The sequence below is a fragment of the Acipenser ruthenus genome, chromosome 21, assembly GCF_902713425.1.
Source record: "Acipenser ruthenus chromosome 21, fAciRut3.2 maternal haplotype, whole genome shotgun sequence".
NCBI lineage: Eukaryota > Metazoa > Chordata > Actinopteri > Acipenseriformes > Acipenseridae > Acipenser > Acipenser ruthenus.
In genome coordinates this window covers 26,088,774-26,231,102 of record NC_081209.1, presented here as the reverse complement: position 1 = coordinate 26,231,102, position 142,329 = coordinate 26,088,774, and the positions used below count along the sequence as shown (strand labels likewise).

Here is a 142,329-nt window from a genome sequence, read left to right as displayed (position 1 = left end):
AAATACACAGAAAATCCAGGTCACCCTTTATTTTAAGGCACTGTTTCTGTTTATTAACTGTGAATAACTTGCCTACTAACATGTTTACAAATGTTAATGGATGGTTAATAATGAATATGTTAACTTATTTATATACTATTAACAAGTACTAAACCCATTACACCGATGTGATTCACTGGAGGGATGAGCGGGAAACTACCATACAGGTAAGCTAGTTGTGAACAAGGAAGTGATCCAGACTGACATTCAGAATGGCTCTCAACCTGATACACTAGAAGAACAGCTGAGAGGAGTCCAGCAGCCAGGCTTCCAGACGAGCGCACACTGCAAGGCATTCATCAAGCTGGCTTAAAACACCAATCAATGGGAGCCAACAACACTGTGTGGGGATCTGAACACAACATGGACTCATGGTGTCAAGATCTGGACGCGTGTGACTTTACTAGGAGGATCAATTTCTGTAATAGATACACTTGAAGTGCATGTTGAATTTAGAATTCGGTTTTACACTTTTCACCAGATGGTAGCATATTTTCAGAAAAAAAGTGTTCATATTTAATACTGATAATCAAAATAATAGCCTTGCAACCTCAGGATAATGTATTTTTAACCTTAATCCATATGTGCAGTCTACCAAAGAAGAGACAGCATTAAATGGAGCTACCTGTACACCACATCACAACATAATGAAGTGCACAGAATTAATTTACAAAAGAGGATATTAATGTTCTTAATGTAATAACACTGTGTAACAAATTCTTTTTTTTTTTGTTCCTGGGTAGTAAGTGTTATTTCCTAATTGCTTATGCCTCAAAAGTATAGAAAATGGCTATTATTCCCCACAAACTTTGCTTTTGTGACCAGGACAGTGATATTTTGAAATTTACCTATTTTCCAGAACATTCCAGATAGATTCAGTGCTGAGTAAACTTGGAGTAACTTCTAGAACTTTCCAGTAATATAAATAGTAGTATAAATACAGGGGTCTTAAGCCCACCAGTTCAGTTTAGTTCCAGCTGCCTAAGTGGATACATATCTGCAGAGATGGCATCAAGAGGCTGCAAGCATCCGGCAGACGCATTTTGCTATGTCTGCGGCCAATTTATCAAAACAAGAGCGAAAAAGTACTCAGTGGAAGCATCTGCTAAGATGTGTGAGGCCTACAACGCATATTTCGGCATGCCTGTGGAGCTGAGGAGAGAAACCCATACTACCCCAACCAAAAAGACTACTCACTTCTAAATCTTTTGTAGTCATTTTTGTATTACTTTAGTATAAATACATGTTAATTTGGATTCATATGTTGTTTTTTTCTGACTTTATGTGAACGAAAAGACACAAATTCGCCCGTTTTCTCATTGGAAATAGATAAATTTCAAAATATCACTGTCCTGGTCACAAAAGCAAAGTTTGTGGGGAATAATAGCCATTTTCTATACTTTTGAGGCATAAGCAATTAGGAAATAACACTTACTACCCAGGAACAAAAATTGTGTTACATAGTGTAATAAACGAGTTTAGCACCCTGCAGCAGTGCTGCCTCTACACCTCACTGTGCTGCTTCTCAGGGAGTAGAAACGTGATAATTGGATCTGCTATTGACAGATACATTTACATTTTAACATACAGTGGTCTGGCTGAGAGCGCTATAATCGGGCAAACAAGAACTTTATCAAGGCCCCAAAAAGGATACTGTCACAGTTCTGCAGGGCATTTGAGTTCCTTTTAATAATACATCTATAGGAGGCTGTGTGGTTCAGTGGTTAAAGAAAAGGGCTTGTAACTAGGAGGTCCCCGGTTCAAATCCCACCTCAGCCACTGACTCATTGTATGACCCTGAGCAAGTCACTTAAGCTCCTTGTGCTCCGTCTTTCAGGTGAGATGTAATTGTAAGTGACTCTGCAGCTGATGCATAGTTCACGCACCCTAGTCTCTGTAAGTTGCCTTGGATAAAGGCATCTGCTTAATAATTATAATAACACTTTTTCATTATTAATTATCATTATTAATTCTCAGACAGGTCTTTATCCTCCCCTCCACCCATCATCATTTTTGAAAATGTTATTTTCACCAGCCAGCTAACCCCTTAGATCATTATGTAGGTGAAATAGCAACCTTAAAAGTGGATTCATAGAAAAACTTTTTTTTTTTTTTTTTTTTTTTTTTTTTTAAAAGGGTTATAAAAAGGTTATTTCATCCATAGCTTTCAATGATAAAAATCAGAATAAACTTCTAGTGGATGTTCCAGAAAAAGATTCTTGAAGCATTTGTATACTATGCTAATGAACTAATATGCTATAAGTTAAGTTAATATTCCCATCATTTGGCAGTGAAAGCTAAAGAGCCACCAAGTACAAATCAGAATACATCACAAAACAGCTACGCTCCACGTACAAATGTCAGAGGGAAACTTTAGACATGAAAACAATGCACTGGGCATGTGAACACAAATCAAACACAGGAAATCAACTATTTAATACACATATTTTCAAAGAGAGCACACCACAACAATATCACTTTTAAAAAATACTACCTAGCAAAACATTTTTTTTCTTTTAAAAGTCATTTGCATTTTTGTTGCGGTTTCAATATGATCTGCACTGATTTAGGGTTTGTTACACGTGTAAATGTCACATCACAGCTGGGGGAAAAGCATATATCGTGGGATAACATATGATGCTGGAGGGTAAAACTGAATTGGGGGAGGGGGGGGGGGGGGTACATCTGTAGATCTGTAAGGCTGGAACATAGCAACCTGTCTGTTTTCAGAAGCACTGAGATTTACAAAAGCCATCCCATCATGGTCAACACATATATTTAACATTTTTACAAATGTGACAAAATCCAGCAATTAAACATAATTGTGTGTGTTTTTACTCCAATCTGAAACCCATATTTAAGACATAGCTCTTGATTCAATTCTGAAATGGGATCGTTCTGACACAGTAGTTGTACGCTGTGCGGTGTTAAACTTCAACATACCACATTCAGCCTCAGCAATACCTGCTATGAAACTATTTTCCCGCGATCATCTTTTTTTCAAACATAACCCATACTGAGATTTCATTATATATACACTGTATATGAAAAATGGGACAACCTTAACAAAAATATCATTTTTTTTTATATATTTAAACATGCACTTTATCAAGGAGTTGTCGGTCTGTTGCAGAGATAGAGCGTTAATAGAGAAGCTCAATTTATGTCTACAACAGATTGTTGCTTTAATGCGGTCTGAAAAGTCCTTCATTTATGGGGGGGGTTGCATCTTCACCCAGTCATGAGACACGTCCGGCAGCAGAACTGGCGGAAGAGTTTCCGCTCACACAAGCGGTGTGATTTCACCATCTCGCAGAACACCTCGTCAGCTACAGGGCCAGCGTCAGGGAAAGAGAAAATAAAGATCAGATCATCGGAAACAGTGGCTTGGAGAGTCATTCAATACATGCTCAGTCAGGTTACATCAGCGGAGACCGCGTGGGAAGACGTTTGAAGGCTTAAAACACATCCGGAACACGACATAATACCTTTTTAAAAATCAGGTAACTCGTTTTGTTTGTTGTGCATTTCACATCTTTGAAATGTTTGTCCTTTACCTTTTAAGTAATTTACTACATCCTGGTCAGTCTGCTATGATCACACCCGATGCGGTCAAGTAGACAGACGTTTTCTAATGCATTCATCAGTGCAGTTATTAAACTGTACTGGTGATCTGCATTAGGATGCCAAACCGAAATGAGACCACATGGATTGGGGTGAACGTTAGGGACTGCTTTAGCCCATTTTAAATCTGCACAATGGATCCCTAGTCTAATATCTACTTGGAATCATAACATTTATAAAACTTATATATCTCAGCTATACAGCAGCATTACAAAAGTTCTGGGACTTATATATGCTGTAATCAGACCTGGATTTGGAAGTGCAAAACTTGCTTTTTATCAGTGTAATTAGCAGAACACAGTGTATAATCAATACAAGGACAAACACACAGTACATGTTTATCTATGTCAATCTGGGGTTCAGAGAGTGGGAGCTGTGCCTGTGATTATGTAACTGAATGATTTCATGGTAAAGGCATGCAGTGTACCGTTTGCTCTTAGCAACTGTTTTATTTATTTGTGGCTGAAGATACTACAGTGTTGTGAAGCCAAGTCACAAGAACATGCAATCATTAATCTGGGTTAAAAAAACAAAAAAAACACACACCGAGGATGATGGGAGCATTTGCTTAACATTAAGATGTTACACCATACACATTTACAGGATAAACTCGTATTACTGTATTAGTTCGTATAAACTTGTATTAGTTTGAAATTACAAAAATACACATCTTATTCAATTACAAATGTGTTGAAGGTTCTAGTGCGGTTCATCAAACACCATCTCGCAGGACAGATTCTAAAGAGTACCGGACTGAACCCTAAATCACAATGGTGCTGCTGACAACCACAGACCCAAAAATACAAAAAAATACAAACTATATCAATTTCATCTTTCATGTTAAACCCACAAGATATCAAAGACTGGTGCATTTAAATAATTAAATACCTCAAATAAAGACTTAAATAGCAATCTTTATATTTTAGATAGACAGAGATTTATATTATATATATATATATATATATATATATATATATATATATATATATATATATATATATATATATATATAAACTATGGTTTGAGGTCTTGTCAGCAACTATGCATGTACAAGAGGAGTGTAGACTTGGTTTTCAAAGTGTTGGGCACACACAGGCCAGCAGAAACTCAACACTGTGTCTAGGTCTCTCTTTCAAAACAAAGTGCTTGGCATTTATTATAAAGCCCAAACCTCCTGAGCTTTACAATACAAGGTTTCAAAGTGAAATGCAGTCAGCCTTCTTGTTCAGCTTTGAGAACCGCTACCCTTTGAGAAGTGCATGCAGTGCACGCTGTAGAGTTTTAGAACACATTTAACCCTTACCCACTTCAGCTTCTTAAACTGCAGTGTATTGAGGAGGGTATGAAGAGGAGTTTAAAAAAATCAACACTAGAGGGTGCTCTACAGGCTCAAATGAACACTAGATTATAGCTCTCTGCTTGTTGTGCTGTGGGGTTATTCCTTCTTCCTTTAATGAATTGAGACCCTTTGATTTAAAATATCCACTGCACATCCTATAGGAGACACTCATTGGTATAACAAAGATACTAAAAATTACCAAAATCCTTTCGAATCACCGCAGTGGCGTTCCCCCCCCCCACCCCCCACCCCCCACCCCCACCAATTCCACGGGTTCTGTTCTGCATTGTGTCCCTTTAATTGAACTTACCATTATTACATGTGACATTTGTTACACATGTGCCTCCCACTAAATTGTAACCATCTCTGCATTTCAAACAGTATCTTCCAGGGCCTTCGCAATTTAAACAATGCTCTTCACATCTGGTATGAAGAAAATAAAAAGAGGACAACATTAAATAAATAAATAAATAAATAAATGAACACACACACACATGGCATAAATATCTGTATTTTCTGCTGCAGAGTGGAAGAGGTTGTGACAGCTCTACCCGGTGTGGAACGAGACTGTTGCCCTTTCTTCACATGTCAAGTTGCAGTGAGATGGACAATATGAACTGCCTGAGTAGAACTGCCTTGCAGTAAAGCACTACTGAGAGTCCTTGCATTTCAAAGTTCAGGATTTTTTATATAGCAGACCTCTTATACTTTTATAAAGATTTGGGGTCCTGTATAAATTGATTTAAAAACTAGGACATCTTCAGCTGGTTTCACACTACCCCGATTAGCAATAATTTTTGACTATTCAATGTTATTTTAGGTGAGGCAGTCCAGGATTATAGGTAATTGGGAGCTGTGAAACCAGCTGTTAAAGTTGAACAATTTGGTTACATTACCATTTAGAATATGATCAAAGGGGCACAACTATGCTTTGTGTCCATGCGCTTTGTCCCAAGTTTGGAAAACTCAGAAAACAGCACGATGAATACAATCTCACTTACGCTAAGTGGGAACCTCCTAGTTCAAACGGAACCAAAACTAAATAGAGGAGGCTTAAAACCAGTAAAAAAACTCTTGCTGGCTTTAGATACTTTTACAGACTAAACACACCTGCGCTGTGAGAGAAGTTGGATCGCTGTATTTTTGTTTGATAGTTTTCAAAAGAAATACAAAAATCAGACCGGATGTTTCTCACAGTCCTAACGTTGCTGTTTGTCTTTCTAAACCACACAGAGTTCATGATGCGCAGGGTTAAAATAGGAGATCACTGCACAGTGTTCAGGTTTAATTGACAGCAAACACTGACAGGATATAGCAGCAGCATTGACGATGCACACTTGACTGCATGGCTGCTTCAGGCTTTAGTCAGCTGCAGATTGTCTGCTGTCAATTGGGATCGATGTGGATGAGACACTCTGCACTTCAGAGTCCCTATAGTGTCTTTATCAGCGGTGGAAACAGACCGTGGAGAAACAATATGTAAAGCAAAGCAAACCAAGTTACTTTAAAAATCCTAGCCAATTTTGATCGCTTGTAATTGTACCATTAGAAAATTCCTCGGAAAAAAAGAAATATTTTTTTAAATGGTAAATATCAAAACGAGTGATGATACACAGGATACAGATGCCAAGAAAGAGAGACTTCAGGCATGTAAAGGGATTAGCAAACCCCAACTTGCTTGTGTTAAACTGAAATCTACCAGAAGAAACATGTTTAATGCAAGAGATTAATTAATAAGATCTCACACAGGCCCAAACGCAAACAACATTCCGTTCATTATTTATGATGCGACTTGACACTGTTACGGATTTGCAAGCTCAAACGATAACTTGGCATAAAAATTAATTTAAATAAATTATAAAGTGAGAAACCAATAAAAAAAAAAAAAAAAGTACATGAAAATGACGGACAACTCGGACTACAAATGAAGCAGTATTGATACAGGTGTTTCTCTCTAGTTCTGTAAAATGCTGTGTCTTCTCACAGTGGGTATATGTTGATGAAATCCAGTCCCATGTAGCTTTGCGAGATGTGCTAACACACATTCCCTTAAACAAGCAGAGGCACTCTGCATCTGGAGCTTAAACTTTACAAGAGATAGGTCTCTGTACATCGGCTTTGTGGTCTTGCGTTGGTGGGCTTTGTACAATCAATCATATCTGAACGGACAGCAAATTACTAGACCAATTAGCGTTTTATTAAAATAGAAAATGTGGGAGTAATGTCAATGGTCATTCTTTTTGTCCCCTAACTTTAATTACAGATATAACACTGCAGCAAGTTCTGAGTAGGGACTGGAATTGTGAGATGGGCTGCAGGTAGGGAAGATTTATAACCACATCTGACAGTTGCTTCCTTTAAAAACTCACCTCAGCACTGATTTATAGGCATGGAAATATGGAGGAAAAAAAATAAAAAAAATCTACCCACAACCCACATTTTGGAAACAGGTTACCTGGATACGCATCATAAATCATTTGAATTGCAGCTGGCACTGTGACTCAACAAACAGAGGCTCTGAGCCTTAGCATGGAGATCTGCTGGACTGAAACGTAGAGAGTGAGAGAGAGAGAGAGAGAGAGAAAGAGAGAGAGAGAGAGAGAGAGAGACACAGAGACACACACACCTCTGGGTCTGGAGGTCTCCCTTGAGAGTAATAGGGAGGGCACAGGACCCACCATACCAAAGCAGAATTTTTATATACTCAACAATGGCTCTGGATGGTATGGTCCACTGTTGTGCGATGGGGAGAAGCAGCCCCTGCTGGTTCTGTATCCCCAGCCCCTCAGGAATCTGCAGCAAAGACCCGCGACTTGAATATGACCCACCCTGCACATCACACAGCCGTACTTTACCAGGCAAGTCACTCGGGAACCCCCGCCACACCCTTCTGAACCCTTTCCAAAAGGGTGTTACTGAGAAGGGCCGAAAATGAACTTCTTTCCCAACCCATTTCATTAGGAAAGAATATGTTTCACTGACAACAGATCCTTACTACAGCAGCTGTTTTCTGGCAGTGAATTCATACTGCTTGGGATGCCACTTGCATGACACTTTGCTAAATCAAAGACCTCTGCATGTATTGGAACATGAGAGATGACCTATTCTACATGGCGTGAGTGAGGGGTTTAGTGGAGTGAAATGCAGAATAAAAATTCCCCTATCCCCTTGGTGAACTTGAGACAGCTTACTCGTTACAACCTCTGCTATGTATTTGAAGGATCAATTCGGACAAAGATATTTAGTAAGCAATACGTCCGAGTGTGGTAACAGATGTACCTCCGCCAGTCTCCTTTCATTCATGTACCTGTGCCAATATGTGGTGTATATCCAGGGAGCTTCAGCATGTAAAGTGAAACACTGCTTTGATTTCGGGTAGCACCTACTTTCGACAGACTCGCTGTGGCAGCCCGGACGCCTCCCCAGGGTAATATCCTTCAGCGCACGCAGGAACACATTTCCACTCCTGCTGCAGAAAGTCTCGGGCACACTGAATACATTCCTCCTTCCCAGGCCCTGAGCAAAGCAACACCACAAGACACACTTATTTAACCACAGAATAATTCAGCACATAAGACAGCTTTGTCTTTCTCTCCTCATTAAATGATGTGTGGTTTATGATTTATCTAACCGTGCAGTACAGCTACATAATTTCTTTTTTTGTTTTGGCTGCTGGACATTTCTCTCTTGATGGGTTAGTCAAAAAGAAGATTAAATACATTAAAAAAGACAACTTTGATGCTGGGGGACCAAGTCGTCTCCAGTCCATAGTTACTGATTATTGTATGCTTTTATTAATTTTGTTGAAGCTGACACCCTGGGATCCTTCAAGAAACTGCTTGATGAGATTCTGGGATAAATAAGCTACTAACAACCAAACGAGCAAGATGGGCCGAATGGCCTCCTCTCATTTGTAAACTTTCTTATGTGTTTAGTAAATATTGGTTCTTTAAAAAAAAAAAAAAAGTTATTTATTAAAAATACCCAAATAAATGCAGAAGAAATATGAAAAAGTTATATACCTTTATCACTAGTTTTAGAAGCCTTACAAAATCGACCTGACATGTATCTGTAGCACGCACTTTGGTCTTCTGCATAAATGGCTGGCTATTATAGAAGCTGTATTATAGAAGGGTACATCTGCAAAATGCATTCTCTCTATGCAACATCAGTGGAATCACATGATCTTACGATTAACATTCTCCACAAACCGTGAACTTTTGGAGTAGCGGCAGAACAGCAGGGGATCTCTGGAAAGCGAAGCCCTCCACTTGTGTGAAGTTAATTTGTCCGTGAACTGCCCTGTAATTCCATCCAACACCTGGAATCACTACTTGCCCTGCAGCGGTGCAACCAGATCAGTTCCCAGACTGTGTCTTTATACACAGAGAATCACAGTTTCCAGGTCTGCTGAGCATGCAGCCAAGTATCTGGGGAGGCAGGTCCCTCTGCCCTGCAGTACTAGGAGATCCTTAGCAAGCCTGCTTCACAAGGAACATACTGAACCCTTTACCAACCCCTGGAAAGTGCTGAAAACAGAGGCTGAGCAGAACTGTGTCAGCAGCATTCTGCTTGGGATTGACAGAGCAAATGCATGGATGTGTAGGAATACACCTAGAAATGAAAAGTGACATCTCTAAATAGGAATTGCATTGACTGCATGTAATAGCTACAGACAAGGTTACCTGAAGTGCAGTTTTTTTTTTTTAATCTTTTGAAAAGTGAAATGCTAATCACCTGTACAAGTGGTGCAGGACAGATGGCAGGGACTGCATTTCATTTCCTTCAAGTTAAAATAGGTGCCGTCTGCACACTCAGGAACACACGTCATCCCAGCCAGACTGCAGAAAATCAGGGGAAAAAGAAAAAAGACCAGCTAAGGCTTTCAGTTACTATGCTCCCAGATCGTGGAATGCATTGCCACCTCATATTAGAAGCGCTACATCAGTTAATGGCTTTTTAAATATTTTGTTTTATTACTTTTTATTTTGACTTCTGTCTTTTGACTTTTGTCTTGTACAGTGCATTGAGATATAAACATGTCATTTGATTTACCATGTAAATATCAGTCTGTAAATGTCAAACTGAATTTTAGCTTTTTTTTTCTTGCTAACATGCAAAAACTGCAGCAAACTCTTCAAATACAAACTGAATTAATTAAAAACAAAACTGGTCAAGAACATTTACCTGAATCCTTCACTGCAAGCAGTGCATCTATCATAATCTCTGAAACATTTCTTGCAGTTGTGGTGACATTTCAGGCATTGCTTCTGATCTAATGAAAAAAGGGCAAACAACAGCTCTGATGCATATATCAGGTTTCACTTCACTTTGGCAGCTCATTCCTATAAAGCCAAATATTTAGGATTTTATTTGCTAGTTACACAAATATCATTCGACTGGCTGCCCAATGCCACCCACACAGAGGTTTCAGAAAATAGAATGTCATCCAAAAAAAAAAACAAAAAAAAACAAAAAAAAAACACCCACAGTTTTATGTTTCTTTCTATGCGAGGTGAAAAAACAACCCCCTACTCCCTCATATCGAACAGTATAAACAAACCACAACCAACACCTGGTGCCATGACAGCCCACCAAAGGATTTATTGAACAGTGTCAAAAATCCACTGGAAAAATCTGTCTCAACACAGAACACAGCTTTCTTAATAGGTTCCCAGCATCAGTAACCGTTTACATTCAACACATATTCATGGGTACAATTAGTAATGTCAATATAAGAAATGACGCTTTGTAGGCACTTTTTATTTTTTTTAAGAAATCGCTTCCGTTCATTATCGGAGCTGTTCACAAAATATCCAAACTACACGATTTAATCACTTTCATTAAAACACTGTAAACAGCTTTCTCAGCTAGAATCAGTCAAGCAGCAACTTGATTAGATTTACAGCTGCATTACTTATGCTAAATTTCTCTCCGGATAAAGTAATTATAAGAAAAGGGCTCTCCTTTATCCTTCGTACTGCAATTACTCACTCAAAAAAAAAAAAAAAAAACGACCCAGATAAAACCTGCTTGCACCTGGCACCACAGATCATATGTGCTGATGTTAATGACTCCTATCTCTTACTGTCGTCTGCAAAGAACCCTGCTGGGCACGTTGCTGAACAAGAGCGGGCTTGGTCATAAAAGAAGAGGCCCCTTGTGCAGGAGGCGCAGTCGTTCTGGGCTCTGCTGAAACACGTCTCACACCCCTTATAGCAGCGCCGACACCGCCTCACTTCAGCATCGCTGTAGAACCCCAGGGGACAGGTGCTCACGCACGTCCTAAAAATACACAAGAAAAACCTTATCTTATGGGTGCAGCCGAGAACTCAATAGGGCCAAATGAGAGGTCCCTTCTATACTGGGGAATTGTTATAGAATTGTTTTACTAGGTAGCTACAATGACTTGAACCTCCAAGTTAAGCTGCACCAAACCTCTCACAGTTCTATGAAGCAGCCCACACAAACGGCACTGGACTCTTCTTGCGGTAATGGGGTGGTGGAAAGGATGATGTATTTTAAAACACATTTCAAATAAAACACATTACTGTACGGTTTCTTATACTGTACCTGCCGGACAAGATGTTTCCAAGGCTGAAATGGATGCAGTTCAAACAGTGATCAGCATCTGGGCCGTCACAGCCCTGATCCCCACATTCGGAGTGGCAAGGACCTACACAACATAGCAACACATTGCTCAGAAATGCAAAACATGACAGGTACCACAGCTAGACCATCAAGAAGGATTTCCCCTTTCCCAAAACACTGGGCAGGACGTCCATTTCAGAGGAACTTAAAACAGACTTCTAACAGAAAAGGCACAACAGTATGTACATAAAAGATTACCATAGTAACAGCATAGCAAAGTGTAATAAAGCATGGTAAAAGCACAGGTAAGCATTGTACAGAATAGAAAACGTTTATAGGGTTTAAAGAAACCTTAAAAGAAACCTTTCAAGGTGAAGAGAATGTACAGGTTTCGAGCTCGTAGTGAACACACTGCACTGAGGCGAGCAAACGGCTGGGAAAGCGGGGATTACTCTGCAGCAGGTTAAACTGAACACTTACCATTATACTCATCCTCTTCCTCCACGATCTCCTGCTTCTCCAGCTCAGTCGGGCTCTTCTCCCCCTCTGGAGAGCTCTCAAGCTGCCGGGAGCGCGAGCTCTGTGATTGGTGAGGGTGCTCCGAGGTTCCATACAGCACAAGACTCCACTCCCTTAACTTCCCTGCGTGCAATAAAAAGGGGGGGGGGGGGGAGAAATCATGAAAAAACTTCCCACCCAGCAAGATTAAACCCAGATATATTATCTGCACTATGACTTTGTTTAAATTCAATAAGCTTTTTAAATCCATGAAACCTTGTTGTTTTTACGACATTGAAAGAATGTGGAGGAATATTTAGTCAATTGGGGATGTCAGAGTTTTTGAATATCTTTGGTAAAATGTCAAGTTTTATTCCCAACTGCTCAAAGACATAGAATGACTGCAATGTTTTATTATTTTTAAAAATGTTCCCAAAAAGTGTAAACTGGCTGCAAACTTGTCTTAAATCTTCAACTTCAAACTATCCAGTGAATGAGGTGCTTTGAGAACTTGTCAAATCAAGTATACAAGCATTCATTAAAAACAGGACCAAATATTCCTATCATTTCCAGGAAAAAGACCTCACCATCAAAATTCCTTGGTGGGAACAAATATGAAATAAGGCATTTTCAGCCCCCTGAAACATCTTCATCATGCCTTTATCATGATAAACACAGCAGGTCATTCACAAGATACTTCTACAAACTATGCATCAGTTATTTTGCTTTATAAATGAATTGTTCCAGTAGTACTTTTTGTCTGTACCATTCCTCCAATGTATTTCTTTAACAGGAGAGTTGCATATACACTGTAAGTTGCATGTACCCTTCATTCGTATTGGTAATAATCAAGCCACTATTCTGAGCCACTATTCTGCTTGCTCTGCAAAGCATCCCCCCCAGATCACTTTGGAAAAGCTGTTGCTCTTGTGAAATCATAACCAGCTGTTCCAAGCATTTTCAGGCCTCTGTTCGGTAAAATTGGCAGCCTGTAAATTGCCATTTGCAACCTTAATTATTTTTAACTTGTCTTGAAATACATTGTCCACTTTTGCTGGAAGTCTGCGGACTTGAATCCCACTTAATGGAAGGAGACGAGCACAAAGACACCAGTCAACAATTACGGCTGCATTAACACAGACAGGTTCTCAGCCTGAACCTTTAGCACAACCGCAGCTCAGTTTCACAGCTGCCTGCAGCTGACCACTTTGCAGAACAAGCAGAAATGGTTGAAAGGTGCTCCTGATCATTTGAATGAATATAAAATGTTGACTGTGAATACTCTAAATCGTATGCTGAACAGAACAGAACAGAAGCTCACCATCCTGCCAGAAGCTACCCGTCCTGCATTTCAACACCTGTGTTCAGTAACCTTCAGGACATTTCGTATCCAAGAGGTTCACTCAAAACAGGAAATGATCACAAACTCACCCAGAGATTCTGGGTTGCGCAATTGTGAGGGCGAATCAAAGATTTCCAGAGTCCACTCTCCTTCCGCTTTCTCTCCCCAGCAGTGAACCGTCAGGAATTCCCAGTTTTTGAAACCGTCGTTCGAATTATCGAACGTTCTGCACACAAACACAACAAAGAACAAAACAAGCGCACATATAAGCAGGAGCCGTTAGCCACTTAAATTCCAGGCAGCTTTTCTTTTCGTCATGGGACCAGCTTTATCTTTTCTCCATTTGCTGGAACTGTTCGATTAATACTGGAACAAGTTTCACACCCTGCTGTCTGACAACTGCAGCATTGAATTTCCATGTAGCATTTTGTCATGTGAAAGTGACTTTAAGATTATTTTATATTACGGTTCCAATGTACTAAAGTCTCAACAGCAGTAGCAGCCATTGCATGAAATAGAGAGATCAGGAGTTAGAAATGTCAGAATGGACCAAAACTGACTGAACAGGTCAGATACCCATCTAAAAGCCAGGCATGTGCATGCTAGACTCCCTTTATAAAATAGGTTCTTAATGTAATTCTCAAGTTGTGATGATAATTAAAATGAATTACAAACCCACCCGCACCCCCTCCGCTCACAGTATAGCTAGACCCTATTGGTTTTGGAAACCAACAGCTCCTCAGGTCTGTGTAAACAAACAGCAATCTAGTTAAATATAAAACTGGAACACGTCAGGCCAGCAGCACAGAATGCAACATTATTACACAGTATAAAACTCAAAGCAAAGTCTGGAAAACCAAGCTATCAAAACAAGAAACACCTGAGAATGTTGTGCTAATAAGGTGGAAATGTTTTTAACACCTTGGTTACTACACCATCAAGAGAGGAAAGAAATAAAGCCTCGGTCAACAGAAGGGTGTCATGGGGGAATATCACCCTGTCAGGGCGCGAACACCTTCGTTTGAGGAGCCGAAGCACCTTCACTACAGCCAGCAACACTGTCACGATAACCTTCGTTTGAGGAGCCGAAGCACCTTCACTGCAGCCAGCAACACTGTCAAGATAACCTTCGTTTGAGGAGCCGAAGCACCTTTACTGCAGCCAGCAACACTATCACGATAACCTTCGTTTGAGGAGCCGAAGCACCTTCACTGCAGCCAGCAACACTGTCACGATAACCTTCGTTTGAGGAGCCGAAGCACCTTCACTACAGCCAGCAACACTGTCACGATAACCTTCTTTTGAGGAGCCGAAGCACCTTCACTGCAGCCAGCAACACTGTCACGATAACCTTCGTTTCAGGAGCCGAAGCACCTTCACTGCAGCCAGCAACACTGTCACCAACTGAAGGCAAGAAGGGGCTTTCATCTGGCAACGCACAGCCTCGTGGGAATAATCAGAACAGCATTGCAAAGAAACACCCAAGTTTTCACAAAGAGAAAACAGCTGGAAATCATTTGAATCGGTTACGAAACACCAATTCGGAATTTGATTTACGTACCAAAAAAACAGGCTGTCAACTTGTACCCTCACAAAATGTTTATTCATTTTTTGTATTTTAAAATCCATAGACTCCCATTGGGGTTACACAGATTATGTAATATGTGCGAATCCATCTTATAATATAAAAACGTTGCCTGTTTCTAAACTTCAGACCAATGACATATAAATATTTCTCTTTCTTTAGCCCGGATGTTAAATGTTAAAGCTTTTAGATATCTGTTTTTCAATAAAACATCTCCAAACTTAAAGCCAATAAAATACTTCTGTATGTTTAAAATGTGTAGTCTGTGTTTAATATACAGCTGTTACTGTCGTCTTCACACGGAATCAAAAGATTTGAAGGCGGTACTGTATTACTGTATAATTATGTAAAAATGTGCACAGACTTACAACTGGAAAATGCAGTACCCATTTTGGATTAATTCTAAGCCCAAGGTGTTAATAAATCTGCATTACTACACACCAGCATGGCAAGTTGTGACAATAACATTGATGAAAGACTGCATTAAAAAGGTGGAATTGGGTTTCTAATAGATTTTCACTTTTTTCTTTCTCAACTCTTTTATAAAAGTCCTCCTTACAAGCACACTTTTATACAGCACAAAACAGTTTAATTGATATACAAATTCTATTTTAATGCAACAAATGTGGTTTGATTTGATATTGTTTGTTTTGCAATATGGTCAGCAATTTGTAAATATCACCGAATTATATCTGTTAGGTTCTTGCTTAAAACAAACAAAAAAAAATCATAAATTTAGGAAACCAAAATCCCTCCAGCTGTAAAACTTCCTTCGGGTTAACAATCAACCCCATCTGCTGTTCCACCTTGTTTCTCTAGTAATATAGCCAAGATTCTGGCCTCTGCTTGGCTCACAATACAATTGGAATACAAAAGCAAATGAGACAACACTGTGCGTGCAGTGAAAACAAGACAGAACAGCTTTCTTTCATGTCCTGATAATATATCAGAGCCGGAGTAGAAAAACACTGCTAATGATCTTACTTGGTTTTTAAAAAGGTTTGCCGCTTTATAAATCTAGATTTAAAATTACAACATGCCTTTTGTTTCTGAAATATTGACTTCTATTGTATTAACGTTTTGTTCAACTGCACAAGATAATCTATATTCCAGATAAGAGCTGGATGGTTGGTAAAAGGATTATAATAGTATCAATATAGTTCCAAAGTTTTCCCCAATGCACATTGACAAATGTTTTGAGAACATCCCCTGCTTGTTCATTTAAAAATCACTCTGTCAAAAGGTACTATGACATTGTATTTCTTTTCTAGAACTAGAGCTTTAGTTTGACATGGGACATTACCTCCAGATTCCCAATTTTACAATATAGTGTACATAAAAATATTTACAGAAGAATGATTTCTTAAATACTCCAGCCTACATGATCTACGTCCTCATGCCTGCCTTTTCAAGTTGTCAATGACTGACTCTCTGAATGCACAGGTGGTATACTCCACTCACCTTTTTGCCAGGAGCTGGGATTTGGTGCCCGATGGAGAGACGAGGTTGACCTGCAGATCCCCGCGGCGAGGATGTACAATCGACACTCTCACAACGACGTGTTCCACATACACCACGTGCTGCTCTGCATGATCGGAGCACCCTGTGGATGTGACGGTCGTCTTCAGCGACTGGTCAGGACGGATATATCTGGAGTGAAAGCAGAGAGGATGTATTAGAACCAAGGCTAGTTGTTTTTTTTCACGTTTATCACATATTTTCGTGAAAATTACCCATTGCCATGCAATATATTAGTTCCGTGAAAATTATTTTTTCCTGAAATAGTGTGTGTAATTATATATATGTCACCTGAAAATACAGAAAACAATGCCTTATTGACGCACTACCTAGTACACCGAAAAAAATACCGCCCCAATTACAGCACTTAAGTGTACAGATCTGCTATAAGTGGTTATGTACAATATATTAACATGTTTTTAAAATGTGCTATTACCAGCTATAGATTATGATTAGAATTCATTTTAAAAGCATACAAACACTTCTAACGGATCCCTAAATTAGACAGTTATCAAAAACAGGCTGATCAGAAATGTAAAAAATGATGCACATCCACCAGAAAGTTTTCTTGGTGTATTTTCTTCAGGGTATTGACTGCTGGCTTCCCAACACACAGGCAGCTCACTGAATCACCAAAGAGACTGGGAAGGAGGTCCATGACGTGCTCCTTGACTGAACCTGCCCTGCTGACCCTCCAGCAGAGACATTTACTGGCACCGCCAACTCTCCAGGGCACCGTCAACATTTCAACATTTGAGGATAGAGGGTCTGACGCATTATGAATTTAATCTGGTCGACGAAATGAGTGGCCAACTATAAAGAATAAAGATTTATTAAAGCCTTTTAACTCCAAAATGTAACTCGCAGCCGCTGTAGGACACGTTGGGGGTCTGCTTGCACGGCCTCCCTATCTGGGCTTGAACTCAAATCAACGCCTCAGCACAGAGTCTTTTGGGTCAGATGCTAAACTGAGTTCCTGTCTCGCTGACGTTAATGCAAATAACTAGCCCCTGGCATCTTTTCAAAGAAGATTAGGGGTGTTCATCCAATATCCTGGATGAATTCCAGTGAACATCAACATATTAGCCTTGCTAATGCTAGCCTGGCTAAGTATTCACTAACTGCCTCCCATACTTGGGGTTGACAGATCCACCCAAGATGTTGCCTCTCAGGTAATCTGTCATGTATGCAGCAGCTATTTTAATGTTGCCTCTCAGGTAATCTGTCATGTATGCAGCAGCTATTTTAATGTTGCCTCTCAGGTAATTTGTCATGTATGCAGCAGCTATTTTAAGGTAGGACAGCGGGGAGGGAGGCATCAGGCTGTTTTTGTTGAAGCAGTTTCGAAGGATCCAAATGAAAATATATAGCAGGAATGTTAACCAACCAGGGACTCTTCAGCTATAGTTACTCTGAGTGACGATATGCTGGTCCGCCAAGTGCCACTGTTGGCAGTGTGCCACATATTTTTGCATCACATAGCCAAGCTTAGTGTTCACACAATGTCAAGGCCCATCGGGAAACAGCTCTGCAGTATCTCTTGAACGGGTGGCTCTGACTACTTGAACCACTTGACATTGAAATCATTCAGCTCTTTACAGAAAGTTTACCATAGGATTCATTAATGAAATAGCTGGGATGTCTTAAACCAAGAAATGGTCTATTGTTTTGAGTAGAGTTATCTTTCCTACACTAGCTGTCAGTAACCTTAATAAAGGTTTTGTAAATTGGAAAAGAGGGAGTCTATATACATCACACTGTACAACAAAAACAGAAGCAACTTTTTCAGTGAGAATTCACCTCCTGGCATGTTCCGGTTTTTCGCTTTTAAAGAGTTTTGTTTTTCTGCACAGCCTGTTTCAAAGGTGCCAAAGTCAAAACTATGAGCAATAGCAAAAAAAATACATACATATACATACATACACAGGCAGGGGAGAGACTACAAGTTAACATGAATATGCAGGTAAAATGAAGGCATTAGCTGCGTCACTGCCTTAGTTACGTCAAGCCGAGCAAGCCTACAGACTCTCCAGACCTAGAGAAGGAAGTGGCCCTGGCTGACACTTGGGGTCAGCTGCCCTGAGGCTGCCGGTCAGGCTGGGAAACACTTGGATGGTAAGCAGTGGACTTGAGTTCAGTCCTCAAGTTGGGTCATTATTGCACAACGCAGTCTCACAGAAACCACATGTTAAACTAGCAAAACACAAGAGAGATGGCTTGTAAGCATTTACATTTCTTGTTCCATGATTACTTCATAGTTGCACAACCATTTATAGGGTAAAAACATGAAATACTTTTAAGGTGTTAAAGCAATGTCGCTGACCTTAAAGTAGGGGTAACAAGAAACACTGCAGTTTTGATAATTGCAAGATGCTACTAAAAAAAAGAAATAGAAAAAACAGTTGGCTATATGAAATAATTGTGCTTTCAGCTGCATTGTGTGCTGAGCACAGAGGCCAATTACTTTATTGATTTATTACACAGTATAAAGGTGCATCTCTATCATGCTGTCAAATTATTCTTGGATTACTCCCAAGCACACCTTTTATCATTAAATCTCAATCATCTTATCTTAATTGCTGGCTTCAAAGATCAATGAGGTATGCGTTTAAAAAATCCAAAACAAGAATACAGATAAAAATGTTTACACTACATTACTCACAATGGGTCAGGACTGTCACAGCATTTACACACAAACAGTAACAAACAGCTACAGCATTTTTTGTTGCTTAAATTAGTGTCCCATCATGCAAATACCATTTTAGTTTCACAAAAGAAAACTGCACATTGCACGATTCTTACTGAATATATAGCCTGTTGAACTGAAAATACTGTGTAATGTAAAATAAAAACGCAACACAAATGACCTTTCAATTTACAGTACATAATTGGCTTTGCCTTCTGAAGATGATAAATACACTAAAGAGACTCACACACACTGCTGGAGAGCTTTTTAAAAAATCTGTTTCTTTGATTTAAATGACGATGGTATTTAGAACTGCCAGGTGTTGGATCAGTTGAATAGCCAATAATGTTTTTAGTATGAACCGCACCCACGTACACTCCCATCACTCCCATTAACGTTGTTAATAATGTTTATTGGCCATGGACAACAGACTGGTAACTTGCTTGGTTTCTGTTGACTTAACAAAGGCATCTGACCTAGTTCATCACGTATTGTTATGCAAGCTTACTGCTTGTGTTCCAAGAGCTGGTTTGGCAGTTATCTGTCAAACAGAAAGCTGCGAGTTAGTTAGGGGTGAAAGACTTGACTTTGTTAAGACAATAACTTTTTTTCATTTACAGATAGTGAAGCAGCAAATCAACCAACCATCATCAAATTACTAATGATTCAAACTTCTCTCAGGTCTCTGTTTGATGAAGAAGAAGAAGAAGATGATGATGATGAAGAAGAAGAAGAAGAAGAAGAAGAAGATCGTACTTCCATTTCAGAGGGCAGCAAGTAAATGAGTTATAATTGCTTGTTTATTTTAAATGTAATTTAGATTCTATAGCATAACATAAATGTACATGAATGCACATCGCAAGTCAAAATAAATAAATCAAAAAAAAAAAATAAATAAATAAATAAAGTGCCTATGTTGAAATTAACTGAATAAATGCAGCAAATTAATTGGATCAGCGATTGATTATGTAGTGAAACTGAATTCTCCATTAAACTAGTAGAAGAGGCAAAGTGTTGCATTAGACCGGCAAAATATACACGCATGTGAACTAAAAGGTGTGTTACATTGCTAAGTGTCAAAAAGCTATGGCCATCACTGGGTAACTTTGCATTTGCTCTTGTACGGTAAAGGGGGAGTTGTATGATAGGCAGGAGGTAAAGCACTTTCTTTGCCAAGACTGCACTTTATTAAACTGTGATAAATCCCAATGCTGATGTAAGATGCAGGATAGGCAGTGAAGGGTAGCCCCTGTGTAACTGTCCCTATTCTGTGCGGCACCACTCATGTCCTTATTCCCCTTCCTGCGCTTGTTCACAGTACAGCGGAGGGTGGCTGGCCGCCTTGCTCACCTGGGTCTCCGATCACTGGTTCCGGTGCAGATGTGCTGCGGGGGCACACTTCTCCATTTTTTCGCTTCTACAACCATGGCTTCTGCATCCACCAATCCAAACCCATATAGATGGCTGACTGAGAAAAGACACACTTTTGAGAAAAGCTACAGAATTGGGTTTCTGTCATAGGAATTGGTTCAATCAGATGAAATCAGATTTAACTTCTACCAAAAACACATTTTGACCATCAAGTTCATTTGGTTATATTTAACAGTATTTGTGCAATCTTGTGTTGGCATACCACTACAAGCCCTTTTGAACAGCATAGAGAGTTATGTGGATCAGAGGAGTTCCCCTCAGTTACTACAAGAATGCACTGACCTCTACGGCCAGCGGCATTGGTCTTCCAGTCAGGTGCTTTGAGATGGACGGGCCGGGATGTCTTGACCAGAAGATGCTGGACGTCTCTCCAAGTTATTAACGGGCTGAAAGAGAGGGAAATAAATGCTGCTGTTCTTGCAATTCAACCAGAACTGAATTGCACGCTCCAGAGTCAAAGCTGCAGGCGGACACAAGCAATGCAATCCTGCGTTCTCCCACACCCGTCGTTTTACACCTAAACACTGAAGGATGCCGGTAAGGAAAATAGTAGCCTACAGTGCCATGATCAAAGCTGAATCTAATCTGTTCGACTCTTTTGCTGAATAATGAACAAAGCTCCATGTACACACATTACTGGAGATACCATAAACGTGAAAACTAAGACACACTAAATTGGCAAAATACATAATGAACTATCCCACCTGATGAGGCTGAATGAGAATGGAACGTCACAGGAGATTTACGTGCATACATTACAATTAATGTTACTTGCTTAGCACAAGAGACATTTATGCTCGTTGAACAACATTGAGATACATTTGTCTCCCTCTGCATCAACCCTCTTTGACACATGGCACCCTTGATACTACACGTATGAGCTTAATATTAAACCATAAACATGTGCAGCAGAATAACTTAACTGCCAATAGTTTTGATCAAATTTGGGAAATGTTCCTAAAATATAGCAACATGAAAAAAGTCACCATTGAAACTAGGTGGAGTGAAGCTTTGTACCAAATGTGCAGCCAGGTAAACTAATTTATGAGACCAGTTTTCAAGATATGACCTTCAAAAGGCTAAATAATAATAATAATAATAATAATAATAATAATAATAATAATAATAATAAGTCTGAAGATTTTTAAAATAAATCCCAAAAGCCAAACAAAGTTGTTGGTGACCTCAGTATATATCCTTGAAATACTTGTAACCGATCTTCAAGGGCAATATGGATAACAAAACCATTTCACAACATCCCTTCGCATTGTTTCACAATAGTCTTTGTTATCAATAGGATTTCTGTTTTCATTATCTCTACGTGGTTATACACACATTCTTGCTAATGGAAACATCTTGGAGGGCTAGGGGGAATCATTTAACCCCAGCATATAAATAAATGAGTTAATAGCCACACACGATCAGGGAGGTTTTAGAAACAAACAATTCCCCAGAAGAGACCACAATGGCATCTCTATTAAGTTCAAAGCCCAGTTCAGAAGGTCACAAGCATTTTAAACCAGGATATCTATGGCACATTCTATTAAAACTATTGGGGGGTGAAAAAGGAAATACAGGTTTTGGAGCAACCAGTGTGTGTGGTCTGTGTTTCACTTGGAAAGGGTTCGAGACTAATCCAATCTATAAACACCAAATCTAAATAATAAACCTCTGCGAATTGTCACTGGTTCACTTGTGAAATGTTCCTTGATGTATCCCATCTAAAAATAAAGTAAATAAACAGAACAGAAATGCCTGTTTTGAAACACTGAGTGCACCCGGTTTAATAGACTGGAGCCCTGTCTTAAAGGGTGTGCATGCCTCACACACGCAAGCCCACAGTCATGCTGCCTGAGTTTCCGTGATCTTACAAAACCTCCCTCTGGGGCTTATTGTAATGTTTGGCTCAAATACAAAAACACTGTCATGGTTTTAGACAATTAACACGCACCTCTGCATTTAAAACTGTCCCAGAGATACCGATCTGTGACAAACTAATGAGCAATACGAAAGAAAAAGGTTGTTACATTTATTTTGTACTGGATTGCTTAGGAGGCTTGAAATATATGCTGTTATTTAGTTCCAGTTTTACAAAGCTTCCCAGGAAAGGGTTACACAGCAGACCCCAGAGTTAATTACAATTGTGTAATTCGTATATTGCAATTACAATGTCATTGTAGTCGAACCATGGCGACCTGCTTGATTATAATTATACCATAACATTGATTGATTACAGTTCAATTACGTATTTATTTATAATTTGATCATTACTCTTATATTTTCAACCACGTTTGGCGACCCCATTTTTTTGAAAATAAATACAAAACGTTTCTGTACTTGCACCTGTGATAACTGCTTGGTTGTTTAGAATAAATAGAGTAAACATGTTAATGTGTGGAGTTGTGTATGTTACTTTTTAGTGTAATTGTAATTATAACCAATTACTGCAGCATAATTATAACTGAACAAAATAGCATTGGAATTGAAACTGCAATTTCTTTTTTTTTTTAATTTAGTAGTCGCCAATAATTTTTTTGTGTTTTCTCCCCAATTTAATAATGTCGAATTATTTTTGTTTTAGCTCAGCTCACCGCTACCACCCCCACGCTAACTCGGGAGCAGCGAAGACGAGCACACGCTGTCCTCCGAAGCAGACCATGCAGTGACCCAGAGCTACAGCGTCGGAGAACAACGCAGCTCTGGGCAGCTTACAGGCAAGCCCGCAAGCGCCCGGTCAGACTACAGGGGTCACAGGTGCGCGGTGAGCCAAAAACACCCTGGCAGACCTAACCCTCCCTCACCCCAGGGCTGCGCTCGGCCAATTGTGCGCCGCCCCCTGGGAGCTCCCGTCCTCGGTCAGCAAAGGAATAGCCTGGACTCAAACTGACGACGTCTAGACTGTAGGGCGCATCCTGCACTCTACGCAAATGTTTTTACTGGATTTAAATTGCAATTTCAGCTGTAATTATAATTCTAACTGACCCCAGGTCTGTTACACAGACTAAGTGTCGATACTCACTTTGCTTCCAGAGCCAATGCAATGACCCCGGCGACCATGGGGGCAGAGACTGAGGTCCCCGTGTGACCGTCAGTACACCGCTGGCGCAGGTCTGTGGTCACCTGTTTGGGAGAAGAAGTCATGAGTAGCCAGCAGGCTACAGAACGCCAGGACCGCTCAGTTCTGTACACCGTTTACTTCACGTGCTTCCGCAGACACTCTGAACTAAACCTTACAACCCTTTTATTAACTGACAGCTCTGTTAGGAATGAGGGATTCCAGTAAATGAAACAAGAGAGATCTGGATTTCAACTCAAACATTTTGTGGTATTTGCAAATAAAAAACACCCACCCACAGAGTTCCACAAGAACAGACTAAAAAGCAACGGAGGGTAATCTATGACCTGCAAACAATTACAGGACCAGTAAATGTTGTTCAGATGTGATTTCCTTATCGACGTCGGAGACACTGACTATGCGCAACAAAAGCCTTAACTAGGTCAGCCTTGTTTTAGTTATGCATGACCCCACCCACTGAAACCGGGTTAATGACATTTAGTCCAGAAATTTTTACTTTCTGGAGCTTGTACTGAACCCTCCCAACCTGGCTGAACCAATAGATTCTACTGAACTCCTCACAGTAAACAAAAGAAAGAAATAAAAGAAAGAAATGGACAAATTTAAAAATCTGTTTGCAAGTCTTTTGTGACAAACGGTTCAATCCAATAATAAAATGCTGTACTCAACAATTTTCCTGTCGTAGAACTCCCCGCTGCTGTAGGTCGTAGCCAGCGTGGAGGCGCACTCCTCCAGGTACCAGGGCTTGTTCCCGTTCTCCGTGGTGCTGCTGATGGAGATGGTGTAGATGCTGTTGGTGTAGCCGTCGCAGGAGCAGTGGTCCCCCTGCCTGCCACCGTTCCCAGAGGCCCAAACAAAAACCGAGCCCAGGCCCTTCCGGCCCTGCATTCAAAACAACAAGCCCAGACAGCGGTCAGCAGATCGTTATCAGGAGGCAGAAAAAAAGACCCACAAGACCTTCAGACATCCATTGTTTAGGATTAGTGACCTACGGGACTGAAGTGCACAGTCGCTGCTATTGTGTGCCATCAATTCCTATACCCATTTTAACCTGTTCACCACGGGTTACCAGATCAGGGAATGGATTTCAAAGGCCAGCATTGTCAAAAAGAAGCAGAGCCTGCTTTCGTATTTCTTTTAAAGAAGGGGGAGGGGGTAAATCAGGGCTTCTCTTCGTGGCGGTGGTAAAACGTGCAGAGAAGCACCTTTTTAATGCCCATCTCAAAGGCCTGTTTGGCCAGCAGACCGGGGCCGTCCACCGTCTTTCCATCGTCGTCCGGCCCCCAGCTGGCACTGTAAATGTCAATGTAGTCGGGTCTGATACCAAGAGACTTCGCTTCCACCATGTCCGTTACATCTCCATCCAACATCCGTATGCCTGAAAGCACAAAAACATCAAACACCGGGGCACAGCGGCACTCAAAGTGCCATAATTGCAATCAAAGGCCTTTGTTGGTTACTGCAAAGAACTGAAAAGACGTCTGCAGAACTTGACACAATGTTGCTATGTTTATTATTTTAATGAGCATTATGGGGTAAAAAAAACAGCTATGATTCGTATCTCTTCAATTACCAAATTGCCCCATTTAAAAATAATAAATAAATAAATAAATAAATAAATAAATAGTTTAAGAAAAAAAAATACATCCACAACTGAAAAAGTTATTCTGTGACAACAAACTTAACTTATAATGCATACAATAAGCAGTGTTTGGTCGTTCTGCTCAAACAAGACATTTGTATGGCTGCAGACGTGTTCGCCTTTTAAAATGCAATTGAGTAATTGTTTCCATCTCTGATGCTTATCCTTTAAAATATCCCTGCTGTGTAACTGCCGATTGTCAATTTCATTGTTGTACATTGCTCTGTAAAGATTAGTGAGGTTAAGCAAATGGAAATAACCTGAAAACAACAGCAAAAACATTCCTTGTTTCCATTTCCAGTGGCAGCAGCAGAGCAGGGCAATTCCTCAAGTGGAATAACAGTGCGGTCTATTAGAATATGGCTTGGACAACAGACCTTGTTCCGAGCTAGCTAGGGGATTTTTCTTTTTTTAATGACCCTGTTTAAACTGTAAATTCAAGAAAATTGAAAAGAAATGGGTTAAAGAAATAAACCATGTATAAAAAATTTAAATAAATCAGCAGCATTCAGAACAAGTTGGTTCTGAAATGGGACTCCATCCGTTAGCATAGGAATGAAGACTGAATGATGGAAATTCAGTTGCTTATAGTTGATAGGGACCCAGCAGTTTTAGCGTTGGAGGTCTGTTTTTATGGAGAGTGATGTCACCAATGGGATCAGCCTGAAAAACATTTATTATGGCAAACAGCCCTGATATTTCCCCCCCCCAAAAAATGAATACAATGATTGCATTTGACAGGAATTCCCAACAGAGCCACCTGTGGTATGGTGTTGTATTGTATTTTGCACTTGAGCAGGCATCTCTGAAAGAACAAAGCCAGTACAAATGGGTCTTAAGGGAATAGCTGGGATCAGCACAGGGTCACATTCCAATAGAATGCCCAAGTTTCCACTTAAAGCAAAAAAAGGTTAATTGGAATGCTTCACACAAGAAGATCATCCCTAAATAAAGCAGTTGATGAATGTGTCTCTAGTCTCTCCATACTGCCTGTTATTAACAACCCCATTTCAAGATCGCTCTCCTTGGGCGACACGTGATGCATGCCCTTGCATCAGACAAAGAGTCATAACAATTGCCGTAAGGCGAGTGAGATCTTGGCAGCTTGTATGACCCCGAGAGAGTGTCTGGCACTGTTCATCTGAGGGTTTACAAAGCAATTATTCATATGCAATGCACACTTTCAATCTCAATTTTTGATTTAAAAAAAAATGTCCTTCGCATAAATTCCTAAAAAAATTATTATTTTGTGATTGCACGACTGCCCGCCCACTCGGAGCCCCTGAATGAATAAGCTGTCAGACCGTTTCTTACCACGAAACCCCCTCAAGGTTAATCTGTGAACTCATGTGGAATCATAGGACTCTGAAGCCTCCTTACCTCCTATCCTCGCATTGTATGCAATACCAACAATACAGTGGGAGTTATTTGCCGCAGCTGCAACTTCCCCAGCACACCGTGTACCATGTCTAGAGGGGGAAAAAAAGGACTCTGTTAAACATCACTTTACAATCAAAATGGTTTTTCATGTACAAAAGAGAGAGAAAGAGAGAGAGAACGCAAGAGATGTCCACAACTTTCCAACGATACCAGCACAGAAACACACAAAAAAAAAAAAAAGAAAGTGGCAGCCACAAATCTGTTTTATCTGTCAGGGAGCCAACCATGCACTTGGCAGGCCATTGTGAGTGGGGCAAGGGGGTGCCAGGCCCTGCCATGTGCTCACTCCAGTGTTCAAACCACTGCAAATCTGGCATGGGTGCATTCGTACATTTCAAATATGGCTTATATAAGCTTGCGGATTAAAAACTAGTAGTTAGCAATAAACAAACAAACAAACAGCTCTGCCTATAAACATTTCAATGTATTAATAAGCCAATCTAAAGTACAATGTGAAAATAGAATACTAGCGTGCAGTGTGCTGCCTCTTCTCGTACAATGTCACATAAAAGAAAATACTGAAAAAGCCAATTTGTTTTAAGCCACATTATTGAGTCCCATGTATTGTAGTTTTACATGATGATATTAAATGTATCCCTCAGCAGCAGCATCTTCAAGTATGGGGCCTTCCACAGAGCAATACTGCATCACGGTCATTAAAAACCCATTCGACTTCTGCCTGCTGGCAGGTGCTACATAATACTGTAGAGCTTCTTCCATGAACTGGTTCAACATCACACTGAACACGGGTGTGAAAGGTGAAGATTAATGCAGTGGATTCTCTTACTGCATTAGCTCACCCTACATGTTTTCACACGTAAAGCTGGGGCTGTTTGACAGAAACCTGATTGCCAGCAGCAGCACTGGCAGAGACAGATTGGCACATACTTGTTTTCATTGCTGGCGTCGTAGCGTGGAGTGGGGTCATGGTCGTTCCCATTGACATCATAGCTTGCAAGTGAATCCTGGAAAACAAATGCAACATAGATATAGATATAGATATAGATATAGATACACACATGTAAAATTATATCACCATGACCTATTCCATTTAAAACTACAAATTAAAAACAGACCAATTCCAACACATAGCTCCCGATTGGATAAGATTAGTTTACAGAAGGTTTTTATTTTATTTTTCTTCACACATACGTAATTCTGTGCCAGGTCTGGGTGGTTTTTTTCAATGCCGTCATCCAGGATGGTTACCACGACATTCTTGCCTGTGTATCCTCTCTGCCAGGCTGCCAGGATGTTCATCTCTGAACGACAGCGATTGCTCTTGTCACCACAGTGCTGAACAAAAGACAGACAACAGGTGAATATTAAAGAGCTGTGGAAAAGCACAGAACAGATGTTTAAAAAAATGAACATGCGTGTGCCTCTTGCATGGATTACAAAAATACAGACCAGTCTGTCATAGTTATTTATAAAACCGTTTCCTAATCACTGGCAATTCCCTCTGTGTAGCGTTCTTATTGCACAATTCATTTCCTGGAGACAAGACTTAGAAAAGCTGTTCACTTAAGAACACGTTCAACAGCTGTCTTACAGTAAATCTCCCTTTGTCTGAGCTGTCTGTTCAGCTTTGAAAATCCTGCCAGGACCCCTTACCGATTTATTTCACCATTTCAAGTAAGAGGCAGATAAACTGCTTTGTGAGAATGCCTTCACTTGGAAGATTCGGAAAATGCATTGTGACAAATGAGAAGAGTTAGAATGCTGTGCGGCACTGCAGAACAAACACCTCAGAGACAGTCCTGGTGAGGAATCTCAACAGGCATCCAATAAACATCTTACAGTACAGGGCATTGGTGCGTGACCTGATTGTCAGCTTACCTGCAAGATCCACGCTGCAAATGTGAAATGCATTCTAATATACTTGCCTGTAATCACAAGCGTTAAAAGCGATTCTAATGGAAGCGATTCTAATGGAATTAGCTCCTAGTGGATGAATGCTGCCTTTGTGCTCATTTTAAAAATAACTGTGCGTTTTCATGGTGATAAACATTGTAATCATATTCTAACACTTAAAAATGTAATGCACAAGTTAGGGCAAATGTTGTTTTGTGTTGAGACTAATACAAGAAATATTATTCTGGAATTTGTTAATATATGCCCACGCTCAAGTTTTACAATTCCACAGTGCTCAGAAATCACACTCCACGTTTATATGTAGAGACTGAATTAGTACACTATGTTTAGCATCTCACTTGGGACAACCAAAGTAAATAACTGTGGCAAGCTCATCTCCTTATGTCCTGTGGCGTGGTTTAATCCATTCCGAGCTCAGCTTTACTAGGATTTACCTCTCTCAGAAGTTTGCATCATTTCACGCATGGCCAAACAGAAAGACTTTTTATCACACATTCTTTTAATTAAAGAATCTATCAGTAGGTACATTAGTGCAGGATGCAGCCCTATTATTGTGTGTGTTTCAGACTGGGGGGCAGAGGAGAGATTTTCAGACAGAAGAAATCAACAAAGCCACTACATTACATGCAGTACATACTGGTCTTCCACTAACACAGCAAAATGCAACGGCAAATGTAGAAAAGGTTCAGGGTTACTTACTATGTACCACATATTGGACCATCTGGGATCATTGAAGTGGATAAAACTGAAATCATTCCGCGTATATCTCTTCACCCGTGTTTTTACCACTTGCTGCTGGATCCAGTTAACCTAGAGAAGCAGTACAGTGATTATCACAGTAGAACGGGATACACTGGTGATTTAGCAATACCGATAACATTTGACAAGAAACAGCTATACAGTCAACAACCTGTTTTAAGGTGGACACTGCCCCTTTAAATACTGCTTATTCATGAATACTATTAAAGAAATAAAAATAAAAAATGTCAAATCCTCATATGTATTTAGGTCTGCAACTAGAATCTCTTCTATAATACAAAGCCAATATGAACATGTCTCGTCATGCAAGCGTAAAATCCTACACCAATCAAATCTATGATACACTCCAACACTTCCACTGTCAGAGTGCTGGAAACCACAATTGAGAATGCAATGAAGCAGAAAATGGCTTTACACATACTGTGTAATGTGCACACCAATAAATGTAAACTACTTGTTATTCATCTACGCTGCCAGTTTTTGAAATGTTCACCCAATCTTCTGACCTGACCGGGCTGCCTTTATGGAATGAAACTCTGCATGTTTTTTTTTAATATTATTATTTTAGCAACTCCCTCCGCTGGACACTCACATTACCAATCGGTGAAATAATGAAATAAAAGACATCTTCGTATTACCCCTCAATCTGAATTCTTAGATCAAACTTTAAAAACCTCAAGCCAGTCGAGCAGACTAACGTCACGCTACAGACAACACTAGCCAAAACGCCTGCTTGAAAAGCAACGTCACACAGCATGAGATACAAGTGCAGAAAAGCAACGTCACGCAGCATGCAATACAAGTGCAGAAAAGCAACGTCACGCAGCACGCGATACAAGTGCAGAAAAGCAACGTCACGCAGCACGCAATACAAGTGCAGAAAAGCAACGTCACGCAGCACGCAATACAAGTGCAGAAAAGCAACGTCACGCAGCATGCAATACAAGTGCAGAAAAGCAACGTCACGCAGCACGCAATACAAGTGCAGAAAAGCAACGTCACGCAGCACGCAATACAAGTGCAGAAAAGCAACGTCACGCAGCATGCAATACAAGTGCAGAAAAGCAACGTCACGCAGCATGAGATACAAGTGCAGAAAAGCAACGTCACGCAGCACGCAATACAAGTGCAGACGAGATCAGCAGAGGCTGCTGTACTGGGTAGGATGAGGTTACCGAGTGTTCAGCTCTACCTCCCATTTGCACACACATCTTGGGACATGATAGTATCTGTTTGAGTGAACGCCAGCAATGTGTAAATGAGGAGCGCTTTCTTTTTCTATCAAGATCAGAAGAGGTGATGTGAAGAGTGTGTAGAGGAGAGATTCTTGACGAGGGTGGGATGGAAACACTATTTCAAGCCAGCCACTTTATCGGATAATATACTATAAAAGGGCATTTGTACTTGCTAGCTTTATGTATTTATATATAATATATACAGTGCTTCAGATTTGCTTTTGTATATTTAATAAGTTAATAATTCAAAACAAAAATGTATATAAAGTATGTATTGATATGGAAAAATCAGCGTCTAAATGATGTTTTCATAAACTTGACAGGTCAGAATGACAAGGTAACATACGGTTGAAAACCCACACTGTGGATTACTGTACAATTTAATAGTCCTACCAAAAGGTTCTCTGAAACTTACCTTTGGGTCCATATGGATAAAGTTATGTTCACCCTTCATTGTGAAAGCAGACCTTTTAACAATTTTGCTGTGATGAAAATGGTAGTGATCATCCAAGCTTCCAATCTTAAAAAAAGAAAAATACAAATATTGTGAGATAGTGAATTTCTTAGAATATGAAACATTTATATTCCCGTAAAGTGAAAAAACAAAGCAGATAAGAATGAGGTAACCTGAACACTTTTCTCCTATGGTGTGATCTTTAATCACGGTATACTAAATACATTCTTGCAGCAAATGCAGAGTTGATGACATTCAGGCAGTTCAAGATCTAGCGTTCATTAGCCCAATCAGTCACAGCAGGTCACCGTGACCTAGATTCAAATACTTCTAACTCAATGAACGTCAATAACACGTTTAATCAACATTCACGAGAGAAGATCAAATTAATAAAACAGGAGGAGGCGACGGCATGGTGAGTGATTGAGAATGAATTGCTTCTCATGCTTTCTCATTCCAAAAATATAATGCATGGAGTGTATAAACGCCAAGACAACAGACCCCCCTCTCCACCACCCCTACGTGCTGCTTTAGCAGGTCTTGACTCTGTTACTGATCAATTTACTGATTCAGTTTAGGAATTTAGAGCGCTTTGGTGATATAAAAATATTCCAATGATAAGTTATTTTTCTGTTGTGTACTTGTGCAATATGTTTTGAACACTGTGTTCCAGATATCTGATGTACTAAATGTGACTGCTATTAAAACTGAATTGTCTCCAATTTTCAGTATCTTCAAGCGCTTTGAGAAACAGCTGCCAAATAAAGTTACACATGCGCAAGTAAAACATCTATTACTACCCATTAATATCAAAATAAGGAACAAGCACTACATGGCATTCTAAGCAATGTTCTTTTTCATCACAGTTTGGTTCCATGGATACAGAGTATCTACAAACGCTTGCAAATCACACCTAGGTCCCTATAAGCCTCTGGGAGATCGTCATGCTACCATACTTTGTCTTTTGATGTTGTAAAGATAATCATGCGAGTTAGAACGTGCTTGAAATGCAGAATTCTGAGAAATAAAAATAGATTTCACAATCAGTTTTGGCAACAATGAATGCATGCCCTCCCCCCTCATCTTGCTCCAATAGGATGAAGAAATGGAAAAGACATACAAAATACTGTATAGGGCCTACGGTGTGTTTAGCTTATCCATAATAATCCCCCTGCTACTCTAGAGCTAAAAAAAACAATCAAATGGGAAGGCTTTGAAGCTAGCTGGTCATGCCCGTAGAGGTTCAGTCTGCTGACTGTGATAGTAATTATATTACTAGAATTGGCAGTGGGTGACAAGCAATTTTTCAATGGGTGTCATAAGGACATGTGGGTTGTGAATATGAATTAAAACGTCAAAAATGCAAATACTCTTTGTTGTATTCCAATCAACCGTCATTCACTGAACAGGGTATGTTTTTTGTGCATTGCCTTTTTCTCCCTTTTCAATTGTTAGGTGTTTACCAAGGTGGCTGGTCTTTGCATTGTTTTTATAGCGTTTCAACTTTTAATATTCTATTCACACAGTCATGGCATCAGTCAACCTGTGCGTGCCTGTGCTGTTAGCACCCTGGATTCTGCCAGAACACAAATCCAGCACGAGACAATCTAATTAAATGAAAGGAGAAGAAAAAAAAGGAGCCTTCTGCAAGACCTGTTTATCAGCCTTAAGCGACCAAACAATTCATACACACAAACGCCAGCGGAGTCATCTGCATCGCCTAATCAAGACAATTACGGTACTGCTGTAGTTCGCTTTTGGACTGCTGTTCTGAGCTTGTGAATGTTAATTATTTATAAACAATGAGAACAAATCAGTAGCGCCATAGCCGTCTTCCCACGGTATGTCAAGCGTCTACCCTGCGTATTGCCCCAGTCCACCACAAGATGGCTTTGAATTGTTTGGGAATGCATGGGCCCCTGGCTGCTAAAATAAAGTTGGAGCCCACTTTATAACACGAATTTGCGCATTCCCAATGCATGCAGAACCAACAGTGTCCCTGAATCTTCTTGCATTGAAACAAGCAGCTTTGCCGGTTTAATTTGGAAAGCTTTCCTTATAACTTGTAATGCATTGTATATATACCCCACTTTTCGTTCACTCTGCAGTACGGTGCCGGGTTCTTTAGAATACACATACAATCCGAACAACTGTTTGTGTTACTATTCCTGCTAAAGACTTCCAATCAAGACCTTTATTTGATATTTAAGCTGCTGTAGAAAATAAAGCGATGAATGCTATCTTGCACAGTGTACTGCAAACTAGAACCGCTGTGTTAGCTACAAATGACATTTGTTTCCGTGACAAATGCATATACCATGTAGTTAACTGCATCTGAAATAGCAACGAAGCAAAACCATATAATAATAATAATAATAATAATAATAATAATAAATTGTCTTACCTGGCCTAAATTATTATAGCCATATTTTGTAGCAAGTTTATCAGCTTCTTCGGGTCCCCCTGTAATTCGAACGGCCCAGTGATTAGTGTAAATATTTCGAGTAGGCAGGGACTCACAAAAAGTTAAAAATAAAAAAAATCTAAAACTCAGATGCATGCTGGCACAGTGTTGCATTAATTTGTGTGAGAGGCGTACATGTCCTTGGACCGAGATGGTTTTACATTCTCTGTGTGATAAATATATATATTAAAAAAAAAAAAAAAAAAAAAAAAAAAAAAAAAGTTCTATTAGAAAGAAGTGACTCGTGCCGCACTAACGCTCCACTATATGTCAACACAGCAGCCAATGGCGAGCCGCACTCCCACTCAGCCTATAGCAACAAAAAATAGAAGGTACATCTCGAACTGGCGAGAAGTGTTGGTGTGCAGCCAGAGATCAAAGCAGCTAGTACTGAGCTGCACACCTTTAACTCCGCGCAAATCACATGTGATCGCTCGCTTTATTGAATTAAGACGGGGACTCTGGAAAAACAATTAAAACGCCTAACTTCATTTATTTGTTCGTTCATTCTGTTTTGCATCTTTAAAAAAATGGAATTCTAATGCGAGGTATTTCCAACAAGCGAATTTTTTTTTTTTTTTTTTTTGTTAAGTGTGGAATTCGTTTATTCCACTATCAGGGTACTTTTGATAAGGGACACAGACCGGGGTTTCATGCATCCGTGTGTTTAAATAATCAGCGATGGATTGTATTTCTACTCTGTACTGTGCTGCTCGGCTGTTTTGTTGTGTTTGTTATTATTTAAATGTTCTGTCAGGTGGCACAGCAACCCATTTATGTTATATCGATGTACTAACCAACTACGTGGTACAGAACATTCATGGAATAAAACAGTAGCCTGCACAACCTGGACTGTATTAACATGGAATGCCTTTATTGCTTATACAAAACGAATACATTTTATATTATTATTATTATTATTTAGTGTTTGTAGCTTGCATGCCAGTGAGAAAAAAACAAACAAACCCTATACACTTGAAGTGTGTGCATCGGAGTTTTAATCAAGCATAGTACAGCTACCAGTTCCCGTCTGTGCAGTTCCCAGGAGGCCTCAAAACATCCAACGTCCGGAGGAGTACTTGTGGGAAATACCAGTACACCACAATCCTTCCATTTACCAAATATTACTGTCCGTTTTGGGTGAGCTAATAAATGCCTACAATTGCAGAAAATAAACACGGAAGATAACATGATTATGTTAACAGTACAGAACAGACCCGAGTGTTGGCACACTATTCCAAGCACTGAGATTAAAGAACCCGCGGAGTGGGTGTTGGTCGGTGGTAATGAGATGCACCAGTTACGTAGTAATGGGAGAATGCTCTAGTGTCTTCTTTTGACCTTGACAGCAATCGATTCTCATCTCCATTGCACGAGTGATTTAAACCCCAACGGATTAACTAATGATAATAACTGTGTTACTATTGAGCTATTTTCTGTAGGTGACATGGATACACAACATTAAAGAATCCACCATAAAAACAGAACCGTTGAGATAAAACGCCTTGATACCCTTTACTAATTTCATAACAGTACAGTCTCCTTTGTTGTTGCATGCAAAGCAGGCTAAGTATATGATGGTTTGAGCAGTACATCTTTAGGGGTTAATAACTTTAGTTTGGCTCCACCTCTGTGCACACTGGGATTTTCACAGAGGGATAACTGAACTGCTTTTATTCTGAGCCATGATCCTGCCAGTAAGCCAGTGAAAGCTGTTTTTGGCTGTACCACACAGTCACTATAATCTATAGCTACCTCGAGATATTATTCTTTTAACATCTTGGATATGGCATCAACAATATATGTATTAGCATGTTGTTATAGCAACTGTTTACCTTCCAATTCCCCCAAGCCTTGAGAAAGAAAGTGGTTTTCAGACTGATATGATTGTGGCTGCAAAGGGAATTACTGCTTACTTGTTTGACACAGTAATGACTGAGCCCTAGCCTTGCAGTGTCTTGTCATGGTAATCCCTGTCACTAAGACTGTGTCAGTCACTGTCACTGACTTTCCAATCCGAAGCCCAATTAGAGTGCTCTGCTCTGTGTGGTTTCCAGGCTCCGAACACATTCCTGCAGAAGCTCATTTGAAATGTGTACCGAATCTAGTGAGAGACACATCTCCAGCAATGTTCAATTAAATATCTTCCTCATGTCTTCTACTTTACCTTTCCAGAAGTGGCTTGCCATGTCCTCGGCAGGTTTTACAGCATCTTCTACATGCGATCGACAGCACTGTTGAAGCTATAGTTAACCAGACTGTATGCATGACCAGGTTTACCTCAGAATTTATGACTGCATGATGGAAGTGCCCTACCTTGAATCATTAACAATCTAATGAAATGTCTTCTGCTCTGCAGTTACAGCAGAAGTCGAGGATGATTGATTCAGATGGAATCAGGTCATTATTCATGGATGAAAAAATCTATTTAATCTGTTCCACAATCATATACAGTAATTCACTACAATACAATTTCAAAGTCTAGGTTTACTACATGACTTCCGTAGGTTACCCCTTTGATCATCTTACTTTATCAGAAACCAGACGTTGACATAATTTTAACTGACAGAATCGTCACCCTTCTTGAATCCTGGTTGCTATTACAGCACATGCTATGCAATGCAAATAGACAAGCTCCTGCTTGCAGCAGTAACCGGTTATGAATTAAATCTGTAAACTGCGTTATAGCTAAAAACAGAAATTACAATACATTTTCCACATAGAAAGTGAGTGTGAGGCTCAGATTGGGGAAATCATCTTGGGTAGAAAACAGTGTCCTCAAACTTAATGTGGTGGAAAGATAGACTATAAAAACAAACAATGCCCCACAGCAAAATTGTAAGGTGCTGAGAAGCAAGTTGTCGTGCTATTTACATGTGAGAGTCGGGTTTTTGAAAGCTTTGATTTTGACCCTTTTAAGGGTTAAGAGACGGTTCGGCTCAGGAGTGACTCACAGGTATCCTTGCTTTCATCCAGAAACAGAGGTTGTGCTTCTCCATCTCCCAAGAGAGTCGAGGGTAAACCTAACCACCCCAAAGGAAAAACAAGCCCCCTCTGTGAGCGATCCGGACTCGCTCATTTCCCTCAACTGGAAGTGTGTGATCCCAGGCTAACTGGAAATGCTGATACTGTACAGACTCTAAATGCTCATTTCCCCTCACTTTCTGCTTCAGTAACAAAATGATCCAAGAAGTTGTTTTATTCACTGCAAAGGTCTGAAAACGAAGTAAACAACTCTGTAAACAAGTTAATTTAAAGGCCCCTATGTGCACCTAGAGGTTGTTTCTCACCAGTTGACCTGCAGGCGAATTATAATGTCATAATGCAAGCCTTTGCAAGTTCAGAATAACATTTTGGTTCATGTTTTCAGGGGCTAAGGGAGTAGTCGAATGAATAAAAATGCTGTGTTTGGTATCTTTCAATGTCATGGAATTCAAACACGCTTGGTTCAAATCAAGAGCTTGCTAAATCAGACACATTCAAAGAGATTGCAGATATTTATTAAAGAATTAAAGAACACCCTTTTTTGATAGTTGAAGCAGGAAAAAAGAAATGTCAAAATATAATCACGATGGTCTTCAAATTCTGCGCACTCGGCAGCGTTTAGTTTTTCCTCTCTCGTTTCTTAATTTCTTGCCTGTGTGCTGATGTGAGAGTATGCTGGGGTGGTCCTCCTTCCCTGTAAACTGTGTCCTAACTCTTGAGGTTTATACCATAAATATGCTCTCCATCTGTTCAGAAGCTGGACATTGTTCCAGTAAACCAACCCCCTTGTTTAGAACAATTCCAAAGAGAACAAATAATGCAGCTCTTTTATAAGCTGTGCCCAGAAAGCAAGAGCTGGCAGGCATGTGGGCCCTGTGGTTTTTCATGTATGTGTTCATCCCTCGTGTTTGCACCTTGAAGCCTGGAAGGGAGAAGGTGTTCCTAAATGTGGAGTCTTCTCTAAAACTCTTGGCAAGCGAGTGTCTAGAAGCTTTGTCTACAGCGCTGGCACTCCTACAATGAATAGTCTGAAGCTTTCAAGTGGTTATGTATCAGAAATTTGGAAACAAAAAATGTTGATACATGAAAAGAGCCTTTTGAGGTAGCCATTTTTATAATGTTATTATGTTTAGCATAAAATTATTTTGTGTAACTCATTGGAAGGTAACTTACAGTCACTTTATGATGTACTGTATATACTACTAATATATAGAGCCTGGTATTGATGTGATACAGCTATCTAAAATGTCTTTATATCAGATAGTTTGTATCAGATGAAAATTATGACACATTACGATTAAATATGCTGTTTAGATATTTCTATTTAACATTACATTATACAAAGCAACCTATATAATATTCTCAATCTGTGAAATGCATTTGTCATATGAAAAACCTTAATGTTGTAGTTTAGCAACTTGAATATAGATTGCTCTTCCTCTCTTTTTTAGTGACCAGTTTATGCCATGATTAAAAGGAAAACAACTTTATTGACTGTGTCATTGACCGTGAGTTTCAATCAAATAACATATGGCTACCAGTGTAGTGTTTTTGTTTCTTGTACTTTGCTAACCAGCATTGTTGAGAAGAGAAGGGGTAAGACTATGCTCTGAGTGAAGTTCAGAGATGAACAATTATACACCAGGCACATAGCAACACAACTTAACAGCTGCAAAAAAGCTATGTAATGTGCAGAAAAGTACTTTGCACAATTTGATCCGATTTTACTAGTTACAAACCTAGTAAATACATTTAATAAGGAGTCACATGGTCCAAGGAGTAAACAGCTCTGATAGATATGTGGTCATTGTATTTCTGTTAAGCTGAAAATAAAACCCTGCTGCATTATGTCTAGTAACCTGCACACAAACATCGAAATACAAATGACGTGTCTCTGATGGCATATTGCCAGTAAGACCCTCTGCACTAAGGAATCAACAGATAATAGACCAATTTCTCATTGCGTTGTTTATTGAAAGCAATGTTAGTCACTATGTCTGGTTCAAGGCTACAAAAGATTGATCTTGTTGGCATTGGATCAACGGTGGAGAAAACCTGTAGCTTTAAAAACAGTGAAGACTCCAGAGACCTCCTAAACCGGAGGGTGAATTGCAACTTGCTCTGTTTCTTCTTTGAATTGAATTCTGGGATTTGAAGTGGAACCCTGGTTACAAACAAGACAGTCTTTTCAAAGAGACACAATGCAGTTTTTAATACATTTTACATGTTAACCACTAAAACCTAATTATGTGGCATCTGTTTAGTTTTCCAGATTATCTTCTGAGCGCGCTACGTTATCAATGACTTGTTGATAACCCATTTGTTTATATTCCCCAAATATCATTTTAGCTGTAGGAACCCAGTTAAAAACTGCTCATCACAAACTCACAACCTAATAGACTTTCAGGGATGGCCAGCAAGGTCTCTCTTTACTCTGGTGAAGCCGAATGCGTGGGCTGACCCAAGGAAATATACTTCAGCATGGTGCAGCGTGAAGGTGGAACACAGCAGGTTTTAGTAGTGCAGTCAGGAATTGGTAGTCCGTGTTGTTTATTAATCAGCGTGAACTTGTTGCTTTTGTTGTGCAAGGGACAGCATCTGGGTTTAAATGAATGTAATCTATTTCAAAGGCAAAAGAATGTTCTTTAATTTGCTTGCACAACATTCAGCACAATCCTGGGTAATACACAATCCCTTTTTAATGATGTTTTCACCATCCCATTTCCAGTGGATTAGTCCTTGATGGACTCTGTATCAGAATATTAGAGCAACCTCTACTTAGATAGATTAACTATCTAACATGGGTGGCAAATCAATAGAAAGCAATAAACAAGGTCAATCAATGACAATATTAGTTCTGCATGTGAAAGCAGCACTTTTGTATAAATGTCAGCTTGCTAAAACCAGCCTGCATCACACTTTTAGAATGGATTCATAGCAGGAGAATCTGGCCCTAGGAGAAGCTTTGTGGTTGCAGTTTAAGCCATTTTTGTGTTGCTTGCTGCTCAGCTGGATGTAAAAAAAAAATAAAATACAAAAAGTTGAATCTATTGTCAGGCTAGAGCTGAGTAAAAGCAAAATTCAACATGCTATGCATTTGCATGACAACTAACAACACAACAACACTTGCATGCCGTCTGAACACAGCAGTACCTTACTGTTAAACGTTCATGAAGACTTGAAGAAGTTAAGGAACGCCTGTGGTGGATTGAGAGTGTTACAGTTACAGAGATGCACCTGCTATGTAAGCTAAATAAACCTCTTCATTTCTTGGCCAAATATAAGTATAAAAATGTGGCAAGCTGTGTGTCTTAATGTTTTATTGTTCCATATATATATATATATATATATATATATATATATATATGCAAGAACGATTAGGTAATTCACGTAGCCTGCAATATGTTCTGCAGTTCACACTAGATAGAAATGTAATGCAACTACTGGTATAACAGTAAAAAATGTGGATACCGATAATCAAAGTGAATCAACCCTTTACTGTTGATTTTCTACCATCCAAATAGTGAACTAACCCATCCAGCTATTGGAGAAAAAATGTATTGAAAACATATAGTTACAACAACAATGAGAGTCGATTCACTTTGGGATGCAGGAACTACAGTATTAACTACATCTGGATTCCAAGCTCTTAATAGCAGTATCATTTCATACAGTTTAATAATAAAAGTATATATATATATTTGCTTTTAGCTTTAAGCAAGGTGAGAAAGCAGCAAAAGACAAGAAGTGACAGTTGCTTAGATTCAATCTCAAGCTTGCATTAATTACAATAAGTATTATAGCACCCACTTGTGGTTATTTGAAGAATCACACCACCAGAATCTTAACACAGTAAAGGAATTTTGAAGTTAATCTTTAACCAGCATCGATTGTCCGCTTTCAGAATGGCAGCCTGACCCTGTTCCTCAGGCAGGCAGATACAGAAGCTGTAGTTGTATAAAGTGTTTAAGTCCTGGAAAAAATCATGTAAATAAATAACACTATGTAACACAATTTTTGTTCCTGGGTAGTAAGTGTTATTTCCTAATTGCTTATGCCTCAAAAGTATAGAAAATGGCTATTATTCCCCACAAACTTTGCTTTTGTGACCAGGACAGTGATATTTTGAAATGTACCTATTTCCAATGAGAAAATGGGCGAATTTGTGTCTTTTCGTTCACATAAAGTCAGAAAAAAACAACATATGAATCCAAATTAACATGTATTTATACTAAAGTAATACAAAAATGACTACAAAAGATTTAGAAGTGAGTAGTTTTTCGAGATTTACGATTATACTGTAAATCACTTTCACGAATCAGCCCTCAAATGTAGTCTCCCATCATGTTCTCGTTATACTGTCCTTGGTAGCGGCGTTCAAAGTCCAGTATATCCTGGTGGAAGCGCTCGCCTTGCTCCTCCGAGTACGCTCCCATGTTCTCCTTGAATTGATCAAGATGAGCATCAAGGATATGGACTTTGAGGGACATCCTACAGCCCATTGTGCCGTAGTTCTTCACCAGTCTCAACCAGCTCCACAAAGTTTTCGGCCTTGTGATTGCCCAGGAAGCCCCGAACCACTGCGACAAAGCTGTTCCATTGCACTCCAGGATCTTCTTTATCATTGGTCCGACGAAGACACTGGCTTTGACCTTTGCCTCAGACAGCTTAGGGAAGAAGTCTTGAAGGTACTTGAAGGCTGCCGACTCCTTATCTAGAGCTCTGACAAATTGTTTCATAAGGCCCAATTTGATGTGCAGTGGTGGCATCAGCACCTTCCAGGGGTCCACCAGTGGCTCCCACTTGACGTTGTTCCTCCCCACAGAGAACTCGGTCCGCTGTGGTAGTGCGCCTTGGCGTCCCTGCTGTCCCAAAGGCAAAGATAGCAGGGAAACTTGGTAAAACCGCCTTGGAGACCCATCAGGAATGCCACCATTTTGAAGTCTCAAAATGCGTCTGCCGGATGCTTGCAGCCTCTTGATGCCATCTCAGAAAAATGCAGATATGTATCCACTTAGGCAGCTGGAACTAAACTGAACTAGTGGGCTTAAGGCCCCTGTATTTATACTACTATTTATATTACTGGAAAGTCCTAGAAAGTTCTAGAAGTTACTCCAAGTTTACTCAGCACTGAATCTATCTGGAATGTTCTGGAAAATAGGTAAATTTCAAAATATCACTGTCCTGGTCACAAAAGCAAAGTTTGTGTGGAATAATAGCCATTTTCTATACTTTTGAGGCATAAGCAATTAGGAAATAACACTTACTACCCAGGAACAAAAAAAAAAAAAAATGTTACACGGTGTAATACAGGGATGTAATGCAGTGTGGGTTTCAGTGGTGTGTTTTTATTTTTTTAATTGCACAATTTTTGTTCAACTGTACAAAAACCTTTGAGCTACTTGCTATATTTTTGGAGTTGTTTGTTAAGCAAAGTTTCTTAAACATTTGGCACAATGCTAAATTCCACCTAGCTTTTACCAGTACTATCAAAGAGTTTATTAAGCAACAACTAAAAGACAAATGCTTGTTTCTGCCAGATTCGGTCCAGTATAAACAGAATAACCAGCATTCTAATCACAAAGTTATTTAAAGTAAGGTAATAAACACCTACTAAATGTCCCGAAGTACAGGCTAGCTGTCCCTTAGCAATTATGAATTTAGCCTGTTGATGTTTATGCCTAGACAATGCAGCGACTGCACACATTTTTTACAGCCCGACTACAAATGTATATATTTTCTTAGCCGAGTGACAGTTTTGTTGCCCTTGTGTTTATGCAGTCTTTTGAGCAGCTTGAAGGGAATGGTTTTTACAAGCTCATGTTGGGAGTGTTTGTTGTACTGTTTTCACCGGTGCAAAGTAATGCCTTTGTTTTTTTAAAAGGATAAAACGTTTAAAAAATCGTTTTTCTCCTTGTCAGAAAATGTAGGTGAATTCTTCACATCAAGAAAAGCTGGAAGTTCAATCCATTTGCAATCACATGTATATGATTTTTTTTTTTTTCTTTTTTTGCTGTTGTTGTTTTGAGGTCCAGCGGAAGCCTTGGAAAAGAAAATAGATTTTGTCCAAAACACTTCTGTAAAAAATGAATGATTCCAACTGTCTTGTTGCCCAGAGAAACAGTCTGATTTCCAGCTGGTTTTAAGTACTGTGATGAATATTACCTACATTGAAGTTTGGTCTTGCTTAGACAGCTTGAAGGTCATTTTTTTTTTTTTTTTTTTTTTTTTAATCGTTGTAGGAATTTGATCATTCTAATTGAAATATTTCACTTTAAAAACAGCAATATAGATTACATGTTGCTGCTGCTTTCTAGTACCTTACCACTTCATGCGTTCAAACTGATGGAAAGCAGACCGTGTGACCTACAGCAAAGGTGCCAGGATGCTTATCTAGAACGATGTATTTGGAATGCCTTCTGATGCTCAACCAGGGCTGGAACTGAACCTGCAATGGAGGTCATTTATTTAATATTGCTGACCTCAGGAGACACCAGTCCACTCTGCTGTTAGAGTGTACTAACACTTGATATGGCTGAACTGAATACTCCCCATGAAAGTATGTGTTTTCCAATAGACCATTTTTTTATTGATATGGTATTCTCAGCCCGGTTTGCAGTGGACCCTCTCTAGCTAATCATGTATAGACAATGTGGAGGGTGGCCTCACCATCCCCAGGACAGGGCAGTAGTCCCATGCCTGCAGTGTGGACAAACAGAGGATGTCAGACTAAAGGGCTGTTATACCACACATAAATAATGTGATGAATAAGAGTAAATTTGAACCTGTAATTCTGGTAATATCAGACCAGATGGAACCATAGGGGTGAAAGTAGGCAGTCTCGTGGGAGTCAAGCTGGCAGAAGTGATATTACAAAGTGTGCTTTACCAGCTTTTACTGATTCAGTTCTTTTGAAAAGTTTTTGAAGTTCCTAAATATAATTCAAACTGCAGACCAAGCTCTGTGTTTTCTGGTGCATTTCTGCTTACATTACTGTTTTCCTTAATGTGTGTCTACTGTATGTGCTGTCCACAGCCCTACAGGTGTGCAGCTACATACCAGCAAATGCTGCCTAGTCACTCCACGCAATATAACAATTTTAGAAGGCAGTCTGTATGAAAATACTGTTTGCAGGACACTTGTTATTTGTATTCTCCTTTTGTGAAACCATTTGCAAATAAATGACTTGCACTAGATTTAATGACATGCACTAGATGTAAGTGCTATGAAACCTAGGCAATTCCATTGATATATTCATCATATTGAAGCACATGTTTACTCTTGTATTGGTTCACCCTTTGTTACAGCACGGTCGCTAAAGACCATTTCAAAGAAAGCATGCTGAACTAAATTAGTAAATGGACCAAGCCTGTTTACCTTTATGTGGTCTTGTAGCTTGATGGTATGTCTATTCATATCTGTAAACACACACATGTATAACCCGGTTTTTGTAAAGGTGCAGGAAGTTCTAATGTGTGTGCTGCTAAACTGTGTAAGAATAGAACACAAGCCCCCCACCTCAAAACAGAAACAGAAACTGCGTCTACACCAGAACAAGAAGCAATGAATGCCAACATATAACCCCGCTCCAGTACAAACAGGCTGCTGTCATTTGTGATTCACAGCAATAGGGCTGCATGTTTTAAATGTCCTCCTGAGCCTCTTTGTGTAATCCCAGGCATGCCTGATGCTGCCTATAATATCAACAATATGACCTAGGCTACTGCAATTTATTATTATTTATGGATTTATTTATTTGGCAGACGCCTTTATTCAAGGCAACTTTCAGGTGTTACAGGGCTGTACAGGGTTACAATGCAAGAGTAACACTTAAATACAGTATAGTTTACAGTAAGTGCAAATAATACTACTAAAATACAATATGTGCTAGGATAGTGCATCAGCTGACGATCCATTAACGTGGTGCTGAGGTCAGGCAAGTCCAGGGCATAGCAGGAGGGGTGGATCAAGAGATCTACAAGTGCAGTCTAAACAGGTGGGTCGTGAGGAGGTGGCGGAAGGCAGTGAGAGACAGATCAGTTCTGAATCAGAATTCAGGCACACCATCACAATTCTAAAGTACAGTTTCATAAAGATTGAATTCTGGCTGTAACCAAGGCTACAACATCTTTAAATATTTTGCTTAGACATTGAGAAACCCACAAGGAAATGCAATAACAGGACAGCAGCACATTACCTTCAATTTCAGAGAAAGCCCTACCTTCCTGATCTATCGAGGCATGTGGCTCATAAGGGCACGCGAGCAGCAAGTGAGGCCCAAGGAAAGCCTAAAGCAGCGTCACATTGTTAGGAAATTGAAAGGTGTATCCCATAAAACCCTGCTTCATATTTAAACTTTATTACTTCAAGGCGTGGGAATCCAACAAACCCATAATCCATATTTCCGATGCCTTATCCAGTTAGGCACCACTTACTCCACAGGTGCACTATTACCAGGGCTTCTGACTCTCAGGTGGTACTTTTCACTGTTTTACACTGTGAAACAAATGAAACATCTTCACATTTTTTTAAAGAGATCCTATTGATTGGTTAAGAAAGTATAATAATGAATTATAATAGGACACTAATGAAGGGATCTGCCTGGTTAATAACCAAATGATTTGCCAGCAGTTTGAAACTGGATATTTAAAACCTGAACTTATTTTAATGGGTTCATCTGAAGGCACACTGTATCCGTTCTAACATTCTGAATTTCTGTTCCATTTTCTTTTAGTTGTGGTTATATCACTCAAGTTCATTGTGTGTGGTTCACCACAGCAAGGGACGGATCTTACCTTACCATCTTTTTAGGGCAACCCGAGGTGTAAACCCTGAACCGATACAAGGTACATTTAGCTTGATTTTTATTTTACATTTACAGATGACTACCATTTGGGTCTGGACCGTGTTCAGCTCATAAACCAAACTAAAACGACATATATTTTCTAAAAAGATCAGCTATAACCCTTCAAAAAATCATAGGCAGTTGTAACTGCCTTTTGTAACTTTAATATGATATGAATTATGATAGCATTGTTCAGATTGTATGACAACCCAGACTACCAGAGTCTAGATTAGCTGGAGTCTACTTTATCATTTACATTGCTAAGCAGTGCTCTCTTCTCTACTCAATATCTACACTATAGGGGATATTTTTACATTTAAGGACACAGGGTTTTAGTTTCTATCTGTCTCTCTCATAAATATTTCCACCTTTTAAAAAAAAAACATGTCTTATTTTTGGTAAATGAATAAAGTGTCACATGACCACCATCTGAAGATACATACAGAAACAGTGTTGCCTGTATCCTCTCTCAAAATAATCTTTCTCCCATTTGAATTGCAGTTTTATATGTTCCTATGTTATGGTGCTTGCACTCATTCGGAATGGCTGGGCTCTGTTGTTTTCATATTCACTGATCATCGCTTCACTTACCTGGCTTTCAGATGGACTGGAGTAGGAACAGACTTCCTCGTTCAATTCAAACCATGTGACCGTGTGACGTGTTACTCTGCTAGCCCCACCTACTTGAAAGGTTACATCGTCAAATGATTGGAATGGAATGGGGAAGGTTCTGTTAGTTCCAGAACTTCGGATTCTCCAGACAAGCTCCAGGCCAGGTAAAGGCAGCTTTAGAGAAAAACTCTTATTATACCAATAGAACCCAGAGCCACTCAGAACGACCCAGAAAAATGAACGAACACCATAAAACTGTGCAGGGAATTAAAAGAAGCAATTAAAATTCCATAAGCTACTTAATAAAATCAATAGTAAATATTATTGCTGCTCTACAATACTGCTCTGAGCCGTGTGATACCTTGACACAAGCCTTCTGTTTGAAAACAGGTCACAAGTTCTAATGCATTCAAATCATTCACCACCCACCAGGTGCAGACTTAGATCTACTGTATGTGTCATTTTAGCTTTGCTCACTTTTACTTGCATTGCATCTACTGGAAAATGCTGGTCATGGGAAATTCTTTAAAAGGAAACTATTATCTCCTTTAACTTCTGTTTTATGGTTTCATATTTAGTTCAAAGCTGCAGATGATATTCTGGTCTAAGTGGCGAAACACGGAAGCGATACCACCCACAAAGAAACCAATGGAAGCAATGGACTATTGGAGTGAATGTGTGGAGATATTTAGTCACTTGAAAAAAAAAAAAGCATTTTGAAGTGTTTGATCAAGCAGCACCATTAAAACCCATATTGGTCAGGCTCTGTTTTAACAGGCACTTTATTAGCTGTTGACCACTAGCTTGCTAACATGTTATCGAATACTGTTCCTTTTTTGTTAATGGTTAGTTAATATATAGTAGTAACCCAGTAATGAGCAAATAAAGGACAGCTAAAAATACTACCTTAACAGCGATCCCTATTAGGAATTGTCAACTCCAAGACATTCATGTCACTGAAATAAGGTTACATCTGCCAACAGCCACTTTTTGAAAATGGGATCAGGATCTATATTATGAAACACTTGTTTTAGTTTATAAATAGATTGCTATGAATTAGCACTCTGTCCACACAAAATGAAAAACAGTTATAAGGGCCAGTAAGACCATTTTTATCAGTTAAACTAAAAAACTACCCAACCTGCTCACAATGCATTTCCTGTACTTCCTTATGAGCTTCCCCTATTTTACTGCACAGATATTTTACTACACTAGAAAACAACACAAGTAAACTTTGCTTCAGTTACAGTTTTGTAATTGTCATGTGGAACCTCAATAGAAGGGTTGAGACTATTCGGGAGTGGAGACAAGCTTGATCCACCAGCAGTTCTAATTCAGGCACAAGGAAGGTCCTACAGTACTTTATACAGAGGTGTTTATATTTGAAATGTGGCTGATGTTTCATGCTCAGAATTTCATCCCCAACTGTTATTACATTTCTAATAAAAACAAACGTGTGTGGAATTTCCAAAGGAAGCCAAATGCCTTGACAACACAAACACACAGCTGAAGATAAATGCTTTCCTGCATCTTCGGCTAAACAGTGCTTGGCCGCATCGTTGTATTATTGTTGTTGTTTTATTTGTGCTATTGAAAGTGTAGCCCCTTTTTAAAAAGGCACCAGTCATCGGGCAAGTGGTCTTTGCAGCCCACATCCATATGTAGGCACCCACCTCTGAAATGTACATGAACTAAGAGGTGTGTTCAGTACTACACAGACAAATACAGTCATGCTTGTGGTGCTGACACTGGTGAATCCAATCCGCTTCTTAGTTCTGTATCTACTATATATTTTACCTTCTGCTTTGAAAGTAAACACCAACCCCCCTGCTCCCTCACCTCCTCTGGCTGTTACACATCTACAGAACTTCTTAACCTATTCAACTATTTCTGACCTATTTCACCTTTTGGATGTGTGGTGCTCCATCAACACGACTCTAGACAATCTCCATGTTAGTCTTTAGTTGACTTTGGAGGGCTGAGCATAATGCAAAAAAAAACAAACCAAAAAACCAAAAAACACAGAAGCAACAGTCAATACAACTCACGATTTCCAAATGACACAGAGTCAAAATGTTGCACACATTCTTGATTGTGAAAGACAACTACAAGCCTATGTTTTATGAACACATTTGTCATTTCCTGGGCTAACTGCCTCCTCCTGCAAATGCATTAAATAAAAGAGTTGAGAAGACATTTAAAAAAAAAAAAAGAATTATTTATCGCCTTTCCTTCTTCCTTTTCAGCTGCATGCTGCCCTGTTTTCATACATGAAGTATTAGATGAGACTCATTGCATTGGTTGCATGGTTAAAAGAAGAGTCTGGCTGCATGCCAGGTTGACACTCAGATGTACAGTAAATGAGTGTGCTGGGGCTTGTTTTATGTTCATGTTTATTTCAAGCCTGGTGCTTTTAATAATTTGCATATCTGTATATGTGTCCTGGAAGTTACTTTGAGCAACTGCACACCGAGTAACCTCAACTGTGTAGACATCAGTGCCTTCATAACAAATACATTTAGCAAATACATCAATTAAGATGGATTTCCCCAAATCCATGCAGACTATAAAACGTTTACCATACTGTGAAATACATCAGCAACAGGCATGCTCACTGACAAAATGAAAAGGGGAAATAAAGGTTGTTTTATTGTATCTAAACTTGGACTTTGAATGACTGATTAAAAGGGAACTTATGGAGAACCTGTACCACTGGGACAATTTCAGGACTGCACATGATCGTTTGGGCTTGTCTATAAAGCATGATGCATTTCTAAACCCGAAGTTTACAAGCCTAGATCAACATCAAGCTGCAGTAATTTTAACTAGGCGCACTAAGTGGTCCCTAATTTTAGGCATTGAAACCACACTAGAACATGCAATCGCCTCACTGCCTAATATGTACATGCACTTTAAAGGTTATGCTACTGTAGTGAGTGCAGCGGCATACATTGGTTTCACCTCCTGGGTGTGGCAAAAACATCGCCTCCACTGAACCTGCATGACGTCACAAAACGTTGTTATTTAACTGCGATGACTAATGTATAACAATAATCCTAATAATAACTAATACAACAAAAGTACTACAGTACTAACATTAGTTTTAGGAAGGCGTTAAACAAATACCTATTATATTAAGGCAGTAGCCTACTACATAAAAAAGTTACCTCTGCCCCAATTTTTTTTTTTTTTTTAATGTCATAAACTAATTGAGCTGTCTTTCAGTGATCAATTACTAGAAAATGCTCCATATAGCTAGTTAGAATATTTGCCATATAAGGAGAATGCACCATTCATCAGTGTTTCTCTAGTAGGACTTCTACACCCTAGACGCAAAACAACAGTGGTTTTACTGGGTGTCTTTTAGAATCTGTTGAAATTAATATTTAGTTTAAATTCAAAGTTTGTTTTCTGTAATAAAGATACATTAATGAGGCTTACTCAGAATCCACTTCCACCTCATAAGAACGCCTGCTTGAATCTAAGCAAGAGACTTTACCGGAAACGAAAGTTTTTTTTTTCTTCTGAACTTCTTTCGTAGCAGCCAGTGAGTCAAAAAGAGGAAAAGATACCAGCAGACTACACTCTTGGCGTTTAAGTTTTGCAGTTCCTATTTTTCCCCCCTTCTCGCGTCATGGTGAATGTCAGAAACCGGACAGTAAAAGGGGGCAAATATTTGCATTTTCTGAGAGATAAGACCGTCTTCAAGTGATTTCATCCTGACATAGCGGATCTTAGCTGTTCTATATCATGGAAGATGTGAGTATGTTCTGCAAGACATTGCACACACTTTCGTTTGCCGCAAACTCTTGATTTTACATTACTTAGGAACATTGTTGTTGAAGTTACCGCTCTTTTACAAAAATATATATTTACAAACAATCCTCGATGCAAAAGTGTTTGCTGTTGACTTCCAGGAAGTTTCAAAACAAGGTAGCGCAGTGTCTACGCCTTTTTTTTTTTTTTTTTTTAAAACAAGACAGGCTTTTGGTGCTGAGCTTACATTACCAGCTTGCCTTGCATCGCTGAAAAGCCATCGGTTCTTTTAGTAATAATATAAAACCGGGGGAAATAAGACGGTATGTTAAAACCAATAGATCGAAGCATTTTATTATAAAAACAAAACAAAACAAACAAATAACAACCGCTATTATTTGACATGAGAGCTTTCATCATATTTTTTTCTTCTAATTCTTGGTACAGTAATAGATGTGGTGGGTATAAGGAAGCACTTATTTATTTTACTATTAAGGGTTTTTATTATTATTTTATTTAGCAGTTTTTAGGTACATGTTTACAGGCAGTCCAGGAATTAGAAAATAATAGAAAAAACGCCCATTCAAAGCATATAGCCCTCATAGAACGGGGCGTAGAACTCAAAACTCACACATTAGACCTGTTGATTACTCCGGTTTATAAAGGCAGTTCAGATAAAATATGGGACACTTTATATATATATATGGTAGTCTCACGAGTTAACTGTAACTACACGGGAGGGTTCCTCAAATTTACACCAACAAAGAATGAACCATTTCCGTTTCTTTGTATAATTTCTTTTATGTTACGAGCCTATAGGTTGCAATGGAAATGTGACATGTATGTACCGTCATTGCTATTTAGACACACATATATTTATACACAGTATTTATATAGTTGTTTGTTTGACAGGGTTGTGTTTCACCCCCACTCGCCTGCTTACACATTTCATTTTAGTGTATACTTGTCAATCAAAGATGCGCTATTTTAATTAACTGCACATGGGTTTGTCTTAGCATAAGCCATACAGCTGTCCAGCATTGCTTGTAAAGCAGCTGTCAACCGGCAAAGCTTGTCTTCTGCTCCAGCATACACAACCTATTAAACAGCACCATACCACTCCATAACAAGGGCCAACCTGGCCACCGTACATGACACGGGCCAGGCTAGTACGCCTTTATTTTTCAGTTATATGAAAAAAAAAAACCCTTAGCACAAGTTTTGTTCACTTGACTTACGATGACTTCCAGATAATGAAGCCTCATGCTGATGAAGTCTGCTATTCAGATGAGGTGATTAAGTTGTGGTTACCTCCTGACCAGGGCAGATTGGAAGTTGTTACCAGCACAGTTGATGGTGATTCGGCTGTTCTCTTTCACAAAATGAATTGTACTGTGAATCGTTCTCTAGTGGGATTCTGCAGGGAAGGGTTGGTTACATGCACAGTACACTTCATAAGGAGGTAGGAGGGTGCATGACCTACACACTGTGAAAACAGGACTTGCCCTTACTGTACTCAGGGGTTAATTTGATTGCCCTGTACCCCGCTGGGATAAGCAGCAGCAGGATTCCGGTGGATTGCATCCCCCACTTTTTATTCGGGGTAGTCCCAGGATAATCAAGGAGAGGTGGGTGATGCAATCCAGGATGATTCACCAGTGCTGTAAAATGCTCCAAAAATCCAGCTGTGGCTTTTCCCAGTGGGGTATAGGTTGATCAAATCAACCCCTTAGTCACATTAACCACTGGTGAACACCCAGCCTTGCAGACTTCCATTATGTAACCAACGTTTCTCTCCCCTTTGTGCTGTTTATGCACAAGTAATGTTCCTCTTGTGTTTGAGTCTGTGTTCCAGAGCCAGCAATAACAGGTACTGCAGAGAGATTGCCACACGTGTAGCTGCAGTAACATGTAATCATCCGCTTTGAGTAGTAGTAGCAGCATTTGTCTGCATCACCCCAATGGTAAGATGTATCGGTTTGGATTAGAAATATGTGTGTTGGGTCCCAAGGCGGATTGAGGAAATGTATACCAAAGTTTAAGTCCCCTGTTTTTAAGCAAGTGCAGAGGCAACGGCACGTTTTCTGAGACGAATAAAACCATTGTGACGGTATAATATGAAACCGTCGAGGAAGGAGCAGTTCGGTTATTGTTCTGAGTAGTTTCTTGCTGGTTTCATGCTGTTAAAATGATGGTGGTTCTCACTGGCTTTCCACTTCAAAATAGGGCTTTGTAAAGCTTTTGGATGTTTTCCGTACAAATAAACTAGCCTTGAAAGTCCTGTTTAAAACATTGATGAGAATAGACTAGTATTCAATTGGCTAAACAACAAGGGTCTGTTGTCTTGTATCAGAGAGGTCATTGGGTCTTGTAGTGTGGGTGGGGTCATACACAGTAGTGCTTGGATATTGCTACATCAAGGCCCACTCCTTCTGGCTGACCTCATAGACTTGGCTGACCTCTAGACGTAGCTGAGCCTGTGTGAACTATCAATAACCCACTGGTTTCCAGCTTTGTCATAACTTCTGGCATGGGCATCTGGCTGTTTATTGTTAGGCTCATAAAAATGCTCAGATGATTTGGATTGCCTGTGGATTAAACCCTTGGTGAAGTAAAATGAGGAAGCAAATATAACCGTAATACAGTGTCAAATGGAGAAACACAGCTTGCACTCAAAATAAGGTTAAGTGCATGTATTTTCCCAGTGTTTATTTTCTTACGTTCAATTTCCTTTTTTTCCTCTAAAATGAATGATTATGTACTATAAGAAGCAGGTATACAAAACGATTCAGTCTTGATAAATTAATATCAGTGTGCTGTTATAAATGAGTATTTCTTTGTGGTGTATCCACGTTACCCATTATAAAACAAGTGGCTGTATTTTATGCCCAGTACCGCTGGTGCAAGCCCACTTTAGACAATGGAGGTGGCACCATAACTCACTTAAAAGCGGAGCCAAATGTTATTATAACTTTCTAGCTGTGCTTAGGGGTGTACTTGCATCGCTCTGCCATTTCCTTTCATTTGTATTTATTTTTAAAACAGTGGCAACCACTTTCCTTCGCCTACAGTAAGGCCGACTGCACACAATAATGCTGTTCTTGCATTTACCCGCTACAGTAGATAAGTCTTCCTAATACAAACAGTTTTCATTTGCGCTCTTGCAGTCTGAGTTTAGGTTCACGGCTGGTTTTTACATGTATACATGGTGTTCTTTTTTTTTTTTTTTTACAATAACATCAATACTAAGATGGAGTTGCGCTTCTGCCTAGTTTTACACCTGGGACCCTAAAGCACTAGTACAATTTATTGCTTCAAGGTGACCGTGTGTCTGTTGTGAGCGAGGATCCAGATCTCCTGGCTCTGTTTCCATTGACACAGTTTAGCTGAACTGTACTGGTGCAGAGTGCACACACATGGCAGAATTTCCACACCTATCGCAAAGTTTGTCAACACAGGAAATCTGTCACAGTAAACAGCACCTGTAGAACTCCTTTGTTTGTATCCTGGGACACTATCACCCTTCATTTAAATGTGCTTTATTTTGCTCTTATCTGCCCCCTATTTTACTGCATTTAATCCTGTACTTCAGAATACTGTAATCTGCCAAGTGTTTAACCTGTAGTATTTTGTATTTAATCATATCCTGATGTAACTATCACTATTATCTGCTGTATTATTGAATTGTGGTTTGTCACACTTGTACTTTGCTTGAACAAAAGTTATTGTATTTCTTGCTCTTATTGTATTACTTGTATTGTAACACTTAATGTATTTGCTTACGATTGTAAGTCGCCCTGGATAAGGGCGTCTGCTAAGAAATAAATAATAATAATAATAATAATAATAATAATAATAATAATAATAATAATAATAATAAAGTAACTTACCAGGTCAGCAGTTTGTTTAATTCAATTTTAAAATAACTGTATTTGCTACCGTGGTAAAGCTTTGCAGATGTGACAGCTTTTATCGTCACAGTATCTGCTGTTTAAAACCAAAAAATGTGTTCAGCAGTTCCTCAGTGCAATCTTCACAGCCCCCACACAATTACTGGATCTAATCAAATTTTCCAGATAAACTGTTTCAGTTTTTAAAGCTTAAGTCCTTTACCCTGTACATGATTCAGACTGTAATATGGTACATGGTAGATGCTAACTGTAGCAAAGACCGTTGGAATTAAAACTGTTCAACCAGCTACAAATTACACTGTCCCAAGGATGCTCTTTTATTCATGGTGTTGCTAGCCTTATAATGCATTAAAAAAGAGAACATTGCACAATTATAATAACTGCATACAATCATTGAATTCTCCCATACCCAGGGCTCTTCATTACAGTTGCTGTTTTATTTTGTTATTTGGTACTAAATGCCTCTGTATGTGGTGTCATAATTCAAACTGAATCCAAGGATGTTCTTTGCTGGTTTCAGCTAATGAACACATGACCAGAGCTCTGTAGCAGAGCTATGAAGAGAAGTGGACCGCATTTTAGTCTGGATTGCAATCACCTTGTTTCAATTGACCAAATGCTATTGTGACATTAAACCATGCCAGCCAGTTTTTATCACAAATGCACCAGGAAGAAAACATCTTAACTAACGTATTCTTCTTTCTTTTTAGAGTCACTTAGTGTCGTTTTTTTGAATAACCCCACAAATGTTATCTCCCTTTAGTGACCGGTTCATTCGGGATTCGCCGTGGTATATTGCTTGCTGATGATGTGTTCAATTAGTATTGCTTCTTAAATGAAGCTGTGACAGAATTGCTGAGAGCTGAATGAATGTACAGTGTTCTGTATGTGCCATTCTAATTCCGTATGGCTTTCTGCTTCATTAATCAGTTATCTACCCTGCTGTCTTCCCATGCTGTGCAGGGTGTGAAGGAGGATAAAACCCAGCAGAAAGCTGCAAAGTTTGACGGGAAGGCTGGCTGGATTAAGAAATCCTATGGGAAGTTCCTGGGGACATACAAGGACCGCTACATCCAGTTAGAGAAGACGCAGCTTCTGGTCTATGAAAATGATGTAACGTTTCTACTTGAAATTACTGTTTAGATGATGCGTTTAGCTCGTGATTTGAGACATGGGGCAGTAACACAGCCCGCAAGCAATGTACAAAAACACTGTGGTCAAAATGTTGAATTCAGTTTTACTTAGAACTTGGTGCTACCTGGTGGACAAAGTATTTCAATTGTCATAGACATGAATAATATCAAACTGGCTTATTTTCTAAATACAGCCCAGTACAGTACTAGTTTAATGACTTTGTAGTCGCCACAAGTATGCTTATATATAGCCTTGCAATAGAACATTTTAATAAGGGCTGTGAAAATGAATGCCACTAAAATGGTACGGTAATGTGTCTGGTACAGTATCTTTCTGATCTGTGTCTATCTTTTCGTCTCTTGTGTAGGAAGAAAAGACTTGCATAGAAACAGTGGACTTGGAAAGCTATGATAAATGCCACGAATTACGAAGCGCTTTTAAAAAGAAAAACAGACTCATTTTAATTCGAGCTGCCAAGCCTGTAAATAAGGTAAGTCTTGCTGTATGTCCTTTAGCTTTGCAGTGTGTACGGGTTATGATTAATGTTTTGATGTATGAGTGTGTTTAGGAAGACAACATACAAGAATAAATTCATACACACTAATTAAAAGCAGAAAAGTGAGTGTATGTATTGGAAATGTGCAAAAACATACTGGGATAGAAGGTCAGATATTTATCATTTACACCAAAATGTACATCGCTCATTTAAATTTTTTTTTTTTTTTAAATGAGACAATAAAAATAAATACATTAGGTATTTTAATACAGTCTGCTTTTTTGTGAAATGTTTTTAAATCTTTTTTTTTTACCTTAAAAAAACAGAGTAATTTACACTATGGAGTAAAAAGCTTTGAGGATCATTTTGTATTGATGACCAAACATTGTACAGCAGGAAGGATATAGTTTATATTGAGACAGGCCAATTTAAACGGCACACCCCCATGTCTCTGTGTGTGGGACCACAACAAACACTTCTCCTTGCCCATGGTCTGTGTTCAGTGCTCACAAGGACTCTTTCCTGTATAGTGTCAAGTGTCAAAATGAGCTGAAGCTGTACAGTTTTCTTGCTGGAGATTAACTACATCGCAGGTTTTTTTTTTTTTTACAGCGATGGTTAAACATAAGCCTGTATGTTTATGTTATATTTAAATGTTATCGTGGTGGCCTTGTCTTTTTGTTCACGCACTCTTCTGAAAGCAATACATCTTTGCACGTGTATCACCCGTCCCTTTTTCACACACAGTCACGGTGATCATTTTGGTCCATGAAAACTGTGTAAATGCCTTTACATAGAACCCCATGCAATCACTATACTCAAAAAAGTTCTTTCAAAGATAAACTAAAGGATGTATTGAATATTTTAAAAGACAGCAGTGCAGTTTTATGTAAAATTCCATAAACAGCCCATAAATTAAACTGCCATGAATATCCCCTCTAATACATATCCTGGAGAATTTTTCAACCAGGGATTTGGAAATATCCTTACCTAGCCCTTTTCACAGCCTGTTTTCTTTTTTTTTTTTTAGAAGAAACATTTTTTTTTGTTGAGTTTACTTTTCCTGCCCCTGGTTTTGGCAGAGCTACCCTTTTCTCAAGTCACAAGTATTTCCTCAGCGCATTAATCACAAACGGCAGCACAGTTAGCCTTTTGAGCTCTTCTGTGTGATTGATGTCACACACCTCCTCTCTGTATTTTCCGTCTCAGGTTTTCCATGTGCTGTACTGTAGCGAGGCTCTTCACACACTCTCATATGTTGATGTGTGACTGTGATATATCTTTATGACACTTACCCAGCGAGGGAATATTTGTGGCCTCATCAGGCACAGCCACAAACAGGCAGTCTTGTTTCAAATCCTGTGCCTCTTTGCATAGAATAAAACAATGTGTTTAACTTTTCACTGTCAAGTTGACACTGTATATACCTGAAGGGTAATGCACAGAAAGTGGAAGTGAACTCTGAACCCTGAAGAAGGCCTGTAAGTGTTGCTGTAAAACGGACCAGCTCTTGTTAAATCCCTGGTTCAGACAGACACACAGACGTGATTAGTGCATTTGGTTCCACATTTTGAATGAGCAAGAACACAGATTCAAATCTCTGCTGTATATACATTTTAAACCAGCCAAAGCCAATATAAGTCTCTCATTTGTTTAGAAAATAGACACGTGAACATGAAATCTTAGCATAAAACACACTTTCTTAAAGAAAAAGGACTAGCTAAAATAGAAGCTACACTAGAAGCCAGGTCCAGAGACAGCAGTAACAGTGGATTTGTAGGCTGTACTTGTCTGATTAGGCCCTGTGCCCTAATTATGACCTAGAGGTTCCACCCTCTGCTGGCTTAAGAGGGTAATTCATTTTCCATACCTACTCTGCCAGCCTTCTCTGTCGGACAGCTACAGTACTGTACAGTATATGGAACCATAGTGTATTCAAGGAATTGTATTGTGACAAAAGGCAAAAAGATGTAACGTCTTAAATTCTTAACAAGAAGAAGATGGTCCTTGCCACAGGTAAAGACATCACTGCACTCTCAAAGCTGCTGAAAATGCTGACACGCTCTCCACACACATTGAATGCATTGGACTGGCTGTGTGCACAAAGTCATCACTATCTGTGTTACAGTCTCACACCTACATTAGATGGAAAGGAAACATGGAGAATGTACTTACAGATATAACAAGTTAAATGGGCTGGATAAAATATACAAGCCACTTCCCCTTTTATATGGATTTTGGCCTCATGCAGCATTTCCATCCTGACTCAGTCACATGACACGGTAACGCCTGCTAAAACAGGATTCTTCTGCAGTTTGGTCCAGTGGCCTGAGCAAACAACGAAGAGCCAAGAGAATCTGGCTTTGGCTTCACGTCATTGACCTCGTGTTTGATTTTGGTCAAGTCACCTGAACAAATTGGAGCAGGTTTACTAAACTTGTAATCCAGTGCAAGGTCAGAATTTCTAATGGGAAAAGAAACTTGTCAACATTATAAAAGCCATGAACTAAGCAGCCATCCTGCTGCTACTGTATGCAAACTCTGTTTTAGCAGTAATACTAAAAGAAACGTGTACAATTCTTAGACTAAAGTTTCTTTGTGAAGAAATGTCTTCAACGGTGAAGAGAATTGTAAATCACATTTTCCTTTGTTTTTAATTTTATAAGAAACATTTTCAGCAGAGTTTTTTTCCCTAACATGCTTTTATAAGCACTGTCTCTTTCTTCAAAATCAGCATTATTTAAATGAATTCTGCACAGCAGGTCTTTATTGCCTGAGTATCTGTTTTTATGACTCCTGTTTGATTCCATGCTGTTCAGAGCGCAACCAAGACTGCATTCGAATGCTGATACCTGGCAGTAAATCACCCCACACAGCTGTACCATAATGTTCCAAAGCTATCACATAATGAGAATTCAGTACAGGTTGCATTTCTATTACCTACAGCCAGAAACGTTTCATATGATTTAACCCTAGTGATGTCATGGGAAGGTTTTCTTTCCAACTTCCTTTTTAAATTACCATCCCTGTTCACTCAGCAACACCTGTATTAAATACAATTGTGCTGTAACATCAGCTGACGTCCTAAGGTTGACTAGGTTGTATGCATTTAAAAAACACTTGCTAATACATAACTAAAACATTTGCAAATTTACGATGCCAAAATACATTTATAAAATAGACGCTGCTCTTTTGTTTGTGTGTTGAATTACATTGTATTCATGTTAAGATGAGCCATTATCATTTACAAAGGCGTGTTGTTCCAGTAACACGTGGCCCTATTTTCACCTGTGCCATAATGACTGGGCGTGACTTATTAATTTTAGTAAGGTCAAAGTTCTCAAATTTTCAATAATTACATCTGTTTCACATTTTATTTTTCTATTTCTATTTTATATTTAATGACCCCTCAACTGAGACATTTAAATAAACACATATTAATTAGCGCAAGTGGAAAATCTATCCCATTCCAACTGTCCCATGGGAAGTTAGAATGAGCAGGTCTTTGACCAACATACAGTAAGTAACAAGAATGGCTTATACTGTTTATAGCTAAATGTGAGCACGGAAGAGTTTTTATTAAGATTCCAAAAGTCTTAGCAATGCTGGCAATTGATCCTTAGAGCTACAGTACAACACTGGTCACAATTGGCTGATATACTAAGTTAGCCTTGGCAACCTTAGAATCTAATCATGAAGCTTTGGCAACTACTGTGTGTGATGTTTTTAAAAGTGACAAAGACCTTCTTGGACTGCAGCTCGGTCTAACTTATCCAGTCTCAAAAAGAGCTCTCAGCTCGGTCAATTAGAATCCCCACACTGCTGAATCCTAATTACTTTACGGATTGCATTTTCTGTTATTTGGGCCGGTCAGATACAGAGATGCAGAGTGAGTATAAATTATCCTGAAAATGTATGTCGGAAATGACGTAACGTTTTCTAATTAGAAGTTCCTTGGGAAAGAAACCAGAAAGTACAAACCAATAATAGTCTTATGCCATACACAAACATGTTTTAAAAAATCGGATTTGTTTTTGATTGCTTTCAGTTTAGTGTCTCGATCACAAGACAGTTCATAAAAAAAGATTTCCAACACACCATTAAGTTTATTAGGGTAAAGACACTTCCTCTATGTGCATTTTTAGAAATGTGTAATTGAGAAGCAGATGCAGAGCCTTAATGAATCCATAAAACCTGCAGTAACTATTCCCTTTACAAATACGGATGCCATGTGTGACAGCACTGGAACCGGTTATAAATCCTTCATGATTTAATGAGGAAACAAAAGATGGAAGGGATGCAAGTTTATTAGTTTTTTTTTTATAGATCTAACAAATTTAACCTATAGATATTACTATACACTGAACACACTGTATTAAAGGTGTGTTGGTGGTGTGTGGTAGAGTTTTAGAACTGTGCCAATGAAAACGCTCTCTTCAGTTTGACCGTTTTCTGACATGATGAATGGAGTAATCGGACTGGCAAAGGATGCTCCTGACTATGCATTGTTAGGCTTATTGGTCAAGAAAATTGGTGGAGTTCAAGTCCATAATATTTCAGTTCAGAGCCTCCCAATTGCTAACCGCTATATCATTTGGGTTTCTAGGTAAATGATATCAAATTCCAAGCTCCGAGTCCTGAAGAGAAAGAAGCCTGGATCAAAGCCCTTTGTGACGGGATCAACAGAGCTAAAAATAAAATCTTTGATCAGGTAACCGTTTCCTTGTGCTTTGTAGGCTTCTGCAAAACAAATCGGAGAAGCAGCTGATTGCTTAATCGGTTTTAATGAGCAGTTTTTCATTACGGACTAATGCGGACACTTCAATATTTAGCTAATGTAAAAGTGAATCCCAATTCAAAAAAGGTGGATGAATTGAATCTGATTAAATGTATTCATAAAAGCAAACAGCTAGGAGCTAGGATTGTCCAAGGCTGGGCGGTCTTTGAAAGTAGCTACGGTATTTATTGCAGTTAGAATATCTGTTCATGCGTAATATTTAAAGTATGACATGTTTTTGTTTAGGTTTGGTTAAAATAATGAATTGAATTTCTCTCTTAGGTTAAGGTAGAAGGCTGTTCTTTAGAACATGTGACCCGCACAAGGCCAAAAATGCAGCAATCACGAAGGCCACCAACAAGAATACATATGAAGGAGGTAAGCCTTACCGTACCTGCCATAATAACAATGACATGAGAGTTTCTTCCACGTGTGTAGGTCATTTCATTCAAACAAGAGGCTTAAGGGGCAGATTTTCTTCTGATTACAGAGGATCAGGATTTGTGTGTATCATTTTATAATTTGTTTTAAATGAATGCCAATTTGGTATAAATTAAGGTTCTGCATCAGTATCGAGCTTTAGACCAGAACATGTATTAATTCTTTTCTTCATGTTTCAGCTGGCAACCTCTTCGTCAGATGGAATCCTGAGACTGGATCTTGACATTGTGGACAACACTCCCAATGGAAACCACCCTGTTCCAAATGACACAGCGGCTCTGTCTACAGAAACTGCTGATGAGGATTCAGCTCCCCCTCCAAAGAAGATTTTCAAACCCCCAATGCCTCCCTCGAAAGAAAACAAACCCAACCCTGAAGAAACTGAAGAGGAGTCAGAAGACGTTGAAACTGTAAAGCTGCCTACGCCCCCTACCAAACCAAACAACACGTCTAAAGACACGGTCAGCGAACATTCATCTCCTCCTTCTCCACCCGAGAAAGTGCTCAAGCCACCCATGCCTCCTTCTAAATTGAAGAAACCAAGTGCTCCAGCAACTGACGAAGAGACAGAAGATGCTCCTGCTCATAGCAGTCTTCCTGAAGACACTTCTGAGCCCCCAACGCCTCCTACTAAACCAAGCAGCACTTCTGAAGATAAACCTCCCCCATCTCTACCCAGCAAAGGTCTCAAGCCAGTTTTGCCTTCAAAAGAAAATAAACCAAATCCTCCAGCTGGTGGCACAGAGGATTCTGCAGTTCCTGTTGTTGCTCAGGAAGGAACCCCAGAGCCTCTCTCTAAGGAAATTCAACCTACTAAAGAGGAGGCTGAAGATGTTCCAGTTAATGAAGTTAGTACCATTGAGGAAACTGTACAGCTTGCAAAACCTCCTCCTAAACCAAAAGACCTGTCTCCAGAAACTGTCAAAAATAACTCTGCCCCTCCTGGTCCTCCTAAGAAGAAGCCCCTTCTGCCTCCTAAAATAAATGCTTCCATCCCACCAGAAACCAACAAGGTTTCAGCAGATGCCACACCTGCAAAAGAAGTTATGAAACCCCTTGCTCCTAAAGAAAATATTACAAGCTCGCCAGCAGCTAAGGAAAAGATAGAAGACACTCCTGTTTCAGAAGTTGTTCTGAATCCACCTGAACCCATGGAAGATGTTTTGCTTGCTCCAGAACCAGAGGCTTCATCTGTCACTCCTTCCCCTGGCAACCTAGTACCTCCTCCTAAGATTGTGTTCGAAGATGAAGAAGGGCAGTTAAAAGATGGTGCCCAATCCAGTAATTCTGAAGACGAATCCGACAATGGTGACATCAGCGCTTCAACCACAGCCCTAAATGGCAGCAGGGAAAACCTGGATGAGGAATCAAGTGAAGACCCAGCTGACACACCAGAGAACACTGAGCAAAGCCTCAAGGAAGGTGATCCTGCTGCTGCTTCTGAGGAACTGAAGCATGAAATCATTCAAGATGCAAACACAACATCTTTAGATGGCCATCACCGGCAACGAGAAACCAAGAAAGGACAGTTAGACACACGCCCCCCTGTGCCTCTAAAATATGTGTCAAAAGTCAGATGTGCTTCTCTGGGCGATCTGTTGTCCGAATCCAAAGTGAAAGTGCAAAATGAACCGCTTCAAGAACCCGGTTTAGGGTCTGAAATCAGCGATTTGGATGAACTGCAAAACAATATAGCCTTGGAACTTGAAAAAACAGAGGCGTGCCTTCAGGAAATGGAGGAGGAATCCCTGGCAGCTGATGGAAGTAAAGGGACACTAGCGGGTAAGTCATCGCAGAAAGAGGAGTCGCCAGAAGAGATCCTGAACAAGGCGATGGAAAAGCTGAGGCAAGCCAATGAAGTCTTACAAGAAGCAAAGAATATAAAAGAAAACAAAACAGAAAAAAACAAAAGGAGGAAAAGCTGTTGACTGTTTTTTAAAGCAACATTCTTTCATGTAAATTATGTCCATAGTACTTACAGGTACAGTACCTTTTAAAAATGAGGGTGTACATTTATTTTTTTTCTAATAAGGAGCTGTAGGCATACCTATTATTGTTGCACAAGGAATTCTTAACCTATATTATCCATTTCATTTTGATTTCTGATATCATTTCAATGCATATTAAGTAAACATTTGCATTCAGTCATAGTAAACACTGCGGTTCCTTACTAACACTGTACAGATTTCTAAAATATAATGAAGTATAAGTTTATCTTTGTAAATGGTTAGTACCAACTGATATGTCTTCTTTAGGATAAAGGGCGGCTCTTTTTGTGGCAGAGGCATGCTAATAAAATTCACATCCATTAATTAAAGTCACGGAAAGTAATAGTCTGCCAAGTAGTTAATTAAATTGCATGAAATTAATGGTGTAAGAATATGGAAAAGTACTGAAGTGGATGTGAGTGAGCTTCAATACGGTATGTTTTGTAATTTTTATATATATGTATATATATATATATATATATATATATATACCAGAAATGTTTGGAAGGCCTACATGTTATTTCTATAGGCAAATTACAGAAGGGTTTTTTTTGTCATGTTGTGTATGTATAAGCTGAAAATTGCAAAGGTTTTGAAGTTGTCATTAAAATGCAAAGCCTAAACACCACAATCACATCTAATTTCTGCAACAAACAGAAGCTGCTATCAGCATGGGTTAGCTGAATGTTAGCCAGAGGCAATTCTGTTAATACTGGTGTGATGTTAAACACTGTACAGCACAAATACTGTATCCGGTGTGTAACTAAACCAATGTAAAAGTGTATTCTCTCAGTCCTAGATCTCCTGCTCAGTATGAATGGTGCCCCATATTAAGCAGTTAATGCAATATCACTTCTGGGTGTCGCTGCAGGACCCCTGCTGGTATTCTAGAATCATGAGTGCCTCCACCTAGCAAGTTTCATTTTGAGGGGCTTTGTTTTCACAACAACATCCAAATAGGCCAAGTGACTTTGTTATCACCCTGAAAAAAATACATGTTTTTTTTTTTTGTTGTTTACTAGTTTGATGTACAAATGAGCACCGATCAAATTCTTTCAGTCATGTGAGTCAGTACATGGATGTGGTATGTTCATTGTGTTATATTACACTATTTAAAAAAACAAACATCAAAAACAATAGTTGGCTAACTTTTAATACTCAATGTCATAATGTACTAATTATCATACACAAAATTGTGTAGTAAAGATATGTATTAATCATATACAGGAACTAGCTGGAATGAATTATGAGTTATAAATAGTAGTCTGTATACTATAGTGATGGCCTAATGAAGAAAACTGGGGAAAGATATTTCAAACTGTATTTGCCGTATACAGAAAACTGAAACGGAAAGCCTTCATTTCCAACTCTTAACAATGCGCGTTTGTACAAGCTATGCTTTGTATGCCATAAATAATCCTCAAAGCCTTAGCATTAGACATGTAAAAGAAAAAGCTGCTTTAATGTATGTTTATATCAGGGGCAATGTAATTTAGCAGAAACAAAGCAGGTTCTCTTTTTGGACAATTGTCTTGCAATTCAGAAATGACTCCAGACTGTACTTGCACTTTGTCATGGTGTCAGTTTCCAAGCTGTGTGTCTGAAGCGAGGCAACAACCTGTTGTATTACCCTGGTGTCTGGGGCTGTCAAACCTGCCACTGTGTGCACACAGGCCAGTACTGTATTAACATTGACTCCGCTTTTAGTTTGAAAAGATCTTCTGAGATCAATATGACTGTGTAGATATCAGGAACCATATTGAAAGTGTTAGTGTTATTGCAGGGTAGTACTGTCCTTCACAACTTCTGCTTTATTCCAGGCCACATATGGTTTGCAGACATGCAGATTCTTTTTTTTTTTATAACAGTTTTCTATGCAGTTTTTTTTTTTTTAAGTAAAATTGTTAGATTTTTTTTAAATTTTACAACCTGCATAGTTTTTTTTCTATTGTTGATCCCATTTAGGTGAAAAAATAAATGTTTTGTACGTTTGACTGAATCGGTCATCAGGTTTTACCCAGAATACTTTGCCTATTTAGTGAGCTAAGGAAGTTTACAATCCTTTGCAGCCAGCAGTCTTTTCACTGAAACTCTGTAAGCTAGAGAGCGGACAGATCAAGGTATTCAAGACAGGTAGCTAATAACACAAAATGGGTGTTCAAACCTCATCGTTGTGTATTGGATAAGAAAAATAAAAGTATTTTATTCACGCGTGCAGTGACTAAAATATATTGGATAAACTATTTATTTAAAAAAAATATATAGCACTGTTATGTAATATATTGTACTGTAAAATAAAAAGCATGTACTAATAACAAGATTTTATTTGCCTTTAGTAATTCTGAATTGAAAACTTCTAAAACGTGTTGCTGTGTAAAGCATGTCTTAATAAAGGTAGCCTTGTTTTCACCACAAACTGTTCTGTTGTGTTGAGAATGCTGTTGAATACGGTCAAGCTCCTCATACTGAGATCACTGTACTTCACTTGAGAAGATGTGAGGCACTCTTGTTTGCACACTACTGTGCATTTTCCACAGGGGTCACGCTGTGCAAGAGACCGCCACTTCACAGTACCAGCATTACATGCATTTTATGTTTAAATGAAACACAGCACAAAAGTGGGCTGAATACATAACTTTTGACAAACCATATTACCATGCAAATAAGGAGCAGGCACTGATACTTGGATGTGTGCTATTTCCTGTGAAATATCTGTTATAACTTTCATTTATCCAATGCAACAGGATGACAGTAAAATGTCTGAAAGGCCACTGATAGGTATGTAACATAATTTTTCTGACCTCAAGCTCAACTGAAATAGTCTTATAGAGGCACAAGCACCTGCCTGCCCAGTTACACTGTCATTAAGTTGTGGTTTAGATATGTTTAGCCTAACAAGCACAAGAAGCCATGCTAATGAAACCTCTGAAGCTTGCAGGCTGTGTGGTCAGGGAGGAGCAGACTGGTTACTATGTGAGGTTGTGACTGACCTCAGTGCTGTAGGCTATCAACACCAGTAAGCTGCTTACCAGAAAGGACAGCGGGCTAGTTTTTAGATAGGGTTATTTACTCCCATGTAAGACTAACCAAACAATGGGGCTGAAAGCAGCTGAGCTGAGCTAGTCTGTGTTATGCAGCTGGTTTTGGACACCCATGAAATGCAGGCAGGCAGAGGTTAGACTGTTTAACTGTATTATAAACAGATGAGCCCAACACATCCTGTAGTTAGCTGATTCAGGGTGAAGGCCACAGGAATCGTATAGCTTCAACCACCTTTTCCTCCCCCCCCCTCACTGAACAGCAATGTACACAGACACAGCAGGGGCTGGACAGTCTAAACTACACAGACAGCCTTCCAGAAACAACAAAGATATTGAGACAGAAAAATAAATAAGGTGTTCAAGACATTTGTGACAGTAAACAGTGCACTGTATGTGTTTGGAATTAAGTGCGGCTGTTCACTCTTGCTCTAACTCACAGCGGTGTTTCTGAAAGAGTTTTATGATATTTGTTAACCAATGTCTCTATAAGCATAGCTCCACAATGCTGTCTTTTTTTAAAAGGCATGTTTATTTTATATAGGTGTATTCACCAGGCCCAAGAGATGGCTAATATTTCCATTTCTCATCTTGCCTTTACGTATTAGATTGTTCTGCAGTTGAAGCAGTTATAAATACATGGCAAAACGGCATTGTTAATGGTGCGATTTTGCAGAGGAAAGGTTGCAGCAGATTCTCTCAGCTCGTCACGTTCCGGCTCTTGTGCTTGCAGCAGCAGAAGGGAGATATGAATAGACGGTAACATCTGACTGTTGCTTCCTGTGTGATTGCGAGTGAAACGCCCAAGACCATTATATTAATACTTGCAATGCCTTCTTACCACCAAGAGCGTCACAGCCTACAACCAACACCGAAAAGGGTTTTTCCTGTTCATTCACTTTGTATTTAAGGAAGGACACGCAGCAGTCAATTCTCAGATGCTGGTTCATTGCCAGTACTGATGTCTCTTTCTCCTTTGATTGTCTGCCATCATGAAGACAATATTCGACCACTATCTACCATTAGGCTACATACTGGAGAGGTAGGTAGTTTATAGCAATCTGCACGTACTGAAGGCAGGCAGTACTGTATGTTAAAACCCATACAACATGGCTCTGTATATACACTGCAAGCAACACACTTTTAACAACACACAACACTGCACTATTTTCAATACAAAGCCCATTGGTTTAAACTATTAAAACCGTGTCGCTGTGTGTTCATTTACCAGTTACTTTCTGCTACCAACCTTTTTTTTTTTCAAGTGCACCTGCATTACAGGATGTGGTTCCCATCGGTTTGACACATATTAGCCTTTCCAGCCAGCTCCCATCTAAAATGAAAAGAGCAGTGTATTGGTCTTTGTAACATAAACATGCTTGCATTATGGTTAACATTGTGGCAAGCAAATTAGGTTTCCACCTCTTACAAATGCACACGGACAACACGCAAGTGTAACAGGCATTCTAGCAATAGCAACACACCCCACATGTTTGATTGACAAACATAAAGGTTAGAAATAGATAAGCCTAAAGTACATCTCCTTATACATGGTCCACTTTCCACATAGTGATTTCCAGGTTTCAGTATACACCGCTCATAACTCTAGAGCACACTGGAAAACAGGTATCAGTGTTTTTTTCTATGCTGTACTTTGCAATGGTTTCACCACAGGTTTATAAATAATAATGATAAGCAATATTATTGCAATACACCCTACACTTTCAGCACATTTCCAGCGACACTGATAGCTGCTTCACTCTCCCACCCCCAGTCCCTGCCCACACTTAATAGTTGTCAAGTCTTATTTCAATCATATCAGCGCAAATGGGCTGACTCGTGTTCATGTTTTTAGAACAAACAGCTATGACACTGGAGGTAGATTGAGCCAATAAAACCGAGGTGCCTTGTCAGGGGCTGTGATTGACAGGTTCTGAATCTTACTGTACTTCCCCTATTGCCGACCTTCCCTTTCTGGGAATAATAATTAACAAAAATGAAACAATGTTATAAAGCAAATTGACAGTTCAGTTGTTTCTTCATATCTTACAGGACAGATGAATCATCCGTAACTATGTAACAATCAGTAATACTAAATTACCCACTGCACGCTGCGATGCTGTTCTGTATTTCTCTGCAGTTCAACCCTTTGAGGGTGATGGCTTGTCGGTTAGAGATCGCCATTGTGTCGAATTGTTTCTTCAATGACTCCAGTGTTTAAGCTGCTACGACTTCCTGACAGCTTAGGTTGGAACTTTTACAAGCCTAGTTCATGCCCAAGTGCAGTAAGGGGGCCGTCTCCTCTAATCAATTTTAATTTTAAACAGCCAGTGGTTATCTTAAAATGTGATCCCAGGTTTCCTTTCCTCGCTTCCAGGATGCAGTAGATTGCTGGACTTCATTTGTCATGAATGCACAGTGCATGTGCAAAGATCTCTGACAAAAGCAGTGCTTTATTTTACAGTCAATAAAGAGCAGTTAAAATCTACTAGCACTGCTGAGTTTATTACAGTGACTCCCTACCCTTGACTGAAATATATTTGGAACTGGACATTCATAAGGTAAGACCGGGGGCAGTTAGGAAAGTGAGGCACATTTGAAACTGTTTCACTGCTCTTTAAACCATGAACGCAGCTGTTAAAGGTTTAGTCAGTGTTTTTCATTCTTCAACTCTTGTTTGACAGTAAATTATTTGATTGCAGCACCTTCACCCTTTCCTGTAATTGTGCGTTGCTGTAGATGTCTGTTTAAATGTGAGGTTGGCAAACTCAAAAGTAAGAGTAAGGAACAACTGCTTGACTAACTTCCTTGTAAAAAGGTTACCATGGCGAACTTGTATGTTATTTTCACACAATTTGCCAAACTCTCTACCACACTTTTTACTCTTTCTCATCTTTTATTTTTAAATGTGGTTAAGCTCTGATTTAAAAAAAAACCCAAAAAACACTAAATCAGCAGCTTTTAAAAGCTGACTTATTTAGGAACTCTTGTACAGTATGTAAGTGTTTTATGTGTGCTATGCTGAGAGAGATGTCTAATTAACTTTCTATTTGAAAGATAGAATCAAACTAAGGCGGTATTGTGCTTTAGTTGTATTTTTTTTATATTTTAGTCTCTTCAGTTGTTTTTTTCTTCTGAAAATGAAATAAATCTTTTGTAACTTGAGTTCACCTCATAATAGATGGAGTTACAGTAAGGGCTGGCATAATTATGACAGGTACATTATCTGAATGCTACGTGAATGCTGGATGCCTGTAACCATTTCCACATGGTGCATGAATACTAAAATATGAATCAGTATTGGTTAAGGAGTACTTATCCTTTGGAAGGAAGTAGGTGATGCTTCAGCACCAATGCCTTGTGACTAAGTGCTGACCAGAGAGGCAAGAGCTACCAACTGTAACAGAATGCCAGTAAAGAATTCTCATACCACGGCCATAGTTTACTACAAGCCCCAAAAGGTGAGTAGGAAGGTCTTTATGATGAAACACTAATTGTAAGTGAAACAAAGATGACATCCTTTAAAATAAAGAAACATAAAGGGTTATTACCACAAAACCCTAAAATGGAACATCTTTCCTTGATAGCATGACTAATCTAACCACATCAAGTGATTAAGACACAAGTCACACCTAGACAGTGAAATACTACCAGCTACAGAGCCAGAGAGAACCATATTGCACTCTATCAGGGTTTGAGAGAAATGCCAAATCTGTCAAATGTGGTGCACCTACAGTAAATTGACACTTTAAACTAGTGGCTCTCAGCCCTGATCGCAGCTATCAGCCATCCCTTTTGAGATTCTACCTGATGTATTATTATTAATCATCCCTGTGATACAGGCTCTGAGATAGCTTCTTCATATTTGGTACACAGCTGTGTTCTATGGTTCTCTCAGTCAAATACCATTACAGGTGCTGTCCAGTAAAACACAGCCTCTCGCCATATAAATGACAGAGGCTTTTCACAAATCCATTTTACTTAATGTTTGCAAACTAGTCTATCAATGGCACCTTCCCCCTTACAGCACACACCCTGGGACCCTTTGTTTTTGTTCTTTAAAGCACCAGGCTGTGAAGATGTATTTTATATCAACTGGCAATCATTAATTATGACTGCATTGTTTCACAATTGAAAGTCTGTGTACTGTGATAGACCTGCTTGGTTGGACCTTAATGTCTGGCATCCAATCAAACGCTGACATGTCACTTAAGCAGTTCCTTTCATGGACTCAGAAATCCGTCAACAGACTCTTTAGAGATGACCTACAATACTTCAATATGGCACCAAATTCTTGGGAATATAAATATTACTGTACTGAATGATGGGTTTGAAAATAAAGTCTAGGGTTTTTTTTTTAACCTTTTCTGTTACCTGTATACTATACAGTTTACACAGAGGATTTGCTGACAACCAATGCAACACTTCAACACAGCTTTAAAACACTTGACAAGTATTGTAATTGCACAAGACCAGCAGGCACTTCTTTCATTTAAGCGTTGAGAAGAAAAATGAGTTTGCCACTTTGAGTTTCTCCTGTCAGGCTGGGGATTCAGTTAATCTGAACTGACCTTCATCCACTGCATGCATTCGAATAACAGGGAAGAACAGGACTGTGTAATTACATTCAAATCAATCTCGGTCCTCTGAGGGAAAGCAAGGAAGAAACGCAGTGACAAACAAGACTAATTCCAAAACAATCCAGCCTTTTTAGAAAATCTGTTTAGAGCTCTGTAAGCTTCAGTGGAGTGCAACTAGATGTTTTTTTTTTTTTTTTAAAAGAAGCAATTAATTATTTTATATATATAAAGGGTCTATCCACTAAAGTTACTACCAAACTAACTCCACTAAATGTATAGATCTTATACAGGTTCAAACACAGCCTTCAGAGGTGAAAGCCTAGTGTATACACAGTGGCCCATACATAACAGGGCAGAAGCTGTTACATTGCAAGCGAGTGTCTTAACCACAATGCACTTGTGGTTTTAACACTTTTAACCTCATCTCATCTCAACGACAGGGGACAGGACAGAATCCGTAACGGCAGTGTATCACACAACGCTGCCCTTTACACATACAGTAGGCCAAACTGGGATAATGGCCTGTTGCCCCTAGCAACACACGCTTCTTGATAGCACATGACCATCTTTATAGTTGCCACCTGGACAGAGCATTCTCCTTTGGCAAGTCAACTGTAACACACATTTATTTTTCAGATTTCATTGGTAAATGAGGAGTGAAATCTCAGTAAAAGGATGGTAAAGCACAACAAATGTACTGTAACTCAAATATGAAAATAAGTAAACTATGGTTAACAAAGTCATTTTGCAGTTTGCATTGGGAAAATCCTGGCAAACTGCAAAATGACTGTAAATTTAACACTGTAAATTTGATCAAGGAAAGCCAACCAAACCACTGAACCCATCATAAGTCGAAGCTTTTTGCTTCTTAAAATATCAATGCAGCAAGATAACAAAACGATTCATTCTCAATTCACTTTATAGACATAAAATAGATTTCAACACCCAGCATTGCAATATCTTAAAGCTGCTGTAAACATTTCAGGGATTAAATACAAGTGATAGTATTGTGCCACCTAGTAAAAGCATAAAACCAGTAAGCAAACCTTATAGTCTGTTTTTTACAATTATCCTCATGCAATAATTTAATTTTCGCTGCAGTGAGAGGCTCTTTATGAGGCTCCAGGGGTATGTGTTTTCCAAAAATGTTGGTTGGCTTCATTTCATCTCCGGGTGGCCACAGCAAAACAGCCTGTCACTCTGATGCTGTTTACCTGCTATTTCTGTAATGAATTCAATCTTTCATTTGGTTTTGAAACGTGCAGTTGTGCGTGCATACAAACTGTAATTATAGGTAGACCCACTAGGGCAGCAGGTATCCCCTAAATACATGTTTACAGAGAGTAAACACACAGTGGTATTCCCTGAGTAAATATTCTAGAATTCCACTGACTTTTGGCACAAGACTTTTTAAAGGACCTTTAAATCACAGATAAAGATACTATCTATAAATATGTAGAGTGTTTAAAAAATGAAATACAAGTGTTTAGAATTGCTGACAGTATTTTGATTATTTTACCTTCGGTTTGCCTGCTGTCCAGTCTTATTTAAACATCTGAGCCTGTTGGGTTACTTAATAAAAAATATCATTGACTCAGAAGAGGAATTCAAAATCTGTGCTTTGAATAACATTCAAACATGCATTCTGTGGTAAAAACCAGTGACAGTCTAAACAGTTCTGAAGGACCTACTCCTTATAGAAGTTTACCACATGGTAAAAGCACAGCGAAGTGGGTTGAACACATGACAAAACACAGCCAAGCACAAAAAGAACCCCAAAGAGATGAGGTAACCATGGCAAACCGCTGAGGCTACAAGCATTGGAAAAGCATGGGAAAGTTGCTAAATTATCTTGCAAATATAGCTTAGTATACTTTTCTCCACAGACAAAGAACCCCAGTAGCTTTGAGGGACTGGCTGGTTTCATTACTGCCAAGGAACAGGCCCAAAAGTGTTTCTTCTTGAGTCATTTATAACTTAATTCAAGTATTCATTTTGGGCTCACAGGGTAATATACAGGCAATTAGCTTTCAAAGGGAGAGGAATAATAATATAGACTGGATTGTTGACCGAAGTCTATCTTCTGATTAAGCAGAGTGCACAGAATGCCTAACTATGGCCGCATGTAGTAAACAGACACCAAGGGATTATTTATTAGTGCAAAACTGAACATGATTTTGACAGACTGCAGCTTATAACAGAGGTCATAAAAAAACCTCCTGACAGCAGATTCCGAGCATTTCATCACGCTTCTTGTAAATATTTATAAACTGTGAAATACAGCAATGGATGCAGTTTACCAGAACAACAATCTCAATGTCACTCTCCTACAACACAAGAAACATTACATCCATAATTCATTACTTTGCTAGATTCCCCAGGTGCCGTTTTGTGATACGATTGATTCAGCTCCTTTAATGTGTCCTGTGCCACTGCATTACAGAACACGCACACTGTTTCTCGAAAAGGAGGAATGGTAAATAATCAAGCGTATTGTTGAAACCAAGCAAGTGAAAATTGGCCAGGATGCAAAAAGGAAAACCAAGCTTCATCATGGTTAAGTCCCCAAGCTTTTGTTAAGCCTGATAATGGGTTACACTCATTCAGCTTCATTCATACAGTGACTGCAAACACAAAATCATTTAAATAGTAACAGGTGGTGATTACTCAAGTAGGCAGTTTGACTATTGAGGATATCTCAGGCATCTGTCATCTAGTTACAAAGTTACATCTTACAGCTGCCATCTAATGGCGACTCACATGAATAGGATGTTCAGGATGGTAATTGCCTTGTCTGATAAAACCTTTATTATAGATGCATTGCTTTGGTATGATGTGGCACTCCCAGAACCAGGGTGCCGCATGTCTATCTCCCTCTGCGTGAAGGACCAGCGTGGGTCTGGAGGTGCAATGCTGTTTATTTGATCTGCGCGTCAGCAGTAGTCGTCTGCCCTGCTGTAAATCTGACACGGGGAAATGGTTCCCTCTTGTGGAATAAACCTTGCTGCAGTAAACATTTGACTTTCTCTCACATCAGAAAATAAACACACCGGATAGCCATTGTTTACAAAAGCATATTGCTATAGAAACGAGCCATTGCTAACCTCTCATGCTTTAGTATGAAATGATCTAGATAACAGCAATTTGAATCACATTCAAGATAAGATTGAAGTTAGGTGTTACTACCAGGATACCTTCTTTATTCTAGTTTCAAGAACCAGTGATCATAGCATAATAATAATAATAATAATAATAATAATAATAATAATAATAATAATAATAATAATAATAATAATAATCTTTGGTAGGGGCACTTCAAATACTGTTTCTTGCTGTTGATGTGTGCATTGCCTATTTAATAACACAGTTGTTTTTTAATGGACAGTGGCACTGGCTTCAGTCACTGCGAGCTCAGCAATGCACCTCAGTGCAGACCAGAACCCCACCTTCACATGCAGCCCTGCTCCTCTCTCAAGCAGAGTGATAATGCTGCTGAATTGTATGGTACTCTTTTGTCATTATGCACTAAGCTGAGGACACCAAACAATTTCACCCACCAGGTGAAATGACCAAGGAAGTACAAGACTAACTGACAGTAAGGCTTGAAAATAGATATTTATTTAACCTAGTATAGTACCAGATATCATTTTAAAAAATCATGTTTTGTTTCTAGTATAGTACCAGATATCATTTCAAAAATGTACATGAGAGACAAACAGTGATGGCGAGTGGATGTGCACAGCAGCTAAGGGTTCTGGGTTTGTTTTAAGCATGAGGGCTTTTAAGGGAGAGGCACCTGGGTGCCCTGTGGGATTGTTTTTTTCATACACAATCATTTCACTTCTTTCTTAAAAAGTCATATCAGCAATTGCATTGCACTGTTCAGAGTTATTGCTTTTGACAAAGAACCACATTGCCAACACATGGGAATACAGTATCTGCTTCCCAAGTCTACCACACCAATTCTGTTTGGATAACATATACTTATGTACACTATATTCCTGGTATATCTCATATACCAGGAATTAAATTAAACCCCCAAGGCCAACAACAATACATCTGCTATTGTAAACACCTTAAAGGTTTCAGGCACTTTAGGTCATGTAGTTTAAAAAAAATATAATTATATTGTTAATCTACATCTGAGCACTTATTTTGGTGCTTCAGTATTAAAACAAATTAGATTCACATTTAATGTGACTAGTTTTTAGACGCAATATAAAACTAATAAAAAACGTATACTACTTAATAAGAATACTCTGTATTAGTTCAAAGGAGGTATTAAAAAGTACATAAATAGTATTGTAACACACTTAAAGTATGCTATACTTATAAGTATACTATGCCCAAGTATAATACAAGTATATTTAAAGTACAATATTAGTATCTTAGTATATTTTAAGTACATGCATAGTATACTTCAACATACTACATTTTTGTATAAGGGTAGCTTTGTGCTTCTAATATTAAACTAATACATGTTAGATGTTTTAGCCTATTGATAAGGAAACTGCTCGGTTCAAAGTGGAATCCTAACGGTATGTGTTATTTTTTTTCTTTCAAAATATAAAAAAAAAAAAAAAAAAAAGATTGTACACCTATTAACCCATTAATTACCAAATAAAATTTGCTTTGAAAAAAAAATCAGAACACAATCTGTATTTCTGTCATTTGAGACGTAACATTTGCGGGTAACACAATTAAAGTTATCCTAGTAAATTAGGACAATGGCACTTAATGGGTTAAAGAGAGGCTCGTGTATGTCCTTATTGTTTGCTTCAGTGAAATGCAAAACAAAATGAACTGTTTCCTGTTCTTAAGCAAAACATCCTAGAAAACTTCAAGGTCGGGTACATACCAGTGCAGTAATCCTTCAGTACGGTATTAGGAAAATCACAGCACAGCACCGCACAGCACATCACACGACAGGGCAATGCATGGTAAACTGGTCATTTAACCGGTAAATTCACAGTGGTAAAGTTTTGTTGAATAGGCAGCAACTGCGTTTGTAATTAACTGACCGGTGAATTCATGTTTCAGCATCGCACTTTAAAACAAAACCGTTAGAATTACAAATGAAACCGTTGTGTTCGTCCTCCATGCTTACAGCAAAAGACACATGTACATTTACACAAAAAGCTACAATATCTATTACAATAGATTATTACATACATTATTTATCGCATAAATAACGCATGAACCTTGTCATCTGACACAGCGAGTAAGACCGCACCACAGAAACAGAGCACAGTGGGCAGGACTGCACAACACCCGGATGTAGAAAGGTACAGACATTCCCGTCAGGATTTGCCTCCAGCATCAGCAAACCGAACAATATTCTCCTGGCACGAGAAGGAACGATGCCGCAGCCTTGATTTTCAAATATTACAATTGGCTGCAAGCATGGAGGACGATTTAGTATCGGAAGATGACATTTGTAAGTAGCACGTCGTTTTTTTTATATATTTAAAAACGGACTTTGGTTGTACTTTATATTATGGTGACTTTGGAGTGGGGTGTGCTCCTGTATTTTAAAACCGTATTGGTTCACTCCTTACCCCTTGGACATAATGGACCACTGAAATGTGGGCTGTGGTTTTATTTCAATTCATGTTGGTCTTGTTTATTTAAAGTCTGCAAGAATCTAATATTAGAGGTGCATTTTTATGCAATAACATTTGACATAATAAAAGCATATATAAATCGACGTTACAAAGAAATGGCTGTATGTGCACCCCATTGCCAAACAGACAAGTGCATGTATTGTAATCTGTACCGTGTGTGTCCTCCGAATACTCAGTTCTTCTCATAAAACAGCAACGATGCTCATGACTAGAGTGTGTGAAGTCTTTGTTATGTTATATCGTTATTGATATTATACGGTACGTCCCTCTGCTTACATACTGTCTCTGTTGACAATGACGTAACTGCATTGTGTTTAAACTGCATCATACAATGCATAGATTGATACACAATTGAATTGCACAAACATGTTAGCAAATTTGAGGTAGCGATTTCTGCCCGTTATCTTTCGTGTGTGCCAGAGAAACACAGTAAAGTACTGTACCTGTATAGGAACTCTGAAGTAACTTTACTGAATTTATTTTTACCTTGTAGTATTGAAAAAAGTTTTAGCAGTGTTATCTGACGTAGAATGTCCAGTTAAAATTGATATTGCTCAATAATTTCTTTTTTTATTATGTAATGTTATATGGAAAACGTTCTATTGTGTCTTAATCACATTATTGCTATTTGCTCTGCTTTTTAACTGGTCTGTGGTGTGGGTTCAAAACTAAGGGCAGCTGCACAGATTCAGCATTGCTTTTTAACTTCTCTCTGGACTACTGGATCTGGTGTGACACTTACCTGGTGTGCGTGTGCATCCTGAACTCGTCCAGTATAAACGGTTTGGATGATTTCAGAAGGTTTGCTGCATGAAAAAGGTCCCTGCATAAAGTCGCTTGGGGTAAATCCACACTATGAGCAAGTGTACAGATACCTTAATCTGAAAAGCACCCCGGTACCCCGGTACCAGGCTTTCTCAGTGAGCTTATTTCTGTTTACAGTTTGTGATCGTTTTGAAAGCTAAACCCTGGGGCCTGGATGTTACAGTCCTGATGAATAGGCTGCATAATCATGTGTGGAGATGCGTGCGTTATCTGCATTTGAATGAGCAATTCCAAAGTTTATCCTTTTGAGAAAAAAAAAACTGGTTATGCAATAAGGATAATAATCAATATATTGAGCTGGCAATGCAAAAAAGTCATCAGTGATGTTCCTTATTTAAAAGTGAATATATTTATATAATGATGTAGTTATTATTTGGTAATGCACTGTTTTAAAGACTAACCTAGAGGATACCGTATTGTATTTTAAATGTTCTTTGAAATTGCATTTATAATTGCTAGTGCTTTATTATTCTCAAAGGCAGATTTTTTTTACACAAAAAGGCAGGGGGGCAATTGCCCTTGTGAGTTAAAAAGAATAATACAGTGCAGGCTTAAGTAGTTATTGATAGTGTTTATGTTTTGTACAAAAACCATTTCAAGTAAAAAATTATAATTTGAATCTTTGTCTTTATTCCAGTACTTCGCTCAGAAAAGGACTTCCACAATGCAGCCAAAAGGAATGACACTGAGAGGATGCTTGAGCTGATGAGGAGAGGGGTGGACATCAAGGCCAAAAACAACGTAAGCCATGTGCTTCAGCAGGATCTCTCTCACAGCGTGCTCACAGAATCCATAAAGCGGTCATCAACTGAGCAATGGTGTTAAAATCAATCTACTGTACAACTTTCCCATGTGTTGTTGTAAATAATGGTTGGCATGGTGAGAGTGCTGCTGTTCAAATGTTGTGAGTGTGAATGCATTTAACATCTGGATTAACTGCCTTAGGGAAATTAATTCTTCCCTTGCCAAAAAACTAACATGAACTGATTCGATTCTCTTTACAAAATAATATTACAGTAAAGATAATATCCCTAAATCAGGTTCAAATCCATGGTCAACAATAACACACTTAATGGGGAGTGATTTCAACTGCAGTAACATGATTGTCCTATAATGAAGAAATCTGTTATTCAATGTTATGGCAGGCTTGTTTCGTTTCTCGTCACTTGGAACAGGGTAGGACTCAGGTGTTGATAGCTCTAGGCATAAATGAATAACGAGGATCCTAAGTTAGATATTTAAAAAACGGTTGAAATTGACAATTGTAAATCGATTCATATTTTTTCACCATAGGTAAAATTGCAAAGAATAGATTTTGTTGATTTGAGAAAGTCACATATGTATTGAAGCAGGCATTAAACTGCAAAGAATCAGGAGGGAGCCTGTCTTTAAATTAAATAAATATCATGATGGCAATAATACATATTATATTTACTGGAATTGGAAAGAATAAAAAAAAAGATGGCGAGGTACTGCAAATGGTGTATAATCTGACTGCAATTTAATAATCAAAATATGTCCGGTCCTGACAAAAGTGCCCTGTTGCTTTAATACTAGCGTCCACCGTGTCTGTGAAGTATGCAGACTTATTGTTTCAGCAAAAGGATGTGACCTTACAGAGAGGACCATAGAGGAAATGTTTGCTTGCATGAATCACGTTCATGTTCTGTGCTGCAGATTCGTAATGTTTTCATTCCTGTGAGCTAGGCTTTTGTTTGTGCACTTTGTGTTTCTCTTGCTCACGAAGCCAGCGGGATAACAAACGAGCTGAATGATTGAAAGACAGACTGCTTGCAGGTGCATCCCTGGTCAGATGCAGGACCCTTTTTGCTTGCTTTATTACAATGTGATGATGCACCGGAAAGGGAGAGGATGGAAGGAAACGGACTGCTGGTGCAGACTCCATATGGATTTAGAAGGCAGCTCTGCAAATGTTTGTTTTAATAAATTATACAGTAGACGGAACTTGGAAATAAACTTAGGAGCAATGTTTTATTACTGCTGTCTGAAGCAGAGGATGTGACTTAAATTGGCAGTGTGTGCGAAATGTTACTATTGTTACAAATAATACTTTTGTTCTCATACTATGCTTTTCCATTCTCTAGCACAACGCTTTTCAACATGTCATTATTGCTTTAGGATCACTGTGGTCAATGCTTTCACCTTCCTACCCTTACCATGGCATGCAGTACACAGCACACAGCCTTCTTTTTCAAGTAGTTATATTATGTTCTCAGGTCATGTGAGTCTTACCCCCAGTTATGACTGGGTTTGGTTCCTACACGGTGTTCCCCAGCAGTTAATCTGTATATATAAATGTCATTTAGTAATATAAATTCATGGTTCGAATCCTGTAAACCTGCAGTGGTGCTTGTGAACTGGAGGCCAGCTCCCCTGTGTTTAAGGACTATGCATTCTCTAAACGTTGCTGAATTAGCGTCTCTCTTTCTCCAGATAGACAGAACGGCCCTGCACTGGGCGGCAGGAGCAGGTCATGAGCAGGCCCTGCGGATGCTGCTGGAGCACGATGCTGGGGTGGAGGATGAAGACAGCGTAGGTATCTAATCCACAGTGCCACCACAGTCACTCGCAGCACCAGAGTGTGTACTGATCACACAGGAGCCAGCCATCCGAGACGTGGGGCTCTGTTATAGACGACAGACTTCTCTTGACATTTGGAAGCTTATCTTTAAACCCTCAAGCATGGAATTGAAATGTTTTCTAGTAGGCAAATGCGGTTGATAGTGGTTTTCCTAACTTTGGACAACCGACTGTATATTTCTTAAGTATCAACATGCTGTATTGTATTTCTTTGTTTTTAAATTAAAATACACCCATTGGTGTAGAGCAAATAGATACACAGAAGGTAAAATATAGATGCACTGTGTGATACTGCCCTCCACCAATCATACCACCACAATACAGTCCCAGTTCTTGTTGGAGGGCAGTGTGTATCTTTGTATTCTTACATGTGCAGTACACGTGGATCTTTTCATATCACTGGAAGTCAAGAGATTTGGCTGAAAAAAAAACCCACAGCTGTTAAAGTTAATGAGAAACTAACACATCCTTAATGTTACCTCTCTACCAGGAAGTAGAGAAGAAAATTGGCCAATATAATATTTAGCGCTGGCATTAAGTTGCTTGGGGTATCTGCCAGCCCCGTGTATTTGTACATTATTAAGCCCATACCCTTGTCATTATGAGTTTGTGTAAGGTGGAAGATGTTTGCTTGGCACACATTATTTATCCTTTGATGACAGTGGCGGTTGCACTCTGTGAGTAGTTCAATCATACTATGCTATTCTGTTTAGTTAAGGAGATCAGTAATGGAAAGTTCTGTCTGATTAATGCACTCTGGAAGTCTTTGACTTCTGTATACACTCCAGCAGTCATGTAATTGATCATTTCAAAGTATGCCTCAAGATGTTGGTTTAACCTCCAGGTGCTGAAAGGATTAGCAGTAAATAGCCTGTCTGGTTTACCGAGTGATGCTTTGGCAAGCGGGTTCAAATGGAAGAGGAAGCTAAGATACATTTGGTATTCAAACAAGCAACAAAGACAATTTACATCATGGGATTTCTGGTTCAAACAGCAAAGCGGAATTAGCAGTACACTGCTACGTTGATAAAATGCTGTAAGTTCCAGTACACTGAAGCAGTCACAAGGCACAGCACTACTCATTGAAACACTGCTGTGTTGTAGCTAAAGCATACTAACCAGGACGTTTATTCATGCTTCCCCACAGTTTGGTATGAATGCCCTTCTCCTGGCTTCCTGGTTTGGTCATTCCAAGATCCTTCAAATCCTCGTGAACGCTGGAGCGAAGATCAACTGTGAAAACAAAGTAAGATGGAAGAGCATTGTGACAGTTGTATGCAGTTGTATGCAAGCGTGGTGTGACAAACTGCTGGTGACAATGTCATTAGTTCTACCTGCCTTAACTTGTTTTTCCATTTCCTCTAGAATGGGTTGAATGTACTGCACTGTGCTGCTCAGAGAGGTCACATAAATGTCATGGAGTTCATTATGGAGGACCTGGAGGATGTGCATCTCGATAAAGTTGACAAGGTGAAAACTTTTCATGTAACCTACATATACACATATACCATTTAAACTGAGTATGTTGTGTATATTGAAGTTGTGTATTGGGTTATGTAGTTGCTGAGTGTTGATGTAGGACAAGCAGCAGGGGGCTAGAGTCAGGGAGCAGGCTGCTCTCTCTGCTGCAAATAGGGCTAGAGCAATAAAAATACAGATCCCATTCTGAGGGGATGTTTTCAAAAGAGGCTTACCTGCTCTTCGTCATACTAGCACAAGAGGGTACTTTACAAAAATAGCTTCAAAACATTTTTTATTTTTGTTGGTCTTTAAACATTCCTTTAGTTTAAATGGTGCTTTGAAAGCTGAGAATAAACTACCAAACCCTCTATTAAACCGTTGAACAAGGCTTCATGAACCGAAAACTTGATTTCCTTAATCAAAACTTAAAACAGTCCTTGGTGTTTAGTGAGTGAGCTTCGAGCCAGCTGAAACACGAACAAGCATAGCAGACTACATTATAGCAGGGGGAGAGGCTAACCAAGACACCCACTCCGGAAACTAAACACAGGGAGGGGTTTATACAGTTCATAATCTTGCCATTTATGAAATACCTGCATACATAGCATTCTGTTTCCCATGGCAACTATAATGATTTCAACAAATGTTAATGAAAAAGTAACCTTCCCATTAGCATCTGTCTGACTCTACTGTACAACCTACTCCCATTCCAGTAAGGTGACACATTCTTTACATAAGCACAGCACAGACATCACATCTGGTTCCTGTTAATAACATAGCAGAGCAGTCAGTGATAACTCAAACGCGTTGTTTCCAGCTTACAGTAAGTTGAAAAGGTTGAACGCAGGCAAATTAAATGAAAGGAAACAAGTCTGTATTCTTTGGTTTGCATCCGCTAGGTGGGTTTTCATGCTTGGTTTGTGTTAGACTGTTTGCACAAGCAAATCCTGATACTGTACAAACAGATCTTTCTGTTGTTACTGGGTGAGCCAATGCGGATTCACATGCACACAAACACGAGAAAGATGATGCAGCTCCTTTGAATGGGATTTTTTTTTTTTGCCTTGCTCCCGTCTGTGGGAATGTAGCAGACTGCTTCTCAAGCAGTTTACAGCAGAAATACATATTATATTTCTGCAGTTTAGGTAGAGTGGGTACCTCCTGGGAAACCTGCTGATCTGACTGCTGATCTAGTGTAGAACCAGCTGAAGAGAGGAATGTACTGTAGCTTTTCCAGCCTGGGAGATTACTGCAGATCTGTAGCAGGGTGTGAACCAGACTCATGCTTAATGTTAACATTACAAAAATAATGGGTGTAAAAAAATTACAATGTAAAGCATCAAACATTTAAAACAATAATTTTAAAGTCAAGTAATTGTTTTAAATGTGAATCCCAGAGTGAGAGATAAGACCCAGCTCTGACTGCTGTTCAGCAAAATAAATAAAGAAACCATCTGTTTCTGCACAGAACCTTTCTTTGTAAGACGGAGTACTTAACAGCTGATGCACATTTGAAAGGGGACCGAGTAGAGGCTATGATCAAGCCTGGCACTACAGTACAGCAGTCTGGTTAGCTGATTTCCTAGATCCTTGACCCACATCCTAAAATTAACAAGGGTGCATTGCAAGACAAAAAATACTGCAAGGATGTACAATTGTAAAATAAATATATTATTTATTTTATGATGAGATATGATGAGACTGGAGAAGCAGCGGCAAAGCATTTTCTCATGTCATCTTTTCTGTTGCCACAGCTTCACTCGTCCACTCCGTGACTTGCATTAGGGATTGCTTTCCTCTTCAATAACCTCATTCGGTCTCGAAAGCTTTGAACAGGGATCGTGGGTTACAGCTGTCAGCATGCATTTCATCACTCTTCTTTATAGGCAGGCACATGAATAACACAGACGGATAGGAATGTTTAATTGGTGGTTTATCCACAGAACAAAATAAAGAATTTTTTTCCCAGAATATGATGCCCAGCAGTAATTTGAACATGTAAGCTGAACAAACAGCAAGCTGGTTAAAATGGTATGCAATTAGACCACTCTGTTGGGTAATTTAAGGTTTTAATTGCTTAGCGAAGGAAAGTGTTTTCTGGTTGCTGTGGATTTCTGTAGTTGTTGTATGTAATTAGAGGCTTCATGTAGTTTTTCATGCTGTTATTCATAGTCATACCATTTAGCTGTTGAAACGCTGAATCTCGTTGTCATGTGGGTTTGTTCACAGGTGGGCAGAACCGCGTTCCACCTGGCTGCAGAGCACGGTCAGCTGGAAGTGGTGGAGTTTCTCATTGGCTCTGGCTGCACACATGGGCTGAAAGATAAGGTAAAAACACGAAGGGGTCCAGAACTTACTATTGCAACATGATGCTCTCAAATTAGAGGAGATTCCAAGCCAAACATGCAAAGCCCACACTGTTTCCTTTGCTAACTTTAATACACAAATAAAGGCAAAACGCTAGTCTTCTTTACTTAGTTTAAGTTGTACCTCAATGTTCTGCACTGCCCACCCAAGAGGTGTTGTGGTATGAACTGGTTAGTATACATTCTTATTGATCAGTGGACTTTTCCTTGTCAGTGCAACTGTTGGGGATTCTTCCCTTAATGGGTAGTTTTAAACAATAGATTATTTATCTGCACCAGTTCCTGTGCATTCTGAGAATGACAGGCTTACCAGCTTATTCTGTAACACTGATCTGCACAGCATTCCCCTGTTGGTTTATCTATTATTAGATCTAAACCCTATACTTTAGTTATAGTTTCTCAGCAGGCAGCTCCAATGGGCAACACCGTGTTGTGCATTGTTGTAACTGCTGGCAGTGAATGAATAAAAGAGGTCCTGTAAATAAGGTTTCTTTTCATCTGTGTATTGTGTTTTCAGTCTATAGAACTGAACTAAATGCCTTTTTGACTAGCCGTATGAAAGTACAGTATAATATTGCATTATCAGCAATGCTGCTCACAGTGCATCATTGTCATTAGTGGAATAGTCTTTCATATTTCTGTTAAACAGCCATCAAGCCCTGGATTTGCACACCTAGCATGGTGTTACCTGGTAAGGTGTATCAATCTGAAAAGATGACAGGCTGACACCTCTTAAAAGGAGGCAGCACAATCGTCTTCAGAGGGCTATGTGCTGTAACATATTGAAAGAGGATTTGTACATGCATTCAAACCTGTTCTGTGTTGGTTCTCTGCAGGTCCAGAACACAGCCCTGCACTTAGCAGCAAAGAACGGACATGCTGAGGTGCTGCAGAAAATTGTGGAAACTGGAGTGGATGTCGATGAAAAGAACATTGTAAGTTACAAACAGCTCCCTATAGGCCTGCAGTGAATCACTGTTAGAGTGACTTGTCAGTATTTCATACTTCCTGCGACTATGAATGAAGCTGCTTTTAAGAATGCCACACAATACTTCCATAGATGAAGAATGGCAGTGCGGTCCCTTCAAGTGCACACAACAGTAGTTTTCTTGACTACTTCTCTGTTCCTGGATTGTAGCACTAATTAGAGCTCATTTACTGGCTGTGGTTTAATGCTTTCTTTTCTGTTTCTCCAGGAAGGGTTGACAGCTCTGCATTTGGCCGCTGACGGGGGCCACTATGAGTGTGTTAAACTGCTGCTAGACTCGTGCTGCGACATTAATGTTCAAACAAATGTAAGTTGCTTAATTTGCTAAGGTGCTTAATAACTTGTATGACTTGTAATTCCAGCTGGTGACTGTGTATAGGGGTCTATTTTTAATGATCAGTAACCCAGTCACAAACAGCATGTCTGCTCATCATGACCAGCAACTGCTTGACTTGACTTGACTGACTGTATATTCCCTAATTAATCTTCATACGTCCTTTTAATTTCTAGAGAAATATGACTGCCCTACATTACGCTGCATTCCATGGTTTTGAGAAAGTCATCCGACTGCTCATTGAAGGAGGGATAAGCACAGATGCTGTTAACTATGTAAGTGTAGTCTTTTGGGTCAAGCCATAAAGCCAAATCATTTGTGGAAAAAAGATATAGTCCAGGTTTTATTACCATCATGCACAAATAAATAATGACATCTCTAACACAGTTTAACTTTGCTGAGACGTATCAGATCTGAAAAAGGTTGGTCAAAATCTTCTATTTGTCCATACAAAAAGTCACTTCTATTTGTCCATACAACCTACTGAAACCAACCTACTGAAACCAGCCTACAGAAACCAACCTACTGAAACCAGCCTACAGAAACCAACCTACTGAAACAAACAGTTCCTTAACTTGATAACTAAAACGTCAGTGGAGAGAAACACAGGGATGAATGAATGAAATATTAAAATATAACTTTCACCAATATAGTATTCTTCATTCCATTTCAAGAACCCTGAGTCGCTAGGAAATGAAAGATTTCTCAGGTGGTAATCGCTTATTTTCCCCTAATATAACTGCCATGATAACTTACTGTAAAATCTGTTTGTGCAGCAGCATGCCACTGCTGTTCACATCGCTGTGCTCAACAACTTCCCAGCGGCAGTGAAAATCCTCATTGATGCTGAATGTGACCTTGACATTGCTGACAATGTAAGCATACTGCTTCTTCTTTATAGCACAGAATAAATATTAAATGTATATGCTACACTTTACATGCAGCTCTGAAGAGAAAACAGCTTTATGTTTTTAATCAATTATGATTCATTTGTTTGAATGTCATAGTTGATTCAGTTAAGTGCAAACGCCATAGAAGCCACTATCTTACAATATACCAGTAACGCTTCATTAGGAAATACAGTTAAGAAGCATTAAAGATTCAGAGCCAGAGGTAATTTGAGTCACCCTGATTTCGCTCTTCCCAAGTGCTGAACAGATTGCCCACTCAGGGTCACAGATCATCTGTTCGTTTTCTGCCGTGTTTCCTGGAGTCTGATCTTGCTTACTCCTGTTGTTCACAGAGGCAGCAGACAGCCCTTCACATAGCAGCAGAGCATGGGAGACAAGACATCGCTGAAATGATTCTTATAGCGGGTGTCAATTTAAAACTGCTTGACAAGGTAATGCAATGTAAACAGTACCGTGCTGCGGGATCGGCTATCCTGTTAATCACAATGTGGAGTTAATAGATCCTCGGGTCCAATTCAAGTGCCATCATTTTAATTTAATCCAGACCACTGCCAATGATTTGTAAACTGAATACAAAGAGTATTGCAACACTTTTTCTCTATTATTACTTTATTATTTTCTGTTTATAAACGGTTTTTAATCAGTCTAAAAGGTAGGGGTTGTTACTACAAATGGGAAGAAACAGAAGGAATATACTGTTTAGGAAAAGTCAGGCAAACCAGCTCCATTTTTCAGTCTCTTATCGCCACCTAGTGGCCGTTGTTAGAACAACATACTGTATTTAGACGGTTACCAGTTCTGGAATGATATAACATGGCCAGCAGTTTGTTTGTAGTTCAGCACCTAAAGATTTTTTTTTTTTTTTTCTAACATTTTAGCAGGGAAAGACCTCCCTGGATGTAGCTGCAAGAGGAAACCATGTGAACCTTGTGGATATGATTATCAAAGCAGACAGGTTTTATAAATGGGAAAAGGTAGGCATCAATTGATATAGCGATTATATTACCAGCGTTTGTATTGTAAAAAACGCTTACACAAGCAGTATAGATAATGCCTTTAGAGGTTGATATCCTGAACTGTTTAAATGTATTCATAAGAGAGTGTCTTCATTTGATTACTGGGAATACAGTATATAAGTACTGTTAACTTGCATGCAATTCATTTTCCTAATAAAACAAAACAATAGTGTGCAACCTTTGTGACACTTTGTGGATGTGTTCAATATTGATAAAAGTTTAATAAAACACCTGCTTACCGTTAACTACCTATAAAAACTACTGGCATTGCTTATGTAACAGCTCAAAGTGACCTGACAGCCACCCTCCCTCTCACAGTATGTATTATAGTATATCTAGTGCATAGAAAGAACACATGTATTTAAAAAACTGGAAGAAGTGAATGTAATTGATTTGATTTGCAGGACAATCTTAATAGTGACTCAGATTCCTGGGTGGCAAAACATTTAACCTTCAAACAGGACCACAGACTGGAGACACAGCACATCCGCTCTGTAATGTGGAGACTAGCAACGAAATACCTCAAACCTAACGAGTGGAAGAAATTAGCACATTACTGGAAATTCACTGAGCCCCACATTAGGGCAATGGAGCAGCAATGGACTGGTAAGAGTTTAACACGAGCACAAGACTCAGGGTTATTCACTCAGTAGGAGGTCCAGCAGATAATGGCATATTACTGTATACCAGAGTGATGTGCTGGACGTAATTCACATTTAACTGTTTACACGCGGTGATCTACTCTGTTAAAGGAATTAGTTACTACAAAGGGTTAAAACAGGCCATTGATGAAACAGAAACCAGCCACACACTTCTGTAGGAATGGAAATTAGACTGCTATTGCATAGCAGTTTCATCCATTCCAGGTTTTACTACAAGCTTGATTAGCCACAAGTGTATAGATTACAAGCACAAGTGAGTCTCTTATTAAACTTAGTAAAACCAGGAAGAGAGCCAAGTGCTATGCATTGGGAGTCTTATTTCCTTCCCTGCTTCTGTTTGTATTAGGAATAACATTTGGGCCTTTCATCCATTAATGTCAAATAAAAGTGTTTTTTATTGCTTTGCATGCAGCCATTTGTTTTATACCAACTCAGAGAGCAGAAACTAAAGGCACAGAAATGAACGTCACTCTGCTTGATAAAAAAGACTTTAAAGTTACAAAATAAATATTCATCACGATGGCCAGAATGCAAACTACATTTCATGTTTTTCTTGTTTAAAGGCACAAAGAGCCATAAGGAGCACGGCCACAGAATGCTGCTCATCTGGCTGCATGGCGTGATCATGGCAGGAGAAAATCCAATCAAAGGGCTGTATGAGGGCCTTGTTGGAATCAGCAGGAGAGACTTGGCAGGTAAGCAGGGAGTCATGTGAACGAGAACTGGTGATTAACTTTTGTAAACTCCAACACACACAAGTCTGAGATCGCTCTGCGCTAATAATTAAGCACCTCTGACACACTCTGATTCTGTCAATCTTCTCAGCTAATGGAAAATATATATTTTTAAAAGGTCTAAATGCCATTATTAATAAGTGGGCTTCATAATGAATGAGTTAAACAACTAGTCTCCTCTAAGAAATGTACAGCAGCTGCATCATTTCAAAGTTGAAAATGTATTCTTATAACTGGGGGGAGAGTTGTAATATGGCCTGTGAAAATGCCACCCCATTCCATAAACTCTGAAGTGCGTGTCCTGCCTTTTAACGAGAATGCCTTTTTGTAATTAACCTCAGATAGAAACTTTGAGTATCTCTTGTTTCTGTTTCAACAGAAAGCATCAGAAGGAAAGCAAATGCAGATTCGGATTCTCCAAAGAAGTGCATAACCATGTGAGACCTGTATCTGCAGTGAAAAGGGAACACACTGGTGCTTCCTTAGAACAAACTCCTTGCATCACCAGAGACCAACTGACAAAGGGAACAATGTGTTCAGCATAGGAAACCATTGCCATTTTCTGCAATGTATTTCAAGCTAGTGAGGGCTACTACCTGCCACTTAAACTGGCACTTTGATCATTCCCTCTAAAGGCCAAAAGCACTTTTTAAAAGCCTTTGTCCGTAGAAGTTATATTTGTAATTTGCCTTCAGTTGTGATGCATTTCTTAATTGCACACAGTGCAACCTGGTGGCTAAATTACGTAACTGGAACAATAATCTTACACTGTACCATTTTTTTTTTCTCTGGACACAGACAGAAGCACAGTATTCTTTCAAATGCAGGGGTTTTAAAAATGTTTTTGTATTGTCAATATGCAACAATAAGCTTCCGTGCTATTTTTGTATCAGTCTAACACACTGTATTTGTGTTGTTTTCTATTGCACCTCCAATTCCTTTTACAGGGTATTCTAATCTTATGTCACTCACTGTTTCAGCAGAGGTTATGTTAATTATATTTTAAACAAACCTGGCCACACATTTTGTTCTGTAATTCTGAAAAGGGTTTATCCTGCGTTATAGTTTGGTGCCATTATCCTTAAAAATTTATATTATGATAAAACAAAACCTATACCACAGACTAGTGAATCCTTTTTTTTTTATTAAATAAAACATTTTGTACATAAAACCGAGTGTGGTTTTTATTTTTAGATGAGTTCTGTTTAGTAAAACGCTGACCAAAAACATGTGTGATGTGTTCCATGAAGCTAGGATTACACCAGTTACTTTTAGGCTCAACTTGAAACAGTTACTCAAAATAAGAGGGGATGGGAAGATACATACATATTTTGTTTCAAAGAATTTAATATTTCTAAGTGCACTGAAAAGCCAGTATATGTGATTGATTTATTTATCAGAGTGGTTGTTTTCTTAATTAAACACAGAACCCTTTTTCTATGTGTGTGAGATTAAAAATCGAACAGGTTACCTTGCATAAATAGCAATAATCTCCACAGTGTGACACAGATTCAGATGGTCTCTTACACAGTATGTGTGGGGAAGCTTGCCATTGAAAAGTAAGCACAGTTTGCTAGCCTAATTTTCCATAGCTGATTATGCCTTGACCTTTTTCCTTTAAGATATGTGATTTGGGTTATGGCACAGATAAAAGGACAGCACAGAAAGAACTCCAAAGAAAAATAATAAAAAAAACAGAGGCAAAGAATCTTGTCATTTTTTAATGAAACAATTACTGAAATAACTGCAACTGCAAAAAAAGAAAAAAAAAGAAAAAGCTTCCAAACTTTTTTCCTTTACTTTTTTTGTGAAGCTAAGTTCCTTGTCTCAACATACGTAAGAATTTAGCTAAATCGGTCAGTGCATTGACAAATCAGATTCTTAACAAGAATTACGGCAAAGGCTGGCAATCTTAAAAACATAAAATAATTAAAACAAAACAAAGCAAAAAGAAAAAAAACAGCGTCAAACCTGAACAAGCACAGAGTACCAAAGCAAGTTAGAAGGAAATGCAAACAATATTTAAAGGAAAGAAAAAAAAAAAATACAAAAATGGCATTATATAATTTTGTCAAGTTAGATTTATTTACAGTAGCAATGATTTCTAAAAAATATTTTTTTTCCTGCAAAATAAAAATATGGTCCATTATTAGATACTGTTGTTTTTATGACTGTATTCATCTTCTTAAAAAACAGATCGAACACTAGTCTAGAAAACTGAATACCTTTCCTGAAAAGAATATTGATTGGTAGACGTCTTGATAAAGCCCAGTAGATATCAGTGATCCACCAGACAGACTGGCACTTCCAGGATACTTCTCCTTGCTATTTCTCTTCATCGCTGTCCCTGGCACCGTTCAGACTGCTTTTCTGAACCTCCAGCTCTTCTGCACTGACCATAGCTGGATCAATGGCTGCATATCTTGTGCCATGAAACTGGCGCAAGTGAATCTGGGGATTAAAACATGACGGGAATTAATATCAGTCAGGAAACTATTAATAGCATTAATTTTACATAAATAAATCCTACCAAAAAAAGGGAAGTAAAACATTCTCTTATGCACCTGCTGTATCTAGATATATCCATCTGTTCAGGTTCCCTTTAAAAGTTTCTAATGCAGTTATTTGTAATACTTTCATTTTTAAATGGGAACCACAATGAAGGAAGCACACCCACTCTCTTATGCCTAGCTGGTTTAGGACTTTCCTTTGTTAACCACTGGCAAACAATGTGGACAAGCCTGACAGGAAAGGAACTGGTTCCCTATTGATACAAAGGGACCAATTGAATTCACTTTCTAGCTGGGGAATTAATGTCCCATCTATTATGCCAATTAGGGTGTTATCTTTGAAATCAGATGGCCTCACCCTGCTGGCTACCTGCACTACACAACAGAGTGAATATGGAGCAGGTCTTTAATGAGGTGTCTGTGTAAACACTGCATCACTAAACGTACTGAATTAACTGACCCTTTCCCCCTCCCTACACTTCAAGTTACCATACCCATGATTCACATATGCATAGCTTGCCTGTTCATCACACAAAACAAACACATAAGCCGGTACTGAACACCCACTTGTATGTAAAGGTTAACTTCAGCACTCCTGCAAAGGTATGGGAAGTTTCCACCTGTTTTCAGGTGTGCTCGTCTGGCATTTGGATACAGCTTATACATTTCCTCTTTAGCTTCGTGTGAAAGTGCACTCTGGTCAAACACCTAAAAGTGGGATGTAAAACACATTTTCTCAAAAACAGCAGTACCTAAAATTAAGCAGCGGCCAAATGCGTCACAATTTGACTCATACCGTTCAATGATAAGAGTTCATTCTGAAAATAAAAGCAGCTACACATTGTTATTTGCTAGCTTTTCCGGTAGTGTTACTGCATGTTACTTAATATTAACTTTTGAGAGACGTAACGGGATTGATCAGCGAGGCTTACATCCATAATGGTCACTGCAATGTCCTTTATCTTGTGGGGCTCCACGTAAGAGTTCTGGCAGTTCAGAGTCAGACGAGAGGCCAGTTCACTCTGACCCAAACTCTCCAGCTGTTCCAAATGAAAAGAAACAGAAGACATTCTTAATGCAGTAAGACAGCATTCCACATTTCTGTGTGAGCCATTCCAACAGACTGTTACTGTGGGTTTGACCCAACTTCTCATAAAGATGCCATGACTGTCTGCAGCTTTTCCAAAGTGAATCATTTGTATATAACTCCAGGGCTTGTGTAAATTTAGTTGTGCCTGCCTGCAGGTGCTGGGATGACACTGAGGATTTAAGCTTGCTTGACGTGCACTGTACAGTAGGATAGTGTTCTTAAAAAACAATCCTTGATAATCACTTATTATTAAATACAGCTATGGCCAAACGTTTTTTTTTTTTTAATTAATGTCTCAAACCTAACATTCTAGATGATGCAAAACTTCTGTCCATAACTGTAGAACAGATCACTTTACCTCTTAGCATTATACTGCTCTCTTTGTTCCCTAATGCTGTTTAAACACAGAATATTTGCTAGTTTCTTTGCACATTTACTAGCTACCATGTCCATTATCAGTTGATAACAAAGGCCTTACCCTATCAACCATAAAATCAATAGCATCTGCCATTTTCACATCCACTGGACCTGTTGCAAAATTCCCAAGAACAATCTTCTTGAGCATAAATGCAGGCATTAACCAAAAACTGCAGGGAAAAAAGGAAACGAATGCTGATGCATCGGGCTATAAAAATACACTTTTTATTGTTTTAATCTACTACTGCTACCATCAGGTCTGCTCATAGGTACACACTAACAGCACACTACCATAAATGTAAAATCCAAATACTATTCGGTTAACACAGTAGAACCAGCAGACCTATATTCTACAATGTTATTTCATCTTTGAAACCCTTTATATGCAGTGAAGCAGCTAGTTTTTACTGAGACAAACGGAATGTCTTATATTTGTGAATGAAAAATTCCTGTGTACCTGTTGGCTGTCCAGCTCTGGTTAAAGATGGAAGTGTCGCTGAAGGAATTGCACAGAATAAGAGACTGCACTCTGGGTGATTTGTGTGTGTATTCTGCAAATTTCTGTGCCAAAAAGCCCCCTAAAGAAGCTCCAAATATGTGCACCTAAGAAAAAAAAAAGGAAAAAAAAGCTTCTTTTAACATAAGACCTAAAGAATGACTTTAAACACTAAATCACAAGAAGATATTCAGTCTAACTTTAAACACATTTAAAAAGACACACACCAAAAGACTTTTCCACAAGTTTGTTTTCACAGAATAATGCCTCTTCTGAGAACCATAAAGTATTACAATCTTTATTTATTTGATTCATTTTTCTTTCATCAGCAGGATAGATACTCGAAATGAACCATCTCATTTGTGATTCAGAGAGTTAAAAACATTTACAAATAGCACTTGTCCAATCACTTTGTTTTCAAAACAAGCCAATACACACAGACTCTCTTGGTTGGTTTCACAGACCCTGATTAGTACACATCTTGGACTACCCAAAGTTATGTAGTCCATGAGTAGGACTAATTAAGGTCTGTGAAACCAGACCTCTATCTATTTTCTACACTAAAACATGGGTATTTCCATGCTAACAAAATCAAAATGAAAGAGTAAGAAAGGCTAAAAACAGGAAATAACCTACAATGATAAACACCAACCTTATCCAGCTGTAAGTGGTCCAGTAGCTTCCTGAATCCATCACAGAACTCCAGGAGATCCCAGTATACTGGATACTGGAGCTTGAATATGAGAGAAAGAGATAAGGTAAAGCAATAAGTATCTCGTCCAAAAAGTCACACACTGTACAGCAGTGTTGCAACATGAAACCCTGCATTCTGCAGGCATTACTAGCTTTCTACATGTATTTGTTATTTTATAGTAAAAGCCAATGAAACCAATGCAAGGGATCCTTACAGGTTACAGACAGTGATCATCCACCAGGATTTATATTACAATGTTTAAAGATATTTACTGGAAAATGAATCTCATAAAACTAGACTTCATATTTTTGGGATGACATTTAATGCATTTCTATATTGTTATTGAAAATACTGTCTGTAGCTATTTATAAAGCAAATTCATTTGAAATGATGAACTTACAGATATGACCCGGTAACCCCATCCGGTAAGCGCAAGGATCTGCTGGAAAAACACATCAGAAGTGCCACTGACAGGCGGCAGGAAAATGATAGGACATCTTACGACTTTGGGTCCTGCGTCATACAGAGACCAGACTTTACTGTCATCATCGTCGACTATAATCTGTAAAGAGAAAAATAAGACCAAGAGTTCTACAAGTATTTCTTTGTTTGCAGCGGTGCTGTGCATTATAGTTTATAATCTCAGGGGTGCTGCTTGTAGTTCCATTCCAGTCCAGCAGCTAGTTCCAAATAGGTATTTCATTTCTTGATTGAACCTTGAGGTTTAACTAAGTCATAAAGAACTTGCTTAGAACAAGATCCTGTTAAAATAGGACTAAAAGTGTTTGCCACTTGTTGCTTGTTAATCAGATAGGAAATGTTTTCCAAAGTACTAGTAGTCATTTTGAAGTATACTGCAGCAGCTCTTATTTCAATTAAGTCTGGGAAAAATTTCAAACCACAAAATGACATGCTTAAAAAAAAATAATCAAAGGAATACTGGCTGGACTGGTATCACTTTATTCACTCGATGCTTAGTCATGCTTCTTAATCATATGAAAATCACATGATTAAAAAAAAAAAAAAATTCTTCTAAAGAGCTAACTAATCTGAGATCAATATGTCTAACACACCACTCATTAAAAACACAAACCCGACATGCTAAAAATGCTGTAGGCTAATTTTGTATTAAATACGGCATTAAAAACAAGGTTGAGTTAACCAATAAATAGTATTGGACTACTGTATCAAAACTACAGTGTCTGCTAGCATGCAATACCACAGCACCACACAGTGACTCACTCTATCTGTAATAATGAATTACAGAAGTGTCCCTCCTGTTAGCACCCATGAAAAACAATAGGCAAACGATACCCACATCAACAAGTTAACTGTTCAAACTGTACTGAACTTGTTATATTTTTAAACAGTGTATGTTACCAACATTTTACAGTACTTGTGGCCTTTGGATTATTATCTCCTCTGTATGCAAAAAAACATAACTGTCTTTGTAATTGGTTAAGTTGTCTCCATGGAAACCGACAATAAAACTAAGAACACATACCTTTTTAAGCGAAACTGTGCTTCTGAACCAGTTGTAATCAGGAGATGCTCTGATCTCTTCCATGACTGGAAGAACACGAAGTGGCCCCACCTGCATTTAAATGAACAGTTTGAATGCATTGTTACACCCTGCATCAAGCAACTCCACAGTTAAACGAAAATAATGAACTAGGAAAATAATGAAATAAAATGTAAATCACAGTAAGCTTTATTGTAATTATTACAATCACAATATCTGAAATGTTGTTTTCTAATATATAATGCAACGTGAATTAAGATATTTAGGTATGTAAAATCATAGAAGCCTCCCTGGGTGATTGCAGTACCCAATCTGGCATACATAATAACATTAGAACTCATTCAAACTGGTATGGAGATATGCACAGGCTCACAATGTGCAACATTTCTTCAGCTGTCGGTGTAAAGGTATAAGAACTTCCTCCTGACAATCCTGGAATGCGCCTTACCCTTTGTGCCTAGCGTAAAACCCTAGTGTGATTTTGAGAATACTCTACTTTGATCATTCCCAATATGGATTTAAACGAGACTACCTCTGCCACAGCACCATGCAAATCCGTGTATCACACAGAAATAAGAATGCTGCACAGTTTCAGCGTCCTTATTAGAAAGGCTTATTTCAAAATTTGTGTTTCACTTCTTAGCCCATTCCTCGCACAAGCCGCCCATTGTTACACGCTATTGGCAATAAAACTAGCATCAAAAATATGCCGTGATGAGGAATTAGCCTAGCTATTTCCTCAAACTGTACATAAAGAATTTGATGATAGCGGAAAACCAAGAGAATGCTTTCAGAAAAACAAATTCAGAACTCATAAACGATTTACCCTTCCGGAGAAATACAGCCTAAAAGACCCTGGTCTGCTCTCGCTCTATGTTCGTATTTTCTCACTATCACGCTGCATAAAAACATGCAAAAAGAGGTGTTTAAACTATGACATTGTGCAGAAAATTTACAAAAGACACCACGAACAGATACGTAATCCCTGCTAAGTAAAGTGCTGTGTGTAGAATTACAGAACGAACACTTCTATTTGCTGTATCAACGTATATTCTCAATACACATGAAGTACCACTGATAACCTCTTTGCATTACTGATACGAGACTATACCAGTAGTAGACTGAAAGTGTAACAGCACATGTTGTACTAAGAGTCTGTGCTCACTTTGTAAGCCTGCTTATTTTTTTAGCTACCTATAATATAGTGTTCAAATCTCTTCTAACTTGCTTAAATATCCTGTCAGCTACTGCATTTGCGAAATGATAACTAAGCAAAAGCAAAACGACAAAACAATAACTCGTTACCTCGGTTGTTTACCTTCCAGCTGCCTTAACAGCCCACCACCGACCCTTGACTTGCTGGTGCATTCTCTTCCTTAAACCTCAATCATGTGACCCAACTTCCGTGATGTGCAGGAGGTAACGTCACCAGCGCGTTGAACTGGAGCTAATGTGTGGCAACTTCACACAAAAATCTTTATTTTCAGAAATACAAACGAATTGTTATTTTTTTTTATCGTGCAGATATAATGTTGTACATCCAAACAGAAGACAACCTGTTAAAAATATACTAATTCTAAACATTTTTTTTTTCATTATTTTCACACTTTGTAATCTTTTACTTAAAAGAGACTTACGGTATATTTGCAAATTCGATACCCCGGTTTTAAACACAGGATTAGCTTGCTCGGGTTAGTATAGAAACTAAACTAGGAAAAGAAAACAAAAAATGGAAGCGAATACAAGTAACTGAAAATCAACTTTTGCTGTCAAACACTGGCACCGCCCCTTTTGCGGCATGTGACCCAAACGCTACGTCACGCAGGGCGTTCTGTGTTGCTAGACCTATATTGCAGTGGCTGAACAGAAAGAAAAAAAGACTATTGCAGTGGCTGACTTACTTGAGAAAGCAGGGGTTAAATCACATTATTGTCGATTATAATAAGCTACAAACACCTTCCACGTCAATGTAGCTGTGACCTGCAATAATTGCGACACTGCAGAGATACCTTGACAAAGCGGAGGAACACCGAACGCTGTTTGTTATTTTCAGTGACTCGACCATTTTAATTTTTAGTTGCTTTGCTGTGGTTGGCTACTGGTTTCGCCTCTTCCGAATTTGACGTTATTATTTTATTTTTCGTTTACTCTTAAAAACCGAGTTGCTTCTTATTTAGGGTATAGGATATTTTATTTCCAAAAACACATTTGTTATCCAAACGTATGTAATATATGTATTTATGGTTGACGCTTTTTCATAAGGTCCGTTGCAGGCTTCGGCCTAAGTTTTGTCAACAACAACAACATACATAAGAACTCTGCTTTAGTTAAAAAATAATAATAATAATAATTTCACCTGACAAAAAAAAAAAGAAAGAAGCCATGTCCAGCACGTGTTCGTCTGCTGCGAGGCGGATTATAAATTCAGCCCATAAAGGTAAGTGTCGGGCGTTATCTATCTATTTCAGAAAAGCATTTATAACGGGTTTCTTTTTTTTAATATTGCTGTATTATGATTCGCTTCGATAATGTTTTGCTGTTATAATAACTTTATCATATTATTCGCAGCGTTTTGAAATTAAAATACCATTCTGTGTGTTTTATTTTTATTTGTTAAGCTTTAAACAGTTTTGTGTTGTATCTTATTTAGCTTTTTTAACTAGTTTGGAGACATATAACATACACATAATGCTGAATACTGATGCATATTTAGAACAATGTTGTGTAACTTACTAACTACTCGGTTGTGTTTGTTCTTCACTCTGCCATGCTTGGTACTAACCCTCATGTTAAATAACTCTCTGTGTGTGTGTGTGTGTACATTTGTATTGGTGTCTTTTTAGGGAAGTTTGTTAGATTATGCAAGTTTACAAAGAACAAGGTCAACAAGGATAACTATTTATTTCCCCTTAATGTTTATGTGTTGTGCTTACAGGCATTGCCTGCTCACGCGTTCACCTGTATACCCTGGGAAGACCGGGGATTTCTGAAGTTCATTTGAGGAGGAGAGTTCCCGTTAGATCATTTTCAGAAACTACAGTGTATTTTGCTTCAAAAGATGGAACCACCAAAGATGGATCTGGGGATGGTGGCAAGGTAACTTTTGTTTTGTTTTGTTTTGGACTCTGAATTTATGTAGTTAATCACATGGTTCCAAAACAACCCTTGCTCCAGTCATCCGTGAGGTCAGGCTGTGTATTTATTTTTATATTTAAGCCAAAAGACCTTGTGCTTAAATTCATTGATGAAAAGTGGTCATTAGATCTAATTCTCCAATACTGTGACATTTTGTATTACTTTTTCTATCCAAACTTATTTATAGACTGGTGGCATCTGTCCAGTTGTCTACTACTACTGATTTTAAAAAAAACAAAACAAAAAAAAGTGATATTTTAAACTGTAATTATTTTTCAATCTTTTGGCTCCACCTGCTTCTACACTAATTATGCCAAAGAGCATAGTGCAGACCAAGATAGTTCAAAGGTTACAGTTCTTTTGAAGCCAATACCCTTAGAGGCTATGCATGGAAAAGTGAATAACAAAAGGTATGTCTGTATACTAATACCATTTTACTATTATTTTTTTAAAATCAGAAATCTGTTGAAGGGGGCAGCGGCAAAAGATCCACAGGCTCTGGAGGTCCTGGAGGAAAAGGTGGAAACCAGCTGCGTTGCCCAAAGTGTGGGGACCCGTGCACTCATGTCGAGACACTTGTTTGTAAGTGTAACTGCAGATTCAACAATATTTATTGAATGTTTTAAAAATCTAATCTGAATAAACTTTTTGCATGCAAGGAGAAATGCAAGCAAGATTACCTAAAACTGTATAAATGTATTTTACAGTCCCCCTTGTGAATTTGGTATCTGGTTTACAAATACAACTCTGCCATACATTTAAATAGATGTTGAATTTGTAGAGGAGTGACCCATGTGGATCAGCTGGGCAACCAGTATACAGATCCACTTCTGTTTTAAGAATCATTATTTATCATACAAAACATGTTTAAGTGCAACAACAACATATTTAAAATGCTGTTTTAATTGTTTTGTATTTCTGTCAATCAAGTAGTTTTGTCTTGCGATTTTTAGAAATGCAGTACAATTTTCCATAGTAAACTTTTGTAACGTCTATTGCACAAATGTTTTCTTGGGAGAAATATTGCCTATCATATAAACTGTGTTGATAAGTTCACATAACTATCCTGTGTGGTTCATTGTGTACATGGTATTAACTTTACAGTGGTTAATCTGTGCAAATTCCACTGCAATCTTAACAAATACAGAAATTGTACATTTTGACATTCTATGTTTTTATTATTTCAGCTTCAACCCGCTTTGTAAAATGTGAAAAATGTCATCACTTTTTTGTCGTGCTGTCAGAAACCGACTCAAAGAAGAGTCTAAATAAAGAGCCAGAATCAGCAGCTGAAGCTGTTAAAATGGCATTCCAGCAGAAACCACCACCTCCACCCAAAAAGGTAATCCTTGGGTCTTAAATAGAGCCCTTAACAAACCTAATGTTACTTAAATGTAGTATTTAGGCATGCCTGGGGTGCTTGTATGTTTTAGTTAACCTGCCACACTTTCACCTTCTCTTAAATCAGAAATCTTCTGAGGTCCAGACTTTGCAGCGTTAAGTGCCTAATATGGTTGCTATATTGTGGTTCTTTTTATTATTTGTTGACAGAGACCAAATGCTTTGCAGTGTTGGTGTCATATATACGTTCAGTTTCATTATTGTTGGCCAGTGATCGTGTAAAATTCAACTTTTTTGGAAATTTTCATTTTGAAGACCTCTTATTGAATGGTGAAAGTGGTCTTACTGCTACTAGCCTTTAAATTCAATCTTTAAATATCCAAGCTGAGCTTCTGACAGAACTCCTCATTGATTCAGACAGAAGTTGAATAATAACCTGGTAATCTTTTTCCAGATCTATGCCTACCTTGATAAATACGTGATTGGCCAATCCTATGCTAAGAAAGTGCTTTCAGTGGCTGTGTACAATCATTACAAGCGTATTTATAACAATATCCCAGCAAGTATGAGACAGCAGGCAGAAGTGGAGAAACAAGCCTCTCTGACACCTAGAGGTTAGTAATATATTTCCTTGTTTCCATGAGCACAGATTGACCGCTGATCCGGGCTCTCCCGCATTGCTCTTGAACCCCCATTGATAGTCTATCCCAGTTGAGTGATGAGACTCTGTTTCCATGCAATGTGAGCTTTCAGTGGATGTTTGCGGTTCGTTCCCAGTCAGCCCTGCGGCTAAGGTCACATTCATTTCTTTATAAAACCGAAAGGATGGACGCTACTGCTTTGCTACCAACAATCCTAACGATTCTTTGGAGCTTTTTTGTTACTGAGAAAACCTAGATGAGAATGTTAAAGCACATTTCTGGTACTGTATTCCATATATATTGGCACATTATAGCAAAAATACTATGTACAGACTAGGGTTGCTTAGATGAACCCACTTTCCCAGCGCTTAGTCATGTCTTTATAGAACAGAACTGCATTGTCTAGCTACTTGGGGAATTGGGCTACATGAAAATATATATGTGTATCTCCAGACAAGTCTACTTCTAAAAACAAGAAACTAATATATGTAGATTTAATCCTTATGGACCAGTGGAATTTGTATCAAGGCGATTTTCACATGAAATACAGCTTTATGGAGCATCTAAGACATCCTAGCATATCTTGGAAAGGAGAGCTCTCTGACTTTGAATGAGGTGTGATCTCTGTTTGCCATATTGAGGTAACAGTCCAAAAACAACCCTGTGGAATGTGCTATTGCAGTGGAAGAACAAAGGAGAAATGCCTCTGGATTCCAGACCAGGCATAACTGTGAAATCCACTACTGTAGGGAGGCAGCGCTGGATTGCCTTGTCAAACAGGAACTCTGTGATATTCTGCACAGCTTGGTCATTATTATTCAAGTAGTCTGTAATACAGGTTTGACTGGACAAACTCCTGCTTTGGTATATCTTGATCTGCCCTGCCCAAACAGCACGGGGGATAATGGAAATAGGTGTTTTTTTGTTTTTGTTTTTTTGTTTTGTTTTTTATTGTTGGACCTTGGGACTCAGCCAGGCAGATTGCTCTGAGTTTGTATGGATTAATCTCTCTGTCTGACAGTGTGTCTATTCAGGACTCTCTTAGTGATGACAAGACCAATGATTCTGCATAGATTAACAGGTTGAATCGGGAACTGTTCTTCCATACAAATTCCAGGTCAGATTAGCTGCCAGAGTATTTCCGAGCTTCCTTTTAAATGAGAACATTGTAAAGCTGCAAAGGCAAAATAAAAGTATTATTTTTATAATTATGTAAAACTATGATTTGGCATTTGTACAATGAATGTACTCCTTGTTTTTAGAGATTTTTATTTTAGGAACATGTGAGATTTGGACAAACAAAAAAAAAAACTAGTAATGCTACCTCAAGAGTTTCTGGACTTCGACAGAATAGTACTGTTTTTGATATGGCTGTTTTCATCCTCTTTCTGTAGAATTAGAAATCAGAAGACGGGAGGATGAATACAGATTTACAAGTAAGTCGCTACTCCTTGTGTCCTAATTATATATTTTTTGTACAAATGCCAAAATCTGGTACAAAGTGTATCTCATGCACTCATGTGACAGTTTTATACTGTCTATGGATCTGGTGGCCATCGTAGAAGGTTTGCACACTATAACACGGCTGAATGAGTTCTACTTTTAGTGAGTAAGCATCCAGATGTGCTGTTGACATTGGTGAGGACCTGATGAAAAAAAATGGTGAACTAACAGACCTCTTTGTCTTTTCTCTTTTTAAATTTCCATGTAATCCTGTTGGTATATCTTGGGAATAACTTTGGACATTAAATGAAGTTTTTCTGTGGTTTAACTTTTCTAGCAAAATCAGTTAAACAAAGAATTGTTGTATACACAGGGTGCTATGTTAGTATGAGGTTATCACTATTGGTTAAATATATTCATGCAGGTGGATGAATCGATTATCCCAGTGACCCACTCTTTAACCAAGATCTTTGAGCTGATGAGGCATCTCACAGACAGTAACTGAATACTGGATGTGGGTGTCAGAGCACATATATAAATAGCTTGAACCTGCAAAGAATGGCAAGCATTTTACAAGGAGTAAACCCAGAAGATACTGTAAGTTAGGGGAGGGGGTAGGTAGTGTTCTGTTCAAAAGATCTTGTTTAAAATTTGTTCTAAGGAAACATTCAGTATGATCAAGAAAGCTGTGATACATATATAAAATGAAAATCCTGTTTTTCATCCATTGTCTGCAATTTTATACTCTGTTCAAAGTCTCCCCTAAACTTGTATCTAAAGTGCAGTTTATTATCGTGCCTTGTTTCACACGGGTTTTGGATGGATTGCACCAGGAGATGTAGTTGTGATTAATAGCACTTCTGTATCACACTTTTTTTTTTCTCTCCCACTCAGAGCTGCTTCAGATTGCTGGGATCAGTCCACATGGTAACGCGCTTGGAGCATCAATGCAGCAACAGGTTAACCAGCAGATGCCTCAAGAGAAACGAGGAGGCGAAGTGCTGGATTCAACTAATGATGAAATTAAACTGGAGAAAAGCAACATATTGCTTCTTGGCCCAACAGGATCAGGTTAGTTTAAAAGCAAAAAAAATAAAAGGTCAACTAAAAAAAATCCAATAAGTTTGTTGCTCTGTATTAGACATAATTTACATTTTAATTAAGATATTTAAATACCGGTACCGGTTAACCTTTTCTCCAGGTAAAACTCTGTTGGCTCAAACCCTTGCCAGATGCCTTGACGTTCCCTTTGCTATCTGTGACTGCACCACCTTGACCCAGGCAGGATATGTTGGGGAAGATATTGAATCTGTCATTGCAAAACTGCTTCAGGACGCTAACTACGGGGTTGAAAAAGCACAGCAAGGTAGGTCTGGAAGAAAAAAATATTTTTGATTTTAATATATTTTAAAAGAGGTTTCAAGTTAAAGTTCAGGGGCTCCCGAGTGGCGCATCCAGTAAAGGTGCTCCGCGTGGAGTGCAGGATGCGCCCTATAGCCTGGAGATCGCAGGTTCGAATCCAGGCTATGTCATTGCCGACCGTGACCGAGGGTTCCCAGAGGGCGGTACACAATTGGCCGAGCGCCGCCCGGGTAGGGAGGGCTTAGGTTGGCAGGGCAATCCACGGTTCACCGCGCACCAGCGACCCCTCTGGCTGATGGGGCGCCTGCGGATCTGCAGTGGAGCCATTCAGATGGCTGTGGATCCGCGGTGCGATAAATGACGGCTTGACCGGAACATGTTGCGCAGGACGTGTGTTTCAGCCGCCGTTTCCCCGAGTCGCCGGGGGGTTGCAGCGGTGAACCGGGATTAATAATAACACAATTGGCGATTCCAAATTGAGGAAATTGAAAACGGGGGTAAAACTCATTGGCAACGACTAAATTTAAAAAAAATAAAAAAATAAAAAATAATTTAGGGGTGAATAATTATTTTGTTGCATATAGTATTTATATGCAACAATACAGTTTGAGAAATATATATTGTACACAAGTGCTAACACATAATAAAAAAATATCCCCCATTGACAGGAATTGTCTTCTTGGATGAAGTAGATAAGATTGGCAGTGTGCCTGGCATTCACCAGCTACGAGATGTGGGTGGGGAAGGGGTTCAGCAAGTAAGTGAATTGTTCAGGCATGCGCAAATTATCTTTCACAGGGATGTCAGCAATCAGGAATGTAACAAAATGTTTTTCTCCTGAAAACACTGCAAAATTAACATGTGAATTCTGATGCTGAGTGTAAGCTCCTGTGGATACTGTATACTTTTGATTCTCCACTTGTGTCTGTTGTACAGCAATGAATACATTTTGCTTAGTTGCTATTTTTTTAATACAAAAATTATATATATTAAATGATGTTTTTAAAGAATGAAGCATATGTCTATTTCAAAAGCCAGACTAAAATAGTACTAATAAAAACATAAATGCAATTTGTGTATGTATTATCAAAATATTATGTGGCTTTTTTGTAGGGTTTATTAAAGCTTTTGGAAGGTACAATTGTGAATGTTCCAGAAAAGAACTCTAGAAAATTAAGAGGCGAAACTGTTCAAGTCGACACTACCAACATCCTGTTTGTGGCTTCTGGAGCATTTAATGGACTTGATAGGATAATAAGCAGAAGGAAAAATGAAAAGGTGAGTGATCAAATTAAAAATGTAACAGCATTTTTTAATATAAACATCCTGGTAGCGTTTCACATTAAAAATAAACCTGTAGACATTTCATGATTGGTGCCAGTAGCATGGGCACCGATTTTCTGGTTGTTCCTTGTGTTAAATGTTTTATATAGGAGTGTTACATTTATCATCAGAACAAAGAGGGGTATGTTAAAACACACACTGTAGTTTGTTAGCAAGTTATTATAATATTTTTTTTTGTTCAAATGCAGTTACTTTAAAATTCAGCATGATGCCGAAACACATTAGCTAGATGGTCTCTGTTTTGTTTGGGCTTTATTGATTTAACTTTTAATGCCCCTGTGTATTGTTCTGTAGTATCTGGGATTTGGTACTCCGTCAAACCTGGGAGTAGGCAGGAGGGCTGCAGCGGCTGCTGACCTAGCAAACACAAGTGGAGAAGGGGACACTGTGCAGGAAATTGAAGAAAAAGATCACTTGCTCCGCAATGTCGAGGCCAGGGACCTTATTGAATTTGGAATGATTCCGGAGTTTGTGGGACGTCTGCCAGTGGTGGTTCCTTTGCACAGCCTGGATGAGGAAACTCTGGTTCGGATTCTTACTGAGCCTCGCAATGCTGTAGTTCCCCAGTACCAGGCATTGTTAGGCATGGACAAGGTGTGATGTAACCTATATATTTTTTTTTTCATGTAATCCATCTCAATGCTGTCTCACTATTTAGAAAGTAATCTGTAATCACAGGGTGGTTAGAAAGTCAGATGGCCACTTTGTATTTTATATGGGAACCTCTTGGCAATGTAAATTAATGGGGGGAAGAGACCAAATGATGGGAAACAATGTTCTAGGACAACCACCATGAGTTCTGTTGCTGACCACCTATACATGTTACTCCCTTAACTGTCCAATATGGGAATTATTTATCTCCAGTAAGGGTGTCGTCATTAAACAATAAACAGCAGTGCTTACAAAGGGACACTTGGGTCCTTGCAGTGTTGCACTTGTATAATCAGCCCTGTATATGTAAGTTTATAATTGTTTCTTTGTATACGTTTCAGTGTGATCTCAATATTACTGAAGGTGCCTTGAAAGCCATTGCCAGAATGGCCTTGGAGAGGAAAACTGGTGCTCGTGGCCTAAGATCAATCATGGTATGTTAATGAAAATGATGCATAAGTAGTTCATCAACATTTTAAAAAGTACTAAGCTAAAAAAAGTTAAATAACAAATACATAAGTGTGTGTTATGTTTTTAAAAAATAAATAAATAAAATGTATACTGCATATTTGCTATAAATTCAAGATATTTTCATTTGTTAAATCTTTACCATTCTTTTACAGGAAAAACTGCTGCTGGAGCCCATGTTTGAAGTGCCAAATTCTGACATCATTACTGTAGAACTAACCAAAGAAGTAGTGGAGGGGAAATCGCTTCCCATATACATTAGGCAAGTATATACCTCCTGTTCACAAACAAGTATACTACTCGGACAAAGAGAACTACAGACAGGCTGCTGCAGGTGTGATAACAGACCGTTGTTTTTAAATGCTCTCTTCTTTATTTATTTTCATGCTAGGGCCCCTGCTAAAGAATCAGCGGAAGAGGAGTATGATTCAGGAGTTGAAGATGACAGCTGGCCACGTCAGGCAGATGCAGCCAAAAACTAAAACCTAGAATATATTTCAAGAACTTCCTACAGGACTCTTAAATAGAAGCCATGGATTTTCTAGAAGACGTTAAAGGCATTGATCAAAACTTTAAAATACATGATCAGAAAACAAAGTGCTGGAATAGAAATTTTAAAGCAGATCACTTTCTTTTTGTTGTTTTGTATAATACTGATTTTTACATTGGACATTATGCATCCATTGAAGTGTAAAAAAGTATGGATCTCACCAAGTACATTTACAGTGTTAGGTTTTGGAACTGTTGCTTTAAAATCTTGCAACAGTTTTGTTCAGCATAGAGGTGCATTAACAAGCACAGACAGTTTGTAATAATGTCTTTACCTGTGAAATTACTGAGACATGTGGCTTTTGTAGTCTAAGGATATCAATACAGACCCTGTTTTATTCTTGACACACATTTAAATAGCTAGCTTTTATCTTGATTTCATCAGTATATTGGTTGATATGGTATGGGAATCAAATGAGTTCAGGTGATCACGTAAATTTAAAACTGTTTAAATGGGGGTGGTATTTAAAACATTCATGTTTCCAAGTTTAGTATACATTTAGGCTAGCATTTGGTGTACATGTTTCATAGAAACAATGTAATGCCATAAACAAATTTAGAATTTTTAGCATGTTAAGGGATAGTTCTTTTTAAGGCTGGTTATCCTCAGGAATAGTGCATCATGATTTACATTTTTAATGACTAACCTTTCAAGGTTACAGTAATATACTGTTGCTTTTCAACATGTTAATGGTTTAAAATCTTTATATAAAAAAAATTTATATATATATATATATATATATATATATATATATAATGTAATCGTGTCACAGATACGATGTGAAGTACAAAGAAATATACTCCAGTTCAAGTGTAGTTGTTTTTTTAATCGTTTGGATTCATTATTTTACCACCTCCTGCTAAAAAGGGATTTCCTTCATCAAACCGTTAAGTGATTCATTGCATGTGTACAAGTATGACAACAAAAATATGAGATGCAATAAAATCCATTTACAGAGGTCTGAAAGATCCATCTCTGTTTTAGATTGTTGTTGTACACTGGGACTGTACATGGTTCAGTTTTCCTTCCACTGTGGGACTTTTACACAATGCTGTAGGATCTTTAAGCTTCATCTACGTGGATTTTCTCCAGGTGAAAGCCATAATGTCATAATCTACCAATAGAATTTGTACTTCTGCTACTTGGCCCTGTATTTTGTTCTAAATGATGTAGGAGATTTTTTTTGTTTTGTTTTGGGGAGATCGAATACACGAGTGGTGATTTCTTGGCATTTTTTTTCTTAATTTCAGTTTAAACCTTGCACATTTTATTATTTTTATGCATTTGATTAGGTCAAAAAGTAAACAGTTTTATGCCTACTTAAAACATTTGTGAAACACAAAGGGGTCTGTAGATGTACTTGTTAAAATATATAAATAAAATGTATATCTATATATAAACCATTTGTTTTTAAGCTAATATTTTGACAGTATATTTAATAAATGCATAATAACACACAATGAAAAATAATTACAGACTTGTTTGGTAAGCAGTGGGACATGGCATGGAATAATGAAGCGAATGACTAGCACATACAGTACTGTGCAAAAGTTTTAGGCAGGTGTGAAAAAATGCTGTAAAGTAAGAATGCTTTAAAAAATAAACATGTTAATAGTTTATATTTATCAATTAACAAAATGCAAAGTGAGTGAACAGAAGAAAAATCTACATCAAATCAATATTTGGTGTGACCACCCTTTGCCTTCAAAACAGCATAAATTCTTCTAGGTACACTTGCACACAGTTTTTGAAGGAACTCGGCAGCTAGGTTGGCCCAAACATCTTGGAGAACTAACAACAGTTCTTCTGTGGATTTAGGCAGCCTCAGTTGCTTCTCTCTTCATGTAATCCCAGACAGACTCGATGATGTTGAGATCAGGGCTCTGTGGGGGCCATACCATCACTTCCAGGACTCCTTGTTCTTTATGCTGAAGATAGTTCTTAATACCTTTCGCTGTATGTTTGGGGTCGTTGTCATGCTGCAGAATAAATTTGGGGCCAATCAGATGCCTCCCTGATGGTATTGCATGATGGAGAAGTATCTGCCTGTACTTCTCAGCATTGAGGAAACCATTAATTCTGACCAAATCCCCAGCTCCATTTGCAGAAATGCAGCCCCAAACTTGCAAGGAACCTCCACCATGCTTCACTGTTGCCTGCAGACACTCATTTGTGTACCGCTCTCCAGCCCTTTGGTGAACAAACTGCCTTCTGCTACTGCCAAATATTTCAAATTTTGACGCATCAGTCCAGAGCACCTGCTGCCATTTTTCTGCACCCCAGTTCCTGTGTTTTCGTGCATAGTTGAGTCGCTTGGCCTTGTCTCCACGTCGGAGGTATGGCTTTTTGGCCACAAGTCTTCCATGAAGGCCACTTCTGACCAGACTTCTTCGGACAGTAGATGGGTGTACCAGGGTCCCACTGTTTTCTGCCAATTCTGAGCTGATGGCACTGCTGGACATATTCTGATTGCGAAGGGAAGTAAGCATGATGTGTCTTTCATCTGCTGCAGTAAGTTTCCTTGGCCAACCACTGCGTCTACAGTCCTCAACGTTGCCTGTTTCTTTGTGCTTCTTCAAAAGAGCTTGGACAGCACATCTGGAAACCCCTGTCTGCCTTGAGATTTCTGCCTGGGAGAGACCTTGCTGATGCAGTATAAATACCTTGTGTCTTGTTGCTGTGCTCAGTCTTGCCATGGTGTATGACTTTTGACAGTAAACTGTCTTCAGCAACCTCACCTTGTTAGCTGAGTTTGGCTGTTCCTCACCCAGTTTTATTCCTCTTACACAGCTGTTTCTGTTTCAGTTAATGATTGTGTTTCAACCTACATATTGAATTGATGATCATTAGCACCTGTTTGGTATAATTGTTTAATCATACACCTTTCTATATGCCTACAAAATCCCTAACTTTGTGCAAGTGTACCTAGAAGAATTGATGCTGTTTTGAAGGCAAAGGGTGGTCACACCAAATATGGATTTGATTTAGATTTTTCTTCTGTTCACTCACTTTGCATTTAGTTAATTGATAAATATAATCTATTAACATGTCTATTTTTGAAAGCATTCTTACTTTACAGCATTTTTTCACACCTGCCTAAAACTTTTGCACAGTACTGTATATGACTCTTGCATTATACACTTGATTATACGCTGAATATATATATATATATATATATATATATATATATATATATATATATATAAAATGTGTGTGTCTGTGTGTATATATGTATGTATATATATGTAAATGTATGTGTGTGTGTGTGTGTATATATATATATATATATATATATATATGTATATATATATATATATATATATATATATATATATATATATATATTTCCTTTTACTCCTTTTTATGTTTCTTGTATTAAAATTAACTGTCCACCAGTATGAAGAAATTATGTAAACGAAGGTCATATGAATTGATGTTTCTGGAAAACGGAGCGCAGTCTAACTCGAACAGCGTCTGTCTTCCGTTACACTAGGTGTCGCTCTGATGTTGCTTATCGAGTTTTAAAAAATGCCTTTGTGCGGAAGTGTAGAACTAAGGGAAAGAGGAAACCGACTTAAATGGGCGGATGTGTTGGTTCTGTGAAACAGCACTGCATGCACTGTACTAAACTCTGCACATGAAAATATTTTAGATCAGGAAGTCTAGACTTTGGATTGGAAAGGCAATGAAATGGAAAGACCGGCGCCATTTCAGCAAGATCAGTATTTTTCTGCAAGACCACCACAGCAACAACAGCCGCCACCGAATCCGGAGTTTCCTAATCAGGAAAGCGCCGCTCACTTCTTTAACTCAGGTACGAGGGGCGATATGTTCCCAAGAAACCGGACTTCGGCGGGGTTAGATTTGTATATGCATGGGGCATTTCAGCGCTCTGAACTACAAAACCCTGGTGAAATTCACGGCAGCGGCGCCGGCGGATCTTTTTGGCCGAGGCAAGATGTTTACCGACATCAGCAGCAGTTGCACCATAGAGACCCGCGATTTACTCCTAATGAGTCGGACAGGTCAACCGCTTTACAGCCACTACCGTATGGATCATCATTTTATCACCAGCAAGGAGATAACGCTTCGAACCCAGGTGCGCATGGAACGATTGATTTAAGTAAAACATTGCATCCTGCTTTTTCAGAGATTCCTGGCCAGTCGGGACCTGATCAGATGTCCCAAGGTGTCGGTAAAGCTCCACAAATTGAATTCAGTTACAGACAGCAGCCGCCTACAGTATCAGGTTGTCAAGGCAATCTGTGGCAACCAAATAACAATTATTCTACTCAAATGCAGACGCAGTTTGGAGACCCACGTTATAACAGAGCTCATCAAGACGATCCCAGTTCTTACGGTAACACTGGTCCATTTCACAGCCAGTCCGGTCCTGCCATTCCTAATAATTCTAATTTTCAGAGACAACATCACCCCGAAGCTTCCCAGTATAACTTTTCTGAAAGCACATCAGAACATCACAGAGGGCAACAGGAAATGCATTGGCATTGGAAAGAAACGTCAACGACCTCTCGCCACCAGAAAGACTTTGTTGCGCAGCCAGATTCGGAAGCCAGACAGGCGCAACAGGACCAGCAATGGATTGCAAAGTTTTTGTCCAAAAGAAACAGAAAAGTATCAAAGGAGTCATGCCCCAAACAGTCAGAGCGTACCCCGTTGGTAAGCGAGGCCCGCGACGCTGTGTATAGCGCGGCTCGGTTGGTGTCGGAATTGACTCGGATGTGTCAGGTTCTAAAGCAGAACGTAGAAAATGAGAGCCTTTGGTCTGAGTCCTATGTGAAAGCACTGGCGGTCAAGAAGGAACTCCAGGAGAAATTAAAGACTCTAGATGACCCTGTGTATATCGAGGACGTTAAAAAGAAGCTGGCCAGAATCCGCAAGAAAAGGTTAAGGCTTCAGAGGAAGAAACGGGAACAGGCTCTGGAGAAACAGGAGGAAGAAGCCAGGGCAGCCGAGAGGGAGGCGCAGATTGACAAGTGGAGGATGAAATGCGTCCAGCAAGTTGAAGAAAAGAAACGGGTAATTTGTCTTTCAAAACGCGCAATAAAGTCGAAAAACAAATTGAAGTATGAACTCATATTTACAATTTAAACCTGCTTTCACAATAATTCCAGCAGGGGGCAGTACTCTCCTTGCTTACATGTCTGCTTGGGATCCCTGATGTTTGGGTTTTGAGTAAGCAAACATTATTTCAACGTTTTCAGTACATGGCATCGTTTTTAATTTATGTACCAATGCAGGGGTCAGTTCCATTTTAAAATCAATTCCCCATTCCCTTTTAATCAATATGCCAGTTGGCTGCCAATGAAAGCAGTTGAACAATTGCAATAATGTTGTCTCTAATTGATTTTTAAAAAATACTCAAATAAAATGCTCGGGATTCCTGCATTTTGACATTGGTGTCATTGACATTTTTACAAATCAAACATTGCCACTGCTGGACAAATGCTGTACATGTTGTTTTGATACTGGGTTCTAACTTGTATGCTAATCTTTAAAGATAACATTCAAACCTAATGCTTTGTGAACAGGAGCAGGAACTGAAAGCTGCTGCCGACAGCGTGCTGTCTGAAGTGAGGAAGAAACAGGCCGACTCTAAAAGGATGATGGACATTCTCCGCTCCCTGGAGAAGCTGCGCAAACTGAGGAAGGAGGCGGTCGCTAGAAAGGGTAAAATATGGAACTTGTGCTTTATAAATAGGAAAGAAATGGTGGTTCCAGTTTATCAGCAAGTGCATACGCAGTTTTTTTCTAAAAGGACTACAACCATTTTAACAGTATAAAGCTAGCAATGAATTGCCAGAGCAGTTGTTCACCTGCTCATAGATGCAAGTTGTTTTCTTGTTCGTTTTGTACCATTCCGATTGCCCGCTTCAGAAAATGTTCCCCCGTCATGTTCCATGTTACTGTTCACAACTTAGAGAAATTAGTCCTTTATTTGAGATGGTTCAACAATAAATGACTCTCCACAACACACTAGAATATTGGATCTCCGGGCTATTTAAAAAAATATATATCCTATTCATTTTACAGTTGGATTGCAGGTTTACCCCGTTTTACAAATAGATCTTCTGCTTCAGAATACATTTCCTGGACTAAAACTGAAACTCTGTTTCCAATTCACGGCACCTTCGCTCACTAGATCTTGAAAGCTTAATACTTTCCATCAAGGCCGCCTAAGTGTCTCTTACTTGGTACTTATCCAAAGATGGACCTTGTTAAGGACGTACTGTCTTTTCTTGAGTCTTTGTAAGTTGATTTTAGGATACTACAGTTTATGATGTTGTGTTTTAAATCCTTCAAAAACAGTATCCCCCTTTTAAAAATATATCACTATAAAACTTCCCCCCCAGGAATACACCCAGAAGCAACAGCAGACGAAGCCTTTGAGCAGCAGGTGGCTGTGCTAAGGAAAGTGATTGTGAAGCGCACTGTCGTGTACGACGCTGAAGAGAAGGCTTTGAGAGTCATGCTGGAGGGAGAGCAAGAAGAGGAGCGAAAGAGAGAGCTGGAGAGAAAACACAAGAAAGAAAGAGAGAAAGTGCTGCAGAGAAAGCGCCACGTCGAGTCCATGCTGTTTGGAAATTCAGGTACTTCAGCCTAGTCTTACAACCTGACCTTTCTTTTTATTACTTCTAAAAGAACATGTGTAACATGCACTGTTTCCGTCTGCCAGCAGCTTTTGTGGAGACTGTTCTGCGGGGCCACACTGAGACAGCTCTTTGTTTTCTGCAACTAATTTCAGGGCTGACTGTAGATAGATGTAATGATATAAAACGAATGAGATCCACATTTTGTTTCAACAGCTGAAATGCATCCAGAGCACCCTCTTCGACCTTTCAGACATTACTACTTACAAGCTGAGCATTCCTTACATGCTCTCATGCAGATCAGGTAAATAAGCTTTGATTACATTGAAAGCAATACATTGATCACATCACAGTACTGCATTGGTTGCTATAGGAAGTATGAAAATGTGTTGCGAAGTTAATACACACAGTATGAAGTTACAGTGCCAAAAAAAGCATATTTTGTTTTTGATTTGTCTCCTTTTAAAGTAAAAACAGCATTGATTGTAATAGAAAACAGTTGTGTGTTCTGTCAATTTGAACAATCTTGCGGTTTTCTCACCAGGAGGGACTGGGAGTGTTCTTGGTACCTGCAGATCACCCGGATGGCAGCTTCATTCCTCAAGGCTGGGTTCTTCCAGTGCCTCCCTCTAACGATGTGTGGGCCACTGCCCTCGAAAAACCGGACTAGTCTGTCCACTCAGGGCAGTTGCATAGACTGTGGGAACAAACAGTACCACTGGGGATGTAGAACCTTTTCAATAAAAGACAATGAACTTGACCACAAAAGATGTGTGTGTGTGTGTCTGTCCATTGCTATTACAAGAAGTGCTTTCAAATGCACAGCAAATATTTATTTCCTTATATTTATAGATCTAGTAAACTGTCTGCAGTTGAAATACGTTTTGTTTACACGCAATAGCTAATGGTTATGTAAGTCCACGTGGTATCTTACCTGTTTGCATGCGTCTCAGCTGGCATTAAGAAGATGCTGGCTCTCCTGTTATGTCAGTGGATTAACGGTTCAAGAAGAATTCGCATTTATTAGCACGTCCGCCAACAAAGAAAACAAAGCAACCAGATCTGAACATCACGGCTGAATCAAGAACAAGGAGCTCCATTATAGGACCCAACAGGCAGGTTCATTTATATCAGATTGTATTCTTATTTGTTTATATCAGATCTCTTCTGTGGTTACTGAAATACCTTTCTCAACCATAATCTCCTGTTTAAAACATGATCTTATTGTACAGTGGGTTCCCTGCTACGTGATTGAGGAAATAACTTGTGGGGCTTCTAGGAATTCTGTTTCCAGACAAGACATGCGTAAGGTTACTTAATCTTTTATGAGTTCAAACAACTGTAATTTGTGAAAATGAGTCTCTGAAATGCCTATTGTTTACAAATGATATTAGGAGACTATTCTGAGGTACATTCTCACACTTTAGGACTGATGGGAATGTCTTTTGTCATCTCATGTAAGTGAATCTCAAGTGGGACAAGTACTATTATTTAAACAAATGAGATCATGGAAAGTTCGATGCTATAAACTGTTCTAGGATTCCATCCCTTTGCTCCTTATGGCCCTATACAGTACCTGGAGACTTGTTGAAGATACGATTTCTCTCTAGCATTGTGTTGTAGAAAACTAGCGTCATATCTTGACTTTTAAACTAATGATGACAATTAAGTTAATCACTGGACATACAAGCTTGCGGTAAAGGGGCTTGTAACTGCAAAAACATTTAAACAGTCAATTTCATGTTTGAGCTAAAAGAAAAATACAATATATAGAATGTTAAATACTACTCAATACTGACTATGTACATTGTTCAAACAGTTAAGTCAATGCTTAAAAGTAAATGTTATAGTCGTTGTTTATGGCATTGCTGTACTGCTTGTATATTAACCAGACCACCTGTTGGAAAATGTACCGCAATAGCAGGGTGAGCACTCCACTAAGCTGAGGTGTGCCACATGTCAGGTTACACAGCCAGGTGGTGTGAAGACGTAGGGTTTGCTGACCATGGGTCTTAAGCAACTAAGTAGGTGTTTCTTACAAAGCCAGACCAACAAACACGTGTGCTGAAAAAGCTGCTGTTCTCCTTTGTCAGGCTGCAGAGACAAGCGAGTCCCATTCAAAATCTATAAATAAAACCATTAACTGAGGTCTACCTCTGCAATCTTGCATGTAAAGAATTGAAGGTAGAAATGACCGTGTTTGGGGCGGTAGTTCCAGATTATTGTAAATTTCTCTAAATATTTTGAGAGCTTTCATGGTGTGCCATTTGATCTGCGGTTTCTAACAAAGCCTTCTTTGTTGCTGAAAACCCTCTCAGGAGGAATAATGAACTGGCTGGACGAGGTACCTTTCAGGATCCCGGCTGGATTTGAAGAATCGAAGGAGGAGGAGGAGGAGGAGAAGCCGGTCATAGCTCCAGATCTGACTATCCCCGACTTCCTCTCCATACTGGACGAAACACAAGTGAGTCATCCACCCCGGCAATGTGTATCGATCAAGCTGATGAACAACACAAACTAATATATATATATATATATATATATATATATATATATATATATATATATATATATATATATATATATATAGAATATCGCATAGGGAGCTACGACACAGGCTCTGACCTCAAGTGGGATGAAATCTTACAGCTCCTTGTACTGTATTATTATAATATATAGTTAAGGAAGAATAACAGTATAGATTATCTTAATATGAAGTCACTTTAATTAGATACATATCAATGTCAGTATAACAAACTATGAAGCACTCAAGTGCTACATTTAGAAATAGTAAAAGAAACGTAACAACACTTCATTCATTAAGTTTCTTTTAGTATTTCTAGTCTTCTATATAATAATAATAATGTATAGCATGAATACAGCGCCCTGGCATGTCTTTGTGGTTTGGTCTCCTGCATACAATGCAGGGTTATAAATGCACACCAGGTGATTGCAGAACACTGTGAGAATGCTTTGAGCGGTGTGTTTAACGATACTTTTTATTGGAAAACAGAAAGGCATTTTTATAACGTTGGCATTCGTATTTCCATGCAGCCGTCCATCTTTCCAGCTACGTCCTTAATGGTCATAATTCATACTTTGGAAACAGAACAGAGCTCTTGTAAAACGAGTGAAGAATAAGCGAATATAGAATAAAGGTGGCATTGATATGACCCTATCCAGCTAAATGAATCCTAATTGGACTTTGCGATTTCGATTGCGCATCTGATCACAGTGTTAAAACTACAAGGCTAATGAACAAACTCTTCAGGATTCACTCAGAATAACAAATACCTTCTTGTTTCCCTGTTTTCTTATGGCAGCATAAAATCCAATTTTCCAGAGAGGTTAGGAGACACGTGTTTCCAGTTAAGAGCTGATAGAATGTCTACACAAGAAAATAGTTTGGCATGTTTGCTAGAGCAGGTGTGAGTTCAGGCTAGGGCATGTCCTATTTCTGGAGGTTTCATTGAATTGTGCCATAGAACTGCTTAATAATGCACCTCACAGGGCTGCTCTCTATTCTTCCATTACACCCACATCTCGGCTGTAGCTAGGATTTTGCTTAATGATATTTTCGTTTTTTCAGATCCTGTTTTAAAAAAAATGTAAAAAAAACAAAACAAAAACAAAAAAAAAACTTGCTGAAACAGGTTTCTTTTTCTTAAATATTAATCTTTTTTTTAATTCGTCGCTTATTATTTAGCTAATATTATTAGTAACTTTAAAATAAATCTTGAAATGTTTGTGTTTTTTGCCCCCCAGATAGCACTAAGTGCCAAGTAAAAATCCCATTAGAATCAACAGTAAGCAATGCAGCCTCTTTTTGGGTAGGCTATTTTAAACACTATTTATTCTTATGTACAAATCCCGCAAAAATATACCGCTTGGAGCAGATTCATTAAAGGAAAATAAGTTTGTAAGAAATCCTTCTACCCAGGAATGTTTTCAAATTGTCGGCAAACTTCTGCTTATTTATGTTGTTCCTCCTAGAGACCAATGTCATAGAAACAAGGTCGTTCCCATGGTAATTTTAGCTTTGTGTGGATATAAGCTTGCAAGTCCCAAGATAGCGGTGGTATGAATAATGATTGCATGTTCTGTCATCATTCTTTGAATAGCCCTGAGCATGAGGTGGCACAGCAGTCTGGCAGTGCCGCACCACACTACATGCACTGTGGTGACATGGTACCATCTGTTTATTCAAGAAACATTCATTGCCATCCAACAGCCAACTGCTTCTTCACTTGTTTAACCCCAGTTCATTTAATTATGCTGAAGCGATAAAAGTTCCATATATGGAAATAAACCCATTCGTGATTCATTTGTTTACATCACTGTGTCAGAGAGACAGTGGAAAGCTTTGAATATTATACATTCCTGTCCGGTCCAACTAAAAATAAGCCAGTTTTTGCCTCCGCACAGTCTTGTTAATCTTCCAGCCATGAGAACGAGCGGACAACACCACAAGTCATAATAAACGAAAGTGTACATCTCGGAGGAACGTGTTGGATTCATCTCTGGGAGAGAGGGACCAGGCATTCAATTCACTCATCTGTTTAAAATGAGCTGCATAGAGGGAACAAGGAAACTCATTCTGCAAAGCATTTTGCTAAATACAATATTATAATGTAACCTCGCTACACTTTTGTTTAAGGATGCATACAGTATAAAAACGAATTCGTGTTATTTAATTAACAAGAAATAACTAATTACTTCAATAATGTTTCGATGATACATTACTAGTGTAATTTTTCTAATCCCTTAATTATTATAAAGAAGCTATTATTATTATTATTATTATTATTATTATTATTATTATTATTATTATTATTATAATAATAATAATAATAATAATAATAATAATAATAATAATAATAATAATAGTAGTAGTTTTTTCTATTATAATTTTTCTATTATTATTTATACCATTCTTATAACATTGAAGGCTGGCTTCACGGACCCCTATTCACTCGAATCCTGGACCAGCTTGCCTGACGAAACACAAGGTAGTCCAAGATTAGTGCTAATCAGAGTGTGTGAAACCAGCCAATGATGATGTAATAATGATTGCTGATCAGAACACTAAAATCCCATCATAAGTCAAATGTTATAATCATGAATTATAATATTATACTGCATGAATATTCTTCACTCACGAGTTACGTGAAAGTCACACAGCAAATGTATTCAGTGGGTGTGAAAGTATTTAAATTCGCATTACAATTGACTGAAAGGGTCAGACCCTATAATGTTCATACATGAATAACTTCCTTGTTCCTTCTATCAAAAAGCAGGTCCTTTAAGACCTGTGAGGGTAGTTCTGGGCCCTTGTTACCCACCATGCATAAGTGAAGATTGTTTATATGAACTGAAGTACAAATTCTTGTTAGTTTTGCAGTTTCTAAGGGATAAAGTGTTGGTAAGGCTTAAGAAAACAATATTGTTTTATTGTATGTGCCAGAAAAGTATATGGAGGCTTTCTATATCTCCGTGAAAGCTAGACCCTAAGTGCTGATATGCACCTGCAGTTAATGCAGCTCATTTAAAAGCCAGTTTGCAAGTTTCAGATGCCAGATATGTGTCCTATTTATTTATCAAGCTCAGGTGCAAGTCTTCCATATGAGTTCCACTCAAGCTTGTTTGGGCTCTGTGTGCTTTTTATAAAGCGTTAGAAGAACCGAAGCAGCAGATTTAGCAGGGGCAGACAGCTGGTGTCAGATCTCTCTGTAATCCACCAATAACACGCACCAGCTGCTGTGCTACAGACTTACTGGCCTTAATCTTCAGACTTAAAATAAACTGCTTTGCTGATCTTCCGTCACGTTGGTCACAGCATTGCCACTGAGCCTTCACTCCCCGTGAGATTCACATGCAAACATGTTTCTACTCAAGGGCATGTTTATCAAGGGCAGGACTGACTATAACTGAATCTATCAATACTTAGAAACGGTTTACTTAAAGACCGCTTGTATAGGCCCACCGGTCTACATTGACGCCCCCGGGAGGCAGTTATAAGCATACATACTGATTCTTCAGACTATTGGTAGGTCCATCCAGACAAGTTTGACTGTGTAAAGGCAGTAAGAGAGAATTGCATCTTGTTACATTTACCATAACATTGAGGAGGACGAGGGCAGCTTGAGATATAAAAGTAAGGGCAGCTTTCTTATTGTCTGCTGTGGTGCTGTCTTGCAGTACGAGTTCACCCAGGAGAGGTGGGTGCTGCAGTGGGCAGAGACGAGCACACCCGAGGCCGTGCCATCTTGTCCCCCCTACTGGATGGTGTTCTCCAACGCCGAGGAAGGGATGTGCTGGAGCCCTGCTGAGGCACCGAGGCAGAGGAGTTTAAGTGCGGCAGATTTTAACCTGGGCCCCCCCAGGGCCAAGTTTGTGATGTCGGACTCCGAGAGCGACGGCGGTTACTCTGACGATGACGAGCACTCCTCGTCCGACGACAGGGAGGAACTGTCCATCAGGCCATCGTCTTACGAGTCGGCACAGAGGAGCAGGTTCCCAGTGCTGAAAGACGGGTGGCAGTTTCAAAGGAGGTTTCAGGGGCTGAAAGATTTCAGACCGGGTTCCTTTCCTTTCCTGTTAAACCACCAGTCTCCCACCAACTCACCGAGACAAAGGAGGAACTCCCTGTATTTAGAGCCGTCCTCGTATCATGACTTGGAGGTGTTGGAGAGACAGCGGGTGAGCAGTCCCCTGTGCCAGAACCAGAGGAGAACCAAGAGGAGGCTTCTCCCACTGTGTCACTGCGGCCGCAATTCCTCTCTGGGGTTTCCCACCCCACAGCCTCCATCATCCCCTCCATCAGCACACCTCCAGCCCAGGCCTGCCACTGCCGGCCATATTCCTGCAATCAGGAACCATAAACCCACACACCCGGTAAGGATCCAGACTTAGGGAAATATGAGGGAGAGTTCTGGTAGTCCAGTTAAAAAAAATAAAAATAAAATTAACCAAAAACAGCTCAATGCTCAACCATCCAAAGGCAGGCATGTTCTCATATGAGTTACTGGCTAATGTTACGCAAGTTGGAAGTCTTTTCTTCTGCATAGTACAGTATTATGGGATAGACAACAAGCATTGAGTTTAGGGCTAAAGTTTAAGTTCTCTGGTTGAATGGTGTCATTCTTGGAAAGACTAAACTAGGTCTGCAGGGGATTATTGTATACCAAGGGTTAGTACTTTACTCTTTGCCAACCTGACTATAAATGGACCAGATCTAAAAATACTCAGGGGAATGGTACAAGCAGTGATAAGGAGGTGATTTTGCATTAGGAAAACAAGATTAAAAAAAATAACATGGTCTATTTTACAGTTTATCTGGCTTCCCTGTACTTTATCATTTCTATAATTATATGAATATTTTATATATTATTATTATTTTTTTTTTTTATGCCAGCAAAACTAATGTCTAAATGTAATAATTCACACATAAATCACTGTCCAGATTTCATAGGGCATTACAGCAGCATAAACATTTTCCAAAACATTACATGAACTACAGGGATGGAATTAAGACTCCCATTGCATAGCAGTTTAATCTTTTCCTGGTTTTACTACAAGTTTAATAAGACTCACCTGTGCTTGTAACCTATACACTGTAGAGAATCAAGCCTGTAGTAAAATCTAGCATGGGTAAAACTGCTATGCAAAGGAGTCTTATTTACATCACTGAACTGTAAGAATAATATACATATGCGTAATATATAATATAATAAAACAGCAAAATAACACAACATAAGAAGCAGGCATAAGCGTATGTGAAGTTTTATTAATAAGTAAAACTCAACACAATGCAGTGTTGAAAAATATGTTGTATTATATAAAGTGCACTATCCTGCACTACAGCAGGGACTTATGAAACAGCCTGACGCCAGTATAAGGACTGAAGCTTAGTTTAATTCAGAAAGGGAAAAAACATCAAAGTTCGATCAACACAAGCATGTATCTTGCCAAGTCCCAGTACAACACGCGCTCTGTTCTCGGTTCACTGGTTCACTGAAGGTTTCCTGTTTTGTTTGCTTTGCAGTCCCTGAGCCCCTATTCCTGCCTCCCGCCCCCTCCCTCTGCCTCTCGACCCCTCAGTTCCCACACATTTTACCCAGAGTCCTCGGCGGACCTACTGCCAGCTCTCAGCCAGGAGGAGCGAGACCTGCTGGAGCCGGTCATTGGCCTGGGCTATCCCATGCACGCGGCCATCTGGGCTCTCCAGAAGATTGGGAAACAGAGTCCCGACCAGGTTTGGAACATCCTAGCCTTTATTAAGCACTGAAAGCACTGTTTAACGGGGCACAAGGTCTTGAATTTCAGAAATGAGAACCATTAAAATAAATTCACCTTTTTGTATACTTTGACATTAGACTGGGTTTCAGGAGAAGAACCCCATATGTCTTTGTTTTAATGACTCTTTGGCCACCTGCTGGACAATCGACACATTACAGTTGCATTTAATTTAGTCCAAGCCACATCGCTGCTGTGTTCTAATCTTAGTGATTTGAAGAGCTATTGCTAGGTCAGGTGAAGGTGGCTAGTCAAACAAATTACAACTGAAAGGATATGTGTCTTATTGTCCAGTGTTTTAGTGTTCGCTACAGTGATCCCCTAGGCTGCTTAGCCACCTCTGACGCAGGGTGCTTGTGTGAAATATTAAAAATAGCTATTCCTTCCACAATCTGGGATTTATTATCTGTTCTCCGCTTAACACAGCAGTTCCCTCGAGTCCAAATGACTCACAGTTTGTTGGACTGATGGGAATCGTTTTTCGCAGAAGACAAGAACCTCCGGGAAGTGTCTTTTTTAACCTTGTGTGTTTTGAACAGGAAGTCAGGGAAAAGAGGGCGCGTTTTATCTTGTGCAGTTTGGTATAGTCCCTCCTACACAGACTGGACAGGAAATAACGTGTTGCCTTCAGGAGTTCAGGTGCGGTGTTCAAACTCAGCAGCCCTGTTTTAACTGGCTCTGTATCCGTATTGGCGCCAGCTGATTTGTACAGGGAATGGGTTGGAAAGTCCATTTAGATTGTGAATGTTAACATGCTGTATTCCCAAAGACCCTGCCAGCAGCAAACTATCAGTAGAGGGTGTCATGAAGAGAAGATATCAAGAACGATACATTGTGCTGCACTCAATTCTGTACCTTTTTTATTTACTAAATAATTATGTTAACAGAAATGGTAAGAAACTATGTGGTGTGCAGATGCTGCCCTGAAGTAAAAGTTAATATCTCCTACAATTCCATGTACAGACACGTGAACCCATATGTATTTATTGCTCTTTTAAAAGTTCTCTTTTCAGGAATGTATTGAGCAGAGGGAGAGGAGTCCTTCCCTCTACAACAGAAAGCTTGTGTTGCTGTGCAGTAAGTAACCCTGTCACCTCTCTCTAGATCCTCGGTTACCTCGTCGCCTGTGACCGACTCTGCAAACAGGGATATGAAGAAGTGCAGGTGGAGGAGGCCCTGGAGATGTTTCAGTACAGCGAGACGAAGGTCAGCCTGAGTCTTAACGGGACCGTCTCATCCCTGTGGATTCGCAGGGCTGGGAATACGCTTCCTATTGTGCACTTCTTGGAGTCATTCCAAGTTTAGCTAAAGGCCTACTTGCTCACACCTGCACTAATGACCTACAGTTGTTTAATTAAGCTCGGAGCAAAACCTGGAACGGACCAAACTGCAAAGCAAAGGGAGCATTTTAAATGTCGACATGACTTCTAGTTGTGTTTTTAAAGTACTTTAATCTTTTTCGTATTTGGGTTTTGCTTGGGTATACCTGAATTAATATATTATCAGGATATGAGGTAAATGAATTAAACAGAAAAATACAGTATTTAGTGTTTTTTTTTTTTTTTTTGGTTGGGATGGGAGTTACACTTCCTCTTTGGAAATATTTTACAAATATACAGAAAGTTATTATTTCTACTAAAACCAGTGATTAATAATTACAGTACCATCAGTATACAGTATCCAAACTAAATGTTAAGATAAGCAGGGGCCTCTTTGGGACATATTCATGCCTTGTAACTCTATTAGCTAACGTAGCTTAAAAATGCATTTCAATTATAAGTAACGCAACAGAAGGGCTGAGTAATAAAGGGACTGATTATAAGAAATTGCAATGTTTAAAAAAAAAAAAAAAAAAAGATATATTGGAGTGATTTTAATCTTAACCTCGAACAACAAGGCAATGTGTCATGTTCAGAATGCCCCAGATTCCACGTCGTTCTGTTTTCAATTATGAAAAGCACTTAATCAAGATTAATTCAAGATTAACATTTCCAAGAAGCGTACCTTTATCTGGGTTTTATCGCACTGTAAGTATCGTCGATCTGTTTTCCGGGAATCTAAACGGGTTACTGTGCATTCAGCCGATTTTCATTGACTTTATTTCTTCTGTTGTTGCAGGCTGCCGAGTTCTTGAATCTATTGACTCAGTTTCATGAGATGGGGTTTCAGCAGAACGAAATCAAGGAGGTCCTGCTGGTTCATGAAAACCACAGGGAGCGAGCCCTGGAGGAACTCATGATGCGCGTGGAATAATTCAATCAAACTGCATGCAGCAGGTACCAGCAAATGAAACCATAGCCCCAAGTGGTTTACATTACCACTACTGTTCACACACTTATATCTGTTGCTTTTCTATGTGTCAGCCCTTTTGGTTAAAATGTGTTATTAATTTTGTGTATCAAAATAACCTAAGGGTTACTATAGTGCTAATTCAGTATTACAGTTTTGCTTCATACTGCTATATACTGTAACTTGACATTGTACGCCTCATCATGGTTTGTGATTTTTAATGATTATAAACTGGTACTGTACAGGGATGGCAATCCGACTCCTATTGCATAGCACTTTCACCCACTCCAGGTTTTGACAATCGGCTTTAGTTTACAGATCTCCTGTTGATCATAATATGTTAACCTTGAATTTAAAAATGTGATTTTGTTTTGTATGTTAAGAAATAAAATGTATTATTACTGAAATTGAAATGACTGTAATTGGACCTTGTCTCAGTGTATTATACTGTGATCAGTAGTATATGAATCAAATAAATCCATTACATTTACTGTGAGTTTTGTTTTACTAGCTGGCTCAAATGTCATACAAGAAATTGGAGTGCTTGGCAAGCATGTTTTTTTTCCTTTAGTCACAAATATTAATGACACTTACAGAGTGGTTTGAATCCATCAGTATATGAGCACTGTGGCTTAAAGAACTGAGGTTTCATGTTACCCCTTTACTTTTAGAAATACTAAAAGAAACTTAATAGAGCTGAACAAACCAATTATTTGATTTGGTAGAGATCTTCACAGAAGTCAGGTGCTGACAATCTGGCAAGGGTCCTTGGTGTTGATTGAGCTAATTTACTATTCAGACTGAAATAAGTGAAGCTGCTTGGATTTGTGTGGATTGCTGTTCTCCACAGACTCTAAAGAAAAGCAGCTGTTTCTTCACTGGTTTCACTTTGAATGGTGCACTAGCACAATCAACACCAATGACCTTCACATGATTTTGAATAATCGGTTCATGCAGCACCAACACTTTCTTCTTTTTTATTTTTGCCAATTTTTTTAATATGCAGTACTATTTAATGTTTCATAGTTCTGGATGATATCGCTCCTATAACACATTTTACTGGTCTTTTTTTTTAATTTCACAAAAAGCAGTCTTGTTACAACTGTATGTTTAGGATTACAGGCTGGATTGATTTACAGAATTAACTGGAATCCCTAACAAAAGTGTTGTTACAAAGGACATCTGAGGAAGTTAAAAAAAAAAGAGTCTATTAAAGATTTCTATCTTGCGATTTGCTGGCTTTTCTTTTATCATGTTGTTATTATTAACACACCCACACTCCGATTGTAAAGAGCCCGCATGAAGAACAGCTATCTCCCGGCCATATTTTCCTTGGAGGATGGAATTTTTTTGCACAGAATTTATTAGCTTGCTTCTTATATAATGTAATAAGAGAAAATAAAAACCTGCTTTATTTAAGGTTACATTCCTTCTCCAGCAAATGATTTATTAGCAAGGAACTAGCAAAGAAATGTACAGTACATCAAATGCAATAACTCCTACAGGTAAAAGCTCTTGCACTTTAGACTCTGCGATATTGCAGACCTCCAGACAGGTCTAGGAAATGAAAACAGCAGACTGGTAGTGCAATAAAGGAAACCTAACAACACAACTGACTAGCTAATCAGGCCCTTGGACCATTTTGTTTTTGCCATAACGGAAAGCATGAACTAGCAGAAAGGAAGCACAACCAAATAACATCTTTATTTTCTTCTACACTAGCTCTTCTCAAATCCACTTTGCACCTGCAAGTTTGTGTATTTTCAACTTCTATGTTGGTCCAGTAAAATAATTCAACTGCAGCAGTGTTTACTTCTGGACCAATGCAACTAACATCACACATTGAACACTGAAAGAGAATCGTTGCCAAAGTGCTCTGGTAATTGCAGAGACTTTACGCCCTGCCACCGAAATCAGACTGGATTTTTTCTGGAATGTCGACTCCAGGGACCTGTGGTTTATAAAATGAGGTGTTGGTTATCAAAACAGGAAAACAGGAAGTTTTAATGGCCTAAGTGTTTGGAACATTTGTTTCCGTGTTCACAGAGAGTACAGGGAGACATGTATCAAACAATCTACACAAGCCAATACACACACACACAAAAAAAAACTGAAGAAGCCACTGAGCACAGCAGTGGGAAACACGTGCCTCCGTCGTCGCCTACAAAAAAACAAACAGTTCAGGAGTCAATCAGGAGAGAGTGTTGTGGGGAATAAATTGAAACATTTCAGACACTTCAATTTTCACACAGGAGTTTAAGAAAACTGCTATAGGATTATTCAGCAATATGTCTCTACACAGGGCTATTGGAAAGTAAATGTGTTTTGGAGATAACAGCTTTGTTGTTTGGAAAACAAGCAACATCCTTTAAAAAAAGATGACTGCACTACTTCATTTATATCTGATATCTGTGATTTTCAGAAACATGTGTCCTTGGTTAACCCAAGTAGACTGAGGCCTGTCTGACCATCTAGTTATTCTGAAGTGCTAGAAGCCTTAACTGAAATGGCAGTTTTTGATATTTTGTTTGCTTTTCGTGCTTCGCTTTCAGTCTTGCCTTTCATACAGGCAGGTGACGTCAAACCTCCTTTCTAAACCCAGTCCGTGTATTTTCTGTTTGTCAGGGATGCTGTTTCATATTGTAACTTCAGAAGCCCTGGTGCACCAGAAAGAGGATGGGACAGTACGTAGTGGCTGTGTTCAGGTCCAGCTCACATTAGGTTTTGATATCCTCTGGCTCTTGCTGACCTGTGTGGATTATACAGTCAGTGGAAAGGTCATCACTGCTCGTCTTTGGTAGTCTCAAGAAGCATGTCAGCAAGGAGCCGCACCATCGATAGCCCTGCATTTCTTTCTTGGGTTTCCACATTTTCTCCTCCACAGAATAAACAAGGGTCAGCATTCGGTTTACTGTGAACACAGAATCCCCCTTGACCGCAGATGTGAACAGGGCGCCTTTGCTGTTCACATACTGCCCGGCCATCACCGTCAATTGCAGGGTGGTAATATTAAAACAGTCTATCATACATCTCAAAAAATCATCAGATGGGCCGTTCCGCATCACGTAAAGGTTGTCCCTATGGGCCACCATATAGTGTCCATAACTCTGTGGCCTTATTAAAGTCGTTATGAGAAGCCACTGATCTCTATCAGGGTCGTACTCATAAATGTCTGTTGTGTCAATTGGCTTCCACAAGCAAACAAACATCCTTCCCATCGCCTGGGCACACGCAGCCCCAGCGGCAGGCCGTGGCAGGGGCGAGACAAAAGACCACGTGTCTGTTGAGACGTGGTATCTCTCCACTGACGAAATAATCCTTCTGTCATACTCTCCTCCTATTGCGTAAAGGTAACCGTTGTGTCCCATCAACGTCAGGTTGTAGCGAAGCTGCTGAGGGCTGGAAAAGTGGCTCCAGGTATTTCTTTCAGGATCGTAACAGAAACTTAACTCCACCGCCTGCTTGCTGACACCATAGACCCCTCCGACGATGTACAGCTTGTTGTCTAAGACAGTGACACCTGCCAGGGCAGTGCTTGCTTCAGCTGGCAAATCAGTTAAGGTTTTCCACGTCTTGCTGTCTTCATCCAAATAGCAAACAGACCTCAAGGAATCTTGCACAAAGGTGGGTGAATAGGCCCCAACAGCAATAAATGTACTGGGAATGAGAGAGTCAATATAGTCCAGAAGATCCACGGGAAGACATTCCAAAGCTTCTTTTAAATCCGAATACATGTCCCTAATGAACAGAGCACATCTGTGGTACAGATCCAGCAGGCCATACGTGGAGGCAGCGTGATACATCTCAATGCAGTTATTGGAATTAACTAAATTAATTAGATGTTTGACAAGCGACTTCACTTGTAAAAACGCGGCACATTCTACGGCCTCAATGATTTCATCACAGTCCAGAGCAGGTCTCTCCCCTCCCAGGACCTTAAGCATGATATCAAACCCCCTGGCACTTAACCCCAGCAGGTGAATTTCCTCTTGCTGGCATTCTCGCATCCCTGACTCGAAGAGAGCATGGAAATACTCACAGTTCTCTGACAGCAAGACCTTGTCAATGGCAAAAAGGCTGTCTTCCACTTTAACATGCAATGTGGCCATAGTGCAGGACCCAGCTTTTGTTTTTATTGCAGTCTGAGCAATGCAGGACCTTTATCCGTCTTTGCACTGATTATTTTTTTAAATACAATATACAGGGAAGACAAATAAACCAAGTCAAACAGCTTTTACCTGAAAACAATGTAAAAGCATGATGGAGCCATTCCCATTGTGAAGATTTCCCATGCCCCGCAGGATAGAGTTGTGTTGTTGAACTGACTGCACTTTGATTTTTTATAAATAGAACCTGGCTAAAGATAGCAGCAGCATGTGTGCACGCAGATGTCTCAAATTTAAAGGGACATATAGCTTCAGCAACGAGCGACTAAATCTGTGCTTTTACTCTACTGTACTTCCAAGAATACAAGCATGCTAATTGGTAGGTAGTGTAGATGTATGTATAGATTTGTAAGATGATGCCAGACAGAATTTATATTAACCTCTATTGCTGAAGTTAAATGATAAAAAGTTCATCTTATATTACTTTGCAGAATCCCACATTTCCTGTCAACACAGGAATAGGCTTGAGGAATCCACAGCATTGCATTGATCGTTCCAGCAGCTACAATTCTATTGTTTGTATGGCTCATAAATATAACATCACATGCTAATATCATTTGAGGAAATGTTCTGATCTGCTGGTATTAAAGAAATAGGTCCTTGTCTTGTTTTTGTCATTATTCTTTTTGTAAAACTATTTTTTAAGCAAAGGAGGAAGACAGATTTCCCCCAGATGTGGCTTGTTAGCCTGGCTTTTTCACACATGCAACAAGGAGCCTTTGATTTAACATTTTAATGACTCATGTTTTAGGATGGGTTATGATTCATATGTATCTACTGTATTTGGAAAATACACAGACCATGATTCGGGTTCTCTGTGAATAAACTCTGGAAGTATTAATAATCAACATCTTGGCAGGATAGTTTTTGTTAAGTTTGCAGTAGATATATTGTGTGTCACAACACACACATTAAACAGTATTCCAAACATCCCACTCCAAGCATTTCTTGTGGGTCATGCAAGGGTGTACTGAATCACATTCACTGAACAATGTACTGTGCCTTATATATATATATATATATATATATATATATATATATATATATATATATATATATATATATATATATATATATATATATTATTTTAAAAGCACTAACATTTTAAACTGAACTGTTTCGGTTTAACCTTCATTATTGTGGCCCACAGTATCTATCTATATAAGCATTGTACAGCTACTGTTACTGCGTTTCGATTGATGCTGTTATTTCAAAGGCTGTGTCACATTTTTGAGTAAACTTCATGAGAATGAACTGTGGTAGTTTCCATACAAGGAATCTGGCAACAAATCAAAATACGTAACCACGTGCATTCTTCTGTAATTCTTCATTTTTTCCCCCTTCCTTCATTCAAAGCCAAACGTTTTTCATTCATCCAGCAAAAGTCTGTGTATCACATTTTTTCCCCCGAGGTCTGTACATTGTTTCTGAAATGGGTCTTGTTTGTAATGCTTTGTAGTAGATAAAAAGAAATAAATAAAAACAGACAAGATACAAGTTGCGCCGCGTGCATACAAGGACTTTCTGAGAAGAAGTGAAGAACATTTTGTTGTAAAGATTTGTACAGGTGCCCGAGAAACAACCGGCTCTTCATTCAGCGGTGCCTCTTCATCTTCAGATAATACACACCATCATCGATCATAAGAGTCGACGGGACGGGTCAGAATTTTACACCAGAAGAGAAGGCATCAGGGGAATCGAAGCAATTAAAATCAAACCAACTGTTGGAAGACCGGGAAGCGATACAGGTTTTTTTAAACGCAACACTGTGAAATGTGAGTAGCGCTTCAGCAAGAGTTTAGATACACATTCAAAGATAGAGGAGACTTGTCCACTGAAACTTATGTTTGAGGAAAATAAGAGGTGAGACCATTTCTTTTTTTTCCTTTTTTTTTATAGAACGTGAGTGCACGAATCTTAATTTAATTGATCACAACGTTATTCACAGGTTACACAATATTGTAATTACAAATACATAACTAAATACCACACATATCTCTGGTAATGAATTCACTGATTACATTTGAAAACGACGTGTTTCTTGTTACGCAGATTACAGTACGGTGAATGCACTGCAAATATGAATATATAGTGGATGTGAATGAAGTTATATTTTACTGATGCTGTAAATTATCTTTTTGGGAATCCACAGTGATGTCTGTATATCACCTTTCAGGCAGAGGATGTCCTCCATGTTTGGTAAATCGAGATCTTGCAGTGTTGTTAATTTATCTACCATCCCAGACCGAGATCTGAATGAATGCAATATCGCAATGTTAGGATGCAGAGGATCGGGGAAATCCGGTAATTATTATTATTATTATTATTATTATTATTATTATTATTATTATTATTATTATTATTATTATTAATAAAAATAATAATTCACTTATTTTCGCACATTACATTGCTTTTTGGTAAATACTTTGCGTTGAGTGTACTTATTGCGTGATGTTTATTTCGTAGCCTGTATCACTTTTTAATAAGTTGCTAAAGTGTCAGTCAGGGGTGTGCGGACAACAAATATAGGCAGAGGAAGTTCTAGTCATAAATATTTGAATCCCTATAATGAATCCAAATACAGTAGTGTATAATCTGCAGTGATTACTAAGTAGCAGTAAGTAATGCCACATTAATTACCTTGTGATTCAAGTGTAACGGCCCGTAACTAGTTTTAAACGTGTGCGTGCGTGCGTGCGTGTGAGTGAGTTGTGCCAGTTCTTTGAGCTGATATCAATTAAGAATGTGTGGGTCTGCAGTACAAGCTGTATCACCCTGTCCAGTACAGAATGTTAGCACATCTAGGGCTAGGTTCTGTGCAGGATCCCTCAGGTCTGAAATTAATAAGAGTAAATCAAAACTCCCCCAGGACTTGACAGATTAACAAGCTGATTACTCCTCTCTGGAAGGCAGTATTAGTAAAAACAAAACATAAAAATGCTATAATAAACCCTTTCTACAAAAATCACCAAATCTTGATTCAAGTCCCTCTTTCAGTGTTAATGGTGTCCATCAGATGCTTGTTATAGTGACTGCTCTACTTGCAAACAGGGGAGGGAGCAAAATAGACATCACAGCAAGTGTGAGTTAAAGTACTCTACCTTTACTGAACAAAGACAATGGAGTAATTGTCTAAAGCCCTGAGACTGTTAGGGGAGCCTCGGGAAGAATGAACAAACAGGTGGGTAGGTGTGTGTGTGAGCAGCAGAACATGCAGGCCCACTATTACTGATCACAAAGATAAAGAGACTCTAACACAGATGGAAAAAAAGCAGTACATTTGATCTGTCTGATCTCTGTGGTTATAATGGCTGTTTAAATTCACTGAAGGTCTTTCAGCACAGCAGGACCTGTGTTCAGGGTTAGGAAAGACAGCTCTATAGTTGGTTTATCACAGTCCTTTTGTAAAGTTACTGAAAGAGGTATGTATGTCTACCCATCTATCCATTCTGCCTCCCAACAAATATTAGCATTGGTTGTTTCAGTTGCCTCTCCCCGATTCACCTCATTATATAGATACTATCCATGTGTGTTAGTCAAACCCTGTTAGAAGCGCTACAGTAACCCTGTTAGAAGCGCTACAGTAACCCTGTTAGAAGCGCTACAGTAACCCTGTTAGAAGCGCTACAGTAACCCTGTTAGAAGCGCTACAGTAACCCTGTTAGAAGCGCTAAAGTAATGCTTTAGTTGTTTTGTACAACCACTTCTTCAGCTACCGTGTCTGTAGGGTTAAAGCCAGTATTGTAATAAACTGTTTATTTCTTGGCATTGCTGAAGCTTTAAACCACTTTCATCTGTTGTGAAGTTTGTTAAAACACAAGACTAAACAGGATCTCTTTTTTGTTTCCTGTAGCTTTGACCGTGAAGTTTCTCACCAAAAGATTCATCAGTGAATATGATCCAAATTTGGGTAGGTTTCAGTTTTTAAAGGATTTAGAAATACCAAAAGAAACTAAAATTCAATGACATATGTTTTGACTAGAAGGCTTTTTCAGTGTCTTTAAATTTGTTTTTAACAAATTTATATATATATATATATATATATATATATATATATATATATATATGATACCATTATTTGGTGTCTGTGCATCAGTGTATGATGTCAGCTTGCTTTCTTTCTGTTTTGAATGCTCAATAACATATTTAAGTACTGTAGGGAAAGTATTCAGTCTTGAGTTATGAAGTGCTTCAAATTCCTTGATAAAAGAGCATTAACTGGTGATACATCAAAGCAATGTTTGGTTATGTGCAAGCAAGACCCTTTAACCTTTGGTGCCTTGTCACCAGCAACCCAGCTATGAAGTGGAGATACAGTCCAGACTGCGAAAGAGATATCACTGAGAAATGCAATGTAATGTTGTTTTCTATCAATGCTCCTGTCTTACACAATTGTTAAAAAAAAACTAGCAACTGTAGTTTACGAAACATATACGAGAGTTCTACAAATGTGTAATGCAAGAAACATTAGCAACTTGAAAACTGCATTTCAAAGTAAAGTGCAGACAAAATGTGTTGTGCATGTATATATGCTATAAATAATGAAACACCAAGAAACCTGAATTAGGGAAATCTAAATCACTCTATAGGAGAATTCCAGATTTCCCAAATCCTACCTATTAAATAATTTATACAAATGAAGTCCAAAGTTATTCTCGTTAAAAGCTTCAGAACATATACAGGAGCCCTTCAGTTTGAAACTGAAAAAGTTCCACTTTAGTAAAATTTACAACATGGGAGATGCTGAATTGCAAAGGGCTGCTTAGGTAACATGTTACATAACCTGACATTCTGCTTTGCTCTATGATAGTTAATCCTCTGGTTTCAAGGAATTTGTTTGATTTGAAATGTCTCGTACCCATTGGCCTGTTGGCTGTATCCACCTTTCTGAAATCTTTCTGGCTGTATCCAACTGCAAACTGTTAATTCTTTTTCCACTTGCTTGCGTCTTGAATAATTACACTCATTTGTATGTGACAGAACGCAGGACAAAGCAAATAAGTGCCGGTTATTTATTATGGAGATTAGCCTGTTAGGGAAACAATCCAAGAAGTGAGTAAAGGCCTAATAATTCAAGTGTAACGTTTGTAAATCGTTTTCAAAAGATAAGCTGGCCAGAAAGGCGATATGGCTTTATTTCCCAGTTGAGATATGAGATAGTTATTCATCAACGTTTGTAATTATCAGACATTAATTAATCATATGAATCAAGGTTACAGTGATCTTTACAGCGTTCTCTCAGAGATAATGATTTAGAATCTTATTAGCTCTGCTACGTGAAGCGGAAATCCCTCACTGCTGCCCTTACTACAGTAGTTACTTACTATCTAATTTGACTCACATACTGAAGACAGAGACATTGAACCTGGGTGCTCTTTTTCACTCATCACATAAATATGTGTGTAGTGCACAGTACTGTGACAAACCCATATGCAAGTTTCCTATAGTGAAAGCATGGTAAAGCTTAGTTAAGCACTGTAAAGGTATGGTAAAACATGGCAAACTATAGTAAATGCATAGTATAACCACGGGAAAACAATGGGGAAAGTGCAGTAATACCGTGCAAATATACTGAGGTCAAATTATATAAGGGAAATGAATACATTTATTGAGAGAGTTACAGAAAGGAAACCCCATTCTCCTGGATGCTTCATGCTAGTTTATACAAAGTATTGGTCTGTTTCGATGACCGTGAATAAGTGTCCGGAGATGAACTTTTGGCTACAGTATCTCATGGGGTCTCTAGTCCTAGAATTTTGTTGCATAGTTTATTTAATATGGTTGTCATATTTATGTTGTCCATATTAGACCCATACCCCTGTTCACCCAAAAACATACGTGTAACAACGGCTCCATGTCTGTTACAGAAGATACTTACACTTCAGAAGAAATTGTGGATCAGCAGCCTGTTCTTCTGAAAGTCATGGATACGGCAGACCAGGTAAATGAACCACAAACTGTCTGGAAGTCTGTCTTCTCTAACAGTTCACTCAGCAGGGCCAGGGTTATGTGAGCTCCCTGCCTCAGCAACTGGTACTCATTAAAATACCTGCTCATTAAATGTTCTGGTTTTATGGTAGAAACTGTTTTTTGGCATGCTGGTTTTCCCAAAATAAACACTGTACTTCATAGCAAAGAAGTGATGTAATGTTTCTACTAGTTATAATAATTTGATTTTTTTTTTTATGTTTTCCGACATCAGATGTAGTTAATGATGGACTATTATTTTAGAGACCCTAAGTTTAAACCCATGTCTTTCACCAGCGCAGTATCCACTCATTAGAGCAGGGATTCGTCGTGTGGATTTAAGGACTCTGGTTTGTTCTCATTTGTAGGATGGGCCTGTGAACTGTGAGCGCTACCTTAACTGGGCCAACGCCTTCATAGTGGTGTACAGCATTGAGAACAGAAGGAGTTTCGAAGCGTGCCGTCTGTACCTGGACACTGTGTCCATCCACACTAAGGGAGTGCAGCAGGAGTACCCAGTCATTCTACTGGGGAACAAACTGGACATGGAAAGATACAGGTCATTGCAAAATAAAGTCACAAAATCCTACTAAGATTTTCTTTTGACATGTTTATTTGTACTGTACCGAGTTCTAACAGTGAAGTCAATGTTAGCAATGACATCCAAGATCCACTTGAGAAACGGGTCAAGTGTGTTATTGCAAGCATGTGTACGTATTGTTAATTCCACAAACATCTGCAGAGCCTCAACTGGCATGTTTGGTCTAGACAAGTTTTGAAAGCAAAGCAATGCCAGATTACATACATATTTCAAATGGCTTGAAATTCTCTTTCTCTGCTTACAGCAAAACCAAAAAAAAACAAACTTGCATATAAAGTAGAATAGTGTAGTAGTGTTTTATATCCAGTATCTTTATGTCTAAATGGCTATGAAAAGTGACAATTTTAACCGATCTTGCATTATGTCTAAGCAGAAGGACTAATATCAGGTAAATAGAGTCAAATATGTGCCTTAGAAAAGGGTTGTGAGGCTGGCCTGGGAGTACTTATACCTGCTGCAGTTTTATTGTGTTGTGGCAGCAGGATAATAAAGGGTCTCTCTTCTTCTATTGTTTGGCTTTGGCCCTTTCAGACAGGTCAGCAAGTCCGACGGGCTGTCGTTGGCCTCCAAGTATGGCTGTCTGTTTTACGAGGTGTCGGCCTGCCTGGACTTCGACTCGGTGCAGCGCGTGTTTCACGAGGCCGCCCGCGAGGTGAGGCGCGAGACAGAGAGGAACCTGCCGGTGAGGCCGCTCTTCATCAGCGAGGAGAAGGCGGTCGTGAGCCTGTCCTCCGCCAACTACAAAGAGCTGCCCTCCGTCGCCCAGGCCAAAGTCATCACCGTCAAGTCCTCCCGAGCGCAGAGCAAGAGGAGGGCGCCAACGCTCACCCTGCTCAAGGGCTTCAAGATATTTTAACCACTTAAACGCAGACTGCTTTTTATTTACTGTCAGTTCAAAACCAGCTAACAGTCAAACCAAAAACCAAAACGTTAAACCAAAACTGTCTATTCCTGTCATATGGGGCTGAAGCAGAAGAGGAGGAAGTGATGTGATGGACACAGGAAATAGCTTTTGTGTGTGTGTGTGTGTGTGTGTGTGTGTGTGTTGAAAGGGGTGGGTAGGTGGCCAAAGCTTTATATTTTTCAGGAAATTGTTGCCTCAAGGCTGTGGATTGACTATCTCTACTGTGCCACCTGAAACCAGTTCAAATGTTCTGCTGGAGTTACTGAATTTGAGGACCGCCCTCTAGTGGTGGATAAGAGTAACTACAGGAAGCAGCTATGTCGATAAGCTGCTCCCCTCTCAGTGTGGCTCTCCAAGCTATTAGTTCCAGGTTTAAATCCTAGTCACCCACTTCTTGGATATAAAGATCGGGGGTGCAATGCCCAAACTGTTACAAAAACAGGATGAAATATATGTTTTAGGCAACTAATAAAAATGAAACACACATGGTACAGAGATATGATATAGATAAGCAATTCTGTGGTTTCCCCCTATATTTTACATGCTGTAAATTTGGATATATTCTTAATATGCACAGTTTGCACAGCTGAGAAAGTAGCAAATGAGAGATAGCACAGCCATGTGTACAGAATATTTAGTAGATGTTTAGCAACTTTTGAATGACTTTTTTTATTATTAATAGCTCTCAGAATGTTTCAAGGCATTGTAAAATACTGTACACAATAATAACCCTGTATTTAATTTACTGAGAGTATCTCCATAGAAACACAAATGGTTTTGCATGTATTTGAATAGTTTGTATGGATTTTAATTCAATTTATAGCACTCGGTACAACAGTTGCTTCCAGCTCCACCAATCGCTATTCATGTCTGTTCCACAATGATCACAGTATATCTCTTGGAAAGTATTTATTAGTAAAATAAGCATGCAATAGAGCCTTTTATCTTCCCTGTTGTACCAGTACTGTATTAAAAATGCTGCAGACATTATCCCCAGTTGCATTTATATCTTTCGAATGAATGACTTTGTTGAGAGAATGGAGAAGCTGGCAGGTGATTTATGTGCACAGTGACACCTGAATTAACCAGCTGTTATCAAAGGGAACTAAACCTTTGTGTTCACTTAAGACAGTGATAGTGTGTTCTACAGGTAATTGCATAAAACAATAGCTTTGTAGTAGATATTATTAAGTTCTTTATGGAGGGATCTCTACATGTAAAAATAAGTTCAAATATTTTGGTGAATTCTTTTTAAACCACCTGTAAAAACCAAACATTTACAGGCAATTAGGGTTTAACCATTACATAAATAAATGATACTGCATTAGCATGCATGCCCAGTGTACATGCAATGCTTTTTAGCTATCACTTGCTGATGGCATTCTTAGAAGCTATTTATAAAAAGTAAGACTTTTTTTGTTGTTTTTCTTCTGACAAATTCAAACCTGCAGGTGGATGAACTGAAAGGAATCTTGGCTGAGCTGCACGCCTGACTTATTCTACATACATTCATATCAGACTATATTTGAGATTATGAAGAGGCCAGGAAGTTTGTAAATTTAACAAATGGCATATGGGTTATTCCAGATCAAGTGGACCAGATCAATTTGGGATAATCAACCTTATTTTTGTTGGGAAAACATTAAAATATACTTTCAAATTATAATAAGGTCATTACCTATCCTGGAATAATTTTCTTAACCGTATGTGGTTTACGTATCAAACCCAAATGGAGAAAACAGACTTTGCTCCACATGATCTAGTAAAGCATGTATGCAATGGAAATCCTATCTACATTATAATATAATAAAACATGCAGTGTATCTAATAATGCTTGACCTTTCAGTGTTTGACCATAACCTCGTTTCTGTTTCGCGTAATTTGTCAATTGAAATAGCAGCGCTCGCTTCTACACATTCTCCTCGCGATCGTCTTGGAAGAGGGTGGAAACGTTCCCGTCCTTCCACTGGATCGTGATGTTGCCTGATTTAGGAGAGTCCGGCGCAGCAGTCTTTGACGGTAGTGTGTGACTGAAAGGGACATGTGTTTGTTTCTCTTGCTCCAGCATCCGTTCCATCTGCAGGGTTTTTTCTGTATTCAATGCTGCCTTGTATTGTGCTGTAACCTTCCTTTTCCTAAACAACGGAATCCAAATGACTACAGGGTAGAGCAGGGGTGCCCTGGAGGGCTATTCCACTCCAGGTTTAACAGCTAACATTATATCATGAACTACTTCAGACTCTGGATGGAGGTTCAATGAAACCATTTAGAACAGGGTTGGAACAAAGACCAGGAGCAGTGCTAATTGCCTCTTCTATGACGCTACTCATAGTTATCTTCCCGATATAAGACATTATGTCCTGAAAATGCTACTGTTAACATTAATTAAGACTTTAATTGAAAACAGGCTTCACCCCTGTACATTTTGATTGCATGTTGCATTGATTGAATCCTCCCCCTTTGTATGTTAAGAACAGCAAGGAAACAGGCTATTCAAAGGCAGGGTTTACTATACGACTCTGTGTACACTAGGACAGTTGGGGACAGTTCAGGCTTTCCAACACACTTCGCAATGCATTCTGGTACGTTGTACCTGTCTCATGTACCTTTCACAGCAGTGACTGACTCACACTGTGCTAGTGTACATGGAGTCATATGCTAACTGACTCATAGGGATTTATTAATCTTTACAGAGCGAAATCTAACAAGAACGCCCCCTCATCAGCAGGGAGTCAGGCAGAATACTGTGCAACACTTTAAAGCAGTTCACAGTTACTTTAATGATTTACTTCAATGTAATATGCATCAGTATATACTGTGTGTTAGACAGTTAGAGGCACTGCAGATTTGAATGGGTACTTACTTAGCCATTGAGCTGAGTCCCAAGATAAGAAAACCTGACAGCAGTGCCACAAAAGATAAAGCAAGAATGGCATAATTCCATGGAGACGCTGTAGACAAAATAAAACAGAAAGCAGTTATGAAATCTGAAGAGATATTATTATTATTATTATTATTATTATTATTATTATTATTATTATTATTATTATTATTGCACGTACAACAGTTTGTTCAAAGTCAAAGTAGAGTATTTGTTATTTTGTAGCTTTATTTTGTGTTTTCTATACCTCAGACATTTGACTAAATCGATATGTTTTACACACTGGTAAGTTTAACCCTGATATAAACCCTGATACTTCACCCTCAGGCATAATGTTTGAATAATAAAGGCAGGTGAACACAATGTACAACATTCAATGTATTAGCTTTTCACTGCTTCCATTATCATTGTGTCGTTGTTGAACTTGAAAAGTTTACCAATCCTGCCCGATACAACTGTTAGACATACCGCTTTAATCGAAGTCGTGATTTTTTTGTATAGCAGCAGAAAACCTCAAGAATATAAAGTACATACATTCTGAGTGTGTTTGCACAATATTAACACTCTCATAAAAACATCTGAACTGCTCTATAAAAACCTCTGAACTGCATATAAAACTACAGAGCAATAGGCCTACTACAAAGCCAGCATTATAAAGAGACATTCAGTTTTATGGCATGATGGTTTGACTCATCCAAATAAAGATAGAAATCACGTCAAGGTCGCATTCTTAGAAATGTAAAATATGTCATGTTGACGAGCTCCGTTGATTTGCTCAGGTCTGTTTTAAGTTAACTAACTTGTCACACGAGTCCATTTAAAGCTGTTGAGTTTGTGTGCAGTTTATCTTGGCACAAGCACGTATTTGTCAAGCCCTGCACGCAGCGCACATTCAAACAGGCTCAATATGTGACTGTGATCGCTATCACGCCGTTAGGTGGGGGACAGCTAAGGAATGCAACAAAAAACCAAAGCAGACACCAAACAAATACAAGGGCAGAAGTAGCACATCTGAATACAGACACTGTTTAAACCCTTCCCTGGCGTATTGATTTTAACGATCGTTGGTGCACAAAGCGCCATATTCTGCTATTATTTAGATACGTTTACAAAAATAATACAATCACATTTATATTTTATATAAGTTTACAGTATATGGTTTATATAGCTACAAACAAATTAGCAGTAAAACTACTATTGTTGTGCGCGAAAGACAACTTATCAAAAAAGTGTTAAAGCTGTCAACCCATCTACAATAAATCGACAGTACTATCTGTGCAGTAATTAAGCTTCGAATGTTTTGGCTATAGAAGGTCATTAAAGGAGGCTCTAGTCTAAAGTGCTAATGTTTCTATTGAGGTTCTTCCAGCACACAATACTTACGGTCCTCGGTGCGGTACGACCACAGTAACTGTTCCCTTTGCGCGTCAGTCATTACATCTGCCTGCATTTCACCTGCAAGTGAAGCTGGGTCTGGGTGGGCCGTTTTAGAACCAGCTGCGTTTCTTGTTGGTCTGTGTGGTTCTGCAATAAATGCTTACATTACAACCAAAGTCAATGCCAAACGGACTATTTTATTGGCGTTTACTGTTTATCTTTTGAAATGGTCTGAAGGACTTTAAGCCCAAATGACAAGAGGAAATATACTGTGAAGTAATTTGCGCAGTGCAAATACATAGACTGTTCTTTAACATTTATTTCATTCAGATCAGACCAGCCCTTTGGTACCCAATTAACCTTAGACATGGTAATTTAGAAATTATATCTAAGTACTGGTATGTTAAACATGCCACATACCATAAATCAGAAATGTAATGGGCAATCCTGTCAATGAAACTACAGACCTTTCAATCAGTAAAGAACCCTAGGAAACACTTTAAGCTATGCTTGCTTCAGTTACGTTTCTTTCCTATTACACCCTGGCTGTACTGGGGAACTTCCTCAGAAGATAGAAAGCACCTTGCTGACACTTACCCAGTCTCTCCTTGCAGATGTCAACGTCCCCAGTGGAACCCCTCCACTCTGAATTACTGCTACTCTTGCTGGAGAGGAAGGCAACCTTGCTCTCGTTGGCTGTCAGATAGTGTGAATTTTCCTTGGAGATAAGTCTCATGTTGTGGCAGTCCCACTGGAGGTGAGCTGCATTTTCACAGGCAGCAGTCTGCACAGAATCTGCCTTGTGGGCTGAGAGACACTTCCCCGTAGCCATGTTGACTAAGAGGAGCCCGTCTTTCCAGAACCATTGCTGAAAGCTGGATTTCAGATTGCATTCCACTAATAGCAGGCTGTCGGACTCCAAGACAGCTTGAAAGCACAGGCTATGGTGAGCATTCTCGATAACAAAGCCTTCTGCACCTACAAGTAAAAAATAATCTTGATCTTACATAGGAGTCATCTAAAAATGTAATTGGCAATTTGTTACAATGTGTCATCATGTCAATTCTGGAGCAAACATTGCACAGTATCCTCATACTGTAATGAACTAACATAACTGTACTGTTTGCTGCCATTGGTACATCAGTATTGAATTGTAACACTATGGTATCATTCTAACAATAGTATTCTTTTCCAGAAACAAGTAAGAACAGTACATGCAAAAATGTATAAATGATCAGAATTATCAGTGGTTTGTATTACCATGGAGCAGTGCGCAAAGGATGATCCAGATTCGGTACATTCTCCCCATGAAAAACAATTTCAATTTAAAGGGATTCTGGAGAAAGTAAAAAAATACATTCTATTATGAGTTACTTTTATTCAACAAAAAAACACAAATATATACCTCTTTTTTACCATTACAAAATACATCCTAATTAAATATTATTTTTACACAATCAAGACATGTTCCAAACATCTGGCCTAGGAAACATGTCACAGTCATGGTAAAGAGACGGTAAAGCATGTGTTAAGAACTGACATTTCAAGCGCCAGGTTTCAAACACCTCACAGCAGTGTGCTACTAATTCAGAGCATAACCCTGTGAACTCTTATTACAATTAAACACACCACAAACTTCAAACACAGGTTTTCCTGCTTCGAAAACAAATGCGGGACACATCAAGTGGTGGCTTCAGTTGTGTATTTATTATTTATGAGATTTAATTCTCACCTGCGCTCCGTTGATGTTTTTGTCAGAATTGTGCTCCCACAATCAAATACAAGAGTAAACTTCCTGCTGTGGAAAGAGGCTGGCTGCTCTGTGTGTGAGTCTAACACGCTGTCCACACTGGAAAGGGCTAGGAGCACATTTTATAGTTCTCAAGCCATCCAAAGTTCATGTGGGAGGAGATCCTAGTCTTGATGCACTTGCTTCTGCTTGGAGCTCACATAGGGAAGCACTTTTATTTTCATCTGCTGTATAATAAAGCCATTGAGTAACATTATAGAATTAACTGTCAATCAGGGATAGACTTCGCTGTCTAATCTAATATTGGGTATGTAAGTACTATTGTTTGATGCTGTTGTTATTCTTTTTTATATATATATAAATTTAGTCGTTGCCAATTATTTTTTATTATTTTCTCCCAATTTGGAATGGCCAATTATTTTATTACGGTCGGCTCACCGCTACCACCCCTGCGCTGTCTCGGGAGGGCGAAGATGAACACACGCTGTCCTCCGAAGCGTGTGACGTCAAGCCGACCGCTTTTTTTCACACTGCAGACTCACCATAGCAGCCACCCTAGCTACAGCGTCGGAGGACAACGAAGCTCTCGGGCAGCTTACAGGCAAGCCCGCAGGCGCCCGGCCAGACTACAGGGGTCGCTGGTGCGCGGTGAGCCGCGGACACCCTGACCGACCTAACCCTCCCTCCTCCCGGGCGACGCTCGGCCAATTGTGCGCCGCCCCTTGGAAGCTCCCGTCCTCGATCGGCAAAGGATTAGCCTGGATTCGAACTGGCGCCTTGCAGACTATAGAGCGCATTCTGCACTCACGTGGAGCGACTTTGCTGGATATGCCACTCGGGAGCCCCTGATGTTGTTATTCTTACATGGATCCCAGTGGGCTCTCCAATTAATATAAGGGGAGGTTAGCTAGCTAGATATATATTCTAATTATTAAAGAATTTAACAATCCTTTGTGGTGCCATCCTCTGAAAATAACATTAGATTTATATGCTATAACAAATAGTAAGCTATTGATTCCCCTTTGATTCAAGTTCCAGAGGTTTATATATAAAGCAAGCTTGCAATTTAGACTATTCAGTTTGATTAAATAATAAGGATTTATTTGTACAACATGACAAAACAAACAATAATAGCATTGGAGTAGTTAGTCAAAGCAACTTCTATATAATTAAATAGAAGAGATTCTCTCAAAATCACTTAGCTAAAATCTGTAAATTGCATGCAACAAGAACCAAACATTGAGCTGTGGTTCTTAAAAACGCTGTGCTCCATTCCTGAAATATCTGTTTCCTTATCTAAGATATTCTCCACTAGTGTGTGACAAAATAACTTCTCAGATATCACAGAGAAGAATACCTTCTCTAAGAATGACTTAGCCATGGATCCCTTCAGTTAGACAATTACAACAGGATCTCTTTCACACTTTCCAAGGGACAAATCAAACTGTACTGGATGCAATCAAATGAACAAAAGAAGTACCTTCATTATTTCTAGAACAGCTTTTAAACTAACATTTATACTGGTAGATATGTGTTGTCTATTCACATAGATTTCAACTCTAAATCAACTCTCTTTTGAGGTAATCTTAATAAGCAGTAATGTTATGTAGCACTTGCGTGATAGTTGGCATCCTCTCAGGTAAAGCAGTAAGGGTTTCTTGGGCAGCAAGCCTGGGTTCCTCTGTGGAGCAATTTGAAGGCTCTGGTGCAACAATAACAGGTTGAAAGCCATTTTGAAGACACATTTTAATTGCTAAAGCTCTTGTTTTTATATGATTTTGGAACAAAGGAGGCTAGAGGAGGTTTCTGATTGGCTGGTTCATATCAGAGTTGACACAGCCAAGGGTTAAAGGGGTTAAGCACTGTCTCAGTTGTGTCTGCATGAATTTCAGAACGATGTTCTTAAAATCAGTGCTTTTAACTTTCTAAGGAAATAAAACATGGCATGTCACTCCTAGATTATATAAGGTCTTATTTCTATCTTCCTATAAAATGTACCTCTCTTTTGGTATAGAACATGTCATGGTTTGATTGAGGTGGATCTACAGGTAGTGTAGCTTGTTTCGGTCTAGTACAAACCCCACTTCATGAAAAGTTTATCACCCATCTCACCCTCCCCCAAAAAGTAAAAACAAATATTA

The 142,329-nt window shown here is 38.9% G+C and overlaps 9 protein-coding genes and 1 pseudogene across 22 annotated transcripts; 6 read left to right on the top strand and 4 right to left on the bottom strand.

The window, feature by feature from the left end:
• Window positions 1-2,456: 2,456 nt before the first annotated feature.
• On the bottom strand, window positions 2,457-66,872 carry LOC117428191 (proprotein convertase subtilisin/kexin type 6-like). Of its 3 annotated transcripts, none has more exons than XM_058995320.1 (21): window positions 66,831-66,872; window positions 31,096-31,200; window positions 29,386-29,496; window positions 27,964-28,107; window positions 27,700-27,776; window positions 26,752-26,840; window positions 24,935-25,107; window positions 24,399-24,611; window positions 23,673-23,773; window positions 20,936-21,039; window positions 20,573-20,690; window positions 16,480-16,668; window positions 13,523-13,659; window positions 12,074-12,235; window positions 11,576-11,678; window positions 11,091-11,287; window positions 10,190-10,277; window positions 9,740-9,843; window positions 8,389-8,518; window positions 5,313-5,425; window positions 2,457-3,368 (listed from the first exon to the last, which is right to left on the bottom strand). In XM_058995320.1, the coding sequence occupies exons 1-21, from the start codon at window positions 66,855-66,857 to the stop codon at window positions 3,271-3,273; spliced, it is 2,583 nt and encodes an 860-aa protein (XP_058851303.1). In that variant the 5' UTR covers window positions 66,858-66,872; the 3' UTR covers window positions 2,457-3,270. The 3 variants fall into 3 exon arrangements, 2 of the variants coding, with proteins under 2 accessions (XP_058851303.1, XP_033902856.3); XM_034046965.3 differs by lacking the exon at window positions 66,831-66,872 and adding an exon at window positions 33,539-33,991; XR_004548282.3 differs by lacking the exons at window positions 2,457-3,368; window positions 5,313-5,425; window positions 8,389-8,518; ... (3 more) ...; window positions 13,523-13,659; window positions 66,831-66,872 and adding an exon at window positions 33,539-33,995.
• On the top strand, window positions 49,373-64,959 carry LOC117427626 (pleckstrin homology domain-containing family O member 2-like). Its single transcript, XM_034045788.3, has 6 exons — window positions 49,373-49,799; window positions 54,671-54,820; window positions 55,209-55,331; window positions 59,944-60,048; window positions 60,397-60,492; window positions 60,735-64,959. The coding sequence occupies exons 1-6, from the start codon at window positions 49,791-49,793 to the stop codon at window positions 62,481-62,483; spliced, it is 2,232 nt and encodes a 743-aa protein (XP_033901679.3). The 5' UTR covers window positions 49,373-49,790; the 3' UTR covers window positions 62,484-64,959.
• Window positions 66,873-75,104: 8,232 nt separating the features above from the next.
• Window positions 75,105-88,877, top strand: LOC117427982 (ankyrin repeat and death domain-containing protein 1A-like). 3 transcript variants are annotated; one of them, XM_058995322.1, is made up of 15 exons: window positions 75,105-75,598; window positions 77,248-77,351; window positions 79,065-79,163; window positions 80,359-80,457; window positions 80,577-80,681; window positions 82,902-83,000; window positions 83,875-83,973; window positions 84,235-84,333; window positions 84,537-84,635; window positions 85,140-85,235; window positions 85,604-85,702; window positions 86,150-86,245; window positions 86,692-86,893; window positions 87,513-87,644; window positions 88,063-88,877. In XM_058995322.1, exons 1-15 carry the CDS (start codon window positions 75,565-75,567, stop codon window positions 88,122-88,124), a joined length of 1,524 nt encoding a protein of 507 aa, XP_058851305.1. In that variant the 5' UTR covers window positions 75,105-75,564; the 3' UTR covers window positions 88,125-88,877. The 3 variants fall into 3 exon arrangements, with proteins under 3 accessions (XP_058851305.1, XP_058851304.1, XP_058851306.1); XM_058995321.1 differs by having other exon boundaries at window positions 75,107-75,598; window positions 85,137-85,235; window positions 88,063-88,875; XM_058995323.1 differs by lacking the exons at window positions 75,105-75,598; window positions 77,248-77,351 and having other exon boundaries at window positions 79,065-79,167; window positions 85,137-85,235; window positions 88,063-88,876.
• Window positions 88,878-89,389: 512 nt separating this feature from the next.
• On the bottom strand, window positions 89,390-96,184 carry LOC117428219 (maspardin-like). Of its 3 annotated transcripts, none has more exons than XM_034047036.3 (10): window positions 96,050-96,184; window positions 95,718-95,887; window positions 94,395-94,484; window positions 93,291-93,452; window positions 92,849-92,929; window positions 92,158-92,303; window positions 91,762-91,870; window positions 91,126-91,233; window positions 90,761-90,901; window positions 89,390-90,134 (listed from the first exon to the last, which is right to left on the bottom strand). In XM_034047036.3, the coding sequence occupies exons 3-10, from the start codon at window positions 94,455-94,457 to the stop codon at window positions 90,009-90,011; spliced, it is 936 nt and encodes a 311-aa protein (XP_033902927.1). In that variant the 5' UTR covers window positions 94,458-94,484; window positions 95,718-95,887; window positions 96,050-96,184; the 3' UTR covers window positions 89,390-90,008. The 3 variants fall into 3 exon arrangements, with proteins under 3 accessions (XP_033902927.1, XP_033902928.1, XP_058851308.1); XM_034047037.3 differs by having other exon boundaries at window positions 95,731-95,887; XM_058995325.1 differs by having other exon boundaries at window positions 95,718-96,104.
• A 103-nt stretch (window positions 96,185-96,287) lies between these two features.
• LOC117428218 (ATP-dependent Clp protease ATP-binding subunit clpX-like, mitochondrial) lies at window positions 96,288-106,747 on the top strand. 2 transcript variants are annotated; one of them, XM_034047034.3, is made up of 14 exons: window positions 96,289-96,849; window positions 97,348-97,508; window positions 98,006-98,129; window positions 98,735-98,889; window positions 99,343-99,502; window positions 100,924-100,965; window positions 101,867-102,043; window positions 102,174-102,338; window positions 103,003-103,091; window positions 103,448-103,612; window positions 103,973-104,272; window positions 104,671-104,763; window positions 104,953-105,059; window positions 105,189-106,747. In XM_034047034.3, the coding sequence occupies exons 1-14, from the start codon at window positions 96,795-96,797 to the stop codon at window positions 105,277-105,279; spliced, it is 1,884 nt and encodes a 627-aa protein (XP_033902925.2). In that variant the 5' UTR covers window positions 96,289-96,794; the 3' UTR covers window positions 105,280-106,747. The 2 variants fall into 2 exon arrangements, with proteins under 2 accessions (XP_033902926.2, XP_033902925.2); XM_034047035.3 differs by lacking the exon at window positions 100,924-100,965 and having other exon boundaries at window positions 96,288-96,849.
• A 2,420-nt stretch (window positions 106,748-109,167) lies between these two features.
• Window positions 109,168-112,688, top strand: LOC117427882 (programmed cell death protein 7-like; annotated as a pseudogene).
• Window positions 112,689-112,878: 190 nt separating this feature from the next.
• Window positions 112,879-123,033, top strand: LOC117428541 (ubiquitin-associated protein 1-like). Of its 3 annotated transcripts, none has more exons than XM_058995317.1 (6): window positions 112,879-113,073; window positions 114,277-114,422; window positions 118,157-118,852; window positions 120,003-120,212; window positions 121,358-121,459; window positions 122,372-123,033. In XM_058995317.1, the coding sequence occupies exons 2-6, from the start codon at window positions 114,285-114,287 to the stop codon at window positions 122,504-122,506; spliced, it is 1,281 nt and encodes a 426-aa protein (XP_058851300.1). In that variant the 5' UTR covers window positions 112,879-113,073; window positions 114,277-114,284; the 3' UTR covers window positions 122,507-123,033. The 3 variants fall into 3 exon arrangements, with proteins under 3 accessions (XP_058851300.1, XP_058851299.1, XP_058851301.1); XM_058995316.1 differs by lacking the exon at window positions 112,879-113,073 and adding an exon at window positions 113,125-113,263; XM_058995318.1 differs by lacking the exon at window positions 112,879-113,073 and adding an exon at window positions 113,966-114,142.
• Window positions 123,034-123,533: 500 nt separating this feature from the next.
• Window positions 123,534-127,505, bottom strand: LOC117428525 (kelch repeat and BTB domain-containing protein 13-like). Its single transcript, XM_034047637.3, has one exon. It carries the CDS (start codon window positions 126,649-126,651, stop codon window positions 125,260-125,262), a length of 1,392 nt encoding a protein of 463 aa, XP_033903528.3. The 5' UTR covers window positions 126,652-127,505; the 3' UTR covers window positions 123,534-125,259.
• Window positions 127,506-128,004: 499 nt separating this feature from the next.
• Window positions 128,005-135,170, top strand: LOC117429213 (ras-like protein family member 12). 5 transcript variants are annotated; one of them, XM_034048481.3, is made up of 6 exons: window positions 128,005-128,571; window positions 128,861-129,012; window positions 130,562-130,618; window positions 132,579-132,649; window positions 133,044-133,234; window positions 133,808-135,170. In XM_034048481.3, the coding sequence occupies exons 1-6, from the start codon at window positions 128,552-128,554 to the stop codon at window positions 134,130-134,132; spliced, it is 816 nt and encodes a 271-aa protein (XP_033904372.3). In that variant the 5' UTR covers window positions 128,005-128,551; the 3' UTR covers window positions 134,133-135,170. The 5 variants fall into 5 exon arrangements, with proteins under 5 accessions (XP_033904372.3, XP_033904371.3, XP_033904375.3 ...); XM_034048480.3 differs by having other exon boundaries at window positions 128,011-128,571; window positions 132,576-132,649; XM_034048484.3 differs by having other exon boundaries at window positions 128,012-128,483; window positions 132,576-132,649.
• LOC117427748 (uncharacterized) lies at window positions 134,831-140,298 on the bottom strand. The gene is made up of 6 exons (XM_058995314.1): window positions 140,171-140,298; window positions 139,699-139,774; window positions 139,036-139,416; window positions 138,445-138,585; window positions 137,044-137,131; window positions 134,831-136,315 (listed from the first exon to the last, which is right to left on the bottom strand). Exons 2-6 carry the CDS (start codon window positions 139,745-139,747, stop codon window positions 136,090-136,092), a joined length of 885 nt encoding a protein of 294 aa, XP_058851297.1. The 5' UTR covers window positions 139,748-139,774; window positions 140,171-140,298; the 3' UTR covers window positions 134,831-136,089.
• Between the last annotated feature and the right edge of the window lie 2,031 nt (window positions 140,299-142,329).

Bases quoted from the DNA above. Each gene is read 5' to 3' on its own strand.
- LOC117427748 (XM_058995314.1), bottom strand. From the start codon at position 139,747: ATGGGGAGAATGTACCGAATCTGGATCATCCTTTGCGCACTGCTCCAT. The intron at 138,586-139,035 runs GTAAGTGTCAGC...CATTTATTGCAG, and splicing joins CATCTGCAAGGAGAGACTGG to AACCACACAGACCAACAAGA. The intron at 137,132-138,444 runs GTAAGTATTGTG...TTTTGTCTACAG, and splicing joins GTCGTACCGCACCGAGGACC to CGTCTCCATGGAATTATGCC.
- LOC117428541 (XM_058995316.1), top strand. The intron at 114,423-118,156 runs GTGAGTCATCCA...GCTGTCTTGCAG, and splicing joins CCATACTGGACGAAACACAA to TACGAGTTCACCCAGGAGAG. The intron at 118,853-120,002 runs GTAAGGATCCAG...TTTGCTTTGCAG, and splicing joins ACCATAAACCCACACACCCG to TCCCTGAGCCCCTATTCCTG.
- LOC117429213 (XM_034048480.3), top strand. From the start codon at position 128,552: ATGTTTGAGGAAAATAAGAG. The intron at 130,619-132,575 runs GTAGGTTTCAGT...TGTCTGTTACAG, and splicing joins TGAATATGATCCAAATTTGG to AAGATACTTACACTTCAGAA. The intron at 132,650-133,043 runs GTAAATGAACCA...TCTCATTTGTAG, and splicing joins TCATGGATACGGCAGACCAG to GATGGGCCTGTGAACTGTGA.
- LOC117428191 (XM_034046965.3), bottom strand. From the start codon at position 33,712: ATGCAACACTGTGCCAGCATGCATCTGAGTTTTAGATTTTTTTTATTT. The intron at 11,288-11,575 runs GTACAGTATAAG...GTGTATTTTTAG, and splicing joins GGAAACATCTTGTCCGGCAG to GACGTGCGTGAGCACCTGTC. The intron at 9,844-10,189 runs GTAAATGTTCTT...GATTTTCTGCAG, and splicing joins GCTTGCAGTGAAGGATTCAG to TCTGGCTGGGATGACGTGTG.
- LOC117427982 (XM_058995321.1), top strand. From the start codon at position 75,565: ATGGAGGACGATTTAGTATCGGAAGATGACATTT. The intron at 84,636-85,136 runs GTAAGTGTAGTC...CTGTTTGTGCAG, and splicing joins GCACAGATGCTGTTAACTAT to CAGCATGCCACTGCTGTTCA. The intron at 87,645-88,062 runs GTAAGCAGGGAG...CTGTTTCAACAG, and splicing joins CAGCAGGAGAGACTTGGCAG to AAAGCATCAGAAGGAAAGCA.
- LOC117428525 (XM_034047637.3), bottom strand. From the start codon at position 126,651: ATGGCCACATTGCATGTTAAAGTGGAAGACAGCCTTTTTGCCATTGAC.
- LOC117428218 (XM_034047034.3), top strand. From the start codon at position 96,795: ATGTCCAGCACGTGTTCGTCTGCTGCGAGGCGGATTATAAATTCAGCC. The intron at 102,339-103,002 runs GTAGGTCTGGAA...CCCCATTGACAG, and splicing joins GGTTGAAAAAGCACAGCAAG to GAATTGTCTTCTTGGATGAA. The intron at 104,273-104,670 runs GTGTGATGTAAC...TATACGTTTCAG, and splicing joins CATTGTTAGGCATGGACAAG to TGTGATCTCAATATTACTGA.
- LOC117427626 (XM_034045788.3), top strand. The intron at 55,332-59,943 runs GTAAGTCTTGCT...TTGGGTTTCTAG, and splicing joins CTGCCAAGCCTGTAAATAAG to GTAAATGATATCAAATTCCA. The intron at 60,049-60,396 runs GTAACCGTTTCC...TTTCTCTCTTAG, and splicing joins AAAATAAAATCTTTGATCAG to GTTAAGGTAGAAGGCTGTTC.
- LOC117428219 (XM_034047036.3), bottom strand. From the start codon at position 94,457: ATGGAAGAGATCAGAGCATCTCCTGATTACAACTGGTTCAGAAGCACA. The intron at 92,304-92,848 runs GTTGGTGTTTAT...TTTTTTTCTTAG, and splicing joins ACCACTTACAGCTGGATAAG to GTGCACATATTTGGAGCTTC. The intron at 90,135-90,760 runs GTGGGTGTTCAG...TTTAATCCCCAG, and splicing joins AAGTTAACCTTTACATACAA to ATTCACTTGCGCCAGTTTCA.